At 38.6% G+C, this 144,179-nt stretch overlaps 2 protein-coding genes across 2 annotated transcripts; one reads left to right on the forward strand and one right to left on the reverse strand.

Moving 5' to 3' along the window:
• The first annotated feature begins 16,186 nt into the window (after window positions 1-16,186).
• On the forward strand, window positions 16,187-17,661 carry LOC149173277 (uncharacterized). The gene is made up of 2 exons (XM_089426642.1): window positions 16,187-16,333; window positions 17,230-17,661. The coding sequence occupies exons 1-2, from the start codon at window positions 16,187-16,189 to the stop codon at window positions 17,659-17,661; spliced, it is 579 nt and encodes a 192-aa protein (XP_089282768.1).
• A 3,466-nt stretch (window positions 17,662-21,127) lies between these two features.
• Window positions 21,128-85,500, reverse strand: LOC149173278 (uncharacterized). Its single transcript, XM_089424551.1, has 6 exons — window positions 84,982-85,500; window positions 49,196-49,435; window positions 48,880-48,991; window positions 48,514-48,688; window positions 21,921-22,161; window positions 21,128-21,691 (listed from the first exon to the last, which is right to left on the reverse strand). The coding sequence occupies exons 1-6, from the start codon at window positions 85,136-85,138 to the stop codon at window positions 21,381-21,383; spliced, it is 1,236 nt and encodes a 411-aa protein (XP_089280677.1). The 5' UTR covers window positions 85,139-85,500; the 3' UTR covers window positions 21,128-21,380.
• Between the last annotated feature and the right edge of the window lie 58,679 nt (window positions 85,501-144,179).

Below are 144,179 nucleotides of genomic sequence, written 5' to 3' on the forward strand. Positions count from 1 at the left end.
GGAGAGTACACCCTTGGAGAGTTTGTTGACTATTGTGCGGAGGCAGGCATTAGGAGGGAGTTCACTGTTCCTTACAACCCCCAGCAGAACGGGGTTGCGGAGAGGAAGAACAGATCCATCATAGAGGCTGCCAAAGCCATGATACATGATCAGGGGTTGCCATTGTTCTTGTGGGCAGAGGCCTGCAACACGGCTGTTTACTTGCAGAACAGGAGTCCGCATCGTGCTTTGGGGCACATGACTCCGGAGGAGGCTTTCTCTGGGAAGAAGCCTGATATTGGTCATCTTCACATCTTTGGATGCATTACATACTCCTATATACCCAAGAGAAGAGGACCAAACTAGAGCCCACCGCAGAGAAGGGTATCTTTGTGGGCTACAGTGAGACCTCAAAGGCCTTTCGGATTTACATTCCTGCACAGAGGAGAGTTGTTGTCAGACGGGATGTGAAGTTCGAGGAGGACAGGGCCTTTAGGAGGTCACGGGAGTTAGAGTATCTGGATCAGCCAGACCCTCAGCAGCAGTTGAGTCAGTCGCAAGGATCCAGTGGGCAGGGATCAGGAGGATCCGGAGGTACATCTATGAGGATGTCAGGTCCATCAGTGAGCAGTGGCTCATCGAGCCAGAGGGGTGGTGCTCCGGGCAGCATGCAGAGCAGTTCACAGAGCAGTTCACTAGGGAGTCCACTGATGGACAGTTCACACGGTACCTCTGCTTCTACAGGTTCAGGTGCAGGCAGGAGGACAGCAGACAGACAGTCAGGAGTTCAGGCTACTGATGATGATGAGGAGGAGGAGTTTCATTCTCCGGTGGAAGAAGTGCGCTCAGGGAAGAGGAAGCCCAAGTGGCTTCAGGACACCTTGAGAGATGCCACATCTGTTGCTGAGCCGAAGAGGCCGGTCAGAGAGAGTAGACCACCTGAGAGGTTTTGTAGTTATATGGCGATGGTTACCAGCATCCTTGACTCTGAGCCTTCTAGCTATGAGGAGGCAGCTAGCCAGCAGGTCTGGAGAGAGGCCATGCAGGAGGAGTATTCTTCTATCATGAAGAATGATGTTTGGGAGGTGGTGCCGAGGCCTGAGGGCAAATCCGTGGTTACTTCCAGATGGCTTTACAAGGTAAAGCATGCTGCAGATGGCAGCATTGAGAAATTCAAAGCGAGGTTTGTGGCTAGAGGGTTCTCCCAGGTAGAGGGAGTTGATTATGAGGAGACCTTCGCTCCCGTGGCTTGATATACTTCGATCCGCTCCATTATATCGATAGCAGCAGAGATGGGTTGGAAGATCCACCAGATGGATGTGAAGACCGCATTTCTCAATGGCTTCATACAGGAGGAGGTGTACATTGAGCAGCCACAGGGCTTTGAGGTGCATGGGAAGGAGTCCCATGTGTGCAGATTGAAGAAGGCCCTTTATGGCCTGAAGCAAGCTCCCAGAGCTTGGTACTCCAGGATAGATGCATACTTGCAGGGGATGGGTTTCACAAAGAGTGAGGCAGATCCGAACCTTTACTTTATTGTGATTGGTGAGGAGCCTCTCATTCTGGTGCTGTATGTGGATGACTTGATCATTACAGGTGCAGAGAGACTCATAGAGCACTGCAAGAGAGATCTTGCGGCGGAGTTTGAGATGAAGGACATCGGCTTGATGCATTACTTTTTGGGTTTGGAGGTGTGGCAGGAGGAGGGGCATTTCTTCCTGGGGCAGGGGAAGTATATTGTGGACATCCTTAGCAGATTCCACATGGAGGATTGTAGACCCATGTCGACACCGATGATCACCAACTGGAAGAAGCTTCATGCTTCGGATTCCGAGTTGGTGGATCCCACATTGTACAGGCAACTGATTGGTTCCTTGATGTATTTGGTCAACACTAGACCAGATATCTGTTTTGCAGTCAACACGATGAGTCAGTTTATGTGTGAGCCTAGGAAGGTTCACTGGGTGGCTGCAAAACACATTTTGCGGTACTTGCAGGGGACAGTGGATTATGGTCTGGACTACAGGCAGGGAGATGGAGTGAGATTGGCAGGATACACTGATTCTGATTGGGCAGGTTGTGCTTCTGATAGGAAGAGCACTTCAGGGTGTTGTTTTGGGTTGGGTTCAGCAGTAGTGTCATGGTTCAGCCGGAAGCAGCAGTCAGTAGCACTGAGTTCAGCGGAAGCAGAGTATATGGCAGCCAGTCTAGCTAGTTGTGAGGCTATCTGGCTTCGCAAGATGTTGTTTGGCTTATTTGGTCAGCCGTTGAGACCTTCAGTGATTTACTGTGATAATCAGAGTTGCATTAAACTCACGGAGAATCCAGTATTTCATGACAGGTCAAAGCATATCGGGATCAGATATCATTTCATCAGAGACTATGTTCAGAAGGGAGCTGTGAAGCTTGAGTATATTTCCACTGATGAGCAGGTTGCAGATATCCTTACCAAAGCCTTACCACGGGGCAAGCATGTCTACTTCAGAGACAAGATGGGTGTGGTGAGGAACACCTTCCTCGGTAAGAGGGAGTGTTGAAATTTGGTACCGGAGGACAGGTGGTTCCCTTAGGCTTTGATCTTTGGCCTAGGGAAAAGTGTCCAAAAGAATTTAATTTTTCTCCTAAAGTGACTTTATAATTTTATAAAGTTAAATCTAATTTAAAAGTGACTTTAAGTGATAAAGTTATTAAGTCTAATTTTAAAGTGACTTTTATAAAGTCAATGAAAAATTAGAAAGGAAAAGTGACTTTGGAAATAAATGACTAAGTGGGTCTTTATTAAAGTGGGGTGAATTAAAAAATAGAAAGTGAGATTTAAATGAGCATTTAATCTCAACCATTGATCTAAATCTATTTCAGCCATTGGATTTAGAGATCACCCAAAAGTCACTTGGATCACCCAAAAGTCACTTGGAGTTATATTAAAGGAGGAAAAGGTCATTCATTCTTTCATGAGCAGATTGGGAGAAGGAGAGCAAGAGAGCAAGAGAGATTTCTGAGCAGGAAGGAGAAGGAGACAGCAGCTTGGCACACATTCCAAGGCAGCAGTTGAGCAGATTTGTACAGCTAATTCAGCACATAGTGAAAGGCAGATTTTTGCACAAAAATCGAGGAGCAGTTTGCTGATTTTTCTGCACACAAAACGGAGGTCGTACAGCATTTATTGCTGTCCTGTTTGCTGTAATTTCCAGATTGCTGTGAGGCACGGGAAATGAGATAAGTTGTAAATTTGCTTGCTGATTTTTGCTGAATAATTCTCACTGTAAAAAGACAAATTTCAGAAATAAAGAAGAGCTCTCAAACTGGTTTTCCCCAAGAGTTGTAGGGGGTTTTTCCAGGGTCAAGTTGACCAAAAATATCAGTGTTTTAATGGCTGTTTTTAATTGCTGATTTTTAATTCTGCAATTTCCAGCATTCTGAAAAATTTCCAGAATTTGTGTTTTCAGCAATATTTATTTTTTCAGTCTGTTAAATGTATGGTTATGGGAATGGGCATTTAACTACATGGGAGAAATAAGGAGAAACTGAAAACCGGGGTGGGAAAACAGAAATTTTTACAGGGAACACATATTGGTATTTTGGCATTCTTTTATTTTTGTTTGCAGCAGGTGTTGAGATATAAAAGTTTTCAATAAGAACCAATATGCATTGTCTAGTTTGGTGGCTCCTTGAAAATTTTGAGAAAGAAAGAATTATAGTGTTGAATGAATACTTAAGTTGCTTCATGGTATGCTTCAAGACTCTCTTGGACTCCTGTAAAGCAATTCAAGTTGATCTGGTTGCAACATCTTTGAATTATACATGTTGCTTCGTATGGCACACTGGTCAATTGGTGCACATTTATAGAGGATATTGTTGTGTCTTTGTATTGTGAGTGGGTGTTACTTTTCCACATTGGGTCATAGTTGTGATCAGTTTTTAAAAGGTGTAATTTTGAAAATGGAGAATATGGCTCAAATTACTGAAGTATTAGAATTCTTGAAAACTTTGATGCATTCTACTGATCATGATACAGTGAAAATTAGTAAGAACACTCTCAGTGATATTAAAACCTATCTGCAGTATACACTAGAAAAGGTAGAATTTTTGGAGCTTGAATCTCAGCTTCAGCAAGAAGAATTAAAACAGAGGAGTCATCATTCTGAACATGTTTCTATTCAAAACATTGAAATAGACTCCCATAAGCAGCAAGTTGATTCAGATCCAGTGCTCATTTCAGAAGCAGATTTGCATGCAGATGCAGAAGTTCAGTTTGCACTTCCCAAGCCCATCATCAAAACTTGGGAACAGCTTGTCCACGACAAGCACAGAACTGGTCTTGGATATGACAAGGACGTGTCCTTTCATATTCTAGACTACTCCAAACCAATCCAATTTCAAAGTGCTAGATTTTTTCAGGACAGTTCATCTTCACCTGCTCCTCATGACAGTTCACCTTCAGTTGTTTCAGATTCTGGTTCTCTTCCACAACAGCCAAAATAGATTGTGAAATGCCAACACTGTGACCAAGTTGGCCATTTGAAAGATCATTGTTTTGATCTTCATCCATGTAAACACTGTCATAAAACCAGTCATTCTTCAAACAGATGCTTCAGAAACAAGCCTACTGCAAGAACAAAGATTCATCTTGGATGGATCGCTTCTTGGCAATGGGCATCAACAGCCAAGAAGATATTTCAATCACATGTCATAACTTGTTCAAGAGTATTGAACAATCTTGCAGTTGAGTTTTCTCCATCATCTCACCTTGTATCTAACAGGGGGGGAAATGATGGTCATCTACAAGCTTCAAAGCCACATCAAGCGAGCCTGAGCCACAACCTGCCATACCAGATTCAGAGTTGTAGCCAGAGACAAAGATGCCCCTGAGCATGCCTTCAGTTTGTGACACCTCTTCAATAGAAATGGGGACACTTCCTCTAGCAGAAAGACTTCATCTTCTTGTCGATTTCGGAAGAGTTCCAGGAATTGCATTAAGCATTCCAGAGTTGTTGGTCATCCTTAAACTATCACAGGTTGAGACTTCCCTTTTCAAGTTGAAGTTCTCCCTTTTATGCGGGGTGAGACCTCCCTTTCATGGTTGAAGGTTTCCCTCTTCAAAACATCAGGAACACTTCCTCTAGCAGAAGACTTGAGCTTCATGCCAGAATTGGAAGAGTTCCGGGAACTGCACTAAGCGTTCTAGTGTTGGTGGTCATCCTTAAACCACAGCCCTTTATACCAACATTTCAGAGAGCACATTCATCCTAGTACTGCCATGCATTTTTGCACATTTTGTATTACAGCTTTCTTCTTGGACTCATACATAACCCTTCGGATTAAGGGGGGGAATTTTGGACACCTAATCCTCTAAGGGTTAGTGTGGAAGCTGAATAGACTAGAGGAGTCCAAGAGACCACTTGGAATATGAATCCAAGGGTCACACCATGTACTATAAATGTATATCATTTGTTAATAATAAATGCACTCTCCTGTTTATCTTTCCCATGTTGTCGCTGCCATGTGTGTGTTTAACAGATCTCATTTGATGGTTAGAAGACTACCTTGAAACTTTCCTAATGATGTTGTCTGTGACGTATCACTGCACCATTATATGATGACACGAGATGATACACTCATTTCTGGATACTACATAGTGACATTATGATCCTATGATGATGATGAAGTCAAACAATGAAGAAGCCAAACAAGAGAAACCATATTGTCCTAATCATTTTCTACACTAAATAATTCAAGGACAGTCACAAAGAAAAATAATTTTTTCAACCTTGGAGGAAACCTTTCAACATGGGACCTAGACCATCTGAAAGAGGACTTTTTCCTCTTTCCAATGAGCCCTTATTTGTCCCAAAACTCCTAGTAGTTTATGAGATATCGAATTTTCATGTTAAAAAATATATTTCTGATAGAGAGCCGACTTAGACTTACACATTCATGTCGGCCTACCTGCAGAGGGACGTGTCCCTTCATTTGGAAGACGAAATCACTATTAATACAAGTCTTAACACTCATTTCGTGCAAGAAATTTCGATGAAAGACACAGAGATAAAAAAAGGTAATTCAGTCAAACAAAGGAGATAATATTTAGATCTGAGGTTTCTTAATATATTAGTGTGGGTTCTAGGATTATATCTAAACAAGAATATAGACCTTGAGAGCATACGTTTTAGGAAAAAATCCATAGATCTTTGAATACTGAAATTTCGGCCTGAGATAGACCTCAGAACAGTCCTCAAATCTTTGTAATTTCGGCCTCTCTGTGGCCAGCAAAAATCAGATCTGTAATAGCAGCCCTGTGATGACTGACTTTCAGTCCTGAAGAAGAGTCTCTATTGCACAGATAATTTTAGACCTGTGTTGGACTTCGATTGCAGATTTAGTGACATCTGGACAGAGAAATTTTTGAGTAGCAGACCTACAATTTTGGGCTTGAACCTCAAAGTTTTTTTTAGTGCAGAGCAAACCTCAGAGCAGCAGACTTGTAACACTACAGTAAAACTAGACCGAGTTGAAGGAAAATTGTGGAGTTATCTTACAGTGTTTAAGACATGAATTTCTTTTGGAAGATGCAGACCTTAGTTGAAAGGTTAAAACAAGTGTTTAAGCAGTTCCCATTTGAGAAACATCTCTTGAAGAATATTTGTGGAGCAGCCTTAGAGCATGAAATCTTGAGGATTGTATTGAGAGTGCCTTAGAGCAGCTTTGAAGGCACCTTGGAACTCTTTGTATGACATCTTAAAGCAGTATTGAAGTACCTTGAAATCCTTTACTGGGATATCCCTTAGAAGATCTCTTGTGCAGATTTAAAACCTTGTTAGTGCAGACTTGAGAGCAGCTTCTTGTATCAAATCTTGGAGAGTACCTTGGAGCAGCTCAAACATCGCTTTGGAAGACCTTCTTTAAGCATTGTTTGAAAACTTGTTTTGAAGCATTATCTTGAAGACTATTTTGGAACCTTGTAGATCTTGAAGAGCAGTTGGAGCTGATATTGAGCATACCTTAAAGAGTCATCTAGAAGCTTATTGAAGACATCTTGTTGAAAAGCTTTAGCTGATCTTGGAGGCATTATTGGAGACCATGATGAGTTGAAGTCATCATGAGGTGACCTTGGAAAAAGCATTTGGGTAAGATGAAGAGTAGTGGTGATACCTTCTAAGAGATCAATGAAGCGAACAAAGTTCCTTCTACAGATTAATTACTCCAAAAGACTTGGAATATCAAGATATCCATGAGGATACAAATATTATATTAAATATGAATAAAAAATGAATGTTTACAATGAGAACGAGAGGCTTGCTTATATACCACGCAAGTGTCTCTTCATGAAGAGTCATGTCTCATTTAGACATGCCTCTTCAACCTAATTACTAATTAACTAATAATTATTTATGCTTATTATCATTTATATTATTTTAAATTATTTATATATATTTTATTCGTTACATTGCCTCCTTCCTCAAAGAGCTTTGTCCTCAAAGCTTGTTGATGAAAAAAGGTTTGATCTCTTTTTTGGCTTCAAACGTCTTTCTCTCTCGGAATAGTCATCCTTGTCGATACAAGTTGATATGATCCTCTTAGTGACAAACAAAATTGTCACATTGAGATGGGATCAAACCATCCGAGATTAATCTTCTGTATAGTATTTTGATCACTAGAATTTTGTAACGACTCGTCAGCATAAGACTGGATTGAGGTTACATCACTATTATATGGAACATCAGTTTGTTGTTTCTGGTCTGAATGGTAGGGATACGTAGCATGGTTGTTTGGTCTACTCTCATGATTTGGATGGCGATAGGGAACTTTACTTTCCCTTATTGGGCATGTGCCAATTTTTAGATTTTCTTCTGGCGAAGATGTCGTTGAGTTGGTTATGAAACATTCACTGGAGATGTTCATTGGCTCAACTGCAACATCTAAGTGTGTCGTTTCTTTAACTGACTTGTCTTTTTGAGTTGTCATATTCACTCGATCGGTATTTGTTTTTTTGTCATCAACTTGAATTCCTACATTTGATGCTTCTTTCTCGATAAGTTGTTGTACCTTATTTTCTAATGACTTCTTATCCTTCTTAAGTTTCTTAATTTGTGACAGTAATTTTTCTCGCTATGGTTTTTAAATCGAGAAACTTCTTCATTTTTGTCAACATTACCTTTTTACCTTCTTGAGACATTATTTTTGAAATATCTGAGATATCTTCTGGTGTTACTGAATTTGGTTTTAGTGTAAAATCTTGGAAAATTATTTTCTTCTTCTTGTAAGAAAATGTTAAAAACTTCTTCTTTGTATTTAGAACAAAGGAACCTAGAGTTTCCATCCAAGGTAAACCCAAAACAATGTCACTATCGTTAAAACATAAGGTTTTCACGGTGAATTGTGAGGTAAAAGTATAATCTCAAATATTTAGGTGTAAATTGCTTATATCGTATTGTTTGCCAAAAATATTTGTTTCAGCTATATTTGATTCGGGAATCACCAATTGGTTAGCACATTTAGGACTAACATAATTACTTCTTTCAGCAAGGACAGATAGAAATTATGATGTCTCTTCCTAGGAGTGATCCTTTGATTTTAAATAGTGTGTAAACACATGTACTAAAGGTTTCAGGAAACCTTTCATTACTAGCCTCCATTTTTGCCTTTTCTATATATATATTTTTCCAAATATTTCCCCCTTATATATATATATATATATATAACTTACTTTCTTTCTTCTTCCTTTATTTTTTATATATCTTTTTCAAATATTCTCTTTTAATGTGGATTGTTAAAAACTTGAATACCCTTTTATTAAAATAATAAATTGGTCCCTTTTTTTTATACTTAATTACTCCCTTGATAAATTTTTAGTGTCACCCCACTTAATAAATATAAAGGTCACGTCTTTTCATATGACACGGTCACGATGTTAAAATACCATGGGTTGTTTTTAAAACCTCCGTTAAAAATGTTCTCCACATAAAAAGTAAAACATATTCCTTTTGTTTTTTTGTTTTTTTTTTAACTTTTTAAAATACCATGGGCAATTACCATGGGTTGTTTTTAAAACCACGGGCTTATCCACTTAAAAGTTTAAATATACTTGGAAAGATTCCCTCTTCTTTATTATGCACTTATTTTATTATTTTCTTTTATTTTCTTTTTTTGAATTTGATTTTTTTCTATTTTTTTTATCTTTTTTTTTATATGAATTTTTTTTAAATTAATAACCTTTTTGTTATATATATATAGCCAAAGGCATGGTAGCGAGACGGAGAAACCCCAAATATTTAGCGAAACGCTTGAACTACAACAGCAATAAATTTGATGAAGAGTCGATAGCCAAAGACTTGGATCGGAGAACGAGCTTTGTGCACCGGTTAAACAACCTAGAGGACCGAACTCCTCTGATACCAAATGAAGCGAACAAAATTCCTTCTACAGATTAATTACTCCAAAAGACTTGGAATATCAAGATATCCATGAGGATACAAATATTATATTAAATATGAATAAAAAATTAATGTTTACAATGAGAATGAGAGGCTTGCTTATATACCACGCAAGTGTCTCTTCATGAAGAGTCATGTCTCATTTAGACATGCCTCTTCAACCTAATTACTAATTAACTAATAATTATTTATGTTTATTATCATTTATATTATTTTACATTATTTATATATATATTATTCGTTACAATCAAGGTTGTCATTGATGATGTGATGTGGAGACTAAAGTGAAGGGATAACTAAAGCTTGACAGGGCTCGTTGAAGAAGACATTGGAAGCCGTGAAGTATAACCAAATACATCTTGATGAAGTAAACTAAGGGTTGGAGCCCTAGAGGTTGGAGCCTCGAAAAAACAAGTTTGGTGCCTTGGAGGATAGGTTTGGAGCCCTAGAGAATCGGAGTCCTCACGAAACCAGGTCAGAGCCTGAACCAAATATAGGGTTGGAGCCCCGGAATTGACAAGGTTGGAGCCTTGGAAGTCCAAGTTGGTGCTTGGAAAATACAGGTTGGAGCCTGGGAGATTAAAGATCGGTGTCTTCATCTAGGGTTGGAGCTCTACATATATAGTACTTGATTTATTGAAGAAATTAATAAAAGCATTTATTCTTATTGTTGTTCATTTTGTGTTCTAAAGATAAATGATCTAACTGGAAAAAGTAACAATTGAAAAGGAATATTGATTCATCCCCCCTCTCAGTATTTCCAAGACACACACCATTATGTGGAGTTGATTTTGTGTTGATCTATTAAACTTGAGCATGAATTCCTTTATCCATGTTTTCCAATAAATCTTCATAAAGCTCAGCATATTTGTCCACATCAATTTGCAATTCTTGAAGGCCTTGATCATGGAGTTTTGCAAATGTAGAACCAAGATTAATCTCTTTTTGACAATAGTACATTTTTCACTATTTTTCATATTACGATTAAAATGGAGTTGCAATGGTGAATCAAAATATCTTGATAGATGTTTGCTTCACCCTAGAAGCATTAACTTTAAAATTCAATGAAGAACTAGGGCTTCATTCTTGCAATGGAGTCGCCAATAATGATATGTCAATATGTCATATGGAGAACAAAACACACGTCCTGTGTCCACGACAATGACGCCAAAAATGTTATAGCTCAAACTAGCAAGGGTTCCTATATAGAGCAACGACTAGGCCGAGGGTAACAATGGAGCGATAGCCCACTGTCACCTCAGCTAAGGCTCCTTACTCTTTACGGATTTTCTCTGATGGGAGGACACCCAGTATATGAGGAATCACAATGATGAATATGTCAATGAAAGGATGATGGATGATTCCCAAGGCCTATTCACAAGAAAGACTCAATTAGATAGGTTGCTTTCTTTAGAAGCAAGGTGATAGACTCTCTAGGAAGGGCTAAGAGGGCTTTTGAGGTTAGGGTTTTAGAATATGTCTTATCAAGGAAGCCCCTAGTCTCAAAAGGCCTTATGGATTCTTGGTTTCTAAGTGATCTTTGTGGAATTGAAGTCAACAAGTTGTGGGACCACAAAGGGCCAAGTGAACCCAAAATTAGGTTGAGGATATGAAGTTGAGCAACCAAGGATGTACTTGACCTAATTAGGGAAGGAAAGGGGATCAAGGAAAGAGTCTTATTTTGAGGATTTAATGTTATTATCCCAATGAGGTCACTAGCCAATGGGAAACCAAGGGCAAGAATTGATCTTCGAGCTAGGGCTTGAAATATCTCAAGATTCCACAGTCGGAATTTCGTGAAATTTGGAGGGCTTCTAGAGGACACAACAACGCAGTTGTGGGCAAGAGATCGAATTCGTTGGATGGCTAAATCGTGAGAAAAGTGATGCCCTATGTGATCTATGATGGCTAGGCTTAGAAAAAGAGGGAGAGGTGAGAGAAATTAGCTTTAAAAGTGATCACCTATGGAGGATTAGTGTCTTGTCCTTTGGGAGAGATGGAGTCAAGGAGAATTTATGGTTTGGAAAGAGTTCGCCCAATCAAGGAGGACTTCAAGCAACTTCGCATGGCATTAGGGCATGAGAGCAGTTGCTTCAAGAAATTTATACTTCGATTTGAAATAATTAATGACTCGTTTAGATGTATTTAACACATATTATCTCTAGGAACATTCACCCATTCATACATGGCATTTGACATGATGCAACGTTATAAAAAATCACAATTTCCACTACTTCATATAGAAAAGCAGTAAAGTTTTACACTTGTATAGCGAAAATCCGAGCAACATTCATGTGACGCAGTAAATAACAAGAATAAGCATGAAAAAGAATCACTTACATGTATAAAGAGTATATCCAATCACCAAATTATGCCAATAATGAAGCCCCAAGACAAGAGAGAGAGATCCAAACATCAAAATTCATCCATAATCATCCAAACTCGTCCTCCAAAAGAGATAGCGAAAATAGCACAAGAGCTAATATCCCAATCCAAGTGATGATGAATGAGAGAGAATGCCTTTCTTCTATTTATACAATCCTATAAGGGATTCAAATGGCCTAATTTGGACTAATAATTCCCCTAAAATAAAATAATGTTCATAATAAAAATACTTTTGGTGACAAGCCCACCAAAATAGCTCAATAACATAAGAATAAGCATCTCAAGAGGGCAGAATGCTCAATATAGTGAGTCCTCGGGCTTTTAAGGAGGCATAATGAAGTACAAGGGGTTCTGTGATGTGAAAATGGACTCCAAACATAGTGGACAAGGGGTTGGCCCCTTGTTTTCCAAGCAAGAACCTGTGGTGCTCCCAACTAGGTGTGGGGGCACAATGACATCCTCATGGGTCTTCAAGTGTATCGAAAGTGCTTGTAGACCATTTGTAAGGGCTAGGATGATGAAATAAGCCCTCCCTCCATAGCGGGAGACATCCTATGTACCTTGGAACATCTGCCAAGCGTACAGTACAAGTGTGGAGTTGGCTAGGCATGGTGAACCAAGTGCATCATCCTAATCTAAAAGGTGGAACACAAACAATCAATGAGTGGTGTTGGGGAAACATGAAGTACTCTCTTCTGTGGTGGAGGCCCATGGATCTCAACGCTCACCCTACAACTTCCAATGTGGCCCTCTCGAGGGCTAGGACCCTGTATATGGAGACTAAGCACCAAATGGAAATCCGTCTGCAATCCTGCATAAGATCCAATGCGTCCCCTTGTCTTCCAATACAACAAACCATTGGAATAATCAAGAAAAAGAGCTTACAAGTCATGGAATCAATGGGGCACTTCATGGTGGCATGCCCTTCCATACTGGGCTTTGGCGTGTACAAGTGTCTCCAGGCTCAATAGGGGGTTAATCAACGACCCTATTAGGGAGTTTCAACCTTTAAAGGGGGGCGACATGTCCATGGTACATCCCTCAAGTGGTGTAGAAATTTTGAATAATTTAACACATATTCACAGAGATTATCCTGATCATACAATTATAAGCGGAACATGTATAATACATAATCTCCTCTACGTTGATCATCAATTTACAGAAGCAGAAACATTCACAGGCACACATAGAAGCATCAATCAAACTCATTAACACAGTATGTATCCCGGGGAAAGCATCTCGCTAAAAACCCCAACTATCTGTATATTATATTGATTGAACCATGTAACATTACAAAGTACAATGCTGATCACAAGCAATCCAGTACCAGCTCCACCTGTTACACACAATACAGCTCAGATTTGATCTCCAAATCTATCCCACTACTTGCCTGCCTCCACTGCTCAATACCTGCTCAAGAACTGATGAGAATGGCTTCCCAAAATCGTATTTCACCTCAAAATAATCACTCACACTTTGTTGGACGTGAGCAAAGGCTACAATACTGGGCAAATACGTGAGCAAACTCATTGGCATACTCAATCCCTTGATTGTGCAAGATCTGGTGCACAACTATAGTCACAACTGATAGCAATCTGATTCTCTACCACCTGTCCCTGTTGAACTGAACATGCACTGACATGCAACTGAGTTAACTGATGTATTCATTAGTTGCATCATGAGTTAATAATTAGTTTAACAACTCATCATTAGTCTATCTGCAGTTAGACTAACTACAACTAGTTTAACCAAGTCAAACTGAACACAACTCCATCAACTCCACAATCAACTCCACCAAACTCAACTGATTGAGTTCTAACTGAAGTCGTGCATGCAACAACTCAACTGGAAAAGCGTATTTCCTTCTGGCAGCTGCATGTGCCACCTCTGTAGTTCAAACTAAAGTGCTCCAAGAGAATAAGATCAAGTTTATAGTCCAAATATTATTATGAGACTTTTCTATTTTTGACAGCCAGTCTAAAAATAGACTTTGATCACCCACACTGTGATCACTCACACTTTGATAAAAAATAGAAGTCCATCTATTTTTCCCAACTTGACCGATCATCCATAAACAGCAACCTGCAATCCATAGACATGATCCATATGTCTAAAAATAGACTTGCGCCAAAAATAGCCTGCGGGCCCACTTAGTGAAGGCGACTCTTTTCACTAAGCTCCATCATCTTGTTGCACTCTCAACAAGCATTTCTTGTTGCACACTTTTCAACAAGTGGAAAATCATGTAGTGATGGAATGAAGTGGGGATCAGGGGAATCATCGAGACTACATGTCATGGTACAAGGGTAGTTATTATAAGAGAAGCCCACACCTAGGGATATGAGTGTAGGAGGGAGAAAATCGTGGTACATGAGTTACCCCAGATTTTGTTTTTTCACCCTTCTTCATATGCCTTTTGCCTTTGATTGATTTTTCTTCATAACTGCTCGGGGCTCCAGGAGATTAGAGTGTGACGTGTAGTCTATAGCAATGTATAACGCCTTAAGGTGGGGCAGTTCATCGCCCACCAGGAGTTGGGACAATCATGGGCTCCTTAATGATGGAGGGGGGCTCATCTAGGGCTTATAGGAACCAAGGTGATGGCCATGGATAAGGGGTAGAGCTCATGTTTTACTTTTGTTCACGTGTTAAATTTGTATGTCCCGGTCATCTTTTGAATTTTGTGGCCAAATTATGGTTTTTCTTTTCATTTTCGCGGCATCAACCTCTGAGGCTTCGTTCCAAACCCGACCCAAGGTGTGGACAAGGAGAGGGGAAGGCTAACCCTATGTGGACCCGAATGGGGAAGGAGATGAATGGGGTTAAAATGAGCGGAAGGGGGGTGATATATGTGGTGTCAGGAAGCGGGACCCCGCAACCAAGATCGAGATTTCCCAAGTAGTGACAACCCTAAAGCTAGTGGCCAATAAAGAAGATCCCACGGGACTAGGATACAAGGTTAACCACTAAATCGGGCAATGGAGACAAGAATATAGACCTAGCCCACTCTTTTCGTCAAATCCCCCCACCAATCCATGCCCAAAAGTGTCCATGACAAGTAAGGAAATTTACTCAACTATACCAATGAAAATTCATACCTTTGGGGTTATGAGGCCCACCTTCAAATATACAATCATAACAAGTGGGCAAGAGACCACATGGTTGGCTCGGGTGGTGGAGAAAATGGCACATCGAGCTATCTGGTGGTTGCAAGAGGTTGTTGGTTGCCGACTGAGGACCATCTAGGAGAAAAAATTTCTCCTATATACACTAGCCACATGTGGTGGGTAACAGGACCCTTCGCGTGTACATAGACTACAAGGCCCTAAACAAGAAGACATTGAAGAACAAGTACCCAATTCCCCACGTCGATGAGCTAATGGATGAGCTTAAAGGAGCTAAGTACCTCCCTAAGATAGATTTGCGCTCGGGATACCCCCAAATTTAGATGAGGGAGCAGGACATCCCAAAGATTGTGTTATGTTGCCACTACGAACACTTCGAGTTCTTGGTGATGCCCTTTGGGCTAACCAATGCACTAGCAGTCTTGCATGAACCATGTATTCCACAAGCAGTTGCGTCGATATGTTTTGGTTTTCTTCGATGATATTTTGATATACAGCAGGACATGGGAGGAGCACCTCCAGCACTTGGAGGAGGCACTGTGCATTCTGGAGGAGCAGCAGTTGTATGCTAAAATGTCCAAGTGTGAGTTTGGGCTAATAGAAATGTTGTATCTTGGACATGTGATAGGGGAGGATGGAGTACGTGTGCATCAGGAGAATATCAGGGCCATCCTGGATTGGCCTACACCCAGGAACATGGCAGAGTTACGGGGATTCTTGGGCATATGCACATATTACAGGAGATTTGTTAAGGGGTTTTCCCAGCTAGCAACACCCCTCACTGATCTGACGAAGAAGGGATATTTCGAGTGGATAGACGTTGCAAAGGAGGCCTTTGAGCGCCTCAAGAGGGTGATGAGTAGTTGTCATGTTTTGGCCCTACCATATTTTTCACAGCCTTTTGTTCTGGAGTGTGATGCATCGGGAGAGGGCGTTAGGGCGGTTCTGACACAGGGAGACCATCTGATAGCATTTGAGAACCGAAAACTACAGCCATATGAGAGATTTTACTCCATTTATGATAAGGATATGCTAGTGGTTATGCATGCATTGCCCAAGTTCTAGGAGTACTTATTGGGAAACAGGTTCAAGGTGAACACTGACAACAACGATATTTGATTCTTCTTAGAGCATAAGACCCTTCAGGGGAGGCAACAAAAATGGGTCAGCAAGATCCAAGCATACAATTTCAAGATTGAGTATGTCAAGGGCAAGCAACACATAGTGGTTGATGCACTATCACGAAGGTCCGCGACACTCTCATTGATGGATATCACGCAGGACTGGACGACGCAGTTGTTGGTAGAGTACTCCAAGGATCGAGAGGCATGTGAGATCTTGGATGGTACTTATGGGGATGACAGGTATCGAGTGATGGATGAGATCATCTACTACAAGGACAGGATCTACTTGGTACCAAGCTCATAGTTGAAGGGGAAGATCATGCATGCAATTCATGACTCACCTTTGGCGTGGCATCAGGGGTTCTACAAGACATACAGAGCTATTAGGGAGCACTTCACTTGGCAAGGTCTTAAGGAGGATGTCCTGAGGCATGTTCAGGGGTGTGACGTTTACCAAAGGAACAAGGGAGAACATATACACCCGGCCAGTGTACTACAACCTCTTTCTATTTCGGAGAGGAAATGGGAGAGAATCTCGATGGACTTCATTACAGGGTTGTCAGCAGTACAGGGACGAAATGGCATTTACGTGGTTGTTGACAGGTTGACAAAATTCACCCACTTTTTTGCCATTCCAGTCAAGTACTTAGCTTCGTAGGTAGTTGAGTTATTCTTCCAGGAGGTGTTCAGATTGCATGGGCTACCTAAGACGATTGTTAGTGATAGGTATAACAGACTCATGGGAATATTTTGGAAGGATATATTTCACCTTATGGGCACCGAGCTTAACCCTAGCACAAGTTACCACCCCTAGACAGACAAACAAACGGAGATAGTAAATAAGTGGTTGGAGGGCTACCTGCGCAATTGTGTGACCGAACAACAAAGAGTGTGGGTGAAGTGGCTACACATCAAGGAGTACTGCTACAACACCACCTATCACATGTCCTGGGTATGTCACCCTTTCGTGCTTTATATGGTTATGATGCGCTAACGTTTGCTGATATGGTCTTTGGAGATAGCAGGGCCCCAAGGGCCAAGGATTGGATACAGGAGAGTCAACATATTCTTAGAGCCCTCAAAGATAACTTGCAGACTACTCAAAACTAGCAAAAGTTGTATGCAGACAAGGGTAGAGTTGAGCGACATTTTGAGGTGGGGGACTTGGTTTTTCTGAGACTTCAGCCATACAAGCAGTCCACGCTGAAGCAGAAGGGAGTTGAAAAGTTCAAGCCACGCTTTTATGGACCATACAAGGTGATCAGGCGAGTAGGAGAGGTAGCATATGAGTTGGAGCTTCCACCAGGAAGCAGGGTACACAATGTTTTTCATGTGTCTTTCATGAAAAAGGCTTTGGGTCGGCGGGTGACAGGTACTACAGAGTTATCACCCATGGATGATGAGGGGCACTTAGTTTTGGAACCGGAAGCTATCTTACAGGAAAGGGAAAGGAAACTCAAAAGCAGGACAGTGAGGGAGTTCCTTGTTAAATGGAAGGACTTACCTGAAGAGGATGCCACATGGGAAGGAGAGCAAAGTTTGCAGAACCCAACATTACAGTTGCTTGAGGAAAAACAACATTTGGGAGGGGAGGATTACCACGTCCCCAACAAATAATTTTCTAAGAAGAATTCACAATTTTGCAATTTTGATACTTGATAAATGTTTTGGCATTTGAGCTTTAGGAAAAGGGGGTATGGAGGCATAAATTAATTTTTGAAAACGGGAAGAAGACCAACTTAGGAGAAATGGAAAAAGTAAAATGTTGGTGGGTTGTGGGGACCAACCAAAAGGAAAATCAAGCCCCTTGGAGAAATTCGAACTACAAGGGAATGGGGGCAAAAGAGGGGAGTTTGAACTAGTGGGCCTACAAGGAGGAGAAGGGCAACAATTATAAATAGAAGAAAACTCATTTTTGGGGTTCCTTGATTGTGTATTTTCAGACTTAGAGTTTGCTTGAGTTGTTTATCCAAGTCAACCAGTGTTGCTTAGCACAGGGATTTCCAAGCGGAAAATCTCAACTCTCTTTTGGTGAACTAAGAGTGTCACCCTAGGAGATAATTTGGAGCTAATTGGAGGATCGATTTCCAGCTATTGTGAGCCAGAGCTTGGAAGAGAGGATTCCAGGGGAGAGGCACTTGAATAAATTGCAGATATTTTCCTTGAGGGAGAGTGAGCCACTTAGGTGATTTGCAAAGCTAGAGATTCTTGCTTTTGAGAGAGCCAAATATGTCATTTCTAGGGCCTACATAGGGGCCTTTCTGGGCACAATCGCATCACAAGGATTCAGCGAGATTTTGAGCCAGAGTGGTGTAGGAATTTCACACACAATTCCAGGACTATTTTTGTAGAGAATTTCCAGCCATTTGAGGGAGGGTTTAAAGCAGAAGTGCAGCAATTTCTGGCTGGGACGCAGGGCCAGCAATTGGAGGAATTCGCACTAATTTTGGGCAATTTCTGGCAATCGGAATCAGCCCAAAAGATTTATGGGTTTGGGTGGTTGGGGGTTGAGGAGCTTAACTCTAATTTTATAAAAAAATTGGAGCAGATTTGAGGCCCCAAATCACAATTTGCCTTAAGTAGCAGTAGCATTAATTTTCTGAGCTGAGTGTACAGCGAGTTGTGACAATTTTAGCGAGGAGTTACTCTCAAATTCACCTGGGTTTTGCATGCTTGTTGTAGCAAGCCTAGGTGCACTCATTCCATCCCATTTTATACTCAAATTGACATTGAAAATACAATAAAATGGCTCGGAATTATTATTTTTGCTCAATGGTCTTCTGATTGTATTTGCATGTGTGGAGTTACATATTTGCATGTCATATTTAATTGTTGTAGCTTAGTTCAGGTCTTGATATTCACTGTATTTCTCTAGTTAGAACATTACATTGCACTTCATGAGAAGGTTTTATCTATAGTCTCTAATACTTCTTTGTAATGAAGGCTTCTTCGCATGGTGTTAATGCTAGTCAATGAAATTGTTCAACATTATGATTAGTGGGAAGAAAAAGACAAATCCATCCATAGTTTGCATTATCAATATGAATCTTGTCAAAGAACTAACTAAAATAATTAAAAAAAAAAAAAAACTAACTAAAATAATTAAAAAAAAAAAGATTCTACTAGTATTCCTGGTATTCCAAAGAAGTATAACATGAATGTTAATAGGTGAACTCTACATATTAATAAATGAAATTAAAACTTGATACATTAATATTTATCAAAAACTCGTTATAAATTAGGGAATAAGGAAGAGATGCTTGACACAATCCATCCATAGTTTGCATTATCAATATGAATCTTGTCAAAGAACTAACTAAAATAATTTAAAAAAAAGATTCTACTAGTATTCCTGGTATTCCAAAGATGTATAACATGAATGTTAATAGGTGAACTCTACATATTAATAAATGAAATTAAAACTTGATACATTAATATTTATCAAAAACTCGTTATAAATTAGGGAATAAGGAAGAGATGCTTGACACATTATATATATATATATATATATATTGATTGGTCTCGTGCACTCTTAGCTACCCATAAACAATATTCTCCCAAGTTTGGGAAATGTATTAAGGAGTTTGTTTCCAAATTTCTTCGTTATATGAAATATACAAATGGTGGACCTAGTAAATGTATTAAGGAGTTTGTTTCCAATTACTTCGTTATATGAAACATACAAATGGTGGACCTAGTAATCAGAAACATTATAACATAAAATTATGTTTTAGAGTCTTATGTTTCGAGCTAATGCTTCACCCATCCTTAACAACACTACAAAATATTCTGCCCTTGTAGATAAATGAAGCATTCGCCTACAATGTCAAAGTTCAAAACCATATAATCCAATTACAACCAAAATACATATCATCCAATTACAACAAAAGTACATTAACAAATATATCAAACAATAAAAGTTTATACAGCCAAAATAACTATTTCTTTCTGATTTAAATAAAATAAAATAAAAACACTTGGCAAACACTCAATAATAATCAGCCAACTTTCAACTTCATTCTTATATTATTAAAGAAGCATCTAACAATCGATGCAGTGATGTAATCCATAAGGCATCTATGTATTGATTGAGCCATGTAAATCCATTTACTTACACATGAGATTATATATATTTAAAGGATCAATACAAGAGATTATATAAATTGATCGAGATATTACACATAGGAACTTGCTATTAATATAATGCAGTCCAATCATTTGAGTTTGGAAAATAAATAAATAAATAACGAGTGATATTTTAACTCATTTCAGAAAAAAGGAAGAAGATGATTTACATTGACTTCTTCGACTCCCATGTGAAGCTCCCAAGAGCAAACAACAGATAAAGAAAAGAAATTCAAAGAGGTTCACATTCTATCTTCTATTAGTTTTTTCTTAATCCTTGTGGAAAGCCGCTAGTCACATTTTCTTTAAGTTTTAGATTTTAACTTTAAAACCTAAATCTTTAATTTTAAATTCTGAATCCGAATTTACATCTCCTATGTTCTCTGCTGTTTCCCTTAGAAAATATATTTATATTCATACACACTGAGAGAAACTCCAAAAATGCATAAGAGCATTAGAATATAGCCATACGTGAAGGTTTCCAGAGAACAATGCCCTTGAAAACACGTTGAATGACTGGTGCATCTTGAGAAAACACTTTCATGTAGATAGATAAGCAATTTCAACTATAAGGAATAAAAGACAAATCTTAATCATGTACAAGAAACTTTTGGTAATATACATTCTTGATTTAGAAGAAAATATTGTAAGCTACATCTTGGAGAGGAAGAGATTGTAAGTAACATCTTGGAAGGTTTTGATATAGTATCTTTGTGTAACTGTGAACATGCCCGTTGAAAGTAGGTAGCTGTTTGGGGCATCTGCCTCTTGAAATCAATAAAAAAAATTGGCCTACTTTCCGTACAAATGGAAGGGTAAACTTCAGAGTTTTCATGGGATACCAGTATGGCAGTTGTTTTGGTTTTTAAAAGACAGACATTGAAATCAAGTCCACATTAATGACAATGACAACTTTGAAAAAGCAGGATTACTAGAAACTAGGAGAAGAAAAAAGATCTCAAGTTTTAAGTTTTTTTATCACAAACTTCATTATAAGAGTTAAAAGTATATATACAAACCTTAAATACTTTTGAAGATTAAGAATATGAAACAAAGCCCAGGATACTGTACACCTCAGACTCAATACCATGTCATGTCTGATGTTTCATGAGTGTCGACTGATAAGACAGCCGACTGTATTTCATGTCCACTTATTGACTCTAAGCCGTTGGGATATTAACCAATTCAAGTGAACATTTTCAACAAAGAAATCAGAACTCACGATCTGGGAAAAAAATAGGAGCAAGTAGAGTCCAAACATACAATGCTGCAGTAATCCACTCTGTGCAAATACGGACCCAAACAGAAGACCAACCTACATCAACAAGTTCCTCAGAGTCCTTAGTTGAGCTTGTCCAACCAGTGAGAAGCATTGCAGAGTACATGCTGGCAAGAGCGAAAATCAAATGGAAAAAGGTATAGGAATAGGTGACAGGGCGTCCCTCATCATTCTTTTCATCCTTCTTTTCATCCTTCTGTCCTTCCTCTACATCTTTAGATTGTAGCAAAGGCTTCTCAGAACCTGCAAATGAAGTTGCCAAGCACACACCTTTATTAAATAAACAATGCAATGATTTGTCAGGGCTGCAAACTTTTTTATCTACACCATTGCAACTACAGAAATTTGGGCACAGTCATAATGAAACAAGTATCTATGCAGAGCCGACAGGAGTGTGTTCTAGTGGCAAGCGGCAAGGTGATCAGGCTGTATTTCTCGAAAAGCAGTATCATGAGCATCACGATAATAATACCTCTGCGTGGAGATGCTGGGGGTGAAAGAAATGTAGTTGAGGATCCAGCACGAACAGCAGAGTAGACCACTGACAGAACTGTTGTCAGCATCCCAAGAATGAGAGTACCAGTAGAAACAGCTGCTGTATGATTATGAAGCCCATTGCATGTATAATCCCTAGGTTCACTTGAAAGTCCACCGTAGCACAAGTATGCACAGTATACAGATATTACAGAAGCTGGTAGAAGACTTCCACTCACCTGTTCCAACAGTGTGCATATTCAGACACAGACATTTAGTCTATAGCTGTTTTCTAGCTAGCAAAATTAAGATGGTTACAATATTGCTCATAGACAATCAATATAATGCCTGCAGCAATGCTTTCTAATCAGTAATGTTCACAAGAAAATTTTACAATTGCTATTTTGCTACATCTTGTTAGGATTAGTATCACACAGCAATTGTTGAAACACAAGGATAAAGGTAAGACTGTTCATTTAGTCAAATGTTCATAAGGTCAGACATCCCCTATAAATTATTGACAAAACATAGACAAATAGAATTAAATGTTGTAGATACAGCTCCAACATCCACCCCCAGTGACATTCAGTTGAGTGCGCTGTCCACGAGTATTAGTGTGTTGTGTATGTGAAATAAAAATGTATTAGGAGTCAGATTCCAGAAGGCAGGTGTCATTTAGATGACAGTGAGTTGTGGTTCACAATCTGTTATAACAGGCATGCCACCTATCAATTGTATTGAAATATTCTTGCCACGAAAATAAACTGTTTCTGAATATTCCTGCACATTTCATTTTTCTACAGCTTCTAAATATTTCACGATAAAGACAGTAATCAAGATGGGATATACTCTGCTGGGATTTAAATTTTGAAATAGTTGTTATGTTTTTCTTTAATTCCCCAATCCACCCATGGTTTGTGGTTTGCCTTTTCAAGTTACCCCCCTCGGTTCCAACCTCCACGAGGACATGTGCTCAAGTAATGCACGTCATGGACACTACAAGCAGGCTGTTATGAATTCACCCTTCATGGACTGCTCTACCCTGTGAAAGTCGGACCGCATATAATTATTTCTATCTAGCTCGTGAAAGATTCACTTTCAATTAGAAAAAAAAAATCCCTATCCAAACTGGGAATGTCCTACCAAGCTAAGTATCTTTCTTTGTGGAGAAGTTTGTGGTGCGGTTAAAATGGCTGCTGGATTTTAAAAAGGAAAATGATTATAACTCTCCTCTTTCCATGTCTAAAATAAATTGCTCTGATAAATCATGTTAGTTTCTGTAGAATATCCACAAAAATTCTGCTCTGCTTGAATGAACAAATCTGAAACTAACTTGTACCCCAAGACACAGAATTTTCTCTACTTATTTGCAGCGGAATAGCAACAGAAATAAACAGTCACACAGTACCAAAAACACAATATTTTCCAGGGAACCCAACTGGGAAAACCCTCTGCGTGTTTGAGAATTTTATTGATAGAATTTTGAGCAATAAATCTCTTACAATACAACCTTGTTTCAATAGAAAAACAGTCATGTTCTTCCCTGCTTGTCCTAAGCTGAAACACCTTGCATGAACCCTGATCCTGCTTCCCTATTTCCAGTGCGCAAACCCCAAGGAAATTCTCTTCTATCAACTACACACAGGTTTCTCCTTAGTACACCCTTCCCACACAAGTTTCTGCACACAAACTCGTGCTTTCTATTGCCTTGTCTCACCAACTCGTGTTCACAAAACAATTGATCAATTTTGTGCCTTCATCCTCCTTATAAGCAATTCGCATTAGCTAAATCTCGCAAGTTTTATTTATGGAAATCGCACTTGTGATTGTTGAGTTAACTAAGTCCAACTGACTCATGCAACTTGTCTAGTCTTAAATTAGAACTTGAGACTCAATCACTTGTCTTTTCCAATTCTAACTCACACTAGAAGACAACAAACTGAGCCTTCCGCTCCTGCATATCAGTCAAACTGCTTCATGAACTGTCCTAATTTTTAGGAACTCACCCTAACTTTAAAGAACTCGTACATGCTAAGGAAAAATATTGGTTGTGATCTCTTTGACTAAGGCACAAGTCAAAGGACCTTTCTCGCTACTATTTTCAACACTCCCTCTTAGCGAGGAAGGTGCTTATCGAAGAACCTCGTCCACCTGGATCTGTCTCCAATACTACCACATCCTTTGATGTTGCAGTTGCTCCCTCTAAACTAAAAGACTTCCATGCTTTCTTCTGCAAAACCTAATCAGAAGACCTGTTCTGTCCCATCATGCTTTGCAAGTCTATCGCCTCAATCATAAGTGCCATGTACCCTGTGTACCTCTGTGGTTGCTTCCTCTGGCTGAAGGTGATACTAGAATATCTCTCTTGATCTCCCTTAAACAAATCCTCTGCCCACTTGGCTCGAACTCTCCCTATACTAGGAGTCACAGGCTGAGTAGCTGCCTCCACTCACCCTGGTCTATGATCCTCATCATCTTGTTGGTCGGCCCAACTCCCAACTAGGTTAGACTCAAACTGAGATACTAGATGAGACTCCATCTTGAGAGCTCTATCCTGCTCTCGCTCAACCACCACTTCTCTACTTTGCGGTCTCCTTGCCTTGTTGCTCAAGGCTACACCTGTCTCTACCTGCAACTTGTAGAGATTCTTCACCCTCACACCTATCTGCTTCTTACATCCAGAAGATAAGTGTTGGAGGGAATACTTACCTCTGTTGAAGATGACATCATAACCCTTGTCCTCAAGGGTACCTACCAAAACAAGTTCCTGCCTCAATCCTGGAACATAGAGAACATCTTTGACATGAAGGGGATTACAAGAATCCCTCTGAAAACTGACAGTACCAACTCCTCTAGCTGCATACTGACCATCATCTCTTAGCTCAATCTGAAACCGCATGTCCTTCTCCTTCAGGTGGCTGAAACTCTTCCTGTTTCTGGTCATGTGGAAGGATGCTCCTAAATCAATATACCATATATTGTTATATGTTAAGCTTTCCATGCAAGCAATCAACGAGAAATCTTTCTCAAACTGGGCAGAAAATGCATCTACCTCCGTTGATGCAACTACATGATCCTTACTGGACTCCTTCTTCCGCTTAGGAGACTTAGTGGAATGGTGTCCAAACTCATGGAAATGGAAGCACTTGATCTTACTTAGATCCTTCTTCTTTCCCTTTTGACTAGACTCGGCCTCTCCTTGGCCCTTCTTGCCCTTGGCCTTGCCTGCTTCCAGGGCAAGGTTTTCCTCGTCCATTGTCATAACTAATCTACATCTCTAGTCCCTCTCTAGATCTCCTCCTGAATATACTTAGCCCATAACCTTTCCCAACTGGGAAAATTCTCCCTGCCACTAACATCATCCTGGAAACCCCACCAAGACTTGTGAAGTCCTAGAAGAGAAAAACTGACAAGGTCATGCTTTGGTACAATCACACACACACCACCTAGCTCATCTCGTACCTGAGTGAACATTGAAAAATACGTGACGATGGGCTCATCCTTGCTCATCAATTACTCCTTAGCTTCTCATTAAGAGCAAGCTTCCTAGTATCATTAGAAATTTGATAATAATTATAAGATGGCTTGATACATCTCATATGTTGTCTTCTTCTCATGGATATGAAGAACTATATGACCTTTGACCCCTTCTAGAATAATCCTCCTTGCCTTGATATCATTCTTAGTATGTTGGGTCAACTGTTGGGGATCTTGTCGTGGTGGTATAGCCTGCTTCACAAATTCTCTCACCCCATTACCCTCCAAAACTATCATGATCCTCCCTTTCCATGGAACCAAGTTGCATGCTCCTTCTAAACAATGATCTGCTCTCAACCCTTGGAACACCATTCTACTTACTTAGAGAGTTCTCCAACACTTGTGAACTAGGGCTGATTCACTAGCCCTCTTGGCTACCCTTTAGTCCTTCAAAGTTCGACCCCAATAGTTCTGCCCCTCCTATCAATATTGTAGTCCTTCACAAGGACTGAACTTAGGGCTCAATAGACACCTTCTAGTAGCCCTCCAATCTGCTCTCAAGCTGCCACCTTCTAGCAAACCATCAACATGGAAGGACATATATACCTCTTGAAAGAAGACTTTTTTCCATCTCTTAAACACCTCGTCCTGTGCACCAGCGTCTGGGAATTACAACCCTGGTTAAGTCTACCTATAGCGGCTGCTACAACACTCCTATTCGGCCTCCAAACCACCTTCAGAACTACCCGGCCCTCTCTTCTACCTAGCCCTAGTTGTACTCTGATCTTGAGACTTACTCGGCCCTAGTTCCAGATCCTAGTTAGACCTTGTGGCCCTCCAACACTAGGCTACACGAGCTCGACCTCTTCCCAAAAATTGCACAGAACCTGCGGCCAGTTCTTGAGAGAATTGGCACCCAAGACTATGCATAGATCTACCCTCGACGTTTGCTTGCAACTGCCCTAAACTTGGCCTTCTTCAAGCACAGAAAGAACCCAAAACAGATATCCTTCTTCTATGATGAATTCGCACTTGTGATGAATGTGTTTATTCACGCTCTAATGCCATGTAGAATATCCACGAAAATTCTGCTCTATTTGAATGAAGAAATTTGAAAATAACTTGTAACCCAAGACACGCAATTTTCTCTACTTATTTGCAGTGGAATAGGAACAGAAATAAACACAGTCACACAATGACAAAAACACAATATTTTCCAGGTAACCCAACTGGGAAAACCCTCTACTTGTTTGAGAATTTTATTGATAGAATTTTGAGCAATATATCTCTTACAATACAACCCTATTTCAATAGAAAAACAATCATGTTCTTCCCTGCTTGTCCTAAGTTGAAACACCTTGCAAGAACCCTAATCCTGCTTCCCTAATTCCTTGCACAAACCCCAAGGAATTGTTATGAATATAATTTGTGTAAAAGTAATAAATATACATAACAAATAACAATCATAATAATATGTAATTAAATAATAATTAGTTAAACAAAGAGGCATGTCTCTATAGACATGACTGTTTGTGAAAGGGTACTTACCTAGCTATATATATAGGACCCTCACTCCCAATTGTAACATCATTCTTATTCATATATTTTAATATATATTCTTGTATCCTAAATGGAGATCTACATATTCCAAGTCTTCTGGAGTATTTAATCTCAAGAACGAACTTTGTTCGTTCCATTTGGTATCAAATTCGTTCGATCCTTTAGCCGCTCAACCACTGCACAAGAGCTTCGTTCTCCGATCTAGGTCTTTGACCGTTGAAATTCGTCAACTTTGTTGCCGTTGAAGCGTTTGCCACAAACATTTGGAGGTTCTCCAGATCATCGTTCAAGCTTTTGGCCATTAAAAAAATATATATATATATTATTGGAAAAAAATTAGATATTTAAAAAAAAATAAAAAATAAAAATAAAAAATCATATAAAAAAGGAGAAGAGAGAACTACATATAAAATCAGAAATAAACAGAAAAACAAATCATATAAAAACAAATATTATATTAAAAAAAAATTCATATAGAAAAAATATTCTTAAAAGAAAAAACAAATAAACAATAATAAAACAAATTTTCAATCAAAACGCAACCGCAGCCAAATACAACCAACCCTTACATCGTTCAACGACCAGACTACCTTGGCACATTGCCGCAGCAAACTTACACTCTAGCCCCGCCAATGAACATCGCTGCCTCTGTTGTCTCAACCATCGACCAGCCACCTACAGCAGACGAGATAAGGGTTTTAAAAAAATATAAAAAGGCACAGCCGACAACCGATTGGCTCACCGCCGCAGCCAACAGACCAGCCACCCGATAGGCCACCGCTAACCACTAGTTGTATCTACAATCTGCCCAGTCGTCTGATTGTTCACACTGTCAACGACCTGCAGTAGCTCCTTGCGCTACGCTTCCATCCATCTTGTCGCTAAATACTGCAGTCTCATTCCCTGTCTACTACTCTCATCATTGGTCGTCTGCCGCTTTCCACAGTCATCCTCTATCACTAACAAGCCACCCTTCCGCTACAGGCACATTCTGCTGTTGCTTTTCGTCGTCGACAACCACAACATTTCCGCCAATCAACCCACCATTACAAAACATCAAACATCAAATTCGTTTGTGTCACCAAGGTTACAGGTTCGAACTAGTAAAGTCTATTCACAACCTTCTTGTTGTTCTTCTATCTGCTCTTTGGCAACAAAAGGAGAAAACACCGTCAGGCCTGTATAGTGTACAAAGGGAGAAAAAAAAAGAATTGAAAAATTCATTATTTCCATATCGTACACAATTATTCAATTTGTATAGTCAAAACTTTCCAAATTTTAATCGTGCCCCCCAAATTAAAGTTGCTTATCAAACTAATTGTTAATTGCAAGAAGGACGTGGAGAAAAGTACCTTAATATTAAATACAAAAAGGAAGTGGAGAAACCTATCTTTTAAAATCAAAATTTTAAAATTATAAGAAGGAAAGGAAGTCCCAACACAATTCAAAATTATAAAGAGGTTAACTCTATGTTCATAAAGGAGAAGCAAAACTAGATATAATAATGTTTTGAAAAAAAAGCACGGGAAGAAAATAATAAAAAGTTGATATATATATGTTGAAAAAAAAGGGGTGTAAAAGGAACAATTCCAAAAAGAAGGTCAACATTTTCTATAAAGTATTATTATTATAAGATTACAGTTAGAAGAGACCATTATAAAACCTTTTATATTAAAAGGTGAAAAGGTACTTGAAGGTTTTTTTAAAGGGGAAAATTCAAAGAGTTTTTCTTTTGAAAAAGGGTGATATACATAACATAGACTTTTATATAAGTTTATATATACTTAAAGGGGCTACTTTAAAATTAAAAAAAAAAAAAACCTAAGTTCACCTCGATAAATGCAAATGGAATCTAATTCAAAATTGAAGGAAAGAAGATTTCCGGAAACTTCACGTAATTATGCTTCAATGCTATTTAGAATTAAAGGGTCTACTGAGGGAAAATACGTCCCTATTGTTATCTCACTTGCTGAAGATAAAAATTATATAACGCCTAAAACCACAAACCAATTAGTGATTCCAGAGTTGAATATAATCGAAAAATTAGACTGTTTTGGCAACAAAAAATATGACATAACCAATTTAAAGTTAAACATTGAGGATTATACATTTAAATCACAATTCTCAGTTCAAACCCTACGGAGCAATCAAGGTGACATTATTTCGGGTTCACCCTGGATGGAAACTCTAAGATCCTTCATCTTAAATATGAAAACGAAGTTTTTAACATTTTCCTACAAGAAGAAGAAAATAACACTCCAGGATGTTACACTGAAGCCACATTCAGTAACACCAGAAGATGTTGGCATTATGATACAGGTGTTGTCCTTGATGGCAACTCACTCAGATGAAAGTTCACAGTGCAACAAGTTAACAGCAAAGGATTACAAATCAAACTCCAAAGAATGAAAAAAGAGAGGTACACGCTGGTTCACTTTGTCCAAGGCACGTATACACGCAGTTTAACAGAACAAAAGTAGCGTATAACGTATACACACACTTTCATAGGAAAAAAAGCGCGTACATGTTGGAAAACCAACTTTTTGGTCCAAGGTATTTGATCCAAGGTATTTTGGTCCAAGGTAATTGGTCCGAGGCATTTGGTCCAAGGTATTGACCCTAGGTATTGGGTCCAAGGTATTGGTCCTAAGTGGTTTTAGTCCAAGGTATTGAGAAGGGCCTAAGAGTATATAAGGAGGAGAAGGTCATTAGGCCAAAGTGTGCAAGCAATAAGATTCTAAGGAATACTTCTATCTGAAGTATATTTTACATTGCAGGGTTATGTTTGGGACTAGATCTGAAATATTCATGTGCACCTTGAGTTTAATATTGGATCAGGAATCATGAGACTTGAAATGACTTATTCTTGAATGATCTGATATTGGTTGAAACTAGATCTGATGTTTTGTGCCTATTTTACTCATTATCTATCAAGATCTGGGTTTGTCTGAAGTCTGGAATTGCCGCAAAGTTCTAAGTCAATATTTGCAGATATGTACGCAGGTTCATCTCGGCCAAAGAGCGTATACACGCAGGTTCGGTTCTTTCAAGTAGCGTATACAAAAGAAAAGCTTCTTTTTCAAATCTGACTAAACTATCTGATCAAATTTTGTTGTTTTATTGTTGTCTGTCAATGAAGTCTTCTTAGATCTGAATGTAAAACTGAATACATAAGGAGGATGGCATTTGATTGATTGATTGTATAAGTGAGAAGAAGTGATCTCTGTCCTTGCCTGTGTAAAGCTCTGAAAGTTGACAGTAGATATTCAGTATATTGATAGTTGGTACAGACTTGATTCAAAAGTTTATGTTTGCAGTAGTTTTGAAGGTATACACAGGTTCAATTAACGGAAGTAGCGTATACACGCAGTTTGGGTGCAACCAAGTAGCGTATACATTCTAATGCATGATTTTTGAGGTTACAGCTGGTTCTGAATGATGATGCAGGGTTCTGGGTTCAGTACAGTGTTTTGGTGTCAGTGATCTGATTGTTCAAATTAACTGAATATTGGTTGATGCAGTTTAAGTTTAAAAGCTTTGATGGGTCCAGTGTGAAAATTTGATGAAATGTGGCCTTCAGATTGTGGTGTTGTGATCCAGGAGTATCCAGTCTGAAAATTCATGAAACGTGGTCCCTGGTGAAAGAGTGGAGTTTTCTGTAGGTTGGCACCTACGTACTAGTAAACATATTGGCTAGTACAAGAGCTAGGGGGTTGTAGCTCCCTTCCAGTAGAAGCTGGAGAACGAGAGAAGGTTGTAACCTTCTGCAGGTAGAAGCCTGCGTACTGGTATGAGTCTGCACCAGTACAAGATTATAAACAAATTTTCTTATTATTAAAAGAAGACAGAGACGACAACAGCAGGTGGTTTTTACCCACATTGGGTTTCCACCTTAAATCTTGGTGTTCATGTGTGTTGCTTATGTGTAATGCTTTATTCTACTTTCACTGCACTGTCTAATAAATCTCTGATATATTGCTTTAAGCTCAACACATGATAATTGTCTAAATCACAGGTTCTCTGCATATACGTTGGTTTCTTTAAGCACAGTCGTGTGTACACGCTAGTTCACTTCACTGAAGTAGCGTATATAAATCTGTTTGGAAAATAAAATTATTGATCTGATAATACTGATTCACCCCCCTCTCAGTATTATTTCCAACAATTGGTATCAGAGCAGGTCCTTCAGAAGAAGTTTGATCGCTTGAAGGGAGATCCATCAACATGAACAATCAAGAAAGCATGGGATCCATCAGACCGCCAATCTTCGATGGGAGAAACTTTGTTTATTGGAAAATAAGAACCACAACCTATCTACAATCTCTTGGAACAGATGTCTGGGAAATTGTGGAAGGAGGATATACATTTCCAACAGTTATTCCTACAGATACAGCAGGTAAAAAGCAATATGAAATCAATGCCAAAGTTGTCAATACTTTATTGGGAAGTCTATCACAATCAGAGTTTGTCAAAGTCATGCACCTCAAATCAGCCAAAGAGATATGGGACAAAATCATTCTAAGCTACGAAGGAGACTCTCAGGTAAAACATGTTAAGCTTCAAACTCTCAGAATTCAGTATGAAACTCTTAAGATGTATAGTGATAAAAGTATAGCTAGTTACTTCTTACATATAGATGAGGGTGTCAATTGTATGAAGAATCTAGGTGAAGAAATAAAGGAAGTTACCTTAGTTGAGAAAATTTTGAGATCCTTGTCTGCTAAATTTGAATCCAAAGTGTCTGCCATAGAATAAAAATTGGACCTGCAGAATATCACTATGACACAGCTTCACGAAATCTCAATTGTCTTCGAGATGAGAAAAGGAGGACCATCAGATATGAGAGAAGCCGCATTTAAAGCTTTAGCAAAAGGAAAGGAAGAACACAATGAATCGGGACATATTTCAGAAGAAGAAGATGAGGTAAACTTTGTCAAGAAGCTTCAACGGGGTTCTGGAAGGTTTAGAGGTAAGCTACCCTTCAAATGCTTTGCTTGTGGCAGAGTCGGTCATTATGCTGCCAGATGTCCTCATAAAGATAAATATGAAAAAGGAAAGGAATATGCAAAAGGGAATAGAAAACAAGTTGTGAATAAAAGGAGTTACTATACTCATGAAGATAGCAATGGTTTATCTAATAGTGATGAAGATGAAACTGGACAAGGTTACAAACTTCTCATGGCTTATGATAGCAATGATTTTTGGGATAGTTTAGAAGATGATAGTAATGGTTTATCTAATAGTGATGATTATAGACATCTCATGGCTTATGACGATGATAATTTTTGGGATGCTTTAGAAGAGGAAGACCTTCATGAAGAAATATCTAAACTCAAAATCTGTTTAAAAGAAAAGAATATGATTATAGATACCTTGACATACCAACTTGCTGAAAAAGAAAAACATAATGAAAAACTAGAATGTGAAATTGTGGGTCTAAGAAAGGATCTTGAGAAAACGGAATCTCTCAATCTTAGATTTGCTAAAGGATCAGAAACTTTAAATGAAATTATCAAAATTCAGTGTTCTCCTCTAATAAAGACAGGTCTTGGATATACTGAAGAAGCATCTCAATCACTGAAGCCGTCAACCTCCACCAAAAGCTATCTTGATGCAGCAAAGACCAGTGAACAGTATGACAATCGTCAACAAAGGCATAAAGCAGATCACCAGGTAAATCATACTCAATTTACTCCAAGGATGAATAGAAGCCACAACCAACCTCAGGCAAATCATACTCAATTTGCTCCAAAGATGAATATCAATAGAAACTACAATCACCAGGTTAATAGATTCAATAGTCGCAGGAACTTCTTTAATGGGCAATGTTTTTCATGTCATAATTTTGGGCACAAAGCTGCTCAATGCGTTGCTTACAAAACCATCATGACTAGAGAAGCACGAAATCAAAGGAATGTAACAGGAATCAAGAGAAGTTCCTATAATAACTTTTCTCCTCTTGAAAATGAAATAGAATGCTCAATCTGTAACAACTTTGGTCATGAAGAATCTGAATGCAAGAGCAAATTTCGGCAAACATCTCAAAAGGAGCAAACGCCATTAAATCCCAAGATATGGAGAAGGAAAGAATCTCAAACAGAAAGATGTGGTATAGCCTTGTATGCAGAAGGACAAGAAAATCAGTGGTACATCGACAGTGGATGCTCAAAACACATGACAGGTGACAAAGAAAAACTTCACTCATATAATGCCTTAGAAAAGGAAAAGAATGTCTCATTTGGAAATGACACTCCTACGGTCATAAAAGGTAAAGGCTTTGTTTTCTTAAAAGAAAAGGTTAAAGCTGGAGATGTTATGTATGTAGACGGTTTAAAGCATAACCTGTTGAGTGTCAGTGAAATGTGTGATCAAGGAAATGAAGTGGTGTTTCGATCAAACGGATGTGTTGTTCGTGAGCTTGATACAGGAGAGACCGTGATCAAAGGTACAAGAAATCCAAACAACTTATACATACTCAAGGGAGGAAAACAATAGTGTTATCTAAGCAAAAATGATGAAAAATGGCTGTGGCATAGAAGATTGGGACATCTAAGCTTTTCTCAAATAAGAAAAACATGCAGACTCAAGGCTGTTCATGATCTTCCAGATATCAGCATCCCAGAATATACAATATGCAAACCATGCCAAATCGGTAAGCAAACCAGAGTTCACTTCATGGAAAAAGAAGGGTCAGCTAGTAAGCCTCTTGAACTTGTCCATACTAATCTATGTGGACCATCAAGGAAAAATTCACCTCGTCGAGAAGAATATTTTATTTTGTTCATTGATGATTTTTCCAGAATGTGTTGGATAGGTCTTCTAAAGCATAAAGATGAAGCATTTGAAAAGTTCCAAGCCTTCAAAGCTTTGGTTGAAAATTAATCAGATCAAAAAATCAAATGTCTTAGATCTGATCGAGGAGGGGAATTTACATCGGATGAATTCTTTGAATTTTGTGAACAACATGGAATAAAAAGGCAATTCTCCACCGCAAGGACTCCTCAGCAAAATGGTGTGGTAGAAAGAATGAACAGAACAGTTCAACAAAGGGTACTTACCTAGCTATATATATAGGACCCTCACTCCCAATTGTAACATGATTCTTATTCATACATTTTAATATATATTCTTGTATCCTAAATGGAGATCTACATATTCCAAGTCTTCTGGAGTATTTAATCTCAAGAACGAACTTTGTTCATTCCATTTGGTATCAAATTCGTTCGATCCTCTGGCCGCTCAACCACTGCACAAGAGCTTCGTTCTCCAATCCAGGTCTTTGACCGTTGAAATTCCTCAACTTTGTTGCCGTTGAAGCGTTTGCCACAAACATTTGGAGGTTCTCCAGATCGTCGTTCAAGCTTTTGGCCATTAAAAAAAAAATATATATATATATATATATATATATATTATTGGAAAAAAAATTAGATATTTAAAAAAAAAATAAAAAATCATATAAAAAAGGAGAAGAGAGAACTACATATAAAATCAAAAATAAACAGAAAAACAAATCATATAAAAACAAATACTATATTAAAAAAAAATCATATAGAAAAAATATTCTTAAAAGAAAAAAACAAATAAACAATAATAAAACAAATTTTCAATCAAAACGCCACCGCAGGCAAATACAACCAACCCTTACATCGTTCAACGACCAGACTACCTTGGCACATTGCCACAGCAAACTTACGCTCTAGCCCCGCCAATGAACATCGTTGCCTCTGTTGTCTCAACCATCGACCAGCCACCTACAGCAGACAAGATAAGGGTTTTAAAAAAATATAAAAAGGCACAGCCGACAACCGATTGGCTCACCGCCGTAGCCAACAGACCAGCCACCCGATAGGCCACCGCTAACCACTAGTTGTATCTACAATCTGCCCAGTCGTCTGATTGTTCACACTGTCAACGACCTGCAGTAGCTCCTTGCGCTACGCTTCCATCCATCTTGTCGCTAAATACTGCAGTCTCATTCCCTGTCTACTACTCTCATCGTTGGTCGTCTGCCGCTTTCCACAGTCATCCTCTATCACTAACAAGCCACCCTTCCACTACAGGCACATTCTGCTGTTGCTTTTCGTCGTCGACAACCACAACATTTCCGCCAATCAACCCACCATTACAAAACATCAAACATCAAATTCGTTTGTGTCACCAAGGTTACAGGTTCGAACTAGTAAAGTCTATTCACAACCTTCTTGTTGTTCTTCTATCTGCTCTTTGGCAACAAAAGGAGAAAACACCGTCAGGCCTGTATAGTGTACAAAGGGAGTAAAAAAAAAGAATTGAAAAATTCATTATTTCCATATCGTACACAATTATTCAATTTGTATAGTCAAAACTTTCCAAATTTTAATCGTGCCCCCCAAATTAAAGTTGCTTATCAAACTAATTGTTAATTGCAAGAAGGACGTGGAGAAAAGTACCTTAATATTAAATACAAAAAGGAAGTGGAGAAACCTATCTTTTAAAATCAAAATTATAAGAAGGAAAGGAAGTCCCAACACAATTCAAAATTATAAAGAGGTTAACTCTATGTTCATAAAGGAAAAGCAAAACTAGATATAATAATGTTTTGAAAAAAAAGCACGGGAAGAAAATAATAAAAAGTTCATATATATATGTTGAAAAAAAAGGGGTGTAAAAGGAACAATTCCAAAAAGAAGGTCAACATTTTCTATAAAGTATTATTATTATAAGATTACAGTTAGAAGAGACCATTATAAAACCTTTTATATTAAAAGGTGAAAAGGTACTTGAAGGTTTTTTTAAAGGGGAAAATTCAAAGAGTTTTTCTTTTGAAAAAGGGTGATATACATAACATAGACTTTTATATAAGTTTATATATACTTAAAGGGGCTACTTTAAAATTAAAAAAAAAAAAACCTAAGTTCACCTCGATAAATGCAAATGGAATCTAATTCAAAATTGAAGGAAAGAAGATTTCCGGAAACTTCACGTAATTATGCTTCAATGCTATTTAGAATTAAAGGGTCTACTGAGGGAAAATACGTCCCTATTGTTATCTCACTTGCTGAAGATAAAAATTATATAACGCCTAAAACCACAAACCAATTAGTGATTCCAGAGTTGAATATAATTGAAAAATTAGACTGTTTTGGCAACAAAAAATATGACATAACCAATTTAAAGTTAAACATTGAGGATTATACATTTAAATCACAATTCTCAGTTCAAACCCTACGGAGCAATCAAGGTGACATTATTTCGGGTTCACCCTGGATGGAAACTCTAAGATCCTTTATCTTAAATATGAAAACGAAGTTTTTAACATTTTCCTACAAGAAGAAGAAAATAACACTCCAGGATGTTACACTGAAGCCACATTCAGTAACACCAGAAGATGTTGGCATTATGATACAGGTGTTGTCCTTGATGGCAACTCACTCAGATGAAAGTTCACAGTGCAACAAGTTAACAGCAAAGGATTACAGATCAAACTCCAAAGAATGAAAAAAGAGAGGTACACGCTGGTTCACTTTGTCCAAGGCACGTATACACGCAGTTTAACAGAACAAAAGTAGCGTATAACGTATACACACACTTTCATAGGAAAAAAGCGCGTACATGTTGGAAAACCAACTTTTTGGTCCAAGGTATTTGATCCAAGGTATTTTGGTCCAAGGTAATTGGTCCGAGGCATTTGGTCCAAGGTATTGACCCTAGGTATTGGGTCCAAGGTATTGGTCCTAAGTGGTTTTAGTCCAAGGTATTGAGAAGGGCCTAAGAATATATAAGGAGGAGAAGGTCATTAGGCCAAAGTGTGCAAGCAATAAGATTCTAAGGAATACTTCTATCTGAAGTATATTTTACATTGCAGGGTTATGTTTGGGACTAGATCTGAAATATTCATGTGCACCTTGAGTTTAATATTGGATCAGGAATCATGAGACTTGAAATGACTTATTCTTGAATGATCTGATATTGGTTGAAACTAGATCTGATGTTTTGTGCCTATTTTACTCATTATCTATCAAGATCTGGGTTTGTCTGAAGTCTGGAATTGCCGCAAAGTTCTAAGTCAATATTTGCAAATATGTACGCAGGTTCATCTCGGCCAAAGAGCGTATACACGCAGGTTCGGTTCTTTCAAGTAGCGTATACAAAAGAAAAGCTTCTTTTTCAAATCTGACTAAACTATCTGATCAAATTTTGTTGTTTTATTGTTGTCTGTCAATGAAGTCTTCTTAGATCTGAATGTAAAACTGAATACATAAGGAGGATGGCATTTGATTGATTGATTGTATAAGTGAGAAGAAGTGATCTCTGTCCTTGTCTGTGTAAAGCTCTGAATGTTGACAGTAGATATTCAGTATATTGATAGTTGGTACAGACTTGATTCAAAAGTTTATGTTTGCAGTAGTTTTGAACGTATACACAGGTTCAATTAACGGAAGTAGCGTATACACGCAGTTTGGGTGCAGCCAAGTAGCGTATATATTCTAATGCATGATTTTTGAGGTTAAAGCTGGTTCTGAATGATGATGCAGGGTTCTGAGTTCAGTACAGTGTTTTGGTGTCGGTGATCTGATTGCTCAAATTAACTGAATATTGGTTGATGCAGTTTAAGCTTAAAAGCTTTGATGGGTCCAGTGTGAAAATTTGATGAAATGTGGCCTTCAGATTGTGGTGTTGTGATCCAGGAGTATCCAGTCTGAAAATTCATGAAACGTGGTCCCTGGTGAAAGAGTGGAGTTTTCTGTAGGTTGGCACCTACGTACTAGTAAACATATTGGCTAGTACAAAAGCTAGGGGGTTGTAGCTCCCTTTCAGTAGAAGCTGGAGAACGAGAGAAGGTTGTAACCTTCTGCAGGTAGAAGCCTGCGTACCGGTATGAGTCCGCACCAGTACAAGATTATAAACAAATTTTCTTATTATTAGAAGAAGACAGAGACGACAACAGCAGGTGGTTTTTACCCACATTGGGTTTCCACCTTAAATCTTGGTGTTCATGTGTGTTGCTTATGTGTGATGCTTTATTCTACTTTCACTGCACTGTCTAATAAATCTCTGATATATTGATTTAAGCTCAACACATGATAATTGTCTAAATCACAGGTTCTCTGCATATACGCTGGTTTCTTTAAGCACAGTCGTGTGTACACGCTAGTTCACTTCACTGAAGTAGCGTATATAAATCTGTTTGGAAAATAAAATTATTGATCTGATAATACTGATTCACCCCCCTCTCAGTATTATTTCCAACAATTGGTATCAGAGCAGGTCCTTCAGAAGAAGTTTGATCTCTTGAAGGGAGATCCATCAACATGAACAATCAAGAAAGCATGGGATCCATCAGACCGCCAATCTTCGATGGGAGAAACTTTGTTTATTGGAAAATAAGAACCACAACCTATCTACAATCTCTTGGAACAGATGTCTGGGAAATTGTGGAAGGAGGATATACATTTCCAACAGTTATTCCTACAGATACAGCAGGTAAAAAGCAATATGAAATCAATGCCAAAGTTGTCAATACTTTATTGGGAAGTCTATCACAATCAGAGTTTGTCAAAGCCATGCACCTCAAATCAGCCAAAGAGATATGGGACAAAATCATTCTGAGCTACGAAGGAGACTCTCAGGTAAAACATGTTAAGCTTCAAACTCTCAGAATTCAGTATGAAACTCTTAAGATGTATAGTGATAAAAGTATAGCTAGTTACTTCTTACATATAGATGAGGGTGTCAATTTTATGAAGAATCTAGGTGAAGAAATAAAGGAAGTTACCTTAGTTGAGAAAATTTTGAGATCCTTGTCTGCTAAATTTGAATCCAAAGTGTCTTCCATAGAATAAAAATTGGACCTGCAGAATATCACTATGACACAGCTTCACGAAATCTCAATTGTCTTCGAGATGAGAAAAGGAGGACCATCAGATATGAGAGAAGCCGCATTTAAAGCTTTAGCAAAAGGAAAGGAAGAACACAATGAATTGGGACATATTTCAGAAGAAGAAGATGAGGTAAACTTTGTCAAGAAGCTTCAACGGGGTTCTGGAAGGTTTAGAGGTAAGCTACCCTTCAAATGCTTTGCTTGTGGCAGAGTCGGTCATTATGCTGTCAGATGTCCTCATAAAGATAAATATGAAAAAGGAAATGAATATGCAAAAGGGAATAGAAAACAAGTTGTGAATAAAAGGAGTTACTATACTCATGAAGATAGCAATGGTTTATCTAATAGTGATGAAGATGAAACTGGACAAGGTTACAAACTTCTCATGGCTTATGATAGCAATGGTTTTTGGGATAGTTTAGAAGATGATAGTAATGGTTTATCTAATAGTGATGATTATAGACATCTCATGGCTTATGACGATGATAATTTTTGGGATGCTTTAGAAGAGGAAGACCTTCATGAAGAAATATCTAAACTCAAAATATGTTTAAAAGAAAAGAATATGATTATAGATACCTTGACATACCAACTTGCTGAAAAAGAAAAACATAATGAAAAACTAGAATGTGAAATTGTGGGTCTAAGAAAGGATCTTGAGAAAACGGAATCTCTCAATCTTAGATTTGCTAAAGGATCAGAAACTTTAAATGAAATTATCAAAGTTCAGTGTTCTCCTCTAATAAAGACAGGTCTTGGATATACTGAAGAAGCATCTCAATCACTGAAGCCGTCAACCTCCACCAAAAGATATCTTGATGCAGCAAAGACCAGTGAACAGTATGACAATCGTCAACAAAAGCATAAAGCAGATCACCAGGTATATCATACTCAATTTACTCCAAGGATGAATAGAAGCCACAACCAACCTCAGGGAAATCATACTCAATTTGCTCCAAAGATGAATATCAATAGAAACTACAATCACCAGGTTAATAGATTCAATAGTCGCAGGAACTTCTTTAATGGGCAATGTTTTTCATGTCATAATTTTGGGCACAAAGCTGCTCAATGCGTTGCTTACAAAACCATCATGACTAGAGAAGCACGAAATCAAAGGAATGTAACAGGAATCAAGATAAGTTCCTATAATAACTTTTCTCCTCTTGAAAATGAAATAGAATGCTCAATCTGTAACAACTTTGGCCATGAAGAGCCTGAATGCAAGAGCAAATTTCGGCAAACATCTCAAAAGGAGCAAACGCCATTAAATCCCAAGATATGGAGAAGGAAAGAATCTCAAACAGAAAGATGTGGTATAGCCTTGTATGCAGAAGGACAAGAAAATCAGTGATACATCGACAGTGGATGCTCAAAACACATGACAGGTGACAAAGAAAAACTTCACTCATATAATGCCTTAGAAAAGGAAAAGATGTCTCATTTGGAAATGACACTCCTACGGTCATAAAAGGTAAAGGCTCTGTTTTCTTAAAAGAAAAGGTTAAAGCTGGAGATGTTATGTATGTAGACGGTTTAAAGCATAACCTGTTGAGTGTCAGTGAAATGTGTGATCAAGGAAATGAAGTGGTGTTTCGATCAAACGGATGTGTTGTTCGTGAACTTGATACAGGAGAGACCGTGATCAAAGGTACAAGAAATCCAAACAACTTATACATACTTAAGGGAGGAAAACAATAGTGTTATCTAAGCAAAAATGATGAAAAATGGCTGTGGCATAGAAGATTGGGACATCTAAGCTTTTCTCAAATAAGAAAAGCATGCAGACTCAAGGTTGTTCATGATCTTCCAGATATCAGCATCCCAGAAAATACAATATGCAAACCATGCCAAATCGGTAAGCAAACCAGAGTTCACTTCATGGAAAAAGAAGGGTCAGCTAGTAAGCCTCTTGAACTTGTCCATACTAATCTATGTGGACCATCAAGGAAAAATTCACCTCGTGGAGAAGAATATTTTATTTTGTTCATTGATGATTTTTCCAGAATGTGTTGGATAGGTCTTCTAAAGCATAAAGATGAAGCATTTGAAAAGTTCCAAGCCTTCAAAGCTTTGGTTGAAAATGAATCAGATCAAAAAATCAAATGTCTCAGATCTGATCGAGGAGGGGAATTTACATCGGATGAATTCTTTGAATTTTGTGAACAACATGGAATAAAAAGGCAATTCTCCACCGCAAGGACTCCTCAGCAAAATGGTGTGGTAGAAAGAATGAACAGAACAGTTCAACAAATGGCTCGAGCTGTGCTAGATGAATTTGGAACTCCTGCAACCTTCTGGGGTGAAGCAGCATTCGCTGCCGTAACTATTTTTAACAAAACAAATGTTCAGGTAAATAGCACTCCAACTCCACATGAACTTTGGTATGGCAAGACTCCTACTGTAAAATACTTTAAAGTTTTTGGAAGCAAATGTTTTATCAAAAAGACTGATGAAAAACTTGGTAAGTTTGAACCCAGAACAGATGAAGGTATTCTTCTTGGTTATTCCTCCAGAAGTAAAGGATATAAATGTTATAATAAAAGACTTGGGAAAATTGTTGAAAGCATTGATGTTGTAGTTGATGAAGCATGCAGAAATCCAAAACAGATAAAATCAACAGAAGATTATGACAATGAAGAAGATGGGTATTATTTTCCCACATCAAATCAAAATGATATTGAAGAAGAAACCAATGAAGCACCAAAAGAAGAGATAATGGTAGAAGAAAAGTCTCCGTCCAGGTATGTTCAGAAAAATCATCCAGAAACTCAAATTTTAGGGGAAAAAGAGGCAGGTGTACAGACAATAAGAACTATTACAAGGACCTCAAGCTATCTACCATTACTATCTTCCACCGAACCTCAAAATGTAAATGAAGCATGCAAAGATGAATGTTGGGTAAAGGCCATGGATGAAGAACTTGAGCAAATTGAAAAGAATGATACTTGGAAATTAGTTCTTAGACCTCATGATAAAAATATTATAGGAACTAAATGGATATTCAAAAACAAGCTGAATGAAAATGGAGAAGTCATTAGAAACAAGGCTAGACTTGTTTGTAAGGGATATGCTCAACAAGAAGGTATAGATTTTGAAGAAACCTTTGCACCTGTTGCCAGACTTGAAGCCATAAGGATGTTTCTTGCTCTTTCTAGCTTTCAAAAATTCAAAGTATACCAAATGGATGTAAAATCAACCTTCCTTAATGGAGATTTAGAAGAAGAAGTTTATATTGAACAGCCAGAAGAATTCATTCTTGGAAATGATGCAAAACTTGTATGCAGACTCAAAAAGGCTCTCTACGGTCTGAAACAGGCACCAAGGGCCTGGTATTACCGCCTTGACAAATATCTACACCAACAAGGTTTTATAAAAGGTTCAGCAGATAGCAATCTATATCCAAAGATTGAAACCAATGTTGCAGTAATCATTATCAAAATATTATCGGCGAAGGGAAAAAATCGGAAAAAATTGTAAAAATTGGAAAAAAAAAAATCAGTAAAAATCGGGAAAAAATCGTAACATACAAAAATATTCATTTTTTTTCAATTTTTTTAATATCTAAAGCATCTACAACATAAAATAAATACATTGACACATAAATATGATAAAAGAACTAATATATAAGATATGTAATATCATTTCTAGTGCTACATCACACATAACGGTGAATCATGTCCTGAATAGTAAGTCCTGACTCCTGAGTCCCAACTCAGCCTCAAAATATATAATAATGTAACTCATATCATGAGTCATAATGTCATATACAATGAAATGAACCAAATAACCAAAGTCTAATACTATTGATTTCCTTTGCCCCTCTAGATGTAGATGCCGGTGGAGTTGGCAGTGGACTCTGTTGTGCTCTAGAAGTTGAAGAACCAGGAGCTACAAGAGGTAGACCACGTCCTCTACTGGTGACAGGGGTACCCTGGGTAGGTTGTGTCACCTCCTCCTCCTGTTGCTCCTCCTCCTCATCAAAAACATCGTTGAAAAAAATAATAATAATAATAAATAACTAAATAAATTCAAAAGATTTTTTCCCAAAAAATCGCGATTTTTTCAAGTTATCTCGATTTTTTTCGATTTTTTGTAAAAAAAAAAAAAAAAAAAAAATTAGCGTAAAAATCGGGCGATAATATCGCCAAACTAAAAAAATCGCGATTTTCGCAACACTGATTGAAACTGATAAATTGCTAATTATTATTGTTTATGTTGATGATATCATTTTTGGTAGCAATGAAGAATCCATGAGTCAGAATTTTGCTTCAGTAATGCAGCAAGAATTTGAAATGTCCTTGCTTGGTGAACTTACCTATTTTCTTGGTCTACAAGTTCAACAAAATAAAGATGGCATTTTTTTGTCACAAACTAAATATCTCAAACAAATCTTGAAAAGGTATGGAATGGAAGATTCTAAACTTGTATGTACCCCAATGATAACAGGATGTAGTCTCAGCTCAAATGATGAATTAGCAGCAGTACATCAACCAACTTACAGATCCATGATTGGCAGTCTGCTTTATCTAACAAGTACCCGACCTGACATCATGCATGCAGTAGGAATAGATGGAAGATTCCAAGCAAATCCAAAGGAATCACACCTTCAGGCAATCAAAAGAATTTTCAAATATCGTCAAGGAACTCAGGACTTTGGTTTATGGTATCCTAGAAATACAGATCTTACTCTTCTTGCATATACAGCTGCAAATTGGGTAGGAAGTGTTGATGATAGAAAAAACACTAGTGGTGGTGCATTCTATATGGGTTCCAGGTTAGTGTCTTGGTTCAATTGCTTTATCTACAGTTGAAGCAGGATATGTGGCTGTTGCATCTTGCTGCACACAACTACTTTGGATGATGCAAACTTTGCAAGACATTCAGATCACATGTACTCCACCTATCTCCATTCTATGTGATAATAAAAGTGTCATAAGTATTTCAAAGAATCCAGTCATGCACTCCAAGACCAAGCACATACCCATCAAGTACCATTTTCTACGTGAACAAGTGCTTGAACAAAAGGTCAAATTGGAGTATGTTCCCTCCAAAGAACAGGTCGCTGATATATTCACTAAACCACTGCCTAAAGAGACATTTGAAAATCTCAGAAAAAAGCTGGGAGTAGTTGCTGCATCATCCTGCTGTAAAATCCATTTTTTCAGAGAAAGGTTATTATACATGTGTTTCATGACGTATAGTCGCGTACACACGCGGGTTTCTGTGGGTCAAAGAGCGTATATGTTTTTCAGACGAGAAAAACAGTGGGGCAGGCTCTAATATGGGTGCTCTATCTGATGTTGATGATTACAGTCTATTGATATGCTCTGTTCATTAATTTTTATCTAACTGACAAAGATGCCTTGATCATTGACTTCTTAACAATGCACAGGTAGCACAGGTTCAGGGGGAGCATTAGCCTTCACTCACATTCTGCATTATTGGCATTATGGTTGCTGAGTCCAACTATGGCTTCAGATATTTATACCTTTTGTTGCTTAAGTCATGTAAAAGTCTAGGGTGTGATATGTCTTCTCATACATTTGAATGAGTCCTATTGGACAAATGATGTAATTTGTATCCCCACTTTGCATGGGATGGATGATGTAATTATATTTTTGTCATGTATAAACAATTGGTATATCCCCACTTGGTTGGGTGGATGAGTCAAATTTGGTATATCCCCACTTGGTTGGAAGATGGATGTATGTATGAGTCATTGATGATAGGAAGGTCATACTCACATAGTTGAGTTATAGAGTCATGTTATTCTTTTGGAAAATATTTTTGCAGACTCTGCCTGTGCTCAGGGGGAGCATGGACAATTTCAGCGCATCTCAGCATGTACAAAGGGGAGCTCAATCAGACAACTCAGCGTTTACTCAGAGGGAGGATGAACAGCATAGGGGAGAGAATATCTTGGTCCGCCCTTTGCCCTTGATGTCAAAGGGGGAGAGTGTCTTGATGTTGTTGTTGCCATCAAGTCCAAAGGGGGAGATTGTTGGCATTATGATACAGGTGTTGTCCTTGATGGCAACTCACTCAGATGAAAGTTCACAGTGCAGCAGGTCAACAGCAAAGGATTACAGATCAGACTCCAAAGAATGAAGAAAGAGAAGTATATGTTGGTTCACTTTGTCCAAGGTGCGTATACACGCGGTTTAACAAAACAAAAGTAGTGTATAACGTATACACACACTTTCAGAGGAAGAAAAGCGCGTACATGTTGGAAAACCAACTTTTTGGTCCAAGGTAATTGGTCTGAGGCATTTGGTCCAAGGTATTGACCCTAGGTATTAGGTCCAAGGCATTGGTCCTAAGTGGTTTTGGTCCAAGGTATTGAGAAAGGCCTAAGAGTACATAAGGAGGAGAAGATCATTAGGCCAAAGTGTGCAAGCAATAAAATTCTAAGGAATACTTCTATCTGAAGTATATTTTCCGTTGCAGGGTTATGTTTGGGACTATGTCTGAAATATTCATGTGCACCTTGAGTTTAATATTGGATCAGGAATCATGAGACTTGAATGACTTATTCTTGAATGATTTGATATTGGTTGAGACTAGATCTGATGTTTTGTGCCTGTTTTACTCGTTATCTATCAAGATCTGGGTTTGTCTGAAGTCTGGAATTACCGCAAAGTTCTAAGTCAATATTTGCAGATCTGTACGCAGGTTCATCTCTTCCAAAGAGCATATACACGCAGGTTCGGTTCTTTCAAGTAGCGTATACAAAAGAAAAGCTTCTTTTTCAAATCTGACTAAACTATCTGATCAAATTATGTTGTTTTACTGTTGTCTATCAATGAAGTCTTCTTAGATCTGAATGTAAAATTGAATACATAAGGAGGATGGCATTTGATTGATTGATTGTATAAGTGAGAAGAAGTGATCTCTGTCCCTGCCTGTGTAAAGCTCTGAAAGTTGACAGTAGATATTCAATATATTGATAGTTGGTACAGACTTGATTCAAAAGTTTATGTTTGCAGTAGTTTTGAAGGTATACGCAAGTTCGATTAACAGAAGTAGCATATACACGCAGTTTGGGTGCAGCCAAGTAGTGTATACATTAAATGCATGATTTTTGAGGTTACGGCTAATTCTGAATGATGATGCAAGGTTCTGAGTTCAGTACAGTGTTCTGGTGTCGGTGATCTGATTGCTCAGATTAACTGAATATTGGTTGATGCAGTTTAAGCTTAAAAGCTTTGATGGGTCCAGTGTGAAAATTTGATGAAACATGGCCTTCAAATTGTGGTGTTGTGATCCAGGAGTATCCAGTCTGAAAATTCATGAAACGTGGTCCCTAGTGAAAGAGCGGAGTTTTCTGCAGGCTGGCACCTACGTACTAGTAAACATATTGGCTAGTACAAGAGCTAGGGGGTTGTAGCTCCCTTCCAGTAAAAGCTGTGGAACGAGAGAAGGTTGTAACCTTCTGCAGGTAAAAGCCTGCGTACTGGTATGAGTCTGCACCAGTACAAGATTGTAAATAGATTTTCTTATTATTAAAAGAAGACAGAGACGACAGCATCAAGTGGTTTTTACCCACATTGGGTTTCCACCTTAAATCTTGGTGTTCATGTGTGTTGCTTATGTGTGATGCTTTATTCTGCTTTTACTGCACTATCTAATAAATCTCTGATATATTACTGGTTTAAGCTCAACACATGATAATTGTCTAAATCACAAGTTCTCTGCATATACGCTGGTTTCTTTAAGCACAGTGGCGTGTACACGCTAGTTCACTTCACTGAAGTAGCATATATAAATTTGTTTGGGAAATAAAATTATTGATCTGATAATACTGATTCACCCCCCTCTCAGTGTTTTAGTTCACTTCACTGAAGTAGCATATATAAATCTGTTTGGGAAATAAAATTATTGATCTGATAATACTGATTCACCCCCCTCTCAGTGTTTTTTTCAACAGAAGACGTACAAGATATTTCAAAAATAATTTTTCAAGAAGGTAAAAAAGTACAACAAAATATGCAAAGAGAAATTGACAAGATCACCAATGACAAAAATGAAGAAGTTTCTCGGCTTAAAGACCATAGTGAAAAATTATTGACGCAAATTAAAAAGCTTAAGAAAGACAAGAAGTCATTAGAAAACAAGGTACAACTACTTATTGAGAAGGAAGCATCAAATGTAGAAATTCAAGTTGATGGAAAAACAACAATTATCGATCTAGTCAATATCACAACTCAAGAAGAGGACAAACTAGTTGAAGTAAATATGTACTCAGAAAGTTGCAATTCCAGCAACAAAAGATTCAAGTGAAGATCCAGAAATTCAACTTCCATAACAAAAGGAAATCAGGTACCTCAAATAAATCAAGAAAACGACACAAATAAGGGAAAATCAAATAATTAGAACTTCTTATCAACATTTGAATCGCAAGAGTACTCAAGCTACATATTTAGAACAGAAACAACAAACTGATGTTCTGAAGAATATTAATGTCAGTGCAATCCACTCATGTGATAACAATTCATCACAAGTTTCTAGTAACCGCAAGATTCAACAGAAGGTTAATTTAGGATGGTCTGATCTCTTTTCAGTGTGACATTTTTGTTTATCACTTAGAAGATCATATCAACTTGTATCACCGAAGATGACAGTTCCGAAACGAGAAGACTTTCAAAACAAAAAAAGAGATCAGACATTTTCATCGGCAAGCTTTGAGGACAAAGCTTTTTGAAGGGGAAGGCAATGTTATGAATATAATTTATGTAAAAGTAATAAATATAGATAACAAATAATAATCATAACAATATGTAATTAAATAACAATTAGTTAAACAAAGAGGCATGTCTCTACAAACATGAATGTTCGTGAAAGGGTACTTACCTGCCTATATATACAGGACCCTCACTCCCAATTGTGACATCATTCTTATTCATACATTTTAATATATATTCTTGTATCCTAAATGGAGATCTACATATTCCAAGTCTTCTGGAGTATTTAATCTCAAGAACGAACTTTGTTCATTCCAGAAATCCTCCTCTATCAACTGCGCACAGGTTTCTCCTTAGTATGTCCTTCCCACACACAAGCTTTTGCATACAAAATCGTACTCTCTATTGCCTTGTCTCACCAACTCGTGCTCACAAAACAATTGACCAATTTTGTGCCTTCGTCCTCCTTATAAGCAATTCGCATTAGCTAAATCTGGCAAGTTTTATTTCTAGAAATTGCACTTGTGATTGTTGAGTTAACTAAGTCCAACTAATTCATGCAACTCATCTAGTTTCAATTTAGAACTTGAGACTCAATCACTTGTCTGTTCCCATTCTAACTCGCACTAGAAGACAACAAACTGAGCCTTCCACTCCTGCATATCAGTCAAACTGCTTCATGAACTGTCCTAAGTTATAGGAACTCGCCCTAACTTTTAGGAACTCGTGCATGCTAAGGAAAAAAAGTGGTTGTGGTCTCTTTGACTAAGGCACAAGTCAAAGGACCTTTCTCGTTACTATTTTCAACAGTTTCAGAACTGATAAAGAAGCATGGCAATTAAACCGCCTAAAGCTTAAAGAAAGACCTGTTTCCTCGCTCTTTTATGAACAAAGCAGATTTCACATTCATAACACTTGCTATAATATATCAAAATTTAATGTTCCTCAAATGCTTTCAAAGATTTTATCAACAAAATATGGGTACAATTAAAATAAAAAGATTCTGGTACCTGAGGATGCAATGCAATGACAGCAAACACAAACGCTAGTATCAATGTCATGACAATGAAGAAAACATTCAGACTGCAGTCATGTCCTGAAGGGTTGAACCAGTAGAAGAGTAACCCAGAAAACGCAAATGTCACTAGATAGCAGACAATAGATACAACAAGCAATGCTACGTACCTGCAAGAGTATGTATCACCACAGTTAACATAAAAAGAACATAAATGATCAAGTGCAGCAATTTTTTAGTTTTTATTTTCAAATACATTGGATGGGGCAAGAAAGAGACATCAATCAAGTTCCACTGTAGATAAGAAGAAATCAAGAGTACAAACTTCTGGTCATCAAATAAATGAAAAAGAAGTACGAACCAGAACTGTTCATCCTTCGCAACCCATGCATCATTCCAATTATGTGTGAAATCTAGCAATAGAATCACTTGAACCAACAAAAATAGACCAGAACCAAACTTCGACAATGTCTCTGTCATTTGACCAAGTAACAGATGTTAGCTTTAAACATCATCAGTATCGCATAAACATATTGAAAATATAGAAATAGTCCTAGTGTCTATTACCTGCTTAACAAAATTAACATTTGTTAATGCAGTATGCCTAAATTATTCACACTAATGGAACTGAAATTCATTTGAACTGGTATTGGAACTTCACAAATAACAGTACTTACCATAAACACTGATGACAGGATTGGGAAGGAAAAACATCAAGACTACCAGCAAAGCCCAACAAATTATCTTCACAATCCATCCACCATGGTGCCAGCCATCTCGAATGTCTTTTTGAGTCTTAATTCCAATCATCATGACAGCAAATATAGTGAAAAACAGAAAGTTTCCCAGACTCACACGTAACACGGCGCTTGTCTGAAACCATTCTTTGGTAGGGGTGTGAGAAAAGTCATTGATCCCTGCAAAATTCAATAGAATGAATTCTATCTAGTATCAATTAATATTTTCTTCAATTAGCAGCAAGTCACAGCAGTTCATAGAATATTATTCTCATGGTTAGTTTTGACTTTTCTACAGAGATTAAAATCCCAGCCAACAGGCATGCTGAAAATCACATAAACCCAAGGATAAAGTATTATAATGAAGCAGACACCGTCACAGTGCTTATTGGGTGAATAGTTAACTGCAAAACAGATCCCACAGTGCCTGTTGGGTGAATAGTTAACTGCAAAACAGATCCCTTTTTATTCCAATTCCAACTTAAAATACAAAGATGTCTTATAAACTGGAAAAGAATCCTATGTGGGCACAGGCCAAATTAATTTTAATTCCAGGAAGATTTTAGCAGGAACACAGACTTCTGAATAGCCTACCTAAAACAACTATTAACTGAGGCAAAACAGTCAGCCAGAGATTGACTGGCATTGCTAGCTGTGGTTATTGCTGGCTATAAAACAGTAGTTCTATCCCGCAAAGTGTGAACAACTTCCTCCAAAAGTTTCATTTAACAAGTGGGATGTAATAGTGTTACTACGTTGGTGAACAATCAAACACTGTGGGTGCTATTCTGAGCCTATGAACAAAAACAATTTCATTGACACAGCAAGTTACATGAAATTCAATTCAAAAGACAACAACTTTAAACTGTGAGGAAATATGTCAGGCCTCAGAACTGGGCTACCACTAACCTACTAAAAGCAATAGCTGTCTCTAGCCGCACTATGAAGAATGAACTTCCTTCAGCTTAGAACAGGGGTATCAATTCCACCAAAGTTGCTCAAGATTTGCACACAACCTTATCCCTTAGGGAACTCATGCCACAGAGGTGGGGAAGAATGCTGGCAGACCCAATGGGAATGAAAACTAGTTAATGGTTTGGCACTCCAACCTCACCACTGAATACACTTATTTTAACGATTACTAGTATTTGCACTCTATAAAAATAGATGGCTTGCACCCTGTAAGAAAATGCAGACTTCCTAAGCCACAGGGAAAACCTGAATACCAAATAAGCAGAGTTACAACTGAGCCCCAAGCTTCGCCAGGTCAAAATCAAATTATGTAAAGATCTAATTAACTGAAAGATAATGTACTGGATTTGGTTGCATATAGCAGGAATAACGGCAATTGCAATCAGGTAGTATTAGGTTTAAGTTTAAAGGGACATGTATTATAGTTCAATCTGGAGGAAATAGTGCGGAATTGAAAATGCCCAGATGAAAATAAGCAGTGTCTATTATAATGTTTCATTCTTTGGGAGGAAATCTAGAGGAAAGGACCAGGAGGTGAAATTTTGGATCAGAGAGCATTCTTCCAAAACAAAACTTCTCAGAACATTGAAATATAAGAAGACTTGCATAAAGTCATGCAAATTAATTTTTTTGCCATTATCATTATAGTCAATTATAATCAGTGTTGCCAACATTGCTAATATTGTAAAACTCTGAATTTTTCCACAGGCCAGTATATTATTGGTTAATATCAATGTTGCTGAAATCAACATTGGGATAAAACAGGTAAGGGTCCAGAAAATGAAGAAAAAAAAAAATGGGAAAATATCGATAAAAATTGACAACCATCAGCAAAATTTAAAGAAATAAATAAATTCACTTTTTTCAAAAAATTTAGCATCTAAAGCATCACAACATCAAATAGATGCATTGCCACATAAATATGAAAAGCAAATTAATATATAAAATGTTTGGTTCTACATCACAAATCAACAGTGAATCATGTCCCGAATCTTGAGTCTCGACTCAGCCTCAAAATATCAACAAAAAAATATAATAAATTTATCTCATCATCATGAGTCATCTACAGTGAAATTAGATACATAAACTAGTGATTTCCTCTACCCCTTTTATCAGCATAGGTACTTGCTTTTCCTCTAGAGGAAGAAGGCCCTGGGGCTGGCGTTGGACTCTAACGTTCTCCTTTGCTCTCAAAACCCTCCTCACTATTTGCAAAATGAAAGAAAAAAGTCAAAAAAATTCACTTAAATCCAATTTTATCAAAACTAGACCATCCATTGAACCATTGCCACCCAAGAATGTGACATAGACTGGAACCAGGAAAAAAATAAAAATAAAAAATTGGTCAACCAATTAATACATAAAGATACAAACTGAAAAAAAAAAAAAGTATATATATATATGTATGTGTGTGTGTGTGTGTGTGTGTGTGCATCCATATGAATCCAGATTCCAAACCATTATACACAAACATGCAAAGTTTCTCGTATATATAGCAAGAGTTCATATAACCAAAATAGCATGAGTGCAATCCATCAATGAACCAAAAATATATCAACAAGAAGGCTCTAGATGGCCTCTAGAATCCAAAAAAAAATCATGCTACAACGAATACCTACATAATCAAAACCATTGTGTATATTGCGAACCTCATCATCAATATCACTCTCTAAGCATTAAAATAAGATAGAAAAAGCTTAACATGTCAAATCGAAATTTTGTTTGAGTTATGGGCACATTTTCACTTGGGTCGTGATAGATTTCAACAATCAATGCCACGAACAAAGGTACATAGAGTGCTTGGTGCTCTTGATTAAACGCTAGATCAATACGCTCATACATGACAGACTCCGATGGAAACATTGCAATCACCTCAATCTTGAAATCCTGAAAACTGTTAAGTCCACTAGATTTTGAGTGGGATATAAAATTCTTTCTCCAAATGAAATCCAATGAGGTTGGAACCACTCTCAAACATCCTAAAACAATCAATGATAATGTTAAAAATTATAATAAAAGGATGAATGTCCTTTTATTTTAAGAATTTAACATTACCATTAATTACATAACATCAGTAGGGTCTTGTTACCGCTCAAACTAGCAAGGGTCCCAGGAGGGGATCCTATACAGTGACTACTAAGTCGAGGGCAACAATGGAGCGATAGCCCACTGTCACCTCAGCAAAGGCTCCCTACTCTTTCCAGACTTTCACCGATGGGAGGAGTCCCAATATATGAGGAATCACAAGAATGTATGATCAATTATAGGATAGGGAGTGACTCCTTGGACCTATTCACAAGAGAGACTCAGTTATATGGCTTTCTTGCTCGGGAAGCAAGGTGATATACTCTCTAGGAAGCACTAAGAGGATTCTCGAGGCTAGGGTTTGGGAATATATCTTCCAAAGGTGATTCGTAGGCCTGGAAATCCCTATGGAGAATTGGTCTTTGTGTGATCTTTGTGAAATTGGTGTTAGTAGGTTGTGGGACCACACGAGACCAAGCAGACCCAAAATTAGGTCAAGGGTATGGAGTTGATCACCCAATGAGGGGCTTGACCTAATTAGGGAAGAGAAGTGGATCAAAAGACAAATTATCTTTGAGGTTTGAATTCAATGATCCCAATGAGGACACTAGCCAAGGGAAATGTAGGGCGAGAAATGGTCCTTGAGCTAGGGCTTGCTATATCTCGAGATCCCAATGTCGAATTTGCTTCAAATTTGGAGGGCCTCTAGAGCAAACCTTAGCACAGTTGTGGACCAACATTCGTAGTATTTGGATGGCTAGAATGTGAGATAAGTGATGCCCTAGATGACCTATGAAGGCTAGGCCTAGAAAGAAGAGGAGAGGTGAAAGAAATAAGCTTTAAATTGATCACCTATGGAGGATTAGTGCCTTGTCTTTTGGGAGAGATGGAGTCAAGGAGAATTTATGGTTTGGAAAGAGTTCACCCAATCAAGGAGGCCTTCAAACAACTTCGCATGGCATTAGGGCATGAGAGTAGCTGCTTCAAGGACTTCATACTTCGATTTGCAATAATTGATGACTTATCGAGATTCATTTACCATAAATTATCTCTAGGAACATTCACCCATTTGATACATGGCCCATGACATGATGCAACGCTATAAAAGATCACAATTTCCACCAATTTGTGTAGAAAAGCAGTAAATTTCAGACTTATATATTGAAAATCCCAGCAACATCCATGTGACAAAAGTAGATAACAAGAATAAGCATTAAAGATCACTTACATGTAAAAAAAAGTATATCCAATCATCAAATTATGCCAATAATGAAGCTCTAAGATAAGAGAGAGAAATCCAAACATTAAAATTCATCCATATCATCCAAACTCGTCCTCCAAAAGGGATAGTGAAAATCTCACAAGAGCTAATAACCCAATCCAAGTGATGACGATGGAAATGAATCATCTCACTTCTATTTATACAATCCTCTAAGGGATTCGAATGGTCTAATTTGGACTAATAATGCCCCTAGAATAAAATAATGTGCATAATAACAATATTTTTGGTGACAAGCCCACCAAATAGCTCAATAACATAAGAATAAGCCTCGCAAGAGAGTCGAATGATCCATAAAGTGAGTTGTTGGGCCTTTGAGGAGGCCTAATGAAGTCCTGAGAGTGCCATGATGAGATAATGGACCTCAAACATAGTGGACAAGGGGGTGGCCCCTTGTTTTCCAAGCAAGAACATGTGGTGCTCCCAAGTGGGTGTGGGTGCACAAGGTCATCCTCATGGGTCTCCAAGTGGATCGAAAATGCCTATAGGCCATATGTAAGGGCTAGGATGATGACATAAGCCCTCCCTCTACAGCGAGAGACATCCTCTGGAACTTGGAACATCTACCAAGTGTATGGTGCAAGGGTGGAGTCGATTGGGCATGATGAACCAAGTGCATCATCCTCATCCAAAAGGTGGAACACGAGCAATCAATGAGTGTTGTTGGAGATCCATGAAGTACTCTCTGCTATGGTGGAGGCCCATGGCTCTCAACGCTCACCCTACAAGTGCCAATGTGGCCCTCTAGAGGGCTAGGACCCTGTATAGGGAGACCAAGCCCCAAATGGAGACCCACTTGCAATCCTGCATAAGATCCAATGTGTCCCCTTGCCCTCCAATACAACAAATCATTAGAATAATCAAGTAAAAGAGCTTACAAGTCATGGAACCAATGGGGCACTTCATGGTGGCATGCCCTTCCATAGTGGGCCATGCATGTACAAATGTCTCCAAGCTCAATAGGGGGTTAATCAAGGACCCTATTAGGTGGTTTCAACCTTTAAAGGGGGTGACATGTCCATGGTACATCCCTCAAGCAGTAGGTGGCAAATGATATAGTAATGGAACAAAGTGGGAATCGAGGGAATCATCCAGACCACATGTCATGGTACAAGGGTAGCTATAATGAGGGAAGCCCACATCTAGGTATATGAGTGTAGGAGGGAGCAAATCGTAGTACATGAGTTACCCCAACCTTTGTTTTTCCACCCTTCTTCATATGCAATTTTCTTTTTATTGATTTTTCTTCATAACTGCTCGGGGCTCCAGGGGATGAAAGCATGATGTGTAATATATAGCAGTGGATGCCCCCTTAAGGTGAGGAGGTTCATTGCCCACCATGGGTTGGGACAATCCTGGGTTCCTTAATGATGGAGGGGGCTCATCTAGGGCCCACAGGAACCAAGGTGATAACCATGGATAAGGGGTAGAGTTCATGTTTGGTTTTTCCCACGTGCTAAATTTGTGTGTCTCGACCATCTTTTGCATTTTGTGGTACATTTCCTATTGAGAGTGGCCAAATTATGCTTTTTCTTTTCTTTTTAGTTGCATCAACCTCTAGGGCATCATTCCAAGCCCGACCCAAGGTGTGGACAAAGGAAGGGGGAGGCTAACCCTGGACACATGTGGACCCGGATGGGGAAAGAGATGAATGGGGCTAAAATAAGTGGAAGGAGGGTGATATATGTGGTGTCGAGAAGAGGGACCACGCAACCAAAATCGGGATTTCCCATGTAGTGTCAACCTTAAATCTAATGGCCAATAAAGGAGATTCCACGAGACTAGGATACAAGGTTAACCACGAAATCGGGCAGTGGAAACAAGAGTATAGACCTAATCCACTCTTTCCGTCGAACCCCCCCATCAATCCATGCCCAAAAGTGCCCATGACAAGTAAGGAAAATTATTCAACTATACCAATGAAAAGCCATACCTTCAGGGTCGAGAGACCCACCTTCAAACATACAATCATAACAAGTGGGCGAGGGACCACATGGTTGGCTCAAGTGGCAGAGATATTGGCACATCGCGCTATCTGGTGGCTTCAAGGGGCTACTGGTTGCCAGTTGAGAACCATTTAAGAGAAAAAAATTCTCTTATATACACTACCCATAGGTGGTAGGTAATATCTGGCTCCAACTGGGACATGAGCTCTCGAGAAAGTGCACGTAGCTACTCGAACGGGAGGTCATGAGAACACCAACAATCTCTTGGTACCATAGACCTGTTACCTGCACATATCAAAGACCAAGCACACGAGGAAGCATGTTTTCGTGGTGTCTTATGATCACCCATGCTTAATATTAGGCTGTAAAAATCAACAAGAAAGTAAAATGCAAATTTAATCTAAATGCAACTAATCTATCATGAGAAATATCATATGATGTTAGTTCTAATGAGAAAATAAGTATGCAATGCACCCTACCCTAACATGCATATAGTGTAATTCCCATACTAAGTGTAATCATAAAGCCAATGCAACCAACATATCACCAAATCAATATACATATGCATGCCTATATGATTACTTGTGTAGAAAATCCCAATGTGAATGCAAACACAATCACATGGAAGATGAAGCGGGTGGGAGGTGGAAAAATATGATTTCCATGTGAGGTAAGAGGAAACCGTAGGAGAAGGAAAATAAGTTAATCCAGAAGAGCAGGGCTTTCCCTCTAGGTACACAATTGTGGAATGAAGGTGATTGTATTCACAACCCCGAGGGTATGAGGGGGAAGGAGGGATGCATCTAATGGATATTTGTTTCTTCCTCAAGATCATACCTAGGGAGGTGAAAGGGCCTATGGTCATTAGAGATCATACAAAATGGGGTGAGGGAATCACTAGTGGAAGACTCAAGATGATGAACGGGAGAAAAAGGCAAAGGGGAGGGTGAAGTCTCATATTCAACGGGTTTTTCCTCCTCAAAATCATAATTTAAAGGCTCAAGTGATTTGAATATAGAATCATGAGGATAGGTGGGAGCTTCATCGATTTCATCATTATCAGTATCAAAGATTGGGTCATTCCTAAAAGGAGAATTGATTACTTCCAATTGCCCCTCTTCATGCAAGGGAAAATAATAATTCTCCTTTCCAAGGGTGTCGATGGATATGTCATCATAAGTAATGCCCAAGAGAGATGGAAGACGAATCTCAACCTCATCCTCCTTGTCAGTATCATAAATGGGAGAAAAATCAAATTGAGGACCAACAATTTCCAATTTCTCCTTTTCAATGCAAAAGTAATCTTCAATGTAATCTTCCAAGGGGCTAATGGGATCACCTTCCCCAAGGCTCAAAAAAGGAGAGTCATCAGGAGTAATATCCTTGAGAAAGGTAAGGTCAGCCTCAACTTCACTTTTCATAGCCTCATCTTCCCCAACACATGTGCCCACAAAATCATCCTTTTCATCATGTGGACCCAAGGAGGACTCATCTTTTTGCTCATTATTTAGGTTCCCAAGGTCCTCTCCAACTTCTTCAGATTGATTCCACTCTTCCATATATTCCTCACTTTGATGATGATCCTTCACACTTGAACTTTCTTTAATGTCACCTTGATCATCCAATTGATTACCCTTTGTGGGGCTTTGCGACTGATTATAATATTTGTCATTGATTAGGTCAATCAGAATATTAAAAGCATAGGTTAGGCCAACCAAGTCAAGGAGACAACTAGGATCCTTCTCAAAGGCACACCTCATTATGTAGAGTTTCTTTTGTGTTGACTTATGAAACCTGAGCATGAATTCCTTATCCATATCCTCGAATAAAGTTGATAAAATTCAGCATATTTATCCACATCCTTTTGTAGTTCTTGAATGTCTTGGTCATTGAGTTTTGCAAATGTAGGACCAAGATTAATCTCTCTTTTACAATAGTCCATTTTTCATGATTTTGCATATTAGGATTAAAATGGAGTCGCTAGGGTGAATTAAAGTGCCTTGATAGATGCTTGCTTCACCCTACAAGCATTAACTTTGAAGCTCAATGAAGAACTAGGGCTTCGTTCTTCCATTGGAGTTGCCAATAATGATATGTCAATATGTTGTATGGGGAAAAAACACACATCTCGTGTCCCCAGCAACAGTGCCAAAATATTACCGCTCAAACTAGCAGGGGTCCTAGAAGGGGATCCTATAGAGTGACTACTACGTTGAAGGCAACAAGGAGCAATAGCCCACTATCACCTCAGCTAAGGCTCCCTGCTCTTTACGGACTTTTACCAATGGGAGGAGTGTCGACATATGAGGAATCACAAGAATGTATGATCAGTGATAGGATAGGGAGTGATTCCTAGGGCCTATTCACAAGAGAGACTCAATTATATGGCTTTCTTGCTTGGGAAACAAGGTGATATGCTCTCTAGGAAGGGCTAAGAGGATTCTCAAGGCTAAAGTTTGGGAACATATCTTCCAAAGGTGATTCATAGGCCTGGAAATCCCTATGGAGAATTGGTCTTTGTGCGATCTTTGTGAAATTGGTGTTAGTAGGTTGTGGGACCACACGAGACCAAGCAGACCCAAAATTAGGTCAAGGGTATGGAGTTGATCACCCAATGAGGGGCTTGACCTAATTAGGGAAGAGAAGAGGATCAAAGGACAAATTATCTTTGAGGTTTGAATTCAATGATCCCAATGAGGACACTAGCCAAGGGAAACCTAGGGCGAGAAATAGTCCTTGAGCTAGGGCTTGTTATATCTAGAGATTCTACCATCAGATTTGCTTCAAATCTGGAGGGCCTCTAGAGAAAACCTCAGCACAGTTGTGGACCAAAAATCGTAGTGTTTGGATGGCTAGAACGTGAGATAAGTGATGCCCTAGATGACTTATGAAGGCTAGGCCTAGAAAGAAGCAGGAGAGGTGAAAGAAATAAGATTTAAAGTGATCACCTATGGAGGATTAGTGCCTTGTCTTTTGGGAGAGATGGAGTCAAGGAGAATTTATGGTTTGGAAAGAGTTCATCCAATCAAGGAGGCCTTCAAACAGCTTCACATGGCATTAGGGCATGAGAGTCGCTGCTTCAAGGACTTTATACTTCGATTTGCAATAATTGATGACTTATCGAGATTCATTTAACATAAATTATCTCTAGGAACATTCACCCATTCATACATGGCCCATGACATGATGCAACGCTATAAAAGATGACAATTTCCACCAATTTGTGTAGAAAAGCAGTAAATTTCAGGCTTGTATATCGAAAATCCCAACAACATCCATGTGACAAAAGTAGATAACGAGAATAAGCATGAAAGATCACTTACATGTATAAAAGAGTATATCCAATCATCAAATTATGCCAATAATGAAGCTCCAAGATAAGAAAGAGAAATCCAAACATCAAAATTCATCCATATCATCCAAACTCGTCCTCCAAAAGGGATAACGAAAATCTCACAAGAGCTAATAACCCAATCCAAGTGATGATGATGAAAATGAATCATCTCACTTCTATTTATACAATCCTCTAAGGGATTTGAATGGTCTAATTTGGACTAATAAATCCCTAGAATAAAATAATGTGCATAATAACAAGACTTTTGGTGACAAGCCCACCAAATAGTTCAATAACATAAGAATAATCCTCTCAAGATGGTCAAATGATCAATAAAATGAGTCGTTGGGCCTTTGAGGAGGCCATGAAGTCCTGAGTGTGCCATGATGAGATAATGGACCTCAAACATAGTGGACAAGGGGGTGGCCCCTTGTTTTCCAAGCAAGAACCTGTGGTGCTCCCAAGTGGGCGTGGGGCACAAGGACATCCTCATGGGTCTCCAAGTGGATCGAAAATGCCTGTAAGCCATCTATAAGGGCTAAGATGATGACATAAGCCCTCCCTCTGCAGCGGGAGACATCCTCTAGACCCTGGAACATCTGCCAAGTGTATGGTGCAAGGGTGGAGCGGGTTGGGCATGGCAAATCAGGTGCATCATCCTCATCCAAAAGGTGGAACACGAGCAATCAATAAGTGTCGTTGGAGATCCATGAAGTACTCTCTGCTATGGTGGAGGACCATGGCTCTCAACGCTCACCCTACAAGTGTCAATGTGGCCCTTTAGAGGGCTAGGACCCCGTATAGGGAGACCAAGCTTCAAATGGAGACCCCCCTACAATCACGCATAAGATCTAATGCGTCCCTTTGCCCTCCGATACAACAAATCATCAGAATAATCAAGTAAAAGAGCTTAGAAGTCATGGAACCAATGGGGCACTTCACGGTGGCATGCCCTTCCATAATGGGCCTTGGGGGTTAATCAAGGACCCTATTTGGTGGTTTCAACCTCTAAAGGGGGTGACATGTCCATGGTACATCCCTCAAGTGGTAGGCGGCAAATGATATAGTAATGGAACAAAGTGGGGATCAGGGGAATCATCCAGACCACATGTCATGGTGCAAGAGTAGCTATATTAAGGGAAGCCCACACTTGGGTATATGAGTGTAGGAAGGAGAAAATCGTGGTACAGGAGTTACCCCAATTTTCCACCCTTCTTCATATGCCTTTTTCCTTTTATTGATTTTTCTTCATAGCTACTCGGGGCCCTAGGGGATTAGAGCATGATGTGTAATATATAGCAGTGGATGCCCCCTTATAGTGAGGTTGTTCATTGCCCACCAGGGGTTGGGACAATCATGGGTTCCTTAATGATGGAGGGGGCTCATCTAGGACCCATAGGAACCAGGGTGATGGCCATGGTTAAGGGGTAGAGCTCATGTTTGGCTTTTGCCCATGTGATAAATTTGTATGTCCCAACCATCTTTTGCATTTTGTGGTACATTTCCTGTTGAGAGTGGCCAAATTATGCTTTCTCTTTTCTTTTTAGTTGCATCAACCTTCGAGGCATCATTCCAAGCCCGACCCAAGGTATGGACAAGGTGAGGGTGAGGCTAACCCTCCATGCAACCAAAATCGAGATTTCCCATGTAGTGCCAACCCTAAAGCTAATGGTCGGTAAAGGAGATTCCACGAGACTAGGATACAAGATTAACCACGAAATCAAGCAGTGGAGACAAGAGTACAAACCTAACCCACTCTTTCTGCTGAACCCCCCCACCAATCCATGTCCAAAAGTGCCCATGAGAAGTAAGGAAAATTACTCAACTAAAACAATGAAAAGTCATATCTTCGGGGTCGAGAGGTCCACCTTCAAACATACAATCATAACAAGTGGGTGAGGGACCACATGGCTGGCTCCGGTGGCGAAGATAATGGCACATCGAGCTATCTGGTGGTTGCAAGGGGCTATTGGTTGTTGGCTGAGGACCATCTAGGAGAAAAAAATTCTCCTATATACACTACCCACAGGTGGTGGGTAACAGGTCCTATGATTGAACATTAGGCTGCCCCACTCATAAATTATTTCCTTTCTAAATAAATTTGTGCTTCGTCCAGTTCAGTTCAGTCTAGTTTGGTTCTTATAACACTAGTTAAATCGCCCCCTTGTCCATGGCCTGGCAATTTTTTCCATCAACTTGCAATATTTTCACACGGTTTAAGATAAAATCATGATTTTTCCACACTTGAAAAAATTGTGAATTTTTTTCGGCCAAAAAACTAGGCTATGCCAAAAAATTGAGATTTCCTAATCTTTTTCACGACAAAATTGTTATGTTTGCAGCTTAACATCGTGATATTTTCAGATGGTGATATTATCATGATAATATCGTAAATATTGTGATAATATTGCATGATGACCAAAATATCACCTGTGTGCAAACTATGATGCTATAAGTCACTTTTTGGGGGCTTTTTGCTCATTTTGCAAACAAAAAGAAGAGTTCAGAGAGCAAAGAAGAAGGAGACTGGTTTCGCTTGAGCCAAGGATGAGGAGGGTACCATTTTCCTTTGCCATCCATGTTTTTTTGAGTTGGGATTGATTTCCCTCAATCGTGGACGCATTTGCAAGTATGGGCATGAATTTCCACCTTTTTTTAAGATTTTTATAGGGTTTCTTTTACCCATTAGTTTTCCCTCATCTTGCCATGGAGAGAGTGTCTTTTGTCGTCCATCATCAATTTATTGTGGATTAGAGTGGGATTCCCACAACTGGTGGTGTATTTGCATGGATGTCCATCTCCCTTTTTTTGTTTTTCCAAACTTTTGAGAGCTTTTGCACACCTATGCAGTTTTCCCTATTTTTTTTAATTTTTATTGGATTATAGGAGATCTACCATTTATGTATCATTTAAATTTGTATTTTTTATGCAATTTTTTTGTATTTATATTCTAAGAAAGTTGATTTTATTATTTTCATATTTTTTTGTGCCCTAGGTTTAATCATTACATTGAAGACTAAAAAAGTACCCTATGTGGGAATATGGTGAACCCAAAGGGGATTCAGTAGACAGAATTTGAATTGCAAGTTGTGTAGGACGATAATGATAGGGGGAATCTCCTGATTGTGTTAGTTTTTGTAGCATCGGATGTGTTCTAGTCACAAAACTTGGTGGAGAGGCTAGAATACATGAGATCTCCAAACCCATAAATTGTTTCTAGAAATTCCACCTAGAGATGACTTAATTAGATTATTAACCAATTTTTAAATATTTCCGAAGTCTAAACTTAGGGAATATGGTTAATTAATTAGAATTAATTAAGTCAAGGTGAGAATAGTCCAGAAACTCACATGGATCGACTTCAAGATGATCCTAGCCCTTGATTACGATCTAATCTTGGTCGTTGGAGTGCCAACAGAGGATTATAAGAAGTCAATGGGCACTTGGAGAATACACCAAAAGTTCAATTTCCTTGGTAGATCGATTTCCAGAGAGCAGCAGCAGTTGTTAGAAAGCCAAAGATCGAAGCAGTGAGTGAAGGGCAAGGACAATGAGGCTGGAGGAATTTTTCCAAATCCAGCGAGTACAATTGCAAAGAGGCCGAGATATCTCCAGGAGGCTACGCAGTGGCAGTGTAGAGCCTCAAGAAGGCAGTTCGATTTGTTGAAGAGGGAAGACGTTTTTAGTTCCAGAGGCTAGACAGAGGTTTCAGAGTGCCAGAGAGACGTTTTCCCAGCCAGCAACAGGCAGGACAATTAGATTGGCAGTCGATTCAAGCAGCACGTGTGCTTGGCAGCTCCAGTGTGACGCAAATCCAACACAGGCCCAATTGGACGGCTTGTTTTTCAGAGGCAGTCCAGTGTCGGAATTGCCTGGAGTGAGGGTAATTGCCCTCTAGTATTTTTTCTAGTATTTTCTCTGTAGGATTGCCAGATTTCAGCATCCAGATTATTGCACTCAAAATTTCTCACTCTTGCATAATAATAAAACCCTCAACTGCTGCACCGGTTTTCCCAAGTTGGGTTTTCCGAGGACATTTGTCCAAAAATAACAGTGTCAATTTTTATGTGTGTGCCATATTTTCTCAGTTTCGAGCGCTATTTTTCTTCCGCAGTATTTATTTGTGAAAATCACAGTGTGAATTATTTGGTATTTGTCATAACAAACTGCAAATAAATTGTTAAATAAATTAACAATTAGAAGAATAATTTCCAGTTGTTGTGATAGAATGAAATTTTCACATGGTATCAGAGCATGAGTGATCAGTGGGGAAGCTCAAAAGCAAAGAAGGGAATTTCGATGCTCAAACGCAGCAACAAGTCGAAATTCTCAGAGGTTGCACAGTACCCAAATTGGCAGTGCGAATTACTAGGCAAGAGGTTCGATTTTCAGTTGCAAGGTTGCAGGGTTGCAGGAAATTCAATTTGCCCATAATAGTGATTCCAGTGGGCAGAGGGAGCAGCAGCAACTCAGATTTTCGCTGAGCATATTCCTTGATTGGGCATAGAGGGTTTTGCAGCAGTTGCTAGAGCAGAATCCATGCCGAGTGGAAGAGAAGAGCACACATAGTAGAGGGCAAATTTCTCTCAGGGGATCTAGAGTTTCAGAGATCTAATTTTTCCAATTGTAGATTGGCAATAGTTGTGAGCAAATATTCTCACTCCAAAAGGGAGTGCGAGTAGTAGATCCAGCAACAGAGCAGCGGGAAAGAGGGAGATTTTCGGGTTTATTTTCTCCAGTTTTGAGTTTCATAGATTTTGCAGCTTTACAGGGATGACCGTACGAGATTGCCAGAGGAGGCTATACAAGTTAGCCAAAATGCAGATCTGGGCAGCAGTTTGACTTTCAGTTGCCGGAAATAAGTGCCAAAGGAAGTGTGAGTTGTCTAGTGCAAGTTGCAAAGAAAGGAAGGGTCCCAGCCAGGGACTAGGCTCGAAAGGAGATAATGTGGCACCAGATCCAGTAGGAGGAGGAGCATGAAACTCCAGCGTGCCGAATGGGCAGGGTCCAGCATAGTTGCAACAAGGAGATCATTCGCATCAGTTCCGGATTATTGCAGCGGGACCATCACCTTTGCTACAGGGGCCCACAATATCATTGTAGCAGGTTCAGTGTCAGCAGACGCAATCTGTCATTAGACAGTTACAAAGCTAGTTGCAGTCAGTACCCGGGAGACAGTTGCAGAACTAGTTGTAGTGACACAGGCAGTGCGAATTGCCCAGATGCAGTATGCAGGAGCAGTTCTAGCCAAAAGATTCTCAGTGCATAACTTTGTAGTCCAGTTTCCAATGTAGGAGGACAGTGCGAGTTGTCAGGAGGGAGGAGAGAGATTTCCCATAGGGAGATCGAGACTCAGAGTGAGTCTAGTTTCAGAGGGGGCAGCCCTATGGAAGCTACTTCAAGATCTGGGGAGATCAGACTCATTATTGCAATAGTTGCCACAGTAGTGCAGATATAGCAGCAACACAATAGCAGCAGCAATATGAGTAGATCAGATTTTGCTATGTTCGCAGATATACCTCCAAGAGTGAGGTTGGGTGACTTGGCTTTGTAGACCCAGAGAGCTATAGAGATGGGCAAGGTCCTTGAGGAATCCACCTCAGGGATCATTACCTGGCTGCGAGGGCCCACAATATTCAGTAGCAGGATGGATCTGAGGTAGTTGATGCAGTCTGAACCCGAGTGACAATCAGTGTTCCACGGGGACTCGCCCCCCCACCTAGGGGTCTAGTTTCCTCGCTCCCTCGCGCTCCGGGGACTTGGGGACGAGTAGGGGATGTTTCCCGACGCTCCCAAAATGGAGGAAACTCGGGGGGACGTGCCAGGGAAACGTTTCCCTTCCCTGAGGGGACGTTTCCCCACGCTCCCAAAATATGGCCTTGCTTATAGTTTATGATTTAATAGACCTAAAGTGGTACAAAGCTACTCATGTTCTGTATGGGGATAACGTCTTGTGTTGTCTTTTGGTTTCAACAAGCGTTATTTTAGAGGGTCAGTATCATGGCAATTTGTTGGACCATATAGCACGTACTTGAATTTTCCCTTTTAAAACTTCTCCTTTTTTTCTCAAGTGATGGCTGGATTACAGTGGGGAGATAACTGGAGTGACAGGCAAAGAATATGAGACATTCAGTTTGTGTTTTTAATTTGCATGACATTTGACATACAAACTATGGAAACAGCACCTATGTCATGTGGGAAATAATTGGGTGGGCTATAGACTAACATGCGTTTACTGCAAGCATGACAAAATACTATGGGCAACAAGAAATCTCAGGAACTGTCGTTATATATGAATTTATACAGTTACAAAATTTACACAGAGCACAGTGGCTCAGCTTGAATTCTCAGGTCAGAAAATTATTTTCACCCCTGAAATACACTGTTAGTTTGAAGTTTGAACTGCATGGCATTGCTCTAATAAGGTAGACAAATTATCCATGCCATCGTTGGTCACCCAAGTTGGTTCGCAGATGGTCATCCTGCAGTCAATGTCATTTGATAGTAGTCTGTCAGAAACTCTTTCATGTGATCTTCTCATCTCTCCTGGAACTAAAACTCTTCTTTCAACATATGGTGTACTGTCTATATTATATATAATATAACAAACTTTCTAGTTGTTGGATCCAATACAACTGGACAACCCATTGTAGTTGCCCCTTCTACTGCCAATGCAGTGTTCCTGATTTGTTCATTTACCTTTTCACAGAATTCAGTGGCTACCTTATCAAGCTGAAGCTCTCCCTCTGTCTGACCAAAATCTAAATTAGAATTTGACCAAGCTGAATTAGAATTTTAAATTTATTATTTTATATGATATTATGAATTTGTATAATGTCAAATGATATTCATATCAATGATCATGCTTTGCAGCTTTTCAATTCAAACCAAATTGTCATAGTGGACTCAATTAATAAATTATATTTTATATTTATAAATTTTTAAGACCCTGACGCTCCCCCACGTTTCCTAAAAAATGGTAGGGAGCTTTTGCATAGGCCGCTCCCGCGCCCCCTCGCTCCCTCGCCCCCTCGTCCCGGAACCTTGGTGGAACATTGGTGACAATTGTAGACTAGTAGCAGTCAGATACTGAGTAGCACAATGCAAATTCAGTAGCAGCGCAGAATCTTCAGTGGACAGTGTAGTAGGTAGTAGCACAGTTGATTCAGTATTTCGGATGCTTCTCAGTTGCAGTTGTTGCAGTTGCAGCAACAAAAAATGAGAGGGAGTAGCAGTGCAAATGCATAGTTCGCAACAGTATGGCAGTGTCAACGGCAGCACAGATGCATCAATAGAATTGCGCAATGGTTGGTGGGCAATCGCAGTGAGACATCAGCAGCCTGATAGGAGATGATACGGAGACATAGTGTTGTAGCAAGGTGTGCAACACTAGAACACAGTCCTCGCTAAGAGGGAGTGTTAGTTTTTGTAGCATCGAATGTGTTCTAGTTACAAAACTTGGCGAAGAGGCTAAAATACATGCAATCTCCAGAACCCATAAATCGTTTCTAGAAATTCTACCTAGAAATGACTTAATTAGATTATTAACCAATTTTTAAATATTTCCTAAGTCTAAACTTAGGGAATATCGTTAATTAATCAGAATTAATTAAATCAAGGTGAGAATAGTCTAGAAACTCACATGGATAGACTTAAACATGATCCTAGCCCTTGATTAAGAGTTAATCTTAGTCGTGGGAGTCCCAACAGAGGATTATAAGAAGAAGTCGATGCGCACTTAGAGAATACACCGGAAGTTCGATTTCCTTAACAAATTGATTTCCAGAGAGCAGCAACAGTTGTCGGAGAGCCAGAGATCGAAGCAGTGAGTGAGGGGCAAGAACAGTGAGGCTGAAGGAAGTTTTCCAGATCCAGGGAGTACAGTCGCAGAGGGGCCGAGATATCTGCAGGAGGCTGCACAAAGGTATCGCAGAGCCTCAAGAAGGCAGTTCGATTTGTTGAAGAGGGCAGACGTTTTCAGTTCCAAAGGTCGGACAAAGGTTCCAGAGTGTCGAAGAGATGTTTTCCCAACCAGCAGCAGGCAGGACGGCTAGATTGGTAGTTGATAGACAACACCTGTGCTTGGCAACTCCAATGTGACGTACAGCCAGCGCAAGCCCAGTTAGACTGCTTGCTTTTCAAAGGCAGTCCTGTGCCGTAATTGCTCAGAGTGAGGGTAGTTTCCCTCTAGTATTTTTGTTAGTATTTTCTCTGCAGGATTGCCATATTTCGGCATCCAGATTATTGTACTCAGAATTTCTCACTGCTACATAATAATAAAACCCTTGGTTGTTGCACCGGTTTTCCCAAGTTGGGTTTTTCCAGGCACATTTGTCCAAAAATAATGGTGTCAATTTTTATGTGTTCTAAATTTTCTCAATTTCCAACGCTATTTTTCTTCAGAGTTATTTATTTGTGAAAATCACAATGTGAATTATTTGGTATTTGTCGTAGAAAACTTCAAATAAATTGTTAAATAAATTAACAATTAGGAGAATAATTCCCAGCTGCTGTGATAGAATGAAATTTTCACAAATTGAAATACCACATTAAACAAATCCTGGGAAATGAGATAAAAATCTGCATATAAGCAAGAATGGAAACTAGTTGTATTGCCAACAAAGCACTTGTAGATATGGATGTAGCTAGAGAGAATAGTGAAAAATTAGGTTGCAAGTGGAGGAATTACATGAACCAAGCAAGGGAAGAAGTGACAGCAGTTCTTTAGCATCAACTTCCACAATGGTCGACCCCTCATCAACCTCATTTTTTCTTTTGTTCCTAGAACCACACTTAATGCACAACCTTCTATCAACTCGATGCATAAAATAAAGGAGAATAAAGACGCTGACAAGCCAATGGGTAGGCGTTTTCTATGGATTGACATTCCTTTCAAGTTTCAACATTGTCGAGAACAATCCATTATACCAGCCTATGTTTGATGCTATTGTTATCGTTGGCCTAGGGTACAAGACCCCTTCCTATGATGAGTTGAGAGGACCTAATATTCAAAATGAAAAGGTTGATTACATTACTGGATTGGAGGAGTTTAAGGCATCATGAGAAGACAGTAGATGCACTATGATGTCAAATGGTTGGACTCATCAAAAGGGTAGGAGCCTTGTTAACAACTTGATTAATTATCCTAAGGGAACTATAGCAGCCATTATTCATTACCCCTACAGTTTGTATGCACAATTGTGCTACCAACATAAGAGACACAGTCAGCTGAAGCGTTGGACTGTAAATTCAAGAATTAAATGTAATCTTAAATAACTGGCTAAGGAGAGGACGATGGGGATCCATAAGTTTTGAGGGAAAAGCAAGCTCACTTGTTTGAAAAGCCATGAAATTGCCTTGGAGTTATTACAAGAGTTGGTCCTGACCCAATCGGGCTACCATTGCCTAACAACAGTTATGAGACTAGATAGGGGCGTTGAAGGGTGAAAGACAACGCCCATCTCTTCTCGAAGATCAAGGAATGACTGGGAAAAGGTTGAATCTTCAAGAAAAGAAAGAAGCACTAAGGAGAGGAGGACACTAACATTGGAAAGAGAGAACAGAGAGACTATGTTTTTTTTAAAAGGAAGGGACGCAGAGGAAAGTATATTACGCACAAAAGAGAAGTGTGTGAGGTTCTACTGGGGAAGCAAATTCTCCTTCTTGTTGGTTGGTTATTGTTCTAAAAACTCCAAGACTGGTGCAAAGAGCGTGGAGCTATAGAGAATGACAAGAGAAAGCCAAGGCAAGAGTGGAGCTAATTGTTGAGCCCTGCACCATGTGAACCTTGCATGTTAATCCATGTGTTTTGTGTTTGAGGCCACTAGACTATGTGTCTACGTCTCTGAGGTCCATGGGAGTCTTAGTGGATGACCAAATCACTATGGTGCTTGCTTTATAGCCGATAAACCACCTAGATAAGGCAATCTAAGTCACTGTGGTGTTTGCTAGAGAGTTGTTAACCACCTAGGCAGTGAACTGCAGACCCTTGTGGTGTTTGCTATTTAAAGACAGCTAATAAACCACCTGGATAGTGGATTCAATCTCCCAGACTAATGCAATACCCCATATGGACCCTGGATGAAGCTCTATTAATGGACTCATCAGAGTGAGTTACTATGGTGCTCACTATCAAAGGATAGTTGATAAACCACCTGGACAGTGAACTACATCTTTGAGTGCCTAAACCATTAGTGTGAAGTCCCTTGAGCAAGCATTCCCTCAAACTATGGATCCTACTTGAGGGTGGTCAGTTGCAAGAAAGATTTCAATGTAGCTAGCATATGGTTGGGTGGAGAGTTAAAGTCCCTCCTTCAGTGGCCAACCATTTCAATTTATTCAGATAAAGAGTATAAAGAAATGCATATTAGATCACAGGCTATGCTAGCCTTGTTATGTTAATGATGGTTAATATGTCCTTGTATATTTATAAGTGATTGCCTAGAGATTGCTATTACGCTCACTACTAGCTATCTTGCTTGTTATGGTTTCAATGACTCGTGGCACCATGGAGTTGCTACTGTATTCATGATTTATAGGCTATTTGTGTGCTTGGAGCTGAGTGTACACATAAATGTGTTGGTAGGTGCTTACCTTGTGAAAGTTGTTGTAAGCTATGAATCTCTGCAAGTTTTCCTTATTGCTATTATTCGGATTGTAACTCCATTAATTCACTCAAACATTCATCATGTTAAGAAATGAATGATAAACTTCTTAAGAGTGGGTTGCAAACCTATGTGAGTAGCTTGCAGACTTGTGTGAGTTGTTGGAGGCTAAGGTTTAGCCTTAGATTGTGCTTTTCAGGACTTTGGCTTATGGTCTATAGCCTCTTGCCTTAGAATCTCTTCCTTTTCTTCCCTATTTTCTTAATGTGTCAGAAGAATCTGGGAATCCAGAAGTCCGAGGTTGGCAGGGGTGATCACTTTGGGAGACAGCCTGAATCTCTCTACGGCTGAATTTCCCCCGTTTGTTGCATAAGTACCCAAAAATCCGAAAGTCTAAGGGATCTGGCAAGAACCACACCCTTGCATAAGCTAGATCCACCCTTAATCGGATTTTGCAATATATCAAGGGTCACAGCATCCAGGTGTGGCAACGGTTGTCCATCTCATGAGAGCCCGAATGTCCATAGGTCTAGATATTTCTCCTTTTGTTTATCGCATGGGGGGCATAGTGCATAAAGTTATAACGAAGCCCACACCGCATTGTCTGGTTATATTAGTTGAAGTCGATATCTGGAGGTCTGGGAATCTGGGGGTGACAAAGGGTTGCACGTTGGTGCAAGCCTAGATTCGATTAGGGTCGAATACACTAGTGCCGCAATGGAATGCCAACATGGATTTGCCACAAGGGCCAAATCAAAGTAAACATGGATGCCATTGTTGAAGAATGTAACTAGGTTCGGTCTTCATAATTGTACTTAAGTCATAATGAAATATATTTATCAGAAGAAAGAAAGAAAAAAAATATTATTAATTAAATTGACTTGTTAAAGCATGGGTTTCATGCTTGGGTCAATTGTCATAGGTCAAGCCTCCATTGTAGGCTTTTAGGATTTTTATATAAGTTAAAGTCAAATTTATTTTGTCAAAAGACTCCTCCATCAAGTCACCTTGCAAGGTCAGCTTCCAAACAAATACTCTACAAATCGGCTTCTCAAACAAACACAGGTCGGCTTATTTTACAGTGGGAGACAACTATAAATAGAGGGTAAACTTCGCTAAGCAGAACAAAGACGTAGGTTCACAAATTTCAGAGAATAAGTTCAGGGCATCTAAGAGAGGGAGTTTGGTGATCACAGAGGAAGGCAAGCTGTCACAGAACTGAAGTGTAAAACCTTTTTATGGGCTTTCACCACAGGATCGAAGACTATACTACTACTGACTGAAGCATGAAAAGGCTGAAGCATGAATAGACTGTTACAAGACCGAAGTCTGGGTTGCCACCACAATATCTCTGTTATAAAGGACCGAGTTATAATGTTGCCACCACAGAAATGAAGAACCGAGTTATATCCATATTGCCACCATAGGATCAAAGGACTAAAGTATATCTTTGTTGATAAAGATTAATGAAGGACCGAATTAATGATGCCACTACAGAACTGAAGTGTAAGAGAAGCCGAGTTATGATGCCATTGCAGAACTAAAGTGTGACACAAATAAAGGATGATAGAAGCATAATAAGGAATGTCACAGGACCGAAACCAAAGGAAGTTGCCTCAGGATTGAAGCAAGGTAAGGATGCCACAGGACTCAAGTATGAGGAGGTTGCCACAGAATTGAAGCACGAGAAGACTATGTTTGCAAAGTGTTACTCACAAAACTCAAAACTGAAGGATAAACAAGGATGACTTGATGGAGGGAGTCTTTAGTCTAGGCTATAAAAGGTCTTGATTCTTTCAACTTTGTATTGAATCTACTAAAGAAAGGAAGAGTTCTTGACTAGGTTTTCCCCTATGTAGGGGTTTTGCCCTAGTTGCATGCCTACATCTCGTGTCGTCTTCTATTTATTGATTGGCATTAGCCTTGATGATAAGAATAAGATAAATGGAAAGAAGAAAACTAATAATGAAACATCACAAGATAATGTCATAATAAGATAAATCAATTAACTTGCCACCCTATTGGATTTCTCAACAAGGTTTCAGAGCTATGAAGATCCCTTATTGGCAAAAAGGAAATGCAGTTACTCCCTGATCTATACATTGAAGGCGGCTAAAGAAAAACATTGACTTATGATTGTGGGCTAAATTGCAAAAAACTACAAACCTTATGATCCAAATTCAAGGTACAGGAATCTAAAGGTATATTACAGGAATTCAAGAAGGCACATAAAAGGTTCGAAGAAAGTACAAGGAATACAATCACTACTGCAATGTTCAACCACCTCAAAACCAATGGAGACATGATCACTGTGATAAAGGATAAGAAACTAAGAACATATCGAAGAAAGAAAGAAGCCATTAAATATCAAGAAAGCAATCTACATCAGTGTAAGAAGAAATCCTTTGGAACCTATAGCAGCTTCTCCATAGAAGGATACAAAGATCATGAAGAATGCAGTAAAGAATTTGTTCCTCCTCAAGAAGTCCTGAAGTCCTCTTATCCAAATACAAGTAAGTACTAACATTGCTCCTTATGATAAACTGTCTTTAGAAAAAGGGAAACAAGCTTAAAGGACGATCAAAAGACTAAGGTATGTAAGATTCGAGGTATGTATGACATAATTGTTTTTTAGTTATTTTTAGAATTTGTAAAGTTCTCTTTAACAAAAATAGTACATATACTTTTGTTCCTAATCCATAATATCTAGGATATATGACAATTCATTATGGAAAATAAAATTTGAATAAGATTTAGATTTTGACTCAATAAGCATTAGTATTCAACATCTCCTAAAAATAACAGAAATCCTAGATGGTCATCATACTACTATGCTTGCATATTTCAGTTGTACTTGTTAATAAACGTTGCAGGTATAAATCAAGTTGGTTCTTTGGACTCACAAAAGAACAAACTATGAAAGCATTCAAGGAGAGCACCTCAATAAAAGAAACCTTATAAGGTCTGTAAAAGGAACATCTCCAGCTATGTCTTAGACTATACACTTTATAAAATTCTCTTAACATATAAGGTACACTCATTATCTTTTGAAGTTTACGTTACTAACATTGTTATGTCTGGGACCTATGAATCATAAAGATTCTTGATAAGGGTGATTAATCATTAGATAAATCTACCCTCTTTATACATTTAATCATTCTTGTGGAACCCTAAAAAGGTTCTCTGTAAATCCCTAACATAAGGGTAGGTCTATGCTAATGTGAAAACCCTCGTCTGCTTAGGGTTACTAATGAAATACTATTCTTTTTTATGATGTCATGTTTAGAGTTTTGGTATTATTATGGAAACCCTAATATTTTAGGGTTGATGATAATGTCCATGTGTTGATATCCTAGTGATCCAGGTGGATATTGGTGGCCACCCGCCAAGTCCACTTGGATCCCCACCATTGTTTCTTTCAACTTTTCAGTTTCCTTAATTGTAGCACAGTTTACTATTTTTAGCAGTTTTCCGGGTCCTAAACTTCTGAAGCCGTTTTGAGGCCCTAAACGACGTTTTTCGGGAAAACTGGGAGCAACATGAGTCCATGAACCGATGTTGCTCTTCCCAAAGTTGTATTTCTCGGATAGATCTTTCTAACGAGATATTGTGCACGTCAAACAGAGATCGTATGCCAAAGTTACGACCCCGGGAAGTTGATATACCAATTTACCCAAACGGGGCCCACAGTTTGGCGTTTCATCTTCTAGGGTTAAGTTTTTGGATGTTTAGGGTTTTCCATTGTTTTTCAACAATAAATAGGCCTTCCAGCCTCATTGTAACACAATTCAGAGGCAAGTAGCCGCCACATCTCTTCTCAGAGATAAGCTACCATCGCCCTAGCTAGTTTATTTCCATTTTTGTTTGTAAGCATATTTCAGTATTTTACAGTAATGAAATGAAGTATTATTTCTGTTGCATCTCTATATGTATGGTTATATCTGTAATTTGTTGTGTTCCTGTTTAAATCCGGATCAGTGGTATCAGAGCGGTCTGCTCTTTCTCTATTTTTCTTTGCATGTCCCCAACGAGGTCGGGATATAAGGAGTTAGGGCTTGAACTGGTCGAACCTTTGCAAGACCAGCCTCGCAAATCCCGACAGCCTCCCATGGAGGATGAAAAGAAAGACAAGGGGGCAGGAGATCCTATCAAAATCTTGCTCGAAGAGGCCCTCGAGCAACAAAGGAACACGATGATGGAAAACTTTTCCCAGATCCTTCAGTGGCTACCCAGGGGCGACACATCTACTTCCAACAGCTACTCTGGAAGCGCCACACCCTTTAAGGTACAAGTTAACTTTGACATTCCCATATTTGAGGGTCAGATAGATGCAGACACCGTAGATAAATGGTTAAATCTGCTAGAAGGGTATTTTTCTGTTCATGATTTTTCCGGCCGAGAAAAGATTACTTTCGCTCTTCTCAAAGCCGCCCCCCACGTCAAGGACTGGTGGGAAACCTACTGCGAGCAGAAGGATGAAAGTACGGCCTCACTGTTTTCAACCGCACCCACTTGGAATTCATTCCGGACTGCCATCAAGGAGCAGTACTACCCTGTCGGAAGCTATGAGGATCAATACATAAAGTGGACCACGCTGCGGCAGGGAAGGGACCAAGACGTGTCGAAGTTTACCAATATTTTCCATACCCTTCGCACAAAGTTGGGTATCAAGGATTCGGAGCAGCATTTGGTACTCAAATACCGCGGCTGCCTACACAAGTACATCCAGGAAGAAATAGAATTCCTGAACATCTCCTCACTCGGCACGGCATACTGATATGTCGTCAAGATCGAGCAAAAGTTTAAACAGAAGAAGCGAGACTTTGGATCTGCGAATCCGAAGCAAGGGAAAGGTGCCCCCAAACCACAGAACAAAGGACAAAGCCAAGGCGGGGCGACCCAAGACAACTCGCCAAAGCTGCAAGCAAAGAACAGCGCCGCGAAGCCGAAAAAGGACACAAGAAAGTGGTGTGAGTTCCATAAGAGCTCCACTCACAACACAAGTGAGTGTCGGGCCAAGCAGTCACTAGTGGCCAAGCTAAAGGTTTCAGAATCAGATGCATGTTCCGACTCTAAGTCAGAACCCGACAAGGGGAATGACAAAGGGAAGCAGATTATCGATGCGAAGCCCAATGCCATCGTTGCCACCACGAACATCCAGAAGGAGGAACCTGAAGATCCAGAGGAGGAGGAGCGTCTCTTCCACTCCCAGATGTGGGTAAAGGGCTCCCCGCTACAGTTCATTGTCGACAGCGGGAGCCAAAAGAACCTCATTTCGACAGAGGTCGTGAAGCGACTGGGCTTACCAACCACAGCACATCCACAATCGTACACCATCGGGTGGCTTCACCAAGGATGGGATTTTCGTGTGAGTCAACAATGTCGCCTTCCATACAACATCAAGCCCTTCACGGATGAGGTATTGTGTGACGTCACTCCCCTTGATGTTTGTGATGTATTATTAGGAAAACCATACTTGTGGAAGCGACATGTTGTGTATGAATCAAGGCCCCGTGCTGTTATTGTTACTTTGGGAAATAAGTTGTACAGGATACTGGAGGTAGCACCGCCTACCGCCATCTCTTTGGTTACTGCAAAACAATGCAGCAAGCTCATTTCCAAAACCGGGAAATTTGTTTTCCTGATGATATGCCCTCAAGGAAAGAAGAAGACGGTGGCCACGACCTATAAACAAGGCCCCTCCGCACGACAACTACAGATGGACAAGGTCGTGGAGGAGTACAAGGACATCTTCACCTCCCCCGCAGGGGTTCCTCTACACTGTCAGGTCAAGCACTCCATCGATCGAACCCCAGGTGCGCTGCTGCCCAATGGACCAATCTATCGGCACTCCGTTCTGGAGAATGATGAAATCAAGAAGCAAATTCAAGAGCTGCTGCAGAAAGGTCACATCCGTCCGAGTTCATCGACCTATGGGAGCCCGATCGTGTTGGTACAGAAGAAGGATAGGACTTGGAGACTCTGTATTGACTATCGGGCGCTGAAAGATCACTGTCCGTAATAGGTAGCCGATCCCACAGATCGATGACCTCCCGGACCAACTGAAGGGGGCAAAATATTTCAGCAAGATCGATTGAAAGTCAGAATATCAGCAGGTACTTATCGAACCCTCCAATGTGTGGAAGACTGCCTTCAAAGCCAAGGAGCGCCTTTTCGAAAGGGTGGTTATGCCTTTCGGATTGATGAATGCTCCTGCAACCTTCATGAGGCTAATGGATGACATCTTGCGGCCATTCACCAACTCATTTGTAGTGGTATACTTGGATGACATCCTGATCTTCAGCCAAAGTTGGGAAGAGCACCTCCACCACATCTGTCAGGTTCTCCAAACACTGAGGCAACACAAGTTATGTGCCAATTTGGAGAAATGCACTTTTGGCATGACCCAGGTTCAGTATCTGGGATACATTATTGATGAGCGAGGGGTGCATGTGGATCCAGCCAAGATCTAAGTCATTCGGGATTGGCCACCTCCAACCACTCTGACAGAGCTCTGCGGCTTTCTAGGTCTTGCCAACTTCTACCGCAGGTTCGCGTTGGGATTTTCTCATATCACTTGGCCCTTGAGTCGAGTCACCAAGGGAGGAGCGAAAGCAAAATTCTTTTGGTCTGAATCTCAACAGAAGGCATTAACAGAGTTGAAAGATCGCCTCTACTCGGCACCAATACTATGTTATTGGGGCAATCCTTACTCAACACAGGCATCCAATGGCATATCACAGTGAGACACTTTCAGACACAGTCCGGAAGTATCCCACTTATGACAAAGAGATGTATTCCATTGTGCAGGTCTGCCGACAATGGAAGCATTACATTTTGGGGAAGGAAATGGTCATCCACACAGACCATCGATCCGTGCAGTTCATACAGACCCAAGGGAAATTGCAGAATGATCACCATTAGAAGTGGTCCCCATACCTGCAACAGTTCCTTTTGAATATCAAGTATAAGAAGGGCAGCACCAATAATGTTGCAGATTGCCTCAGTCGACCACCGATCATGGCGTTAACCACCGTGCTCAACTCTTGTGGGCACGAGACTTCTGATTGGCCACTTCTCTACAAAAGCGACCCAGAATTTGGCGATGCATACCAGACACTCTTGGAGGGTCAGCATGTTCCAGATTTTCACCTCTAGGATACCCTGTTATGCCACCTAGGTCACCTTTGTGTTCCTTCAAGCAAGCGTGCCAAGATGATTTGGGAAGCACACTATAGTTGGGTTGTTGGGCATTTCGAGGTCGAGAAAACGGTGGCAGTGTTGCAGAAGTATTTCTATTGGCCGAATCTTCGACAGGATGTCAGGAAGTACATCAGATCATGCATTGCCTGCGCCATTGCCAAACCGACCATCAAGAAGCAAGGCCTCTATACCCCGCTGCCTACCCCTAGTCGACCTTGGGAATCCATCTCCATGGATTACATGTCGGGCCTTCCTTCTACTAAGCATGGAAACGACTGTGTTTTTGTGGTCGTCGACAGGTTCTTGAAGATGGCCATTATGGCAGCCTGCAAGAAGAATATCACAGCAAAAGCCACTACTAAACTCTTCTTTGAACGAGTGTGGGTACAGTTTGGGATCCCACAGCCTATCATCTCAGATCTGGACAATAGGTTCCTCAGTATATTTTGGTCCCCTCTGGTCGATGTTGGACACCAAACTCACTAAGTCCACAGCCTTCCATCCTCAAACTGATGGCCAAACAGAGGTTGTCCACAAGATGATCGTACACATTCTGCGCATGTACAACTCAAATCATCCACGCACATGGGATGAGAGCCTCCCCTATGTTCAGCACAGCTACAATCGGGCTCTCCACAACTCGACTGGCCACAACCCTTTTCAGGTGGGCTTGGGATTCCAGCCACTATGTCCCATTGATGTGGCCATGCCATTTGTAGCTACTCACGCAGATTCGGCTCATGTCCAGTCCGAAACAGATAAGGCAAATAGCTTCATTGAGCACATCCAACATATTCGCCAGCAGGTCCACGACATTCTGGAGAAATCAAATGCCAAGTACAAGCAGCGACATGATCAACATCGGGTGCCACACAAGTTTCAGGTGGGCGACAAAGTCTGGTTGCATTTGCAAAAGGAACACCTTACCGAAGCCTATCGGAAACTCAAACCACTCCGATATGGTCCTTACACCATTACCAAGGTTGTGGGAGACAATGCATTTGAGCTCAGCATTCCCCCATTCGTTGGCCTGCACCCAGTGTTCAATGTGGACCGCCTTTGGCCATACTTTCCACCATTATTAGACACATCCGACATTGCAGAACAACTCACACCCACAGAGTTAAATCCAGATTGCATGGAACAAGTTGCAATTGATCGGATCATGGGCACACAGATCAAGCACACTTGCCTGTAGAATATCCAACTGTATCAAGTTGTCAAAGCAGGCCAACTCCTTCACTAGGGCAAGTGGCTCACCAGGGACCAAGTTCAGCAGAAGTTTCCTCATCTCATGGAGGAACTCAACGCAATGGGGACCATTGCTTCCTAAGGGGGGAGGAATGATCCAGGTGGATATTGGTGGCCACCCGCCAAGTCCACTTGGACCCCCACCATTGTTTCTTTCAGCTTTTCAGTTTCCTTAATTGTAGCACAATTTACTATTTTTAGCAGTTTTTCGGGTCCTGAACTTTCGGAGCTGTTTTGAGGCCCTAAACAACGTTTTTTGGGAAAATTGGGAGCACCATCGGTCATCGGTCGCTCTTCCCAAAGTTGTAGTTCTCGGATAGATCTTTCTAACGAGATATTGTGCGCGTCAAATGGAGATCGTATGCCAAAGTTACGACCCTGGGAAGTTGATGTACCAATTTACCCAAACGGGGCCCACAGTTTGGCGTTTCATCTTCTAGGGTTAGGTTTTTGGATGTTTAGGGTTTTCCATTGTTTCTCAACAATAAATAGGCCTTCGAGCCTCATTGTAACACAGTTCAGAGACATGTAGCCGCCACATCTCTTCTCAGAGATAAGCTACCATCGCCCTAGCTAGTTTATTTCCATTTCTGTTTGTAAGCATATTTCAGTATTTTACAGTAATGAAAGGAAGTAGTATTTCTGTTGCATCTCTATATGTATGGTTATATCTGTAATTTGTTGCGTTCCTGTTTAAATCTGGTTCACCTAGACCCTTAGAGTTTCTGGAAAATTTAGGGTTTATTGTGTTATGTATTGAATCCATAGATCTCTAGGGTTTGGTAGGGTTTATAAGCAAGAACCTTATGATGTCCTAGGAATGAAGCCCTAGGTATATGTTTGTCCGTCTAATCAAAACCCTAGCCTAATTGGAATATGTCTAACTTTAATATGTCTAACTTTACTGTTTAGATATTTGTGTCTTGGATTCCCCTGATATATGTTGTTATGATATGCTTGTGCATCCTAGATGTGTATACGTGCTAATTGTATCGTTAATGCTCATTGTTCTAGGGTTTGTAACTAAGCCCTAGTAGAAGTCTGATATTCTAGGATATGATTATGATGATGAATCTAGGGTTTACAACAAACCCTAGTAGAAGTTGGTCATATCGTTGAAACCTTAGATTATGTTGTGCTTGTTTTTTATTTGTTGACATCTAAGGCTTAGTATCTCAAAGATGAAATCTAGGGTTTACAAATCAGTTGGTTGAAACCTTAGATTGTGCCGAGATTGGTTTTGATTGTTAAAGCTTAGTGTATGGAATCTAGGGTTTGCATTAAATCCTAGTAGAAGTCTAACATATGAAATCTAAAGATGTTAGATGCATTGTACTTGTTTGAAATGCTTCTAGGGTTTGCAATATGTCATAGAAGATTCTACCATACCTCTGAAGGAAATATTGAAGCCCTAGATATAATGAGGTTGCTTTAAAGACAATTGCATGTACACGCGAGTTACCTTCATTGAAGTAGCGTATATAAATTTGAGTATGAAAAGAAAAAGTTATTGATTTGACTAATACTGATTCACCCCCCCCCAGTATTATTTCCAACACCCAACAGATCAATCGATCAATACCAGTGTTACAAAATTACATAGACCAGAGCCGGAATTTTCATCATGACTTGAGAAGCAAATGGCTTCTAATTTATAGATAAATCCTCCAAGTGGAAAATAACGGCTAATTGGCTTGATCCCCGTCAAAATAATCTCAACCGTTGATAATCGCTCGATGATCTAATAATCTCCACCGTAGAAAATATTTATTTTGAGGAATTTTCGAATTTTTCATAAAACCCATTTTTTATTAATCCAAAAATCAATTTTTTGGTTTAATTTCCTCAAAAATTTAACTGGCTTAACCACCAAGGTCCAAGGGCTAAATTTTTCTTAAAAATTTCATTTTTGCCTTTGTGGGGGACGTCCAAGAATTAACTTCTTTCTGACCTACGAATTTTTTTTGGTCATTTTCCACTTGGTGAAAATAATTTCTCAAAAAATATTTTTTGACTCTAAATTAATTAATTTTTTGGCTTAGGATTAATTTTATTTTTGCCAGAAAAAATTAATTAATTGACACGAGAGAGGATTAATTATTAGTCTACCCTCAAATATTTTAACCATGGTTTCTAAGTATGAAAGACCATGCACTAAAATATTTTTTATATCAGATATTACAAATTCAACCCTCAAAGAGGGAATACCTCTTTACATATAGACCCTCAAATATCTTACCCAATTCTGCGACACAATATGATCTAATAGACCAAGTGATCTGTAATAAAATAATTTAGCCAAATAATTTAAATTATTCTCAAACCACTTTTACAAAGACTTGATATAACACTAAGACTCACCTAAGACTCTGTCAATGAATTCCACCCTAGCTTTAGGGTTTAAGCAGGAGGAAAAACCATGCTAATTATCCTTGTTTAAAAACACACATAATGTGGTGAGGTTAAAAAAACTCCTAGGATGAAATTCCTCGCCAAAATCAAAGGCTTACCTAGGTTGTTACATAATTAAACAGTCGTACTAGCATCATTTACATTACAATTTGCAGAAATTGGGTTTACAATGACATGACAAGTAGTTGGCTGATGATTCTAATTGTTGAAAAAAAATTGTACATTGCTTCCTTAAGACTTGTGACAAAATAGGTGCAACATGACTCTCACACAAGCTGGAATCCCAGCATCTTAATGACATAGTCTATATTTACTACAATCTTCGATTGTGGATAAGGCAACTTCAAAACACACTTAACATGGATGTCATCATGTTGGATGTGATTGACACCATTGTTGCATGGAGAGTTGAGACCAAAGGCCTATCATGGAATCGGCCTCTAATTGGTTAAAGGAAGAGGTAATAGGGTAAAGAGAGGTAGAGAAGGAGGGAGAAGAGGTGGCTATTGAGAAGGGGAGTGAGCCAACACCATCACCTTCAACTTCAAGGACTCTAGCAAAATGAATTGAACTTCACAATAGTGCCAATAGAGGACCTCAAAGTCTACCTCTTGCTACTTCTTCTAAAGGACAAAAGAGTCCAATCCCAGCTCCAACGCTTTCTTCCTCTAGAGGAAAGCCATTTCTAGATCCATTACCTTTGCCCATAAAAAGGGCAGAGGAAATCATTAGTCTATGAATCTAATTTTATTGTAGATGACTCATGATAAAGAGATATATTTATTATATTTTTTGTCGATATTTTGATGCTGAATCAAGACTCAGGACATGATTCAATGTTGATGTGTACTGTAGCACTAGACATCTTATACAACTAATATATTAGTTCTATTTTCATATTTATGTGTCAATGCATTTATTTGATGTTGTTGTTGCTTGAGATGTCAAAGGAATTGACAAAATGGATTTTGTTGATATTTTGCAATATATTACGATATTTTCCCGATAGTTAAGATATTTTGTTTTTCTGAACCCTCAACGATATTTTTGCCAACACGATGTCAATGTCAACAATATTCATTATAGTTAACTTGCATCCTTTTCATTTCTGTTTTTAAATAGGATAAAATTATTCAACCTTGAAAATAACCCAATGGATAAAGGATGTCCTTAATAAAAAAGGAAAAAAAGATCTGCACGTCAAATACAATACTTTGGCTTAAGAAAAGCATGGATGATACAGGGAATACCAATATTGCATCAAAAGCTATGGATTGTTGCATACAGGTAACTACGGCATACATTCTCTTTCAAGTCATTCAAAGGCATACTAACAAATTATTACAGCTCACCCTCACGCCTCCAAAACCCCCATTCATGACTTTGTTGGATCTATTTCAGGGAGGATGATTCGAAAGTGCCCCGATTACTAGGACCACTATGACCAAATCGTTATGAGGAGCAACTCATGATCACTGCAAACTCATAAGTGGCCAGTGCAGACCTCTCAAGTGATAAATCTAAATATATTAACTATAAACTAAATGGCTCTCCAGGTGAGATACTTGGAGAGTGTACAAACACTCATACAAGCCCGCTTACATTGAGTCAGATGAGCCTCAAATATATAGGCTTTCACACTAACGGGATGGTTTCAACCACTCCCTAGATATTAGGATATGAGGTCTAAGATTAGAGTCTCAAACCTATCATCATCATAACAATAATCTAAGTTTAGCTTTCTCCATTACTTCCAACACTCCCCCTTAATGGAGAAAGGGTACTGAACAATAACATACGCCTGCTGGTTTAGTCTCAGCTAGGCTTACAATTAAAACATGAAAAAACTTGGTAACAGAGGTTTTCATTTTGGTCTTTTTGCTTGTGAGTCCATGCTTGTTCATCTTGAGTCGAGGCTTCATCTTCACTTTCCTCGCCATGAGGTAGTGATGTATCTTCTCCTCATTTCTTCCCCAGTGATGGAAAGCTTGAATTCTTATTCTCGCCCTTCTCAAGATTATGACAGGTTGGATAGGAGAATTTTCCCTCTCACTATTTCCGGTGTCAACCATCTAAACGTCAGCTATGATGTCTTCATCATTCATTGATGTAACGTCTGCACACACAGAAATATTAATGAGATCATCACAATTTAAATTCTCTCCAACTTTGTCTTCTTTTGCCACGTCTTTGCAATCAGCTTCATGTGGCTCGTCCAATTGATCTTCAACACTTTGTTCCTCTTTACACCCTTCCTGAAGATCAGCTTGTGTGTCTTCAATCTCAGGATCTTGCACAACAGACTGTGCCTCTTGATTCTCGTGGTCATCAACAGAACCACATTGTTTTTCTGAAATTTCTTTTGACTCGAACATACTACTCATGCTAATGCCTCCAAATGCCCACATGAGAAAATCATCATCATCAGAATAAAAAATATCTAAAAATATAGACATGTTGTTAAAGTCCAGCTTATCTCGCTTTATCTTGCTTCGAGATTTCTTTTCGACTCCACACGGTCCTCTAACGAGCTCCAACAACCCCATTACCACGCAGGCGGGAAACTTCTCCCTTTGGTAGCTCTTCAACTGTAGAACCTTGTAGACTGTGGCTTCTATGCCACGCAGGTCTCAGTGCCCTCGGCTCTGGCGACGAGCAACAAAACGACCTCTCACAAGCTAGAAACACTATCAATATCTAATTCTGATGTATGTAATTAGCAATTTTAGATAACACATATTTCTGAAGATGGGTTCAAATCAGCAAGAACTTTCACATTTTCAGATTTTGAATTTGTGAAGGCTATTACTATTTTCATTCTTTTCTTCTGAACTCAATTGTTGTTTGAAACAGGAAATGGTTTTTGTTCACCTTAAGAGCAGCGCAACCATGTAGGTGTCACAAGCTCTGGAACACGCCTGAACAACACGCTGCCTCCACGCAGCTTTCTTGCTTCACCGACTTCACTGGGAATCTGCTTTACACACCTCAATCACGATCTCCTTTGTGCCTATGTCAGATCGGCTCCAAATCCATAAAACTCGATCTCACCGCTCAAACAGGTGCACATTTTGCCTACACAGGCCAATTGTGCCCACGCAAGTCTATTATTCAGCTTGATCTACACAACCCTTGACTCGACAGTGCAATCTATTGCGGCTTACGGTGCAACAGCACACAACATGGATGCCACTGCAAGGCAGTCAAATGTCTCTGCTGCTCCGATCACTTCCGATCAAATCACATGTACAGTGAACTCCATAGATCCGCTTCTTAAAGAAAAAAAATAAACTAACGCGACCACTCTGGTTGCCAAGCCATCATGTGGAAAAAAAATGAGCACCAAAAGGTTTCGGTAGCCAGCCAACAGACAGTGCGTCAGGCACATCCAAATAAAAAAAAATTAACCAATCTTTGTAGATCTACAAAGCAAATCTAAACCATCCACTTAATGAAGAAAGTCAACCAACGTGAAATTTAGGTTGAAAATATGTGTTTATGTGTTGCGCTAAGTCTGCGCTCCAACACGCCAGGGAGAGGCTTTCGCTCTCGACAAAAGAGATTACACAATACACCTTCAAGGAGTCGACCTCTCTTAATACTGAATAAACATCACACAGGCCTCTGATCCCATGCAGACGGCAGCCCACCACGCAGCAAGGTTGGCGTGATTTTACGCCAAGCCCTCGCGCCGATCTGCAAAATAAAAAACCGCGCAAGTTTTTCCAGTGAATCGGCACAATTTTCTCGCTGACACACGCGAATCGGAGCTATTTCGTGCCCAAACCACGCGACGCTTTTGACTCAGGCGCGCCAGGCAGATTCTTCACTCAACGTACAAGTTCCTTCGTCTTGTAGCTCTGATACAAACACTCACACAAGCCCGCTTACATTGAATCAGATGAGCCTCAAATATATAGGATTTCACACTAACCGGATGGTTTCAACCACTCCCTAGATATTAGGATATGAGGTCTAAGATTAGAGTCTCAAACCTATCATCATCATAACAATAATCTAAGTTTAGCTTTCTCCATTACTTCCAACATCAAGCCACAGTAGAACATGGGTGCCTAATCAGCATGTACCATGAATTGCCATTCGAATCCCAAGTTTTGCCAGCTCAAAATCAAAACAAAACAAAAAACACGGAGCCATTGGGGACTGAGGTTCAGGTCCAACCACCATTTGCAGATTTATCAATTTGCACTAACTTGGAGCAGAACCAAAAAAAAAACAGAAAAAAACGCTTCTAACTCAGCCTCTGTGCAAGCACAATAAACAGCAGGGGAAATAGTTGGCAGTTAATCTAAGATCTATGTGTGCCTGTTATATAGGGTTTCCTATACACTAATGAACACATAGCTTCCAAGTTCCTACATATCGATGAATATGGTGTGTGGAATACCAATAGATACTATGCTGCGTAAATTTACAGTTCAAAGCAATGCACAGAGCAAAAACAAAATCCTTTACAGCTGTCTGTGAAACAATTGTCAGATGTTAAATATAATAACCCAACAACAATGGATAATCATCTCAAAACTTTAAACAATACGAAATTGAGAAGGCAGTTTGTAGATTTACAAGACATTTTATGCAGAAAACATAATGAATTGCCTAAATCGAAGAAACCAGATGGGGAGTTTCAGTTATAAATCTTTGTATGGTGAAGTTTGGGGATGAGAAGAAGAACTTACACGGGATTTTCTCCAAGAGAGGAGCAGCAACCTCCCTCAGAATCCATGCAATTATGAGTGAAAATGCAAAGAACCCACAATAAGCAAGGCGAGCTGATCTTCGTGTGAGTGTCCCTGCCAGTGTACATAGCCCACAACATCCACATCCCAAACACATCTTTGCTTCTGCTCCTGTCTGTGAAAACCAATATCTCTGCCAAAAAAATCTATGATACCACCTGTATTTGTATGGATAGTTTCAGATATAGATGAATTTAGTTGATGAAAGAGCAATGATAACAAATTGAGAAATGGGATGAAAACAATGCTAAACTCTTGTGCTGGGTTTTTGGTCAACCGCACACCCTATGATTACAATCAAAATTCTCTGTGCTGCTAGTTTGGGGAATATGACGGTGCGGAGCTATGAGGATATGGTTTGGAATCATTAATGGATCAATGTAGAATTTTAAATGATTTTCTTGAGGAGTTGGAATGATCGGAGTTCCGCTCAGATTGTAATACTAATGTTTACAAGTTTGAATGGTAGTTACCAGTCACATTTGTTACTACACAATCTCTGGATAGACATTCAAGAATATACGCATGGTAGGCATATTGCCAAATATATTAAGGTATATGACAAATCATTTGTCATAAACCAGCCAAAAAGAAATTACAATTTGAAAAGCCCATTAATTAGATTGCAGTTTTGATATTCCGGTGGGTTGAGGAACTGTGGATCACGTCATAATTAAACTAATGTTATTGATTAAAAAATTGTTGTGATGAAATTTTGGTTTTTAAGTTATTAATAAAATATAAAGAGGGAGAAAAACCATTTTAATTTACGCTTATTCTATATCTTTAGATTATTATAATAAAGTATACTTTACTTAAAATTAATTTTAAGTTAAGTGCTCATATTTCATCAATTTTATTTTTATGGAATGTGAATGCAAGTCATTATTATTGTATTAACATATCATTTTTTTCTAAGTTTTAAATTTAAAGAGACAAAGAGCTCTTACATTATTTAAAAGACCCCCAAGTAGGGATGCTCTATTTTCGTTAATTAATTTTTTTATTTATTTTTTGAAGTTAAAGATTATGTTCAAGGTTAAGTGGGTTTTAAATTTGAAAAAATAAATTTTAATATATAGAATGATTAAATCAACAATGAGGTAAGAATAGATTTGTTAAGTGGATAGATTTAATCTAAGGATTTTTAAAGTATTGTCTAAATAGGGAAATAATTTGATAGTCCATAGGATTGAGCTTAATGGACTTGCAAGCACAAAATTTCATGCTCCATCTCCCTCACTCAACATTGGGTTTAAAGTTGGTGATTAAGGGGCTTTATATCCAGAGGAAATATCCTTTGTGAACTCTGTGAACTAATTCGATTGCTTATTGGAGGGGGAGCCACCAAAGAGATGTCCTTTTGGCTTAGAGAATTTACAAGCAAGAAATGCAATAAGCTAATTGGGCACAAATCTAATGGTTTAGAGAAAGAAGAAGCTAGAGTGAAGAGGAAAGAACTTGCATTAGTAAACTAGGGGGTGTAAGGTACCAATGCATTAAACGAATGAAGCAAAAGTAAGTTTGGTGCTTAATGAAGATATTAGGATGCATCAAGTTGTTGGTTTGGCATACATAGTCCTCAGGGTGATTGATCTCAATCAAATACGCACTAAAACATTGAATGGGTTATGGCTAGGATGAATACAAAGTGTTAACCATTCATGAACTCTTGGCAAAGTTCATGTCTATAAAAGTTAATGATGAGGTAGGATTTGTGGTTGACAATATGAAGGGCCCCATACTTGATCAACCAACTACCACACCTCCACATAATGCCATGTTGTCAAAGTAAAAATTGAGAAATATTAATGAGAGAGGGAGACAGAACCATTTATTGGAATGTTGCCTGAGAAAGAATAAAGAGAATAGAAATGTTAAAGTTTGGGGAAACTAAAGAGTTGGGGACAACTAGCCTGCATGTTGACCTAGTAGAACCCATTATGTTTATCTATAACTGAGACAAAACAAGGAGTTATTTGGTAGAGAAGAGAAGAAACACTAAAAAAAACTCGATGAGAATGTAAATGTTCCAAATATCCAAATTGAATATAATTATACAATTGCTAAAAAATGAAAACTAACCATATCCATTCAATGTTAAGAGTTTTTCTTTTTTGTTTCTCCAAAATCATTTACATTGTTCCTTGTGTTGAAACCCTATATAATTACAATGTTCTAATTATGTGTTACACTCTAATGTATTGAGTGAATTTGTGTTATAATTAAAGCCATGCATTGTATATTATCCGCCTCTCAAGCCTACTCTCTTGGCCACAACAAATGGCTACACTATACTATAAAATTAGGGCCTAGATGATATCAAGGATGGAGAAATCTAAGTTGCTCAATAGAGTTACCAACCCAAGTTGAGTTTCAAAGTTTATCAATAATCAGTGTTATGTATCGTTCATTGATCATTAGGCATGTAAGGGCACTGGTATTCACTCCCCTAAGCTTGCATACTACTCACTTGTTGGGTTATTCGCTCCATTAGAGTATTAATTTTGACATGCAGTCTTATCCCTCATGTAAATTTTTAATTGCCTTTTGCTTCACCTTTTATATTTAATTTTGCTTGTCATTTAAATATTATATGTGGTTTTGTTAATTTTTTGTAAAGAGCATTTATTGTGAATACAAAGTCAATCTACAATCACATTTTCCAAAACCATCATATTGTAAAAATGTATGTTCAAATAACAAAAGAATCACAATGCCCACTTTAAAAAAGATCAAAAATGCCAATTGCAATTGCAATTTTATATCAAATATTAATAAGCCTTATCTTTTTCAATTTGAAAATAAATTTGCACAATTGCTTGTGGGCACTAGACAATTCTATCAAATCCTGATCTTTTCTTCTAAATGTTTAGTTTTAGCCTGTGGGATTGTAGATGTGATGTAGATAGGGACTATAGACTATATAAATTTCAATCATAGGATCCTGTGAATTCAAGGAACGTCAATTGCATTGGAAGAAAAATGTAAATTACGATTTGCATGATGGACATGCCGCATTGCAAATCATGGAATGGAGATGATCTTTTGCCAACACACAACATGCTCAAAAACCCAATAAATGATGATATAGTCTCTCTCTCTCTCTCTCTCTCTCTTTTGCCAACACACAACATGCTCAAAAACCCAATAAATGATGATATAGTCTCTCTCTCTCTCTCTCTCTCTCTCTCTTTCTCTCTCTCTCTCTCTCTCTCTCTCTCTATATATATATATATATATATATATATATATTCATTCAGCTCATCCATCAAGTTGACATTTTTAAAAATTAATTGATTTTTTTTAATTAGTTGTATTTGACAATTAAGTAAAGTAAAAGGAATAAATATTTAACAATTAAAGAAAGAAAAAGAAATGAATACATATCAAATTTAACCACTATGCTTCCTCACTCTGCTCAGATTCAATCTAACCTATAGCTCTCAAATTGAACACTGAAATGGAAGTTACAACAATTTTCTCCATTATTGGTGTGATAGCCTGTGTAGTAATTATGTCGATAGGTGAGTATATTTTCATTAAGGGAATTTCAATATAAAAAATGGGCCTCAAAATGAAAAATGTAATAGCAAAATTAACTTTAGAAGAACCAATAGGATTTAAGATGTTGATGTCATCCCTAGGGGTAAGTATTTTTGAAGAAAAAAGAAGAAAACTACTTTTTTAAATCATTTTTTTGAATTATTTCTACAAATTTACTCAAATTTAATGTGTGGACACTTGTTGGATGTAGAATTATATTTTTTCCAACAAGTGCCCACACTTGAAATTTTAATAAACCTATAAAGAAATAAGTAAAAAATACAATAAAAAAAAATAGTTTCTTTTTCTTTTTCTTTAAAAATTTATAACTCTTATTTTATTCTTTTTACTATTATTTTAATGTTTCCTTACGGGGCCAATTTTAAACTTCAAAATTCCTCAAATGGGAATAGGACTTCCAAAAATTTAATTTAATTAACGATAGTTATTAGGTGGATGGTAAGGGATTTAACCTTCACATAATATTCTAGAATGTTCTTAGTAGTAGTCCCAAATCAAAAGTTGAGAATTATCTCAAAAGTAGTTATGTTCTTTCTACCCTTTTAATTAAATTGATTAATTAAAAAATGTCATATGAAAATGAGTGATGCGTTTTTTTAGTGTGGCATTAGTAAGTCATGGTATTGTAACAAAACATATTTACAAGTTAAGAATATCCATGTTAAAGTGGAGCGAATCGTCATGGTTAAAATCATTGTTTCATGTTTTTTTAAATGTGTATATGTTTAACTCGGATTTTAATTCTTATGATAAATAACAAGGTCGCATAGCTAGCATTCACTGCCACTTAGTTTAATAAAATATTTTAATGTCATGATGTGTTGTATGTACTCCAAACAATAATAAAATTGTAAAATGAGTCATTATATATATATATATATATATATATATATATATATATATATATATATATATATATAATTGACATTGAAGAGAATGATAATAAGTTAATAATTATTTATTTAATATTGAATGAGGCAATTTTTTTATATAATGTTCGTATTATAGTACACAAGTCATGTCATTAGAGTATATATTGATATAATAAGAGTTGTACAAATTGTACACATGTTATTTTTACATATTTTTTTCAAATTTATATTTTTTAAATTATTATTTTGTAAATTAAAAAATAAAATCCATAAAATTGTCTATTCAATGCTTTACACCAATGAAAAAAGAAATTTTTTTAATTTAATTACAAATCATTTGTAATTAATATATAACGTTATTTTCAAATTATTTATATTTATTGTACATAGTAATTAGTGATATAGTACATAGTAATTAATAATAGAATACACAAAGTCAATTCTTCCCATCAATACACAATAAGAGCGGAGACATTTCAACCAATTATGTTTGAGATAAATAGAAATAAATTGGGAAAAACTGAGAGGTTGGAGTGACGGAGGATGAAACATCTAGGGTTCTGGGCTGTCGCAGAGGCGACTCACCATGGAAGAGTGCAAAGGAGGGAGCTCCACTCCCTCCTTCAAACAGGTTGTGATCATCAGGGGAAAAAAACCTATGGAATATGATAGAGGACCTTCAGAGGGAAGGAATAGGAACAAGGAAGAGGGACAAGATGGACAGAAGTCAAAAGAGAATAATATAACCAAAGAAAATGAAGAAGAAGACAAGGAACAAGGTACAAAAAACAAAGCACAAATGGGCCCATGTAAGCCCAAAGCTGTTGTGACTCCCAGAGTTGTTTTAAATGAGCCTGCTCTACAGGCGCACAGGGACCATATGCAAACCTATGCAATCATTTGCAAATTCATGGGTTTATGGCCCACTGAAAAAGCCTTACAAATGTGGATAAGATATCACTGGAAACCAAAAGGAAGCATTGACCTACACCTAGGATCAAAGGGTTTCTTTACTGTGGTATTCACAAACATCGAAGATAAGGATAGAGTTTTTGAAGGTGGGCCCTACTTCTACGCTGCAACAGGTCTCTATATGAGACCTTGGATCATGAATTTTGTCCCAGAACATGAAACATTCACTTCGGTCCTAGTTTGGGTAAGGCTCTATTCTCTTACACTTGATTATTGGCAAATAAAGTCCTTAACAGCCATAGGAAACAAGTTAGGACGATTTGTCAAAGCTTCTAAAGCCACTAGGAGGGGAAAGTATACTTCATTTGCTAGAATATGTGTGGAGATGGATCTCTCAAGAGCTCTACCAGATGAGGTAATATTGGAAGTTTTTGATGAAGAATGGGTTCAAACTGTTGATTACGAACATATTCCATTCAGATGTCGCAAATGCCATGAGCATGGTCACCTATTCAGGGATTGCCCTCTCACTAAACTAGAGAATAAGAGTAAAACTAACGCAATGAAAGACTCTAAAAGCTTTCACAAAGTGACAAACAAAGGAAAAGGAAGCAAGAGGGGGTCAAAGACACGAAAATCTGAAGGGCAACAAGACAGTCAAAATAGGTTCCAAATCCTAGAAGAGGAAGAAGGGATACCCACAGTAGACTAGATGAAGGGAGAAGGTTTAATGGAGGCAGGGAAAGAAGAGGACAAGGAACAACTACCAGATAAAAATATGCAGACAAAAATGTTGGTGAGTGATGCTGAAACAGAAATGGATCATGAGATGACCCAAAGTGAGATGGAAACGGAGGACCAAGAACTTCAGGCGATTCTTGAGACAGAGAATCTAGATCTGGAGGATTTCTTGATTCAAGGAACTAAAGAAGGGATTAACTCTTTACCTCCAGAGGAGTTCAGAAGAGTCCAACAACTATATATATGGAAAACACGAAACAAAGGGCCAGAGAAACAAAGTAACAAGGAAAAGCAGAGCAGCGAAGGGGTAAAAACAGTGAAATCCACACCAGGATTAGCACCAAGAAACCCGGGAAAAAAAAGAGGCAGGAAAAAACAGAACGAACTATTAATGGAATGTGGGAAGCTAATGATAGACTCAGGTAAGATGAAAGACCTAACTATCTACTCCTTTACCAATCTTTAATAATGAAGTTTACTTCTTGGAATATTAGAGGTCTGGGTAGTAAAAGAAAACAGAGACTGATTAGTAATAGAATGAAACAAATAGCTCTGGATGTGATCTTCATCCAGGAAACTAAATGTTCCATTCAAAAACTAAAAGAGATTCATAGTAAATGGCTCAATTGTTATGAGTTTCTAGAAGTCAAAGCGGAGAATACAGCAGGTGGTATTCTCACCCTTTGGAATCCAAATAAAATAGACATTTTAGATGTTGAGGCATCTAGAGAATACCTTTCAGTGGTCATATAGCCTGTAGGAGATAAGGAAACCTACCTGGTCACAAATGTGTATGGTCCCCAAAGAATGGAGGGTAAACTCAAATTTCTCGATTCTCTGGAGGAACTCAGAGATACGTATTCAGGCATGCCATGGATTCTAGGAGGGGATTTCAATATGATTAAATCGCTCTCAGAGAAAAAAGGTGGAACCAGAGTTCTTAGTAAAGAATCTCTGAAGTTTCAAACTTTTACAGATAGTATGAAGTTAGTGGATATGGTAACTAATAATGGCATATTTACTTGCAACAACAAAAGAGGAGGAGAATCTCAGGTGGCTTCCAAATTAGACAGATTTATAATATCAGAAGACCTTATGCTCAATGATAAGGAAATATCAGCAAGAATTCTACCCTTTGGAGGCTCAGACCACTGGCCGGTTCATTTGGAGGTGTAGAGTATAGGTACTCCCACAATAGACCCTTTCGTTTTGAAAATATCTAGCTTTCCCATCCAGATTTTACCAGCAACATTGCCAAATGGTGGTCAGAAGATTTGAACATTCAGGGCACCAGAATGTTCCTTCTTCGAAAGAGACTAAAACACATTAATATCCGACTCAAGGAATGGAACAAGAAGGAGCATGGCAATATTTTTGTAGCTAAAAAAGCAGTAGAGGGTAAAATGTAGGAAATCAACCAAGCCCTTATCACAGATGGCTTCGATGAAACCAGAAATGATCAAGCCACCAAATGTAATCAAGAATGGGAGAATTTATGTAAACAAGAGGAAATATTTTGGAGGTAAAATCCAAGGGTTCAATGGCTCAAAGAAGGAGAAAGAAACACCATATTTTTCCACATAACCACTATAGCAAACAGAGTTCACAACATAATTTCAGTGATCAAGGACGAGAGAGGTATCCTTCACAACTCTCATGCAGAGATAGAAGAAGCACTTGCTAAGCACTTTAGGGGCATAGCCAAGGAAACATGTCATGACAGAGAGAATTCCATCAGAAACTTCACAAGACATATACCTAGGCTGGTGTCGAGGGAGGACATTTCAACCTTAACAAGCCAGTAACCGAAGATGAGGTCAGTGAAGTGCTCAAAGAAATGCAAAACAGTAAAGCACCTGGCCCATATGGTTTCAATGTAGACTTCTTCAAGGCTTGTTGGAACACTATTAAACAGGATATTCTGAATGTTGTAGAAGATTCTAAGATCAGCAGAAGTCTTCTGAAAGCTCTGAACACCTCCTTCATTTCCATGATCCCTAAACAAGAGGCAACCCTAACTCCTGACAAATTTAGACCGATATCTTTATGCAATGTGGTTTACAAGATTATATCAAAAGTGGTGGCCAATAGACTCAAACCTCTCCTTTCTCTGTGGAACAATCTGGATATGTGGAAGGAAGGCAAATTCTTAACAATATTATTCAAGCGCACAAGGTGGTACACTCTCTGACTATCAACCGAAAGGTTGGCATGATCATGCAATTGGATATTGCTAAGGCCTATGACAAGTTGAACTGGGATTATATCAGGAAAATTCTTATAGCTTTTGGGTTTGATCACAACTAGGTGAGATGGGTCTTGGACCTAGTCACTTCCTCCAGCTTCTCAATTATGGTCAATGGCTCCCTTTCTGAAACTTTTATTCCCTCTAGAGGCCTTAGACAGGGGGATCCACTCTCTCCCTTTCTCTTCATCATCATGATGGAAGGACTGGGTCGGTCTATCAAACATGCTAAAGAAGTTGGTAAGATCAAAGGTCTCCAACTTTCTGATAGGGGACAGGCTTGGATGCATCAACAGTTTGTGGATGACACCATGCTGCAGGGAATCCCCACTGTCAAAGAAGCTCAGGCATTCAAACAAATCCTAAATGACTTTTCCAGGGCTTCAGGTATGGAAGTTAATCTATCCAAATCTAAGATTTTTTCTTCAATACTAATATTACCATACAAAGGAACATTGCTAAAATTCTAGGCTTTCAAAGAGATTCTCTCCCCTCAAAGTATTTGGGGGTCCCTCTAACTGCTAAGCCTCTACTCAAGAGCATATGGGAGCCAGTGATCAATAAACTGCAAGACAAAATAAGGAAATGGACTATGAGGTCCTTAAACTTGGCTCGCAGGTTGGTGCTAACAAAGGCTGTTTTGCAAGCTATCCCAGTTTTTATGCTCTCCGCTCTCCTGACTCCTAACTGAGTCTTGCAACTTTTCAGAACCATACAGAGAGACTTTCTTTGGGGCAAGGGGGAGGAAAAGAAATGGGCCTTGGTAGCATGGGAGAAACTCTGCAAACCTAGAAATCATGGAGGTCTAGAATTGGATGATCCATAAATTTTAAGCAAAGGTTTAGGAGCTAAATTATGGTGGTGTTGGCTAAAAGAACCAAAGGCTCAGTGGGCTACAATCTGGAAAGAAAAATATGCCAGCTCATGGCAAAGTGAAGACCATATAAGAATGGATGGAAATATTAAGGGATCACACATGTGGAACAAGGCCTGGGACAATAGAGGTCTAGTCCAAGATAATGCCTTTTGGGAAATTAGAGAGGGAAACTTAGCTCTGTTTTGGGAGGACAAATGGCAACAAGAACCCATTCTTTTAAAAGAGGATTTGAAGGAACTTAAGGCAGAGGCAGATGCTAAAGGATTAACCAAAGTAAAGGATTTCTGGGACCAAACCAATAATGCAGGAAAGTGGAGAACATGGAGGAAATTTGATTTCAGGTATGACAACCCCTTAGAAGCTAAAGCTGATATGTTAATGCAAGAGCTAGTCGAAGGAAAATTCTTGTTTTAGAAGGGAATGACCAGCTGAGATGGGGCAACAACAATGAGGGCTCCTTTAATCTTAAGGAAGCTAAATGCATTCTCCTTGGTCTGGCCTCCCAGGCTCCCGACAAAGCATGGCAAAGACTATGGAGGCATCAAGGTTGGATGAAGATAAAACTCTTTATGTGGATGGTCCAGCATAGGAAGATTTTGACATGGGAAAATATTAGGAAAAGGGGTGTTTTTGGGCCTTCCAGGTGCCAGCTATGTGAAACGCAAGAGGAAACAATGGAGCACCTTCTCAACAATTGCTCCTTTTCATCCAAGTTATGGGAGTCTTTCACCTCCATTTTCCATCAGTCGGATAAGGAGAAAGGGAGCATCATCAACACCCTAAATAAGTGGAGAAGAAATTTTTCGAATAATGAAGTCCTTAGCTTTGCTTGGGCTCTAATGCCGGGCTTCATCATATGGAACATTTGGAAAGAAAGGAATAACAGAATTTTCAAGGATGTCAAAAAACCTCCCCTTTACCTTTTAGATCAAATCTTAAAGCAGCTTCAAGAGACAGTGGGTGCTATTGTCCGAAATCTCCCTAAGAATCCTCCCTCGGCACCAGATTGGAGAATCCTTTGTCAGCTAGGGTTACAGAGTCTCATTCCTCAGGGCCTGGATCGGAAGATTCTCATTAGAGATTCTGAGCTTGATTTTTGGCACCCTCCCCCCAAGGGTTTTTTAAAGTTCAATGTTGATGGTGCCTCAAAGGGAAACCCGGGTACGGCGGGTCATGGAGGAGTTTTAAGGGATGAAAGAGGGAACATCCTGTTTATTTTCTACGGTCACCTTGGGAGAGCCACCAACAATATGGCAGAAGTTCTGGCTATGGAGCACTGTTTAGAATTCTTGATTCAGGACAATCAACACAATGTGATTGTGGAAGCAGATTCTGAGTTAATCATTAACTCAGTCAAGAGAATCAGCTGGGGTACGGCGCCAGAAAAGGCCTCAAGGAATTGGAGGCTGATCTAGATCTTCCATCGGATCCACAACCACCTTCTAAGCCTCCACACAATTAATTTAAACATGTTCAACGACCGGCCAATAAGCTGGCGGATATTCTAGCTATTTAAGGAGTGATTTGCGCAGAAGACAAGTTTGTAGTAAAATGGCATGAGCTACCTCAATACAGTCTTAAGGCGAAATTCCAAGACTAGGCTGAGGAAGATTGGTTGGTGTTTCGGAGCAGGACTATGGAGGGCAGCATAGATAACTTAGAAGCGTTATGAGCAAAGGAGAGCACATAAATGGTTTTACAGCGAGTGATAAGCTTCGACGGTTTGATGTTCGTAGAATCAAGCTTAGTCAAGTCAACAGCGGTGAGAGAGTGGGCATTTCTTTTCCAGATGTCTCAAGCAGACTGGCAGTAGCCTCTTCTCACAATGACCCTAGCAGAGCTGATTTGGCGGGTGATTGGGTGCTGGGAGCCCTCAGCGCCCCCGATCACCTGAACCTTTTGCCTTCGATCGGAATACCAGGCCCAAAGTGGTTTTGGGGTGATCGTGAGCCTCGCGATTGGGAAGCTATTTTTCCTTTTTGGCAGCGATCCCATTCAGTGGACAACACGTGGCAGTGGGGCCATTTGGAAAACCGCCTCGATCGCACGCTAAAAATCGGCATGTTGGGCGGAGCGATATTCATATCATCCATTGGATCTTGTGGTAGGGTTCAACGATCAGGATTGATCGTGCTTTTTTGTGGGACCGGGGAGTTAAGTTCGGTCCGCCTCCTTGGGATGATTTTCATCAGTTGTCGGATTAAGACGGGGTTTGGGAGGCCATGATTTAATGAGCAGGTTGAGTTAGTGCTGACGCGGGCAATTGCTTGGCTTGGTGTCAGTCTACTCGTTTAGGGCCAGTTTCCATTTGGTTTTGTCGATTTTCTATTTTGGGTTGAAAGTTCTTTCCTTTGACGGACAAAACCCTTGTTTTGAGTCCACTCTATTGAGTGGACATTTGTAAAATATCTAATTTATTTTGGATAAATCATATAGAAGGATTGTCTCTTGCTTCAACAAAAAAAAAATAGAAATAAATTTTATTTAAAAATAATAAATTTAATTTAATAATGTTAAACTTTGGATAGATTTTAAATTTTTGAGTCAAAGAGAAACTAATAGCAAGTCAATGAAAAATTGAATACTTTATACCCTGCCAGCAATAGGTATAATAATAATAATAAATTTATAATTTAGTTAATTTTTATAAAAAAAATTAATCCTAGCAATGTGAAATGAATCATGAGGTAAGTGTTTTGGTGTTAATCAGCCTTTATCAACCATTTAATTTATATGGTTGTGTTAATATATCCTACAAATAACATATTAGATGGACATCATTGTCTAGTCATAAGGTGGGGATCATAGCTCTCCAGCATGTTACTTGTTTTTAAAAGTCACTCCATCACCCTTGTCAACAGTCACACAAATGTTATGTTAGCCAATTAGTTGGGATGGAAATGAGAAAAAGCAAGTGTTTAGGTATCTTGTGATGCACACTAAGATAAATAATTAAGAGTGCTTCATTAAGTACATCACACTTAATCAATTGGTTGACTTTAAAACAAAAATGCGAGAGTGTTCCACTCAGTGTTACATATATAGTTTTATCAATTAGTTGGCATCATGAACCAAGGGAAATGATTTTGTTGGACATTTGTTTGGACAATGTAATGAATAAAACAATCATTTGGAAATAGAGATGAATTAAGAAATATGGGTTATTAATGAATTTATGTTAAAAGAGTTTAATTTCAATTTGATAATAAGTTGTACAAAAATTATTTTATTTAAATTTTATAAAGGATTCATGTTGGTGATATAGATGGGTCAAAGGCCCACCATTTATGAATCATATAGATATCAAGTCTTACTTTAGAGGGAAGTGCATCGTGGATTCTCACTCAATTGAAGAAGTTGTTTGTAATAGCCTCAGGTTAAAGTTTCATGTAATAAAGGATAATAAAGGCAAAAAGAATAAGACCAAGGTCATGAGACTTGTATTCCAAGCTGAATGTTGGGAAAAACATCATAGTGGGTATCACTTGTGGTTTATAATGGCTATGGAAATTAGCAAATGCAAAAAAGGCAAAGAGGCATTAATTGGCATTTAATTATGAAAATAAAGGAAAATAGACGAGGAAGATGAAGAGACATAAATTTGCATTCAAAGGAAATTAGAGGAAAAATAAAGGAAAATGGAAAAAAGTGGGACATCAATGATAAAAAGGCATCAGATAACTAATTCACTGCTTTTGTTAGTTTTGGTTTGGATCATTTTCAGAGAGAGAGATGGAGATAGAGAGAGAGCTCCAAAAGGATAAAGCAAGCAAGCAAAGGAAGGCAAAGGAAAGCAAAGGAAAAACAAGGGAGGACAAGGGGAAGGTTGGATCAACAACTTCAACAAGGAGATTTGCAGGTAACAAGTTGTGTGTGTGATTTACTTATTGGGATGTGAATGCGTGGTACATGCATTTGTTTATTTAATTCATTTGTTGTCATTAGCATGGGTCTTTGCCTGGTTTGATAGTGATTTCAGCCTCACCTTTCCATTTCTTGGATAGTCATGGTGTGATGGGATTCATTCTTGGTTGAGCTTTGGATTGTCAGATGATTTTGGATCCGAGTGAGGTGGTCTCGAGAAAATCCCAAAGGATTGAGGGTGGAGATGGTTTTCTCTGGGAAGCCCTCAACAGGTGGGTGGAGACAGGAAAATTCCTCAAGGTATGGAGAAGGAATTATGAGGCATTTAAGCTCAGTTTGGTTTTGTGATCTCGAGACCAGTTTAGGTGAGATCACGATAGCTTGAGGGTGGAGGTGGTTTAACCTATGGAGTCCATGGTTGATTATGTCTTGGTTTATCCCATGAGATCTCACATTCATGCTTGTAATATGGCACGAGGATGATTGGTTGAAAGAAATATTTGCTCAACCCAATCTATGGTTGGGTGGTACGTGGAAGTCCCTGACTTGGTTGGATTTTGCATATGTAATTATGAGTTATTTTCTCTATGTGATTAATGAGCACATGTACTTGTTATTATGTTGATTTTATGGCAGATTTGTCATGGTTCCTATTTTGGTTATATGTTGGTTATTTGCATAGTTCTATGATGTGCTCTAGTTATGGCTCTTATTATGATTTGATAAGTTAATGAATGGTTGATGAATGCATGGGATAACAAGTGTTGTTGTAGTTAGCTTGAGAGGGCATTAAGCCTTCTTGGTGATTCTCAGATGAAGTTCAGACCCTTATGATCAGATATGCATTCATGACCTGTAGCTTTCATGTTTACCATATGTTTGATGAAATGTCTAGTATGCATTGGGCATGTCTAGGTCAAGAACTTGCTCAAGTTTGGATTGTCTATCATTTTTATCCTCTTATCTATGACTCTGGAAATTTACGAGCATTTTTAGGCAGTGGTCTGTAGGTTAGCCTGAAAATTGGTTCATATCTCAGAACCACTGGCACAAAACTGAGAGATTTGGGTCATAACGCATGGAAGCAGGCTTATGAGTATAGTTATAGCCTCATAACTGCATGCATCTAGTGTTGTGGGAGTGGTTATGGACTTAATGTAGTGAAAAAGAGTTCCATCTCAAGGATTGGTCACCTAGGGTGGTTGTTTAGCTCTCGAGTGGTCTATAGTCCCCGAGGAATGTCAGTAAGCCTTTAGTTTGTAGGCCCCACTTCCTTAACTGGGACTTGAAGGTCGGGTCATGTCATAGTAACACTCAACTCATGTTTACCTTGGTCAACCTATGAAAGTGGGTAAATGTGGAAAGGGCACTACGTATTGGTATTAGAGCTTCCAGGTTCAAACACTTGGACTGGATGGGCTAAATGCATGCATAACAACATGCATTGTGATGGATAGGGTTATCATGGATGTGGTTATTGTTGCAGTTTTGTGTCATCTTGCATGATCTCTCTCTCTCTCTCTCTCTCTCTCTCTCTCTCTCTATATATATATATATATATATATATATATATATATATAGATATATATATATATATATATATATATGTATATACCGAGCGAATTTAGACTAATTTGTGCAGACGAGATAGCCTCCCCTAAAATACATTGAGGTATGATTTTGATTATGTTTCCATTTGGTTTATCTAACATGACATGTTTGTAGGAAAGAGAAGAGCAAGATGGTGGACTACAGTTCACATGAATCTCCTTACAGGCCTGATGTGAAATCTATGGAATGGGAAAAGTTAGTTGAGCAACAAGGAGAAGAGTATTCTCCTGATCTAGCAAATACGTTGGGGAGTTTGAGGGCAGAGATCATAATTTGCAAGGAAGACAATAATATATTGATTAAGGCACAAGAAAGACTTACAAGGGCTCAAGAAAATCAGGTAGAGGTTAATGCAATGATTCTACATAGTCTTTCATATTTGCAAATACATGGACAACTGAGGATCAATCATGGATAGGAGAAAAATACTAATGGGGTAGATGGTAGCAGGTCTCATGGAGGACACGGGTTGGACAGGGAGGATATAGTGAAGAGTGGCATATTCTTGGATACACCTGATAGGAGGACTGATACATATGGGTTTTATTCTAGTTCTTCTTCCAGGAGACATCATCGTCATCACCTCCAACACCATAGGAGGAGTGAGTACTTGCCAGAAGAGGTCAAGAAATTCAAGCCTCCTACTTTTGATGGAGAGGTGAATAAGTAAGAGGATGCAAAAACATGGCTACTTGGGATGAAGAAGTTCTTTAGATTGCATGATTATTCGAAGAACATGAAAGTCAAGATTATTACTTTCAGTCTCAAAGGGAAAGTGGATATTTGGTGGGAAGATGTAAAGAATGTGAGGATCATTAGAGAAGAGGATTTGGTTTGGGATGAGTTTGAGAGACTCTTCAAGGAGAAGTACTTGTCTGAGAGATACTATGATGATAGGGCCAAGGAATTCTATGAGTTGAAGATGAGTTTTATGATAGATGATGAGTACACTAGCAAATTCCTAGAGTTGTTGAGTTATGTGTCGTACCTCAAGGATGAGAAGGTGAAGACTCAAAGGCTCATCAGCGGGTTTCTAGTAGCCTTCAGAGACCAGATTAAGTTTGATGAGCCTCGGTCATTAGAGGAAACCATCAAGAAATTGAAGCATTGTTATGACCAGTCAAAGCGCAAGCCTAAGAACAAGCATGATTGGAAAGGGAATGAGAAGAATAAGGGGAAATGGCCTTAGAAGCGGGAAATATCTCAGGATGTAGGTGAGAAAGTAAGTGTGTCTCCTTGCAAGAAGTTTAATGCAGCTAATAAGGGACATGGGTCGTAGCCTGGAGAGCAGCGGGATAAAGGTAACCGTAAGGGACCGTTGTAGTGTTGTATTTGTGGAAAATACCATTGCAAGAAGGATTGTCCATTGTACCAGGGTGGTAGGCCTCAAATCTACAGTGCTCAGGAGGTGCAGACAGTTGGGGATGTTGGTTAGAGAATTCCTAGAATTTATGCAACACTTGATAATAGGCATGTAGACCATCATGCATCTATCATAGAGATGGAAGGTAAGCTTTGCGATTGAGTTGTTTCCATTTTGATTTATCATGGATCTCATTATAGTTATGTTAGTCTTGACCTGGAATATCAATGTTGTTTGAGTAAAGAAGTGCATGCAAAATCTTGGTTGGTGTAGTTGGCTACAGGGACCAAGAGAAGAGTTCACTATTGGGTGAGATCTTATACATTTGAGTTGAATGGTATGCATACATCAACACATCTAAATGTGCTTCCTTTGAGATCATATAACATGCTTTTGGGTATGGATTGGTTGTTCACTCACATGACTAAGTTAGATTGTTATGAGAAGGCTATTGAGTGCCTGGATGATGATGGAGAGAGGAGAATATTGCTAGGAAAGAAGAAGCCTACATCAATGAGAATGGTTACAACTATGAAGGCAAAGCACATTTGCAGGAAAGGGTGTGTATTGTTTGCAGTGCATATTTACAATGATAAAGGGAAGGTTGTTGAGGATGATGAAATCCTGAAGAGGTATCTTGTTTTGCAGCAATTTCAGGATGTGCTTCCTGTAGAGATTTCAGAGTTATCGTCTCATAGGTAAGTGAATTTATCTATTGAGCTGGTACTAGGAGTAGCACTAGCATCAAAGGCACTTTATAGGATGAGTACTCCAAAGTTATTAGAATTGAAGTTGCAGGTGAAGGAATGCTTGATAAGGGATATATAAGGCCAAGTTTATTGCCTTGAGGTGCACCGGTATTGTTTGTAAAGAAAAATGATTGTACTCTCAGATTGTGCATTGCACTACAAGGAAAATACCTTCTAAAGGAGGTTATAACAGAGGTTTTATAGTGTTAATGTCAAAAAAACATTTGATAAAATATTTTTTGTGATAACAGATGTTTTAACGTAGATTTCAACTGAACTTCATCACAGCTGAAAAATCTGGGCAGCCAGAGGTTTTATCAGATGCTTTTTTTTGGGCACACTTAACGGAATAAGTAGCACTAGTGCGCTACATATATAAACGCACCAGGATGCATACATAACTAAAAGCACTGAGGTGTTGAATCCAAAGTACATCGATGCATAATATATACTGCACTAGTGCTAATACATCAAAAATCCCAGGGGCGTTCATGTAAAGAACGACATCAGGGGACGCAAAAAATAATTGTTGTGCCGATGCTTTTGTTTAAACTTGCAGAGCTGATGCATATGGTTTATATAAATTCCCCGGTGTGTTAGTTATGTAAAAGGATCGGCGTTGTTACATATTATAATGGATCGGTGCTAATAGATAAAAAATCTGTGGGGTGTTCCTGTAAGGAATGACACCAGGGCACACAAAAGATAATTACAGTCCTGATGCTTTTGTTTAAACTCAAAGTTCCAACGCATGTCATTTGTATGAACACATTGATGTGTTTCTTGTATAAAAAGATCGGTGCTATTAAATTTAATAATGCATCAGGGCTAGAAATAATATTTTGTAAGACTGGGGTGTTACTTCTATGAAAGCACTGGTGTGTTAAGAATTATAATGCACCGAAACATTAATTGCAAACAATACCAATGCTTGAAGAAATAAACACTTCAGTGCTTTCATTTTCCGAAGAGACACCGATTATGCAAAATGATGTCGCCACAATGCTTTTATATAAGATAACGCACCGATGTGTTTTTATGTTATGGACGTATCGATTTTTTGTATGAGATTTTCTCTTTTTTGGAAACATCGACTCGTAATAATGAAATTGATCTAGATTGTATCATTATATTTTTTTCATCAATATTGATGCATTCAAAGTGGAAAAAGTGGAGGAATCGACTCACGTGACCATTTTTTACCAGTGGGACCTAGTTTGACAAACAGGCTCTGAAACCTTTCGGGAGCATTTTGAGGCATCAAATGTCATTTTTTGAGTGTAAAGCTTTGCGGCTTTAGTATAGCACCTTTTTATGCTATTCTATACACATATATCTTTCCAACGACGCAAGAAGTGAATCAATTAGAGTTCATACACAAAAGTTATGTCACTCAGAAGTTGACCTTCCTATTTTCACACCTATAGTTCGAGAGGATGTCGCGTAAGCCCCCATTATTCATGGAAAAAGGGGCTAGACACATGATTATGAATGTAAAAGAATCTAGAAGAGTCTATATTGTAACCCTAGTTAAGAGTTGATGCAGTCAAACTTAACCACTAGTGGGCTATTAGGATGTGTTATAATCGGGCCACCAAGAGAAAGAGGCATTTCCATTCTTTTGAGAGCATTTTGTTCCATAACTAAGCAAAGATAACTAGGAGAGATAGGAGGTAGAGAAAACAGAGAGGATTTGTGCACTATAGCAACCTATGGGCCACAAACATTATTTCTTTGTACCTGCAACCATATTTTCCAGATAGAGAAAGAGGACAAAGCGACCTCACCTTCCAGCTGGGTTTTCTCCCGAAAGGGTTTCCCAGAGAATATCTTATGTCTTATGTGTGTGTGAGATTATTTTTTCATTCTCTACTTTTTTGCATAATTTCCATTTGCATGCATGCACTAATTTTTTTTTGCTAGAGCAAGAGTAGTTCCTTCTATATCATATTAACAAGAAAAATTTACATAATGTACAAGAGCCCTGAACCCCAAGAGGTGACAGGGAAGCAAAGGGAATGGAGCCAAAGAAAAGCCACACCCCACAACCACCAATCAACCAAAACTTATAGTACAATCTAATGGCAGAAACAAACAAACTAAAGGTCTAAACTCCACCCAACAACCAACTAAGAAACTTAAGAAAAATCCCACTAGGACACGTGTCCCCAACAAAAGGTACCAACCGAGTTGACAGAGAACACAACCCCCGCGAAAGGACAGCACCACCAAAACTATTCGCCGAAATTGCGGACCCCACCAACCCCGCGGCCCCACTAAACAACAAGATGGAGCCAAGGCGATGAATCACCCAGTGCGATCGGACAACTAAGAAAGAAATCGTGTGCCCAAAGATGACGATATTTAAGGTGCGGGGAAGGTGGTATAGTGAATGGGCCTTCTGCCATGTGTAAAGAAATCTATGGTGTCACTGCGAATAAACAAAAACCACTTTTCATAAAAAAGCAGTGCGAAATCAGCGAAACCGCCAACCTCACCAAACCTGTGGGTCCAACCAAACTGCACGCTTGATCCTGGTCGTTGATTCACCCTGCGCCATCGGATGGCAGAGCAGAAAATCGCACGCCTAATGTGATCGAACTTTATGTCGCGGGGAAAGTGGTTTATGTACGGTCTCTCCTCCACGTGGCATGATTTCTATGGCATCGCTTCCAGAAATCTGAAACCACTTTTGACCTGTGAGTGGTGCGAACTCTGCAAACCCGCCCAGAGGCGGTATTGACTTCCATAACAGAAAAAATAAGATACTGCAGGACATTCTGATGCTACTTCCAACAGTCCGGGAAGATCTGTCGTTCGTCACTTATTGAATCGAAAAATCTCCACTTACCATCAGGGCCCTTGCGATCAAAGGAAAACCGCTATTATCCAGGTTTTCCACACGAAAAGACAAAAATCTAGGGAAAATCATGGAGGGAGCCGACCCGCCCTTCCACCTGCTTAACCCGACATTGGAACTAGCTGCCGAAACCTTCTGGAACTGCATATGAAACCCTATGTCACCTCTCAAGGCACGAAGGAGAAAAGGTTCCAATCCCCAAAGGAAGAAGTCACCAATGCAGAGAAAGCCCAAAATCATGGAGTTGACCGCCGAACTGAGAAGAAGAAACCGCCAAAAGAGCGTTAATCTTGGTTTGCTGCTTGTGCCCAACAATCGAAAATTTCTTTGTCCTCTGTGGCTTGAGCCTCGCAGAGAGCTTTTAGTCTGCTTGTAGGTATCTCCTGCCAATTCATTTCTACTCTGCAATCTGGATTAGTCACTCCTAGGTTGGCCAGAAGATCTGCAAGTTTGTTGGCCTTCTGCCGAACATGGTTGAAGCTAACCGTTCGTAGACTTTGGAGGTGTTTTTGGATTCTTTGGTATACTTGAATTAGTCTCCATTGTTTTGAGACTTTTTTAGGAGCTGTACTGTAGCTGATTTTCTTGACTGCATTTATAGAAATTTCGGAGTCTGCTTCGATGAGAACATTTGTGTTGTTATTGAGTTTAAGAAGCTCTAGACATTGTTCCAATGCCATCAATTCTGCCATGTTGTTGGAAGCATGGCCTAAATGATAGTGGAAGGAAAAAATTATTTTTCCATCTTCATCTCTCAAGACACCTCCATAACCTGCAGTCCCCGGGTTGCTTTTAGAAGCCCCATCAATGTTGCATTTTAGGTAACCATTAGGTGGAGGATGCCAGAACTCCTTTTCCCTTTCCACTATTCTTTCTTTTTTCCTCAGACCATTGAGGATGATCTCATGCATTCCCAGCTGCTTGAGAGTTCTCAATTCAAGTGCTGTGGGAGGATTCGAGGGATAACTGTGTAGAGTGGTGGACACAGTCTCCTTTATCTGCTTTAAGATCAAATCCATCAGGCAGAGCGGAGTAGTCTTTTCACCCTTGAAGATTCTCTTATTCCTTTATTTCCAAGCATTCCAGAAAATGAAGCTTGGTGTAAAGGTCCAGGATAAATTAAGGATCTCGTTGTCTGCAAAGTCTTTTCTCCACTCGTTCAGGGTGTTAATAATGCTACCTTTGTCTCTGTCTGTCTGCTGAAAAATGCTTTTGAAGGAATCCCATAACCAAGAGGTATAGGTACAACTATTGAGAATATGCTCCATAGTCTCCTCTTGAGCCTCATATAGTTGGCATCTAGAAGGCCCCATCATTCCCCTCTTCTGAATGTTATCCCAAGTTAGTATTTTCTTGTGATGAACTAACTACATAAATAGTTTGATCTTCATCCATCCTTGGTGATTCCAAAGCTTTTTCCAAGACCTATTCAAAACGCAGGGCTCTAGGTTAAGAGAAATCATTTTAGCTTCCTTGATATTAAATATTACTTCTTTATTTTGGCCCCATCTTAATTGGTCTTGCCCATCTGTAACCAGAATCTTCCTCTGATCCAATATGTTCATGAGTTCATCTTTTTTGGTTTTATGGGGTTGTTCGCTCTGCAATCTGTTTTTCTCCAGTTTCACCATTTCTCAGTGTCCCGAGGAGGATTCCAGAAATCCCTGACTCTTGTTAGCCCTTGGAGATCAGTTTCTTGCTTGATGCCCATAAATTCCTCCCTTAACAACATTGCTTCTTGCTGCCATTTATCCTCCCAGAAGAGAGCTTGATCTCCTCCTTTGATTTCCCAGAAGCTATTGTTTTGTACCAGGCCTCTGTTTTCCCAAGCTTTGTTCCAGATATGAGAGCCTTTTATGTTCCCTGAAATTCTGATGAGCTCACTCGTTTGCCAGGAGCTGGCATATTTCTCTTTCCAGGTATTAGCCCATTGCACCCCTGGTTCTTTAACCCATCTCCACCAAAGTTTAGCTCCTAAAACATTACTTAAAATCTCCTGATCATCTAAGCCTATGCCTCCATGACTTTTGGGCTTGCAAATTTTATCCCAAGCCACAAGGGCCCATTTCTTTTTGGTTTCCTCCTTGCCCTAGAGAAAGTCTCTCTGAATGTTCCTGAATTGCTGTAAGACCCCTTTGGGAGCTGGTAGGGCTAATAAGAAGAAAACAGGGATAGCTTGAAGAACTCTCTTTGTTAGAATCAATCTGCCAACCAGGTTCAACGCCCTATAAGTCCAACGTTTGATCTTGTCTTGCATCTTGTTGAGCACCGATTCCCAGATGCTTTTATGCATTGGTTTATCCGTCAGGGGGATGCCCAAATATTTTGAAGGGAGGACCTCCCTTTCAAAGCCTAGAATTCTAGATATGTTCAGATAGCAATGTTAGTGTTTAAGAAAAAAAAATTGATTTGGAGAGATTGACTTCCATACCTGAATCCGAGGCGAAGTCATTTAATATTTTCTTGTAAGTAGTGGCTTCCTTGACTATGGGGATGCCCTGCAGCATGGTGTCATCCACAAATTGCTGATGAGTCAAGGCTTGGCCGTTCTCTGTTAAATGGAGACCTTTGATCTTCCCTAAACTTTTCGCCTTTTTAATGGTTCGGCCCAATCCTTCCATCATGAGAATGAAGAGGAAGGGAGAGAGTGGGTCACCCTGCCTGAGACCTCTAGTAGGAGTGAAGATCTCTGAGGGTGAGCCATTTACCAGAATTGAAAAGCTGGTTGAAGTAACCAAAGCCATAACCCATCTAATCTAGTCATGATCAAATCCAAAAGCAGAAAGGACTTTTTTAATGTAAGTCCAATTCACCTTGTCAAATGCTTTTGCAATGTCTAGTTGTATGATCATATCAGCTTGCTTTTTACTAGTCAGATAATGAACAACCTCGTGGACCTGAATAATATTATCCAGGATTTTCCGTCCTTCAACATATCCAGACTATTCCCCAAAAATCAAAGAAGGAAGAAGACGTTTGAGTCGATTGGCCAAGATTTTGGAAATAATTTTGTAAACAACATTACATAAAGCAGTGGGTCTGAACTTATGAGGAGTCAGGGCAAAGTCCTGTTTGGGGATCAGGGATATGAAGGAGTTGTTGAGTGCTTTCAGCATGGATTTAATTCCTCTGGAGTCCGCGACCACCTCCAAGATGTCTTGTTTGACCACCTTCCAGCAGGCTTTGAAAAATCAACATTGAAACCATTTGGACCTGGAGCTTTGCCATTCTGCATGTCTTTGATTACCATACTGACCTTTGCTTCGGTAACTAGCTTGTTCAGGTTAAAGTTTTCTTCTTTTGACACCATCCTTGGAATATTTTTTATAATTTCCTTGATGTGTTGTTCTCTGTTTGGATTATTTTCATTAGTGATGCCTCTGAAATATTGAACAAGCACACCTTCAATATTCTCGTGAGAGGTCTGAAGCTCCCCATCCACATTCAGTAATGAGGATATTCTATTGTGCTTTCTATTGGCAATGGTGGAACGGTGGAAAAAACGAGTGTTTCGCTCACCTTCTTTAAGCCATTGCACTCTTGACTTTTGTCTCCAAAAGATTTCCTCCTGTTTGCATAAATTCTCCCAATCTAGGTTGAGTTTTTCAGCTTGCTCATTTTTGGTTTTATCAAAACCATCTGTGATCATTTCTTGGTGTAGCTCCTATAGTTTGACTTCTGCAGAATTTTTGTTTGCAAAAATGTTACCAAAATCCTTCTTGTTCAGTTCTTTGAGTCTGACTTTTATGAGCTTTAGTCTTTTATGGAGGAGGAACATTTTGGAATGCTGATGAAGTCTGGATGAGAGAGCCAAATATTCTCAAATCTGAAAGGTCTATTTGTGGGAGCATCAATTCCCTTGATTTCTAGTTGAATCGACCAGTGATCTGAGCCTCCAAATGGGAGAATACTTGGTGAGATTTCTGAATTTGTGAGCATCAGTTTCTCGGAGATCATTAATCTGTCTAATTTGGAGGCAACCTGAGCGTTGCCTCCTCTTTTGTTGTTCCAGGTAAAAAGACCATTATGCATTTCAGAGTCAACCAATTGCATGTCTTCTGTAAAAGAATGGAATTCTACTGAATCTCTACTGAGGATTCTGGTGCCTCCTTTTTTTTTTTCTTTTTTTTTTTTTTTTTCCGAAAGAGATTTAATCATATTAAAGTCTCCTCCAATGACCCAAGGGATTTCTTCACGTTTGCTTCTAAGCTCTGCCAAGGAGTTCAGAAATCTAAGTTTCTCATCAATTTTCTGAGGGCCGTATACATTCGTCATTAGGAAGGTCTCTGTCATTCCCATAGGCTGAATGGTGGTTGATAAGTAGTTTCTTTTCGCCTTCGCATCTACGATGTTGACTTTTTGGGGGTCCCAAAGGGTGAGAATACCACCCGCTATGTTCTCTACTTTGACTTCTAGAAACTCAAATTTGTTGAGCCATTTGTTGTGGATTTTCCTTATTTTCTGAATGGAGCATTTTGTCTCTTGAATAAAGATTATGTCTGGCATTGCTAATTTCATTCTATTACTTAGCATTCTCTGTTTTCTTTTACTACCTAGACCTTTGATGTCCATGATATGAACTTCATAATTAAAGATTAGTAAAGGAGTAATTGGTTAGATCTTTCATCTTACCCAAATCTACCATTAGCTTTCCGCACTCCATCAGGAGCTCGTGTTGCTTTTTTCTGCCTCTCATTTTTCCTGGATTTCTGGTGGCTAGTCCTGGTATTACTTTCATTGTTTTCACACCTCTATGCTCATGTTTGTGGATGTTTGTACTTTTCTCCAGTTCTCATTCCTGAGTCTTCCACAAAAACAGTTGATGTATCCTGTGGCATTCTTCTTGAGGCAGGGATTCTATTCCTCCTTTGGTTCCTTGCCTCAGGAATCCTTCCAGGTCCAAGTTTTCCTTGTCAAGGATTTCTTGTAGTTCATGATATTCCATGTCTGTTTCACTTTGTGTCATTTCCTGGTCCGTTTCCATCTCTGTATCACTTCTCATGGTTTCTTTTTGAGATTTAGTTCTTGGATTAACCTTAGCTTCATCCTCCTGAAGTTGAATCTCTCTTATACTTTCTTCAGGCTCTTCTAGCACTTGAAACTTATTCTAGCTGCCCTTTCGCCCTTCAGTGTGTAGTAGTTTTGGCCCCTTTTTCCCCCTCTTCCTATGCTAGCCACTTTCTGGAAGCTTTAGTGTCCTTCATTATGTTAGGTTTTTCTTTATTATCTTCTTTGCTGAAAGGGAATTCTCTAAGTAGATGCCCATGTTCATGGCATCTTCGCATCTGAAGGGGATATGTTCGTAGTCTACTGTCTGCACCCATTCCTCCTTGTGAACTTCCAGGATGACTTCATCCGGAAGTGCTCCTGATAGATCCATTTCCACACATATCCTGGCAAAGGAGGTGTATTTTCCTCTTCTAGTGGCTTCAAAAGCTTTGACAAAGCGTCCTAGTTTATTGCCAATGGAAGCCAACGATTCAGTTTTCTAGTAATCAAGAGGTAGAGAGTAGAGCCTTACCCACACAGGAACCGAAGAGAAAGTCTCCCTCTCTGGGACAAATTTCATCCTCCAAGGTCTCATATAGAGACTTGCCGCTGCAAAAAAATAGGGGCCTCCTTCGAATATTCTGTCTTTATCTTTGATGTTTGAGAACACTACTGTGAAGAATCCTTTTGACCCTAGATGCAAGTCAATGTTGCCTTTGGGCTTCCAATGGTACTTGATCCACATCTGCAAATCCTTTTATATGGGCCATAATCCCATAAATTTACAGATAATGGCGTAGGTTCCCATGCGTTCCCTGTGCTACTGCAGAGTAGGGTCATTTAATATTACTTGAGGAGTGATTTCTGCTTTCGGTTTGCAAGGTACTTTCTGGGTTTTGTCTCTCGAGCCTAGATTTTTGTCTTCTTCCTCTTTGTCCTTTGTGCTGCTATTTTCTTTTGCTCTGGTCCCATCTGTGTCTTTTTCAATGCCCCTGTTACTATTATTCATATCTCCTTTACTAGTTTCAGCTGATGATTTATTCTTGCTGGCCACTGCGTCTTTGCAGGAGGGAGCAGAGCTCCCTCCCCTGCCGCCTGCCATTCGAATCTCACCCTGCTTGCTGTGTTCGCCCTGGTAGCTGCTAAACTCCCGCCTTCGGCTTCAGTCTCAGTTCAAGTCTTTGTGAGATGTATTCAAAAAAGGCATGCATGCACTAATTACAATTAATAGATTTAAAAGTTTAATATAATTATAATAGTGTAGAAAGTCAATATTTTAATAAATTATTATGATATTTGTTGTGACGAATTGTCCAGTGGAATATCCACGACAGTTTACGGATCAACCATTATTATAATTTTTTAAATCCGTTATTCATCGAAAAATCGACATATATTTTAAAACAGTATTCATATAAATTAAAATTTTATTAGTGCATTTGCATATGATGTTTGGATTAATTTGTTATATTATCAGATTTTGCATCTCTTTATTATAATATTTAATCATCCATATATTTAATCAGTGGTATAACATTTCACAATGTCATTGGATAACACAATAGAATAAATTAAAATGTATTTTATTATATATCAATAAGAGACTCTTTGTCATACAAAATGGAATTGCTATTGGTAACCCCTTGTTTTTCAATTGGTACATTATGTCATTAAACAAAATGTCTAGTTTTCACATACAATTATTTAAAAAAATGCAAATGATTGCATTGATATCCAAATAGATCATCATTCTTTGTTGGAACTAGTGTCAGTGTTTGAGCTACTTCCATGGCTTGGGTTATTTAGAGGACTGTTTTGTTGATTTCATCAATTATTTTCATCTTCTTAATCCTGTTCCATCTACAAACATAAAAATAAGGTATGTACATTGGTGAAAATAATGAAAATTGAAATAAATAATATACATCAATGTAAATTGAATAGAAATGTACCATAGCAAGAAGTGACTCATAAACTGTGTACATGGTTTCAAAACCAAGTCTTATGCCTTGTTGCAACAAGTCTTTTGCTGGCGTAGTTCCATACTTTGTTTCCTTAATGTTTTAAACCCCATTATAAATCATAGATTTGATATAAAGGGTTTTTTTGTTCTATTAATTATAAATTCAGAGAAGTAAAACAACATAGATACTTACAAATTCCACAATTAATTTTTGATATGCCAACATATACTCACAACCCTTATTTAACCCAATGTTAATCAATTCTTCCGATGACTCTTCTTTGTATGTTAGCACCTATTTGAAAACATTCAAGGATGGTTGTTGTAAAACAACTTAAGATATACGAAAATGAAACCTTGAGTTGTTATAAGGAAATATTAACAATTACTCACAAATTTTGAAATCAATTATTCTTAAGTATATTAAAAAAAAAAACTCATATTGAATAGTATTTTTTCATTCCCCTCATTCATCTTTCTGTAATTTTTCTATCAGGATTTTACGCTCTTCTGCTCTTAGATTAGAAATAACTTTATCGACCTTCTTCATTTTGTGGCTCTTCATGACACATGCCAACCAATACATATTAGTTCAACTTACATATAATTCAAATATATTAATTTTGTAAAGAATTTACAATGGACTTGCCTTCTCTATTTTTTTGATGTGATACCATTGTGTCGATCAATATTTTTGTTTTTTTTTTTTTCTAAGTAAAGGCTAGTTCTATATTAAAGAAAATAAAAATATGTACATGGAGTTAGACCTTCCGAGGAGGCCGAGGCCAGTCCTCAAACAGTAAAAACTGGACCATACTGTCTATCCGTTCACTCTGATTTACAAAAAACATTCCATAATTCTGATCTTTCCTAGCCATCTGACTACCTGGACTTGTACTGACAAAACTATCAGTGATAATATGTAAGCAAAACCCTTTGACATCATTGACTCTAACACAGATAAAGCTGACTGCAATAAACTGTAACAGACAGAAGTAGAAAGACTGAGACATTAGACTGAGACAGACAGAATGAAGACGCTTCATAAACATCGACACCATTTCAAAATCTTTGACAAATGCACCCATTGAATGTTACGCCACCTAGCTGGACGACGCTGGCTGCTTCTCCTTCCCCGGGCTGGGCGAGTCTAGCCAAATGACGAAGCCTTCCTCGTCCAGAATCGGCTCTCCCAAGCCAGGTTGCGAGCGGTCGTTGAGCGCGTCCCTCTCCATAGCATAATTCGATGGCGGTAGGATTTCTTGAACCGAAGCATCCTGAGCGGGGACCTCCCGAACCGGGGCATCCTATACCGGGATACCCTGACCCTGGCCTTCCTCGATGCGGTGAGCTCTGTAAACTAAACCATTCATATCCCCCAGGAGAATGTCACTGTCCTGAGGGCTTGCGGAGGCATGAGAGGTCGAAATGGGATTGCCGGGCTCTTCCTCAGAAATGTACACAGTGAGATTAACCACCACCTCTGGTCTAATGAGCCTGCTCGGGAACCTGAGATGGAATGTCTGATAAGTACCTTGCGGGACAAGGCTCTCCTGCTCCGAGCTAGGGGAAGAGGGGGGAACAGAGGCCATAGGGGAAACAGGGTGCAAATTCTCAAGGTCAGGGCCGACTCGAATGCCAGACCTCCCTCCTCTTCTCGGAATGCCTCTACTACGCGGCATGGTGAATGCCAGAGACCCAAACAGCCTTTCGTCCCCTTGAAAATCGGCAGCAAGAGTGACCCGTCTCACAACACAAGCATTTACAGAGGAATTCTGGCTATGAGTTGGCCTAGAAATTACAATAAATAGAACAGAGACAATTACCATCGCGGGAGGAGGACGCATCGCCATAAACCTGTTCCGCATCGAGTTCAGAGCTGCCATGCTCGTCATGAATGTACAGTCCCCTCGACTCTGATCCAAATTGCGCTCATCCGCCTTGAGCATTAACTGATAACCTCCTTTGCAAACCTCCGAGTACAGGTGCCTGCCATCCGTCATCGCCGGAGGTGTCGTGGCAGGCTGCATTATTAATGGCAAGTAGAAGCACCCGCATCCGGGTGTCGATCAATATTTTTGTTATTTGACACCATCTAAGACATTTTTTTTTATCAATATACAACCTATACCCTTCAATACAGAAGCTATTAAATATATTTTACAAATAAATCAAAAAAAATTCTGCCAAAAGAGCTCTGGTAACCTATGGGTTTATATGAATAAATGCACCAGTGTGTTTCTCCCATTAAAGGCATTGGATGTTTAATTGTTCAACACTCTCATGGAAATTTGTTTATTTTTAAATAATTTTAAATTATGACGGTGCGATTTGTAAGGCTCCCATTAAACACATCAGGTGTTTAATTGTTCAACGTCGTCATGGAAAATTATTATTTTTAAATAATTTCAAATTATGACGGTGTGATTTGTAAGGTTAAACACACTGCATTGATTTAACGGTGTTATTTGGAAGAGACACACCGGTGCGTTACATTACACCAGGAGCAACAGGGTGAAAACGTGAAGTTGAGTTACACTTTTGTGAGAAATGCCCCTGAAAAATTCACAATCTCAATTTTTCGGCCAAAAAAAAAACAAATTGGCCGAATTTTCTAAATTTATTCAGCTGAACTATCATACTAACTTTTAGCAGAACTTTTGTCCGTTTAGACTAATGCCGACCATTGAATGAAATTTTTTCCAGAGTTGAAAAAATCGACAAAAAAATAGTTTAGCCGAGTTATTTGTTCGACCAAACTATTGTTTTCGGCTGAATTTTTATTCAGCCGAAAAAACTTATATATATATGACGGGCTAGACCCTACTGCAAAGTTTTATGCTCTGCTAATTTTTTATTGTGGTCTGTTGAAATGAGCGATGTTACTGCTCTGTGTTTTGATTGTGGTTGGTTTGAGCCGAGCCGAAGCAGAATGCTATGAGGTTCGTATGTAATTTTTTTTTTTTAACAGGAATTTTTTATAATGTTTTTTGTTTTTTTGCTGTGTGGCGCCAGATGAATTTTGGTTGGTTGAACTTGTCGCTGGCAACTTTCTCAGCTTCCTCGTCCGGACTAGGTAAGTCACCCAAGGCTCCTTTCTCTAGTGAAAAAATAAAATCTAAGAAAATAACTCTACACAACCTCTAATCATAATTTACAACTTTCAAAAGAAACAAACTAGATTCATGTTCCAAAAAGATGTGTTATTTAGTACAAAGTGTCTGAAGGTCAAATGATCTAAATAACATGTTGAGGGTTAAACGACGGAAAGAATAGACGATGCATATTTTGTTGAAAGCCTGATTGAATTCAATCATTATTGGATAATTTCACTGTTTGGAACCTTTGTAATCTCTTTCAAAATGACCTTATGCTATAACAGTTGCTAAAATCAAAATATTTCAAATTTCCAAGCTTTCCTATTTGAGAGGGCAACAAATTTAGCTTGATACAATGACTAATGTTCAAAAACTGAAGGGAAGAAAGATTACCTATACCTTCATGAAGATTTGCAATTTCAATCCAACTCAAATTGAGAAATTCGAAGGATCTCAGCTCCCATAATGATAATGGCAATGATTTTAACTATGTACCACTTATATCCAGCACCTTAAGAGAAGTGAGCCCATGTAGAAATGCTTCTGGAATTTCTTTCAATTCCAACTTTCCTAGGAATAGGGTCACCAATTTCTGACATCTCAATTCCTGTGTGGGGAGAGACTTAATACCATTGCCCATAACTGATATTATTTTGCAGTCAATCCCTATCTAAGGGAATCATTGAACCATTTGGCCTGCCCTAAACACACAGTTTTAAAGCCAAACAAGTTTTAAATTTGCTTCCTTTCAATAATTTTGTCGGATGCCATGTTGCTACTGTCAGTCAATTTTACAAAATATATATTTGGTCTCTATGATAAACAATTCTAACAACTTATAATGTGATTATGGAATATGATATACTGATTATCTGTGGAAAATTTTGAAGACCAAAAAGAATTAATAACAGATTTCTAAATGTTGTCTTTGTAGAAATATATGCCATGAAATCTGATTTAAAATCGAGCCATATATTTTCTAATATATGTATGATTCATGAATTTACTGTCAACTCATAATCTGATAATATTCAATAAAAATTGAAGGAAAATTGACATTGACCACAAATTTATGGACGTTATATATGTTGAAATATATAATATGAAATCTGATATCAGAATCAGCCATATATCTTCGCATCTGAATGTATACAACATTATTTATAAATCTTCTTAAGTGCATCATTTTTGTCTTACATTTTATTGGAGAGGTTGAAAATAGAAGTTACTTTTAGAGAATTGAACTATTTCAAACTCTATGTAAAGTTTGAAATAGTTCAAACTAAGATTTACACATAGGATTTGTTGTGAGTAAATTATTCTTCCATTAAAACTGACCCTTTAAACCCAACCTAACTAATATGGCTAAAAAAAATGAACTCAACCCAACTTGGGAAAGAAAAACAATGAATAGTGAACTCAACCAAACTTGGGGAAAAAACACGGTGAATAATGAACTCAACCCACCTAACCTATGAACAGTGACATTATTGAGTTAAATCGATCATAAATGTGAGTGAAAGGAGTGTGAAGAGGAACATCATTGGGTTAAATAAATCACAGTGAAGTTTGGTTGGGAAAAATTTCATGCAAAGTTTTAAACCTGCTTCCTATCGATAATTTTGTGAAGGTTGAAACAATTTCAGTGTTTTTTTTTTGGGAATAAACAAAGGCAATTGTTTTCACCCTTATTTGTCCTTTAACCTCCGAACGATATCAGTCAGCCATTTTATAATTCTACCTGTAAGATGAAGTGTAAATTTTTTGTTTGGACAGCTCTGTACATATGATCTCTTTTGTCTCCAGACTTCTCAAATTATCTTCTCCAAACTTCAAATTTAATATCATTTGAGATACATCTTTTTCATTTATATTTTGTTGGGTGCATGAGATTGAAGCTAATTAGAGTGTTGGCGTTGTTTTGTCATCTATTTTTGGTGTTTTAATTATAAAGTTATTGGGTTTCTAATTAGAGTGTTGGCATTGCTTTGTCATCTATTTTTGGTGTTTTTAATTTTTATGTTATTGGGTTGACTTGTTCTACTTTGATTTATTTCGTAAAACAACCTTGATGCTTCTTGATAACATACTTTCCTTGCGTATGTTGTTATATGTTCATTTATGTTCCCTTTTTCATTATGTGTAATTCACTTTGCTTCCCTATTGGCTTGGAACATGGGTCTTATTAGCTTCCTAAGATGAGGCATAATACACTTAATTGAAAGCTCTTATACCTTCTTTTTTCAAGTTGTAGTTTCTTTTTGAGATACATCTTTTTCATTTCTATTTTGTTGGGTCCATGAGATTGAAGCTAATTAGAGTGTTGGCATCGCTTTGTCATCTATTTTTGGTGTTTTAATTTAATGTTATTGGATTGCTAATTAGAGTGTTGGCATTTCTTTGTCATCTATTTTTGGTGTTTTAATTTTAATGTTATGGGATTGACTTGTTCTAACTTGATTTATCTCATAGAACAACCTTGATTCTTCTGGGTAACATAATTTCCTTGCTTTTGTTGTTATATGTTCATTTATGTTTCCTTTTTCATTATGTGGAATTCACTTTGCTTCCCTATTTTCTTGGAACATGGGTCTTATTAGCTTCTTAAGATGAGACAAAATACACTTAATTGAAGGTTCTTGTACTTGCTCTTTTCAAGTAGTAGTTTCTTTTTTTAGATACATTTTTTTTTCATTTCTATTTTGTTGGGTGCATGATATTGAAGCTAATTAGAGTGTTGGCATTGCTTTGTCTTCTGTTTTTGGTGTTTTAATTTTAATGTTATTGGGTTGCTAATTAGAGCGTTGCCATTGCTTTGTCAACTATTTTCAGTGTTTTAATTTTAATGTTATTGGGTTGACTTGTTCTACGTTGGTTTATCTTTTAGAACAACCTTGATACTTCTTGGTAACATACTTTCCTTACTTCTGTTGTTATATGTTCATTTACGTTTCCTTTTTCATTACGTGTAATTCACTTTGCTTCCCTATTTTCTTGGAACAAGGATCTTATTAGCTTCCTAAGATGATGCATAATACATTTAATTGAAGGTTCTTGTACTTGCTCTTTTCAAGTAGTAGTTTATTTTTGTGATACATATTTTTCATTTCTATTTTGTTGGATGCATGATATTGAAGTTAATTAGAGTGTTGGCATTGCTTTGTCATCTATTTTTGGTGTTTTAATTTTAATGTTATTTGGTTGACTTGTTCTATTTTGATTTATCTTGTAGAACAACTTCGATGCTTCTTGGTAACATACTTTCCTTGCTTTTGTTGTTATATGTTCATTTATGTTTCTTTTTTCATTATGTGTAATTTACTTTGATTCCCTATTTACTTGGAACGTAGGTCTTATTGGCTTCCTAAGATGAGGCAAAATACACTTAATTGAAGGTTCTTGTACTTGCTCTTTTCAAGTAGTAGTTTCTTTCTGAGATACATCTTTTTCATTTCTATTTTGTTGGGTGCATGCGATTGAAGCTAATTAAAGTGTTGGCATTGCTTTGTCATATATTTTTAGTGTTTTAATTTTAATGTTTTTGGTTTGCTAATTAGAGAGTTGGCATTGTTTTGTCATCGATTTTTGGTGTTTTTATTTTTAATGTTATTGGGTTGACTTGTTCTACCTTGATTTATCTCGTAGAACAACCTTGATGCTTCTTGGTAATATACTTTCCTTACTTCTGTTGTTATATGTTCATTTATGTTTCCTTTTACATCATGTGTAATTCACTTTGCTTCCCTACTTGCTTGGAACAACGGTATTATTAGCTTCCTAAGATGAGACAAAATACATTTAATTAGAGATTTTTGTACTTGCTCTTTTCAAGTAGTAGTTTCTTTTTTAGACACATCTTTTTCATTTCTAATTTGTTGGGTGCATGAGATTGAAGCTAATTAGAGTGTTGGCATTGCTTTGTCATCTATTTTTGGTGTTTTAATTTTAATGTTAGTTGGTTGAACTTTTCTACTTTGATTTATAACGTAGAACAACCTTGATGCTTCTTGGTAACATATTTTCCTTGCTTCTATTGTTATATGTTCATTTATGTTTCTTTTTTCATTATGTGTAATTCACTTCGCTTCCCTATTTTCTTGGAACATGGATCTTATTAACTTCCTAATATGAGGCAAAATACACTTAATTGAAGTTTCTTCTACTTGCTCTTTTCAAGTATTAGTTTCTTTTTGAGATACATCTTTTTCATTTCTATTTTGTTGGGTGCATGCGATTGAAGCTAATTAGTGTTGGCATTTCTTTGTCATCTGTTTTTGGTGTTTTAATTTTAATGTTATTGGGTTTCTAATTAGAGTGTTGGCATTGCTTTGTCATCTATTTTTGGTGTTTTAATTTTAATGTTATTAGGTTGTGATGCAGGAGCATCCAATTAGGGAGGCGACAACCGAACATGCTGTTTTAAGAATTTTTTTAAATTTACTTTTCAGTTTACTTTTATTGTTATTTCTTTTCAAGAAGGTTGTCACAACCAATGTCGTTACTTTTTATTTTTTTATAGTAAATAGATTAGAGAATAGTCTTAAATAAATTAATACTTGAATAACAACAAAAGGGAATGTAACTGCAAGTAGTTCCTCAACTGAATGAGGCTACCAACAGCTTAAATACACAATCAAAAGATGAACAAAGGGTTGCTGCCAACAAAGGAGAATAGAAACCAGAGAATGTAAACTCTGACAGAATATTTTAAAACAGTAAAGAGAAGCATTTTAGGTATCAAACAGTTATTACTTTGAATGACTGTAATCTGGTACTATGCACGAACTTAACTACATGATTGAGGGACTGTTAACGAGACTGTGCATCACATCGAAGTGACTAAACGCTGCAAGAGAATTCATCAGGTATTTCACAAAAGCAAATCATTGAAATTCTTACAAGTAGAAGATTTATCATTTCTATAAATATATATACATACATTGCATAAATATTTGTTATAGTTCAGAGACAGCATCCTGTAACCCAACACAGGTTCAGAGCATAAGGCATAGTGCCTTCCAAAAAAAATATACAATTGCCAAACAGTCCTCAAATATTTTCATTACAGACCAAGAAGGGTTCCTGTGACCCAGGACCAACTAAACAAATAGAGATGGGACCACACTCAACAACCAGAGCCGAACTGTACAAAAATTGCGTTCAAATTCACAACCAAAATCTCAGCAGAGCCATAGTCACCAACGACCAACTAATGACCCAGAACTTTCGACGGATAGACAGAACTGAGGACCACCAAAACGAGACTTCGTCTCAACAAAAAAAACCTATAGGACTGTATAAGATAAACAAGAAGGACCCTACCCGGTTCAAGTGGAGACCGGAACGAAAGAGCGAAGAAATAGTAACCGTCAAGGACCAAACCCTTGCCACCACCACAGAGGAGTGAATTACCTACACAGTCAAGAGACAAAGATTAGAGAGGCAACATAACTAGTTATATGGAGAATAATCCAGGAGAAGGGTAAATATGAGTACCCTGAAGGTTACCTGAAGCGGAGAGCAGGTTCCATAGTTGAACCTAGGACCAACAGCACACCAAATAGCGACAACCCTTAAGGTGAGCCGAACCACCAGAAACTACAGCCCACAACCAGAGGACTAGCAACGAGGGTTGGTCACAAGAGAACGAAACCCACAGCCAGAGGGCCAACCACCACCAAGACCAACAACGTTTGAGCCACGACCATAGAGACACGAAACCCTAACTGCTCACATGGAGCAGAATTGTTAGCAGAAGAAAAGCAAAGAGGGAGCGTAAAATCGGAGCAGAGAGGTTACCTTGTGTTAGAGCCAAACTGTCGCCAAGGAAGTTGGGCAGAAGGAACTAGATAAGGGCATAGAGGAGCAGAGCGAAACCAGCAGCAACAATAACCCAAGCTACAACCAAAACATGTGCTATAGAACCATAACACGGTGACCAAGATAACCTTGAAAAGGTGGCAGAGTTAATGCTCCATTAAAACCTCACCAAAAACCCCAGTTGCATACGAGCATGGGAAGGGATCACGTGGGCCAGTCTCCACGAAGGCACCCACCTCAGCTTTTGGGGTGAGTCATCAAATTTTGGTATCAGAGCAGTTGTTTCCTTAGGGAAGAAAGAAATTATGGAGGTAAGAAGAAGGGGTAGAGGTAGAGCTATTCAGAGGGTACCCGATGAAGGAATGCGCGAGGAAATCAGGATCCTAAGTGCTAGATTAGTAGCAGTAGAAGCAGGGAGGCACAGGGATCTAGAAGGTGGTGACAATAGTGAAGAAGAAGCTACAACTATGACAGATGGGTCTGATGAGGAAGGGCCATAGATAAAATTGTTGAAATATGTTATGTTAGCAAGCAGCAAACCGAAGCCTGAACTGTCAAACTATGATGGCAGTTTATCCACTAAAGTATTATTGGACTGGATTAGCGAGTTGGATAAATACTTCGAATGTGAGGAAATCAATGAGGATAGGAGGGTTAGATTTGCAGCTACAAAACTGAAGGGGCATGTAGCACTGTGGTGGGACAGTGTGCAGGCAGAGCGAAGGAGATCAAATAAGCCACCAATTAAAAAGTGGACTAGAATGATCGCCAAGATGAAAGGTAAGTTTTTACCTAAAGACTATCAGATTTCTCTATATAGATAGGTACAGAACCTGAAACAAAGAGCAATGACTGTGAAAGAATATACAGAAGAATTTTATAGAGTGAATCTGCGAGTGGGTTATGTCGAAGATACCCCAGAAAAGACAACAAGGTTCGTGAATGGATTATGAATGGAGATACTGGATGAGATCAATATTCTCTCTCCCAAATATATAGAAGAAGCATATCAAAGTGCTTTAAAAGCAGAGGAGAAGATCACCAGGAAACAAAATGCCAGGAGAGGACGTGGATCCGGCCGAGGAAGGGGATAGTCCTTTGGTAGAGGCAGAACTGCCAGTAGTAGTGAGGAAGGCAGCAGTTCAAAAACTGTAGGGTCAACTGATAAAGAAGGTAACACTAGAGGGGGAAGGCCTTACCAGCGAGGGAGAGGTAACGACAGAGGCAGAGGGAATGCCTATCAGTGTTACAAGTGTCACAAATGGGGACACCAGTCTTTTGAATGTCCTGAAAGTGATCAAGTAGGACAAAGAGGAGCATATGTTGCTCAACCAGAGGAAGCTAAGGCCCCACCTCAAGAAGTGGAGAACATGCCTGAAATAGGAGAGGCCTTGGTGTTGAACAAAGTCTTGTTGAAGCTAGCTAAAGAGTTAGCTGATCAGACACAGCGGAAAGCCTTGTTTCAGACTGTGTGTAAGTCACATGGGAAGTGTTGTAAACTGATTATTGACAGTGGAAGCACTGATAACCTGGTAGCCACAGAGATGGTAGAGAAACTGGGTTTAAAAAGACTGAAACACCCAACCCCATACCGGGTGTCTTGGTTACAAAAAGGGCATCAACTGCTTGTTGATGAGCAATGTGAAGTGGAATTTCATATTGGCAGGTATAAGGATAAGGTGACATGTGACATTATGTCGATGGATGTGTGCCATATACTGCTAGGTAGACCATGGCAGTATGACAGGAAGGTAGTGCACGATGGGAAGACAAACTGTTATAAGTTTGCGAAAGATGGGATCAAGCATACGTTGGTACCCATGAAGGAAGAGGACACAACAGAGAGCAGTGGGAAAAAGGCATTATTATTAAGAGGAAAAGAGTTCCTACAACAGATTGGAGATGATGAAATAAAGTTTGCAATTGTGCAGAGGCCAAGGACAGTGTTAATTCATACTGAAATTAAGGATTTGCTGGAGGAAATTCAAGATATGTTACAGGAATTCAACGATATAGTAGTAGATGATTTTCCAGATAAGTTACCCCCAAAACAAAGTATCAGCCACCATATTGATTTCATCCCAGGAGCTAGTTTACCCAACAAAGCTGGTTACCGAATAAGTCCAAAGGACAATGAGGAGATTAGGAAACAGGTACAGGAGTTGTTAGACAAAGGGCTGATTTGGGAAATTTTAATTCCGTGTGCAGTTCCAACAGTCTTAGCTCCCAAGAAAGGAGGAGAGTGGTAGATGTGTACTGACTCTCGAGCAATCAATAAGATTACCATTAGATACAGGTTCCCTTTACCATGAATGGATGATATGATGGACTGCTTGAGTGGAGCAGCATATTTTTCAAAGATTGATTTAAAAAGCGGTTATCATCAGATACGGATTCGAGAAGGAGATGAGTGGAAGACTGCTTTCAAAACCAATGAGGGCTTGTATGAATGGTTGGTCATGCCATTTGGATTGAGTAATGCACCCAACACATTCATGTGCTTAATGACTGAGATTCTGAAAGAATATATTGAGAAGTTCGTTATTGTGTATTTGGATGATATCCTTATTTTCAGTAAGACTAGGGAAGAACATTTCTGACACATCAGGTGTGTCTTGGAAAAATTACAGCAGAATAAATTGTTGTTAAATTTGAAGAAATGTACGTTTTTTAAGAAGGAGTTGGTTTATTTGGGATTCGTGATTTCAGAGAATGAGTTAAAGATGGATCCGGAAAAGGTTGCAGCCATAGTTAGCTGGCCGTCCCCAAAAAGTTTATTTGAAGTATGGAGTTTTCATGGGCTAGCAAGTTTTTACCAGAAGTTTATAAAAAAAATTAGTGGGATTTGTGCACCCATGGTGGACACCGTCAAAAAATCAAATCAACCTTTTCATTGGACTAAGTCGGCTGAAAAGAGCTTTCAGCTGCTGAAAAAGAAGATCACCGAAAGACCCATTTTGAGGTTACCAGATTTCAACAAACTTTTTCAAGTTTGTTGCGATGCCAGTGGGACAACCATTGGAGCGGTACTAAGTCAAGAGGATAAACCGGTGGCCTATTTCAATGAGAAATTAAATGAGAGTAGACAGAAATATACGTCCTATGACAAGGAATTCTATTTAGTGGTGCAAGCGTTGAAACATTGGAGACACTACTTGCTGGGAAATGAATTTGTTCTGTTTTCGGACAATTTTGCTTTGCAATATGTCATGCAACAACATACGCTGAATCATAAACATGTAGTGGGTGGAATATCTCCAGAGTTTCACTTTTGTGTTGAAACACATCAATGGACAAGCCAACAAAGTGGCAGATGTGTTAAGCAGAAGAAGTTTGATTTTACAGGAAAGCAGAGTGCAGGTGTTGGGCTTTGAACATCTCAAATATCTATATGAGACAGATGTAGATTTTCGGGAAGCATATGAAGCTTGCCAGAATCTGTTGTTGAGAGAAAACAATTTGTGAGTAAATTATAACATATAGGAAGGATTGTTGTTCAAGGGAGGACAATTGTGTATTCCAGAATGTTCAATGAGGGAGAACTTAATTCAGGAGAAACATAGTGGTGGTTTAGCTAGACATTTTGGCATAGACAAGACTTTGGACCAGGTAAGTAATTTCTATTATTGGCCAAAGATGCAGCGAGACGTACAATAGTATGTGGCTAGATGTAAGATGTGTCAGCTGGCAAAGGGACATAGTGAAAATATGGGATTGTATACATCCCTACCTGTTCCGGATAGGCCATGGGACTCAGTCAGTTTAGACTTTGTCTTGGGTTTGTTGAGGACATAGAAAGGATACGATTCAATCATGGTAGTATTGGATCGCTTTACTAAGATGGCACATTTTATTCCTTGTAAAAAGACTAGCGATGCCATGCATGTAGCCCATTTATTCTTCACAGAAATTGTCATACTGCATGGCTTACCAAAGTCTATTATTTTGGATAGGGACGTGAAGTTTACGGGCCATTTCTGGCGGACTTTGTGGAAGAAATTAGATACTAAACTGAACTTCAGCTCAGCTTATCATCCACAGACCGACGGGCAAACTGAGGTAGTAAACCGAAGTCTAGGAAATCTGCTACGTAGTCTAGTTGGAGAGAATTCATTACAGTGGGATCGCGTACTCGCACAAGCAGAGTTCACTTATAACGATTCACCCAACAGGAGTACATGCAGAAGCCCTTTCTAGATCCTATATGGCATGCACCCCCATGGAGTGCACAAGTTACGAGATTTGGGTCGGTTGGAACGGAGGAGTGTTGACGGAGAAGATTTCGCCAAAATGATTAACGATCTTCACGAACAGGTGAAAGCTAAATTGCAGAACAACAGCCAAAGATATAAGCAGAAGGCAGATTTAAAACGACGGGAAGTGAAATTTAATGTAGGAGACCTGGTACTGGCACACCTACGAAAGGAGAGGTTTCCTAGAGGAGAATATAACAAGCTCAAATTGAAAAATATAGGGCCTTGTCGGATACTGCGGAAATTCTCTGCCAACGCATATGAACTGCAATTACCCCCGGGTATTGGGATCTCACCCATTTTCAATGTAGCAGACCTATACCCTTATATTTCTGCTAATACGGAGGACAGTTCAACAGGACACACACGGGACACCCAGGGAGACGAAGAGACAGGGACATGGATCAGATAGATGCCCCAGCCAAGCCTTTGGAGATTGACCAAATACTGGATACTCAGGTAGCTAGGCGGACACGCCGAAAGGAGTACTTGCAGTACTTGGTTAAGTGGAAGGACCGTCCAATTGAGGACAGTTCCTGGTTGGATGCTGGACAGATTCAACGCGCTGGGTATTTGATTGAAGAGCTCATGGACAGGAGCCATGAGTTTCATTCACCCCGGGAGCCTGATGCAGGAGCATCCAATTAGGGAGGCGACAGCTGGACATGCTATTTTAAGAATTTTTTTAAATTTACTTTTCAGTTTACTTTTATTGTTATTTCTTTTCAAGAAGGCTGTCATAGCCAATGTCGTTACTTTTTATTTTTTGAAAGTAAATAGATTAGGGAATAGTCTTAAATAAATTAATACTTGAATAACAACAAAAGGGAATGTAACTGCAAATTGCAACTGCAAGTAGTTCCTCAACTGAATGAGGCTACTAGCAGCGTAAATACACAATCAAAAGATGACCAAAGGGCTGCTGCCAACAAAGGAGAATAGAAACCAGGGAATTTAAACTCTAACAGAATATTTTAAAACAATAAAGAGAAGCATTTTAGGTATCAAACAATTGTTATTATGAATGACTATAATCTGGTATTGTGCACGAAATTAACAACATGATTGAAGGACTGTTAATGAGACTGTGCATCACATCGAAGCAACTAAACACTGTAATAGAATTCATTCAGGTACTTCATGAAAGCAAATCATTGAAATTCTTACAAGTAGAAGATTTATCATTTCTATAAATATATATACATACATTGCATAACTATTTGTTATAGTTCAAAGACAACATCCTTTAACCCAACATAGATTAAGAGCATAAGGCATAGTGCCTTCCAAAAAAAAATATACAGTTTCCAAATAGTCCTCAGCTATTTTCATTACAGACCAAGAGGGGTTCCTGTGACCCAGTACCAACTAAAAAAACAGAGATGGGACCATGCTCAACAACCAAAGCCAAATTGTACAAAAATTGCATTCAAATTCACAACCAAAATCTCAGCAGAGCCACGGTCACCAACGACCAACTAATGACCCAGAACTTTCGACGGACAGACAGAACTAAGGACCACCAAAATGAGACTTCGTCTCAACAAAAACAACCTACAGGACTGTATAAGATAAACAGGAAGGACCCTACGCGGTTCAAGTGGAGACTGGAACGGAAAAGCGAAGAAATAGTAACTGTCAAGGACCGAATCCTTGCCACCACCATAGAGGAGAAAATTACCTACATAGTCAAGAGACAATGATTAGAGAGGCAGCATAACCAGTGATATGGGAATAAACCGAGAGAAGGGTAAAGATGAGTACCTTGAAGGTTACCTAAAGTGGAGAGCAGTTTCCATAGTCGAACCCAGGACCAACATCACACCAAACAATGACGACCCTTAAGGTGAGCTGAACCACCAAAAACTGCAACCCACGACCAGAGTACCAACAACGAGGGTTGGTCACAAGAGAACGTAAACCACGGCCAGAGGGCCAACCACCACCAAGACCAACAATGTTTGAGCCACGGTCATAGAGCCATGAAACCCCAACTGCTCACAAGGAGTGGAATTGTTAGCAGAAGAAAAGCAAAGAGGGAGCCTGAAATCGGTGCAGAGAGGTTACCTTGTGTTAGAGCTGAACTGTCGCTAGGGAAGTTGGGCAGAAGGAACCAAGTAAGGGCACAAAGGAGCAAAGCGAAACCAACAACAACAATAACCCAAGCTACAACCAAACCCACGCCACAGAACCATAGCACGGTGACCAAGACAACCTCAAAAAGGTGGCAGAGTTAATTCTCCATTAAAACCTCACCAAAAACCCCAGTTGCATACGAGCACGGGAACAAATCACGTGGGCCAGTTGCCACGAAGGCACCCACCTCATCTTTTGGGGTGAGTCATCAGGTTGACTTGTTCTACATTGATTTATCTCGTAGAACTATGGTTCAAATGCACCAAAACCCTCCGAAGAGAAGCCCTACGATTATCAACAGCCCCTACTCGATCAAAATGTTCTACCTTGAGAAAATGGGCATATGATACACTACCAAATAACTATAAATTATGCACCTATCATTAATGTTAGTATCATATCCCCATCTTCTCAACACATAACATTATAATCGACAAAATGAAAAAAATTATCAACGAAGAGGACGCCAATGTAAAAGATGATGATATCATGACCATTAAACAATCTTGGTGCTTCTTGGTAACATATTTTCCTTGCTTTTGTTGGTATATGTTCATTTATGTTTCCTTTTTCATTATGTGATTCAGTTTGCTTGAAACATGGGTCTTATTGTCTTCCTAAGATGAGGCATAATACACTTAATTGAAGGTTCTTGTACTTGCTCTTTTCTAGTAGTAGTTTCTTTTTGAGATACATCTTTTTCATTTCTATTTTGTTGGTGTGTGAGATTGAAGATAATTAGAGTGTTGACATTGCTTTGTCATCTATTTTTGGTGTTTTAATTTTATATTATTGGGTTTCTAATTAGAGTGTTGGCATTGCTTTGTCATCTATTTTTGGCATTTTAATTTTTATGTTATTGGGTTGATTTGTTCTACCTTGATTTATCTTGTAGAACAACCTTGATGCTTCTTGGTAACATACTTTCCCTCCTACTGTTGTTATATGTTCATTTATGTTTCTTTTTTCATTATGTGGAATTCACTTTGCTTCCCTATTTTCTTGGAACATGGGTCTTATTAGTTGCCTAAGATAAGGAAGAATACACTTAATTGAAGGTTCTTGTACTTGCTAGTTTCAAGTAGTAGTTTCTTTTTGAGATACATCTTTTTCATTTCTATTTTATTGGGTGCATGCGATTGAAGCTAATTAGAGTGTTGGCATTGCTTTGTCATCTATTTTTGGTGTTTTAATTTTAATGTTATTGAGTTTCTAATTAGAGTGTTGGCATTGCTTTGTCATCTATTTTTGGTGTTTTAATTTTTATGTTATTGGGTTGACTTGTTCAACCTAGATTTATCTTGTAGAACAACCTTGATGCTTCTTGGTAACATACTTTCCTTGCTTTTGTTGTTATATGTTCATTTATGTTTCCTTTTTCATTATGTGTAATTCACTTCAAGCTTCCTTATTTGCTCGGAATATGGGTCTTATTAGCTTCCTAATATGAGGCATCATACACTTAATTGAAGTTCTTGTACTTACTCTTTTGAAGTAGTAGTTTCTTTTTGAGATACATCTTTTTCATTTCTATTTTGTTTGGTGCATAAGATTGAAGCTAATTAGACTGTTGCCATTGCTTTGTCATCTATTTTTGATGTTTTAATTTTAATATTATTGGATTGCTAATTAGAATGTTGGCATTGCTTTGTCATCTATTTTTGGTGTTTTAATTTTAATGTTATTGAGTTGACTTGTTCTACCTTGATTTATCTTGTAGAACAACCTTGATGCTTCTTGGTAACATACTTTCCTTGTTTCTGTTGTTATATGCTCATTTATGTTTCCTTTTTCATTATGTGTAATTCATTTTGCTTCCCTATTTCCTTGGAACATGGACCCTATTAGCTTCCTAATATGAGGCAAAATACACTTAATTGAAGGTTCTTGTACTTTCTCTTTTCAAGTAGTAGTTTTTTTTTAGATACATCTTTTTCATTTCTATTTTGTTGGGTGCATGAGGTTGAAGATAATTAGAGTATTGGCATTGTTTGTCATCTATTTTTTGTGTTTTAATTTTAATGTTATTGGGTTTCTAATTAGAGTGTTGGCATTGCTTTGTCATCTATTTTTGATGTTTTAAATTTTTATGTTATTGTGTTGACAGTTGTACCTTGATTTATCTCGTAGAACAACCTTCATGCTTCTTGGTAACATACCTTCCTTGCTTCTGTTGTTATATGTTCATTTATGTTTCCTTTTTCATTATTTTTAATTCACTTTTATTCCCTATTTTCTTGGAACATGATTCTTATTAGCTTCCTAAGATGAGACAAAATACACTTAATTGAAGGTTTTTGTACTTGCTCTTTTCAAGTAATAGTTTATTTGTTAGATACATCCTTTTCATTTCTATTTCGTTGGGTTCATGAGATTGAAGCTAATTAGAGTGTTGGCATTGTTTTGTCATCTATTTTTCGTGTTTTAAATAAAATTGGTCTATCATTTTTCAATTTTTTTTCCCCTTTGTTAACTATAGTTTTCATATAAATAGACTCATGTATTACATATAAATAAACATGTATTATAGCTTCAATAAACATATTTTATAACAAGGCAGAATAAGTGTTAAATTTCCAAGAATGAAAATAAAAATAAATTAAGAAATACTTTCAAACTTGGGTGATTTGAAGCTAAGTTGAATTAGAAAGATTTGTATGTGTGGAATGAACATAAAAATAAATTAGTAAATACTTTCACCTTCATTTGAGTTGAAGTTAAGTTGAATGAATTAGAGATTTGAAGTTAAGTTGAATTAGAGATCTCTAGTTGTTTTCTTCTTGCAATTCTCCAATCATCTAACCAAGTAGAAACAATATTTCTAGCTACCTAGCCTTCCGACAGATTTGTCTAAGCATTGATCTTTTGCACAACCTAACAATACCTATATAAATATATTAAATTCATTTTATTGAATTTGTTTTTTACAGGGATTAGAAAACCCATTAAACATGGTTGAAAAATGGACATTATGCATAGAAGTTTCTTGTTATCCCAATCTAGGGCAAGCAATGATTACTTATGTGCTATGCAATATTGTGACAAACAAATTCCTCCAAAGGAAAAAGAATGTGTCTGGAAGAACAACAAACAATGAAGCATATTATATTGCATTGTTAGAGGCTTAGGAACAACTAGGGAGTATGGATCCAATGGAATTGTAGTCTTCACCAATTCTAAACTTGTGTGCAACCAGATGAAAGACATGTACCAAGTTAAAAAAGAGAGGTTAAAACAACTACATGGAAAAGCAAAAAATATTGTTAGTCAATTTCAATCATTTCGCATAAGACATTGTGCAAATGTTTATAAGATGTCTAGTGATCTATTGTATGGGACAATGCTAATTTAAGATTTGTGTGTGGCAGATGAATTAGTGTTAAGAAGTTCTCCATCAATATTTATTGATAGAAATTGTAATATATCTTTGATATTTGTGTGTTTTTTAGTTACAAATGTGTCATTTTTAATGACCATGTGTTTTTTTCAATTCTATACAAAGTGTGCCCCCACTATGTAAGTAAGAATAACTTGGTGAACTTTACATGTTTTATAAAATTTGGTATTTAATTTTCAAAATGTGTTAGCTTCAACATTTGTGTTTTTATTCTTGAGTATATTTTAAATGAAGAGCTTCAAATTGTTACATTTAATTTTCTAAATTATTTCAATGTTTTTAAATAGAAATTTTAAGATCTTAAAATGCATGATGTAATTTCAAGCATTACATCAATTAAATGCATAAGGTAACTTCAAGGGTGATATCAATTATTTGAATTTTCTTAATTTTTTTAAATAGAAATTTCAAGATTTTTAAATACTTGAGATAACTTCAAGGGTTCAACAATTTTCCGAATTCTTGATCTTTTTAAATAACAATTTTAAAAAGAAGTGTAAATGCATGAGGTAACTTTTTAAATATCATGCATCTATATATTTATAGATATCCATATCATGGATGAGCATTTTCCACATGATCCTTCGAGGCAGGTATCAATAGAGTCTTGTGCATCTACTAGAGGGGGAGGTCGAGATCATGGATCAAAGAGAATATCAAATGAATCAGCGAAGGTCCATCGTTCACATTGAGGTATGTGTGTGTGCGATTTTATTTAAATGATAAATAAGTAGAATCATATGTATGTACACATATATATTGAATTAATTTTCTAAATTTTTTAGATGCTTCGCTCACTATGTCGTCACGTCACGGTGGTCAACATTCTTCAGGTGGTCATCAATCTCAGGGTGGTCAACATTCTCTAGGTGGTCATCAAACTCAGGGTTGTCAACATTTTTAGGTGGTCATCAATCTCAATCAGATCATCATGATCAACATCATTTTGGTAAATTATATAATAATAAAAAATTATGTTAAAACAAATTTGTACATATGTGTGTACATGTCTATCTTGCATACATGTATGAATACATTTGTTCACATACTTTTATGTTTATGTAATTTTATATATTTATCCAGAGGGTGAAAATGTTGGTCCAAGTAGACGTAAACGAAGCCGAACGGTTCAAGAAGAAGGCCATACATCAACTGCAAATTATTCATATGATATTCCTAATGAGCTTCCTTGGGAGACAAACCTTCAACGATGTACATTACAAAGATACAAAACTCATTATTCAAAATTGAGGAAAGATCTTTGGAGTTTGGAGCTCCGTGCAGAGAGTCGAGAAAGCTTAGAAATAGTTGTGCATGCTCTAATCTCATTTCTTGATATTTACGAGAAGCTTGGGCCAACCACATATTCATTTATATATATGATGAGGCATAGAAATGAAGCAGTGATGGGTCTTGATAAATGGGTCGAGGTTAGTAAAAGGGTTACAAAAGAAAATGCAAAATTTATGTTTAATTTCAAATAAGGGCCGAAAAGAAAGATTCTCAAGGTGCAATATTTCAAGCACCCTGATATAGTCAGGCATTTGTATGATAGGTTCCTTGCAGCGTATGGAAAGTTGCCATGGAATTACGAGCTTCCAATTTATCTTGCAAAATTATTTTATGCATAATTCTTTTTAGGTATGCAACTCGATTATAATGACCTTCCATTTGAATATTATGGTACTAGGAGAGGTCGGTTATATGATCGTAAGGGTGCATTACGTGATACTGAATTGCCTTGCCCTCAACCACCTTTGGTACGCCAACCTCCTCTTTTGGTAACTTTGTGGTCAGACATGGATGTTACTTCTCAAATTGGTCAAGAAGGAAGGGATGCCATTATAGACAACATAGAAAGTGCATTAACCGGAATTGATATTGGTCTAAATCGGCAAAGAGCACAAGCTAATGCATGTGCTAATTTTGTATATAAAATAGACGAGGATATATATAATATGAATATTAAGGAGCTTAAAGCATATGTAAAGGCTTGTTGTAATGGTTGACAAGACCTAATTGTTCATGAAGAAAAGGGTGTGGGATTGATATGTGTTAATGGCTAGGGTGGATATTTTAATGTAATTTGTAATGTATGTGTTAATGTCGATTCACATGCATATTTATTTATTTATTTTCAGATATAATCTAACACAAATGTATCATATGTTTGTTATTTGCAGTTAACTCATTTGTTGAACGAAAATTTTGATAATTTCATGGTTCCAGTTCAGGTTCTAATGAAGATATTTTGAGAGATGTTAGTTTTTTTTAAGAGTTCATGTTGATACAGTTATTATTCTACTTTTATTATCTCGGTATTGTGAGGACATATTTTTAAAAGACATAATTATGTATATATAATTAAATGTTAATAGATTATGATTCTGATCGATGTTTTGGACATAGTGCCACCCTCTTCCTCCCTATTAGGAGATGTGCCACAAGTATTGAATATTTCACTTATGTTTTGTTATATATTGAAATACAAGTTTCATTAGAAAATGAGATAGATTTATCTTATAGTTTTAAAATTTTGGAATTTTAGGTTTGTGGAGACGATTTCCATTCTCGAGAGACTTTAGCAATGGAGTCGACAATGGGGATAAGATCATCTAAAAATTTTGAAAAAATCGCGTAACAATTTTTTTAATATTGCGAGTTTATGCATTTTCATGTGCAATTTATTATTATTATTATTATTATTATTTTTTACAGAAATGGTTATGGGATTTCATTAGATATTTGGCAAAGAGCCACAGTTCAGGTTACAGATAGTGAAGCTGATTTCTGAGCGTCTCTCCAACAAGAGGGGCATAGCACATACGCTTATGAGTCACCTCTTTTTACATTTTATAATGTGAACTATTGCTGCTGCTTTCCCGAGCTTATGAATGCATACAAATTGTTTCAATAAAATGCAGTAAAACATGGAAATTTAGGGGATTGGATCCCATGAGGTTTCATTGTCTCTGAGAATAGTTCCAGCAGCTAGCTGGACTGCCTTGTTTGCCTCTATGTCTGCCTCTTTGTTATTTGCTCTCAGGACATGAAAGAATTTCAAATTCAGGGGCTTTGTCATGTCTTTGATCCTTGTAATTGTCCTTGCAAGCCGCAGATCTGCTAGATTAGTGTTGGTCGCCATTGCTTTGATGATGACTTGTGAATCACCAAAGACATTTGCCTCCTTGTGTCCCAACTCTTTGAGTAGTTTGATCCCTTGAAGAAGGGCCATCGCTTCAGCTTGCATGCTTGAGGAGTGACCCAGTCCCCAAGCATAACTATGAATAGAAGTTTCTTCTGAGTTTATGATGAGCCCTCCTACGCGAGCAATTCCTGGGTTTCCCTTGGCTGCCCCATCAAAGAAGAGAGAAGGAAGTGTTTGCTTGGAAATCCAGGATTGGAATTCTTCTTCGTTTTTCCTGATTTGCCAATCTTTGAGGGATGTAGGTATGATGTTCGATTTTTGGAATTGGAGATTGAGTGCAGCTCCAAACTCAATATCTTACTGACTTAGATTTGTATCATCAATTTTGTCTCTCAGCCACTCAATTAACTGACATTTCACTGTATTTGCAGCTAGTCTGAAGTCCTGTTCTTTATTTATGAATATCCTTCTATTCCTCTCCAACCAGATTTGCCAGCTGATGAGTTTAGGCAGAGCAGTCCATGCTGCCTTGACGATTTTGTTTTCTGGGTTTGGGCCTGGGTACCTGGCCAGCCATCCAACAAACAGGTCCGGGACAGAGCAGGGGAAGGTGAACTTAAAATTCCATGATCCAAGAAGCTCATGCTAGATAAGACCTGCGAATTTGCACTCTAGCATGAGATGAAGGGCGGATTCCGGGCTTTCCTTGCATAACGTGCATCTTGATGGCCTGAAAAAGCCCCTTTTCTGTAACCTGTCATCTGTTAGAATTTTTTGATGGCAAAGCAACCAGCAGAAATGGTCGACTTTTGGTATAGAAGGAAAGTTCCAGATGCCAACCCAAGGTGCAGGATTGGGAGGTACGTGAGGCCGCTCCATGCACTTGGTGTAGCCCTGAGCCATCGTGTAACCATCCTGTTTCGGACCCCAGCCTCTCACGTCTTTCCTTCGTGCGTGTGAAGGAGCCAGCCCATGCATAGTCGTTAGGAGCGCAACAAAGTCTGTTTGCAATGCGGGTGGAACTGGGAGCTGCTTCCAACCCGCCCAACAGTCGCCACTCCAATTCGAAAATTCCCATAACGTTTTGATGTTTGCGTCCGCCATCCATCCCTTCAGCTCGGTCATGGAGCCCGAATCTGCCAGCGGGGGCCTGTTCATTATACTGTCGTCCCACAAATTGATGGATTTTCCATTTCCAGGTATCCAAAAGGAGTGAATTCTTATCAGTGGGCCAGCTTTGTTGCAGAGCATGCTGAATGGGGTTCTGAGATGGGTTTTGGGCTACTCCAGGCATCAGAGTCTCTATCCTCTGAAATATTTTTTCCACAGTGCTAAGTGTACCCAACCTGGTTTTGGAGCTATGATTTTCCAAATCAATTTTGCTCCCATGGCTAAGTTTTGGGCACAAAGATCTTTGAAATTCAGCCCTCCCTCCTGAAGCGGTCTGGTGACAATTTCCCAGTTGACTAGAGGTATCCTCTTCTCATTTTGCTTGCCTCCTTTCCAATTTTTTTTTTTGATTAGTTCCTCCATCTTCTTAATGATTCCCACAGGAGCCAAGAGAACAAAGAATTGGAATAATGGTAGGCTGCTAAGCACTGCTTTGATAAGCACTGATTTTCCAGCAATGTTGAGCTAGGAGGATCCCCAGGCCTGCATTTTTGCTTTGAATTTCTCTATCTGAGGATACCAGTCTTTGCTCAAGGCCCTCTTATGAAATATGGGCAATCCAAGGTATTTAAAAGAGGTCCAATTTGAAGAGGCTGCAAAGCCTAGACATCTGGCAATGGCATTTGTGGATGAAGCAGAGATATTCCAGCAGTAGATATGACATTTTCCCTTATTTAATTCATTGCCTGAGACTTTACAGTAATCTTCTAGCACTTCTTTAAATCTGATTGCTGAAAGTGGAGTTGCAGCCCCTAGAAGCAAGGTATCATCCGCGAAAAGGGCATGATTGATGTTCTTTACCCCTCTTGCTATGCACAGGCCAAATATATCTTAATCTTGTTATTTCTTATCTAAATAGAAGCTAAGGACAGAAACCTGCATCACAAAGAGGAGGGGTGAGAGGGGACACCCCTGCCTCAGCCCTCTAGAAGCTTTGAAGAAAGCAACAACCCTACCATTCACGAAGGGAGCAATCTAGGGCTCCGAGATACAAGCTCAGATCCAGTTGATAAAATTTTGACCATAACCCAGCTTGTGCAAAACATCAAATAAAAAGCTATGCCTTACACGGTCAAATGCATTTGCTAGATCTAGTTTAATGACCATACCTTTTTCTTTTCGATGAAGACTAGAATGGATCACCTCTTGGACCAGGATGAAGTTATCCACAAGCGTTTGCCATGAATAAATCCTCCTTGATTCTCCGGGATGATTTTGGGGAGAATTTTTCTCAACCTGTTTGCTATCACCTTGGTTATCACTTTGTACCCAATGTTACATAAGGAAATTGGGCGGAATCTATTGAAAGAGTTTGCACCTTTTTCCTTAAGGATGAGGGCGAGAAAAGCTGAATTTGTGCAACCTCCAATTTTTTGACACTCTTGGGACTTCTGAATCATTTTAAAGAACTCCTTCTCAACAATCTGCCAACAGGTCTGAAGAAATCTAGCTGTAAAACCGTCTGGTCCCGGGGCTTTGTCGGGATCCATTGCAAAGAGGGCGTCCCTGACTTCATTTTTGTTGATTTTTCTTTCAAGCAACTGATTCATTCTAGAAGTGATAAGGTTGGGAACAACGTCCAGAAGATTAGCGCTTTGGCCAGCCTCCATGTCTTCACTATACATCTTCTCAAAATGTTCTGAAGCTGCCTTTTTGATGTTGGCAAAATCCTTTAAGGTGCAGTTTTCTTCTTTGATTTCAGAGATGGAGTTACGACATTTCCTGGCTTGAGCTTGCTTATGGAAAAATGAGGAGTTTCTATCGCCTGCTTTGAGCCATAGACTCCTGGACTTGAGCCTCCAGAATTCTTCTTCTGCCAAACAAGCCTTATGAAATTTATGCTATAGCTACGACTCCTTGTCCAACTCTTCTTTGGTGATTTCAGTTGTCTCTAGAGCGTTTTGAATTTTTTTTCTTTCAACAGCAGGATTGGGCAAAGTCTTAACCCAATTTTTCAGCATAGCTTTTACTCTTCTAAGTTTTTCCTCCCAAACAAAAAAAGGGGAACCCTTGACCGGGTCTTTCCATCTCTGACCTTTTGCATGAAGTATGCCTCTTTAGTCCATAGTGAAATGAATCTGAAAGGGATAGGCCTCAAATCCTTGAGAGCCGGCAGCTCAAGTCTAACGGGCTTGTGATCTGATACACTGCTATGAAGAATGTGCATTCTAGCCTCTAGCCCAAGAAGCAGGAAGGAACTTTGAACAAAAAATCTATCAAGTCTTGCCGCTGTGTGTCCCGAACCAACTCTCATATTTGACCAAGTAAACTTACCAGTAACCGACTTGATGTATAGCAGGTCCCAGTCCTGCATGAGGTCTTCCGCCCATTCTCTTGCTGGATCCCTGACGATGCTGCCTCCTCTTTTTTCTGACGAGAGGAGGGTGAGGTTGATATCTTCGACTATGATGATATTTTCTAGGTTCTCTAGAGCTTCCAGACTTTTTATGGAGTCCCAACAATTTTTTTTCTCATTTGCATTGTTAGGAGCATACACACTGAATAGACAAATGAACTCCTTAGTTTCTAAATGCTGCATTTTTAAAAAAATCCAATGGGTTTTCAGGGACTCAGAGATTAATGAGAACTTATTAGGATTTCAGAGCGACCCAAGCCCTCCCGAAGCTCCACGGGCATAAATTGCATGCGCTCTGCTTTTATTCCAAATTTTTTTACTTGCTTGGAGGAAAGCTACGTCCTGCATTTTAGTCTCCTGGATGAGGAGGATATCCAGGGCTTCCAGTCTTATTAAACTGTTCATTGCTTCTTCCTTGGTTGTAATGCCCATTCCCCTACAATTCCAGGAGACTATCTTCATCATTTATTTTTGATATGGTGAGCTCCCTTGGAGCCCTAAGATTGGTTCCTCGTCATCTTCGGGGTTTTTTCTAGTAGCTTCTCTAGCGTTGGCTGAATGTCCTGAAGCTTGTCCTTGTAAGTTTCTTGTTCTCTTTTTTCCTTTGCAGACTTGCATCCTCTTGTGGATCTTCTGGGAGAAGATTGAGAGTCTCCTATTTCTCCTTCTTCCTCTGATTCCTCAGATTCTTGGGTTTCCTCCTCCTCTTCTGAAATCTTCCCTTTGGATCTCTCTGCTGCACTTTTGATGGAGGGGGAGGCTTTAGATGGAGAAATCTCCTTTGGGATCTCTGCCTCTTGGGAGATCATGGTTTCAGATCCAAGAATCTCAAATTTGTTCCCTTGACCTTCCGTGGATGGTTTCTGAGCAGGACCCGTCTGTGGAGCTTTAGCATTTACGTTTGCAGTCTTCTTGTGAGAGGTTTTGGTGCACTTTACCTGATTCCAACCCTCTTCCTTCCCTTTTTCTTCCACACTGTTGGATGGACAGTCTCTAGCAAAATGTCCATAAACGTGGCACTTCCAGCATTTGAACGACAGCTGCTCATAATCCAGTTTATGCACATGAGTCCAGGGGCCTACGATTATTTTAATGGCTTCTGGTAGTCTGATCTCTAGATCTACCTCCACACAAATTCTAGCGCAGTCATACTGATCTTTGCTATTAGCCTTGTCTATAAATTTGCCTAGGGTATTGCCTATGTGCTTCAGAGAATCCCAATTCCAATAGTGCACTGGAAGGTTGGGGAGTCTCACCCACACCGGGACCGCTGTAGGCACATCCACTACCGGATCGAAGTCTGGCATCCATTTATTCAAATACAATCCTTGAGGGCCCATGAAGTAAGGTCCATTCTGGAAAATGAGATCTTTTTCCTCTTTTGCAATGAACTCAAACAAAAAGTAGCCTCTCCCGAGAAAGTATGAGGTTACTTTGTCTTTTATCAAAGGTGCCCAGTTCCTGGCGACCTAGTTCTTTGTGGATTTCGGGGAAGGCCAGAGTCCTGTGAACTGGCCAACAAGGGCATGATCTACCAAAGACAGGGCCACTTGGATCGGTCCTTCTGGCGGGAGGGTAATCTTAGGGATTTCGTCTAGCTTCTTCACGAACTTTGCAGATTCCAAGTTCTTCTTCTTGGGCAAGGAAGCCAGCAAGGTTTTGAAAGCATCAACGACAGAAGGCGGAGGGGGAGAGATGGGAGGCCCCTAAGGGGAAGTCAGCGCCTCCATGCCGAGTGAGCTTGGAAGCCCTAGCCAGGGCAAGGTGGCCACGGCCAGCAGCGAAAACCCTCAGCAGGACGCGCACAGGTTGCAGAGTGTGTTTCCGAGCAATCAGAAACCCTTTCATGTGCAATTTTAATTTTTTAATATATACATGTACATGTATTGTGCAGGGCATCTAGGAGGGTGCAATGCATGGTGAACACCATAAGGACACAATGGAGGGGGAGCACCATGAGGTATTGCATGGAGTTTGAAACTTTTTATAATTTTGTTTTGTTTATTACATTCTCATTTAATTTTAAAACATTAAAATTTAATGTTAAAGTACATAATCTTATGTATATATGCAATTACACATGTTGTGCAGGGAATCCATGATTCAGATGAGAGCACAAAGAGGTTGATAATCATATATTTCAACGAGATTCTCTAAATTGATGCAACTTTTTATTTGACAATATTTTAATGTTATATTTACTTTTATCATGAAATAAATTTTGGACATACTTAAAGTAAAACTCTTTATCATGAATTGATGCATCTTATTATTTGAAAACTTTTTATTATATATTTACTTTTATAATGATATAAATTTTGGACATATTTTAAATCGTGAACTCTTTATTACGATTTAATACATGCTAATTTTAGAGTTTATGTACATTTTTCGTGGTACAATTTGCATGATGTATGATTTCATGCTTAAAACTTGGTTTTACGTATTTAAGTTCATGAATATGTAACAATGGAAGTAAATTTGCATTTAGTTGGTACATTTTGCATTCAATCGTTCCTATAATGTTAATAGATGATTCTTAAGTTTTGTTTAAAGTTGTTTTGTCAAGTTATTTAAAATGAATCTATTAAAATTGCAAATTACAAAATGTGACTAACATTTTGCATTTGAATGAATCTTATCATTCGGTGTAGATGTCTAAAACAATGATAACTTTAAATTGCATTATAAAATATGGTATGTACATTTTGCATTCATGTATAGAAAGACTACTATGGATGTCAGTTGATAGTTAACTTTTAATATAAAGTTGTTTGAATGCACAAACATAAGTTAGATAAAATTGAATTATAAAGTATGGCCCACAATTTGCATGATGCATGCATGGTTTGATGCTTTTAAAGGTTTTACATATAATTTAAGTTCATGAATATGTAGCAATGAAAGTAAATTTGCATTTAATTGGTACATTTTGCATTCAATCATTCATATAATGCTAGTAGATAATTCTTAGGTTTTGTTTAAAGTTGTTTTGTCAAGTTATTTAAAATGAATCTATTAAATTTGCAAAGTACAAAATGTAACCTACATTTTGCATTTGAATGAATCTTATAATTCACTGTAGATGTCTAAAACAATAATAACTTAAATTTGCATTATAAAATATGGTATGCACATTTTGCATTCATGTATAGAAAGGCTACTATGGATGTCAGTTGATAGGTAACTTTTATTATAAAGTTGTTTGAATTCACAAACATAAGTTAGATAAAATTGCATTATAAACCATGGCCCACATTTTGCATTCAATCATTGCAATAATGTTAGTAGATTATTCTTAGGTTTTGTTTAAATTTGTTTTGTCAATGTATTTAAAATGAATCTAGTAAAATTCCAAATTACAAAACATGACCTACATTTTTCATTTGAATGAATCTTACAATTTGTTGTAGATGTCTAAAACAATCATAACTTAAAATTGCATTATAAAATATGGTATGTACATTAAATTGCATTAATGTGTAGAACTGCTAATACATTTTGCATTCATATATGAAATTGTTAAAGACCAGAGAATGTATGTACATATAAATTATTTGTCATGCATGCAAACATAATATCAGTAGCATCAAATCCTTAATATAGGTCTACATAACAAGAAATGTAAATATAACTTTGTAACTCAATACAAGACCCAATAAGTATCACTTTCACATCATCACATTCTTAAGAATGTACAACTTAAGAGTGCACAAAAAGAAATTCTAACAATGTACTTGAACTCTAAGTTCTCAAAGATGAATCCAAGTAGAAGAAATTGTTGGGCAATTCAATTAAAAAATTCTAATGGAATGTCATCCTCAATGATCTGTTCATGGTCAACTTTTGATATTCTCCATTTTTTAATTTTCAATTGTTTTTTAATTGAACTTTTATCAACTTTATGCGTGCTGCACACACCAAGTGACTATATTGACAACTTATGACATCGGGTTGATAGCCTTGAAAGTAAACATTACTCTCAGTTTGGTGAGTTTCTTGGAAAAAATAACCTTTTAGTATAATATACCCTCTTTCATATATAAGACTGTGTTGTGGCCAGCAACAACCCCCCTTCTTATTTAGTGTTATTACTAATACTAAATAAGTGGGGACCTTAGTAAAAAATTTAAAAAATCAACTAGTGCTTATATTACCTTTTTCAATAAAACTTACCATCTTAAACTTAGGAGAAAACCCTTAAAAAAATAAAAAAGCCTAAGTTTTATGATAAAGTAGGATTATTCCCTAGGAAATATTGCATCGCAAAAGGAGCATGAATACCCCCTTGCAAGCCGAATTCTAAAATTGTGAAATCGCGATACGGGACTACGGACATATATCACATCGCATGCGTCAAACATCGCTCACATTGAAAAACTTTAAACTGCCGATATGTGATGGCGCATATCGCAAATCGTAGGAAACAGATTAACGAAAATCATCATATGCCACGCTCTTGCGATATCCTGATATTGCGATAAAAGCGGCAATGCGATAACACGATTATGCGATATTGTAATTTTGCGATATAGCAAGAAAGCGATGTCATGATTCTTCAATGTTGCGATCTGCGATATTGCGAAGCAAATCACAAAATCGCTTCATCGCAGATCTTGTGGGCTCGTGGTTCAAAAAGTAGTTTCCATAAACCGAGACCTGGTTATGCGCTTTAATGCCAATTAATGAGCTAGTTTCCAGTAATTAATGGAATAGGGCTTCGTGCTTATAAAAAATCATTTCACGTAAGGTGGTGTATTTTATATGTCTTTGACATTTAAAGCTTTCTCGTCACAAAGCAGTACGCAGGATACTATGGGAAAGAAAGGCAAAGCCCCGAGCTCTAAAGAGAAGGAAATGACGCCCTTGTATACAGACACCACCTGCAACCGAGATGCTGGTATTGCTACCTAGGAAGGCATGTACAATCTACTTGAGGAAGAGAATCCCAGAGTAATGGAGGTTGAGGCTACTACAGGTTCACATAGTTCCTCCGAAGCATCCCTTACAGAGCTAGCTTGTTTGTTCTTACACAAAATAGCGGTGAGGCCCAAAATTCTTCCATACACATACATGGTTAAATGGATACTGGACAACGTGGATATCAGAAACAGACAGTTTAAGACTCAGGGTCAAGGACTCATTGGCTCATTCGCTGCACAAGATCTGAGGCTCATGTATCATTTACCAGAGCCACATGCCACTTATAACAAACAGTTCATGGAGAAATTTGCAAAATAAAATCAAGACCTGGCAGAAACCACCAAAGACTGGTTGAAAAGGGATGAACCACTAAAGAAGGATAAACATGGTATGTATAGTACTGGTTCTCTCACCTCCCCGTATTGCTTTTCTGCTGCCATGATCTGTAGACTTTTTGGAATGCCAGACATTAACAAATTTTCATCTGAATGGCTACCAATATTGGATGTCGCCATGGATGCTACTATTGTGGATTGGGCTAAAATATTTTCTGATAACCTAGTCACGGCCATTGTAAATTACCGGTCTAAAAGAACTGTTTCTCAGAGAATTTATCCCCCTTTTTACTTATCTGCTTATGTAATGGATGCGATATGTTATGTTTCTAAGTTTCCTGTGATGGGTTGGAAATGGACGACTCAAGACCCCTTACCCATTCATATCTATCATAAAGAACCGTGAGACTCTAAGTTCACTCCGCACTTCTACAAGATTTGTCATGGAATCATGTTTCCCCTGTACAGAATGTTGTATGATAAGAATGCTCCAAGATGTTCTCCTGAAGCAGAAGTAGACATACTCCCCGTTGCGAGATGGTTCGGGGAAGAACTGTTTACATATATCAGGGTATTCAGAGGTTCTGCTTCCCCTCACGTCTTACCTTTGTATGTCCCTAATAAACTCATGGCACGATAAATTGCTTATCAAACCTGTGGAGAAGGAGGTTTGACTAAAGATTTGAAAGATAAAAAGAAGGCTATTTGGCCACAATTTCCTGTAGCCTGTGGGGCCTTTTCACTATTTGATGTAGGCCATGCATTCACAGAAGTAAATAACAGAACATGTTTACAATTATTCAAATTTTTAGCAAGACTATTTGACCCTCATGATATTGCTAAGAATTTTAGTACTGCACTCAAGATAAAGGTGTTTTCTGGAAAAGATGATCTGTTTGATGACATATTCCAATAGAAAAACACACTTGAAGAAATTTTTCTTTCGGCCCAAATGCGATTCTCTCCAGCAGAATTTCAAGAGTTTAAGATATACAGGGAAAGGAGATTAGCTAGTATCCCCTTAGAAAAACTACGCTTGGAACCCGAAAGGGAACCAACTCCGAGTATCAGTCTCAGTAGAAGTTCAAGCACAGACAGGTCTAAATCTAAGTCCGGAAAGAAACATCTGAACATTCCAAAATATCAGAAAGTGACCATGGTAAAAGCGAGGGGTCAATAAAGGATACCACCCAATCAAAAGAGCTTCCACAACAATAGGCTTTTACCTCTCCACAAATAGATCCTCCCCCTCTCATCATTCAGCCATCAACAAACAGAACCGAACTAGATAAAGAATGGGAGACCTTCAATGAATTGATCAATCTAGAGGGACCAAGTACAAAGACACCTACAAGTGATGTACAGGCAACAGAAGATATAATCACAGGAACAATTAGCAATGTCCCAGAGATGGAATATATTCCCATCACCCCATCCTATGAACTCATCCTCAAGATAGAAGAAATTCCTCCTCTTGATGTATTCTATAGTCTGAAACACAAGGAAGTAGTAAGGAGACAAAGGAAGAAAAGGAAATTGGAAAACATACTCTCTAATGAGGCAGAACAATTAGACGTCCTATTGGCAAGATCCTACTACCGATCTCGCTGAGAATCTCACCAAATTATCACAGATTGCAGGAGCATATGCCTCTGCAACCATTGAAAAAGCATCTGAGGTACAACAACTGCTAAAAGAAAGGGAAGACCAAATACGAGTTTTGCAACAACAGTTGCAACAAGCCAATGCCAACAACGAAGAGCAGAAACAGCTTGAAAAACTACATCAGGACTTCCAACGAATGCAGATAAGATACCATAATAGTTTGGTAGAGAAAGAAAAACAGTTGTGGGATATGTAGGAGATGCACAAGGATGACCCTAAAATTA

This window comes from Pinus tabuliformis, chromosome 4_2 (genome assembly GCF_031772625.1).
Source record: "Pinus tabuliformis cultivar Carrire ecotype Pingquan chromosome 4_2, CPIR1, whole genome shotgun sequence".
Taxonomy (NCBI): domain Eukaryota; kingdom Viridiplantae; phylum Streptophyta; class Pinopsida; order Pinales; family Pinaceae; genus Pinus; species Pinus tabuliformis.

Bases quoted from the DNA above. Each gene is read 5' to 3' on its own strand.
- LOC149173277 (XM_089426642.1), top strand. From the start codon at position 16,187: ATGGATATCACGCAGGACTGGACGACGCAGTTGTTGGTAGAGTACTCC. The intron at 16,334-17,229 runs GTACCAAGCTCA...CTGAGACTTCAG, and splicing joins ACAAGGACAGGATCTACTTG to CCATACAAGCAGTCCACGCT.
- LOC149173278 (XM_089424551.1), bottom strand. From the start codon at position 85,138: ATGTGTTTGGGATGTGGATGTTGTGGGCTATGTACACTGGCAGGGACA. The intron at 49,436-84,981 runs GTAAGTTCTTCT...TGAATTTTGCAG, and splicing joins TCTCTTGGAGAAAATCCCGT to GGATCAATGACTTTTCTCAC. The intron at 21,692-21,920 runs GTATTATTATCG...CTTCATTTGCAG, and splicing joins CCCAGCATCTCCACGCAGAG to GTTCTGAGAAGCCTTTGCTA.